We start from the raw sequence: 107,026 nt of genomic DNA, 5'->3' as shown, positions 1-107,026 counted from the left end.
TAAGGGCATCTGTCAGAATATGGTACAACTTTTATACTCAGTGTAGTTCAGAAATACAATGTTGCAAAATCTGCCTTAATCTTGTTGATACTACACTTAAGGAGACTCTTAACCGTTAATTTGTTCCCCAACTGAGCATAGACTTGATTTTGTAGATTTTTAAGAGATGTTTAAAAAGAGCCCCAAAAGATAGGACTTAATTTCCTACCGAACACAGATTTTTATGAGCTTTGATACAAATCTTGTAGTATAGTAACTTGCAGGAAGATTATAGCTGTGAATCGTGGTGTATGGAATTAATGTTTAAAGGAACAGATATGGAGAAGCTACTAAAGGAGTTGAACTGACAGTGTTAAAGTTCAGAAGAAATGTATTTATTTTGTGTTTAAATTATGACTTACAAGAATTATTGGCAAGGCAACGTGTACCAAAAATCAGTGGAGTATCTGGGTTAAAATGACTAATTTCAAGGGAATGCAAGCAATAAAATCATTTTAAAAACATTAATGATTAAAAATGACTGAATAAATATGGTACTTCATGCCTTTGTTAGTAATAAAGTTTGTAGACATAGGGGTGGTAAAGCAATGAAAGAAAATACTTTCTTGCTATCAGCAGTTCTAGCAGGAATTGACGCTTATGAACTGTAACAGAATGGGTATAAATAACATATTAAATTGCGTTTTGACTTACTATATATGATGTTCATTAACACACAGTTCAATGTAATCAGCAAATATTCTGGCTTAAACCATTTGTTAGTTGTTCTTTTTCCTGGTTTCTTGTTATGGGAGAGGGGCCAGTTTCCACAGCTTACAGAACCTTCTGGAAAGTTCCCCAAGTTTCTGTGAAGCTTGCTGACTGTAGTTCAGGGATGGAGGCTATTTAGGAGTAAGATTTGTTGATCTTTGTCCAATTGTGTTTCATACAAAGGTAGCTGTAGGTACATGTAGCAGTGCATCGTTCACTCTTCCAGCTTCTGATTCCCAGGTGCAGTCTGTCCGTGTCCCTTACATGTTCTGCCAGCTGATCACCAAATTGGCATGAATGATGTGTTTAGGTTGGATATTAGGAAGAACTTCTTTACCAAAAGGGTTGTTAGGCATTGGAATGGGCTGCCCAGGGAAGTGGTTGAGTCACCATCCCTGGAGGTCCTTAAAAGACGTTTAGATGTAGAGCTTAGTGATATGGTTTAGTGGAGGACTTGTTAGTGTTAGGACAGAGGTTGGACTGGGTAATCTTGGAGGTCTCTTCCAACCTAGATGATTCTGTGATTTTGTAACAGGCCTTTTGGTTAACTTTCCCCCCTGGCAACCAGTGGGGGGAAAAACCTGCCACAGTGTCCACTGAGGGCCTGGATTTCAGTGCTCCAGAAAGGTGGCAGAAACAACCAGCCGTCAAGGAAAAGCACTGCCACCCCCCTGCCCCTCAAGGCCATTAATGGCAGGGTGAAGCTGCGCAGCCATCTCTAGGCGTTGCCACCTGCCCAGGGGCCATGTGCACACAGAGGCCAGGTCTTTCTGGCCACAGAGGGTACGGGGTGGAGGTGGGCACCATGGCAGCCCCACAGGGTGGGGGGCTGTTCGACCCCTTGTCCTTCGCAAAGGACCTGCTGGCCGGGGGCGTGGCGGCCGCCATCTCCAAGATGGCCGTGGTGCCTGTCGAGCGAGTGAAGCTGTTGCTGCAGGTGCAGGCCTCATCCAAGCAGATCCAGGCGGACCAGCAGTACAAGGGCATGATCAACTGCTTTGTGCACATCTCCAGGCAGCAAGGTATAGAGCCCAGGAAACAAAAGCTTTTAGAAACACCTCTGTGTCGACAGCAACGGAGAAGCCATCGTGGGCTGCATCACGGGCTGCTGGTGTTCGGAGTGGCGTTATCTGAGAGGGTGAGTTTGCCATGGGAGTTCCCCCAGGATTTCTGTTTTTCAGAAAAGGAGTGAAACCTGCAGCCACTGAGTGGTCGTGCATTCATGTGGCATAGTAGCAAAATTGTGCTCAGTGGTTGTGGACAGTGTGAAACATCTTTAATGTTTTCCTTCTGTTAGTTTTTCAGAGCACTGCTTATATTTGACATCCCCATGTTGATGCATATGAAAGAGTACTTGAAGTAAGAAATGAACACCTAGTTTTGACTTTCCTTTATCATTAAGGAGTCTTTACCTTTGCCAATAATAACAAGATATTTGAATGAAGAGCATGGCTGCACATTACAGAGATGGCTGTCATCACCGCTTACCCAAATCTTAACAGCACTGATGAGAGCCAGCCGCAGTGCAGGTGCAATGTCTGTGAGCATCTCTGCATATGCTTCTTCTCAGGATTCCCATAACATCTGTTTCTGCATTAGCTCCCCAGCTGCATTTAACGTCTTAGTGCATTTCTCTTAGTGTCCAAAGGAATTCTTTTCTTCCTTTAGAAAAAGGATGTAATTACAAAAGCCCTATGAAGTTTCTCATATGTGTATAAACCATTTAGTCATTGCTTTAATATGGTGTCTGAGCACCCCCTGTGGAAGCTAAAATGCATAGGCAGGCTACTTCAAGGAAACAGTTTCTACACAGGTGAAATGTTAGCCTGTTTCAAAACTGCAGTTTACATTGGTATCCTTAGTCTTACAAATTTTTGAAGTGAGGAAGTTGAAAATGTTTCCCATTTCTCAGCATTATTGCTGTTTGTCTTGTAATTATAGATTTTCTTGTGCTAAGACATGCATCCATTGGGAAGTGTCAGAATAAATCCAAAAGCCTGTAAAATAAATGACCTGAAAAGGAATATTTTTGGCCTTTGTTACAGCTCATACCAAAATAGAAACAGTGGAAGGAAAGTTGTATGATAGCCATGGTGTACTGTAAACTTTGGAAATGTATTTTAATAATCCATTTCTTTTCCTGTAGGATTTCTCAGCTTCTAGCATGGCAATTTGGTAAACATTATATGATATTTTCCAACGCAGGCTCTAAACTTTGCCTTTAAGAACAAGTACAAACCCATTTGTATGTCCAAAGTGGATAAAGAAAAACAGGTAAATAATCCATTGTCTGTTAGTTCTGTTTCATAAATTAACTAGATCTGGCCAAGCAGTGAGCAGTTCTTTCTCTCATGGTTGGTAATTCTTGGTAACATGTTGATAGATTTTGTAATTAGTGTTTTTAAAGTGTGTGTGGCTTACTGCATAGATTATTGTTGAGGTAATTAAATTTGTTTCGATCTTCATTGATTAACAACCTCATAAGGTGTGTGTAAGTGCTTATAACTGCAGTCAAAATTTTCAAAGTTTTGTTCAGGACATACAGTTCTTTCAAAATTAATCGTTTTAATTATTTTGTTGTATATTCAAAATCTTGGACTCGGGCACCTATGTTTCAGGGCTTTGTCAAAAATCCCAGTCATGTTTTCACAGTTATGATTGCACAATCAGGGACTCTAATCTCAAAAATATTTATGTTCATGAGTAATCTCACTCATGAAATTACAGCTGTTTTAATTTTCATGCATAAAATTCTTGGGTTGTGTCCCTCAAGCAGAAGTCTGTCTTTATCTGTCTTCTTACTTCTCTTTGCATTATTTTCTTGATAATTGTTACTATGCAACTGCCAGAAAAAGCTTTTGGTATTACAGTGCAAGTTTTGTACAAAAGGAGCAGGAAAAGGAATGGAACAATTTTAGGTTATGGTTCAAAAAGCAAATTGGGTTATGCTGCCTAATTTTGCAATTTTATGTACTTGAAGAAGAACGTTCTTTAACTTGGATGGATTTTTGTGAAGAGACAAGAGGTCAGCACCCAGGGAATTAATTACAAGAAATATGGATCTTGGAATGCAAAGTGTTCATACTGGAATTTGAAAAATTACATAAAATTCATTCATATCAGAATGGAAAATAAGTTCTTCATCTCTAGTTTTTTCATGTGGAAATAGCTGAAAATCTGCTTTATTTGTGTCTTTTTTAGGTTATCTGTTTTAGAATTTCTTTGGTTAGGTTTTCACAATTTAAACAAAAGTCCAATGATCTGTGGTTTCTCTTGTTGACAGTTTTTTTCTGCAATGCCAGGAACGGTACTTGCTACAGGCTTTCCTGGTGTTTCTTACCAAGAAGAATGTTGTCAGTCGTTAATGTTGGATTAATCTCTCTGTATTGCATGCAAATTCTTAAGCTGTCCTTTTTCATCTGCACTTTCTTCATATGTAAAGAGTTTAAGGTTGCTGTTTTCTTTCTTTTCTTAACAGTGGAAAAAGTAAAACATGCATGATGTAAATAACAGTGTTTATAGTTCTTCAAATCTCCTTTCCGCCTCCTGGAAACATTTCCAGATGGCCTACATGTGTATGTGCTTGTGACTCAAATTTTAGAAACATTCCTTGAATAACATTCAAGATTAATTTCTTTAGAAGCATATTTAACAAAGTAGCATATACATTATTAAAGCTCAGGGTCTTAGGATGCTTCCTTACATGCTTTGTGCAGGATAGGAAATCGAGAAGAGAGTATGGTTGCATGCGTGATTTTTTGCTTTCTGGATTATCTTTTAAAAAAAAAAAATACTTTAGCTTGTGGAAAGTAAAGTGCAAAGGAACCTCTTATGAAGAATGCCAGCTGTATCTACATGCCAGACACTGTTTGTATAGAAGGTAATACAGGCACAGTCAATCATCTTGAAATTGCAGCTTGCCCCTTCTGCTTGCTACTCAAGTGAGCAACAGTTTGTGTTGGCTGAATTCATATTTTCAGGATACGTTCAGTATAATGATGTGCATGGTTTGAGAGTTTGAAGTAAGATTGGTTTATTACTTCCTGAGTTTTCACCTGTCGAGAATCCTGTAAATGAGAAAAATGTACAGATATAAAAAGTGGATTCTTTTGTTTAACTATATCACAGCTTATGGCTAGTGTTCTGCTATTGGGAAAAGCTGAAATGAGTGGTACTTACCACATATTTGAGGAAGAATGTGTGGGGAGAAAGTGTAAGCATGGTATTAGGGGGAGAAATCTCAGGGAGAGGGTTAGAGAATTCTTACTTGAGTATTTTGATGAATTAGGGCAAAAAATTAAGTGATAGTTATTTGGCATGAAAGTGTTTCAGCAGCTGGGTACCAGTATCTGTTTGACTTTTCCTTTAGGTTTATATTTATTGGAACGAGTAGTCTCCATCGGAACTAATAACCTGTGTCTTCATCCATCCACGGTTTTCTACATTTTCTTAATGTTTTGTTCATAAGTGGAGGAAATAATTATTCTTCATACTATTTTGATATGTTAAATGTTTCAGTCATAGTACATAACAGTGTGCATGAATTTATTTTATATTAGGGGCTTCTAAGCGACAGTTCCAGGGATTTGGTGACTGTATTGTTAAAATTGCAAAGACAGATGGACTTCCTGGCCTGTACCAGGGTTTCGGCATTTCAGTACAGGGAATCATTGTATACTGAGCCTCATATTCTGGACGTTACGATACCATTAAGATAGCTCTTATGAATCAAAATGCACGTTTTAAATCCGTATCATTTAAAATATTAATTCATTATGAACTAATGAAAGTGTTAGCTATAGCTTTTGTCTTTACAGTTATGCATGTTCAACAGAGTATATTACTGAAGAGCCAAGTCATTTTACAGTAGGATTAACAACAAAAATGGAATTATTTGCTATCTGCTAGATGGGGTGTGCAGTTTGGAGACCTAGTACAGGGTTACGTTTTCTTTTATTTTGCAGGGATTATTGCCAAATCCAAAACAAACTCCACTCATTCTTTCCTTTTTCATTGCTCAAGTTGTGACTGTGTTCTCAGGAATGCTGTCATATCCGTTTGACACTGTCAGGAGACGCATGATGATGCAGGTATGATCTAGCTTACAGTTCTTTTCTGGAAATTACTGGATCTTTGAAACTTGGCATGCTAATTGGAGTGCTGTATAGCCTTATAGCATGTGAGACTATTCAGAAAAAGAAGGGGAAACAGCTCCAGAAAGAAAAGAAGATAGACCTGAAATAATGGTATTGCAGGAATCTGGCTAAAAATATGTTCAGTCAACAGCTTGATGAGAGATTTTAGTAGAAAAGTGAGATCTGTTTTCTTTCTCCTACTCAGATGCTTGGTATTTGGATTAAGACGGGTCTGTGGGTAGAATAATATGCTTTATTAGTCCAGCTAATACAGTTGGAAGACTAGGCTTTGTGGCATACAGATATTTTTCATGTGTGAAATAGAATCAATGTTTTGCAAAGCTCAGTATATGCTGGGAATTATAGGAAAGTGTATTTTTAGCTATCTTGTTGCTAGTTATTAGGTAATTTTACTAGGCAGTTAAGTAGCATTTGAAGTACATTTAATAAAGTATGTTCTAACCATCAAGAGCATCTTTGCATGTGAAATAAAAAACAAAAATGATCGGGACCTTGTTCCCTGCACCACTGAGAAAGTTTTGCCATCTGATGACAAAAAGGAGATGCTAGTTCCAAAGACATGCCTCTAAGTGAGGTTTCAGGTGTATCTTCTTTTCTCTCTGTACTCCAGAAAATGAAAAGAAAATCAGAACAAATGTTGACATAGTTGTTTTCAAAATACTCCAGGAGATACTTAGGTTCTTATGTAATGCCTGCATACCTCTGGTAATCTGTCCTAAATCTGTCCCAAATAACAGAAATCCTTGAAGCTTATAGTGGACAAACACTATTAGAAAGCACTTCTTCCTTACAAACTAAATATGATTTCACTGTCTTCAGATTCTGCTTTCTCTGCTTAGTGAGCAGTCAGCCTATAGTTAGTGCTGTTCATATTCAGAAGTACTGTTTCCCAAGGCTGGCCTTACCAAAAAAATGCACGTATTTCTGGTAGTTAACCTACTGCTGGGATAGAGAATAGTATCAAGATTATTAAAAACGTAAAATATATGAAATAAGATAATGGTTTTACTAGCACACAGGAAACAACATGAGATGATTTGGATATGTTGTGGATATGTAGGTACGTATGTACTTCAGGTGGTGTCCGTGTTTTGTTTACATAGTTTTGAAACCTCAGGTACAAATAAAGCAAGAAGAGACTAGAAGAAGAGACTAGAAGAAGAGACTAGAAGCTTACCTAGGTATATCAAGTGGATTTGACTTAAAATGTAACTAATTTAGGTCAAATAATTTACATTAAGTAAATATATATATATATATATATATAATGGTATATATATATATATATATATAAAACATATATATACACACACAGTGTTTTGTTTCCAGTAGAATTTCACATAAAGATGTCAGCTTTAGATTCATCTCTCAAAAAAATGTGTATTATGTTTTTGGGAGTGAAGACAAAACTGGTATCAGTTCCTAATACACTCCCCAAGACAGACCGCAGTTCCAAACCCGGAATGGTTTGACAATTCACCAAGCACATCCACAAGAAAGCACTCTGTCAGAACAGTCGTGTTACTCCGAGCTATCTGAAAGATCTGTTGCAGTCATTATGCTGGGTTCCACAGCGGGCGATTGCATTTCCCAAGTGCTTTGCCGTGCAGAGCACAACGGTCTGATATTCCTGTGGGCTGTCTTTGCTACACTGTTGAATTTTTAAAAATTTAAGAATTGCCACAATTTCCACTTGTACTGCACTTGGAAAAAGGCAAAGGGAGGGTTCAGTACTTGAGCACCAACTTGTACAGGAAACAGTAATGCACATGCTTGTGAACATTCACTGCTCCTCATCCCTTCTTTCCTTCACCTGTAAGCACTTGGGGCAGGTTTTACTCAGTGTGGTGCCGAGGTCTCTAACAAATCTTCCTTTTTGCTTTGTTTTCTTTTGTTCAAAACCAAGGTGGTCTAGATTAAAAACTGTACTGTGCTCTCTTTTAGCTTTCTTATGTTTTTACATTATTGTGCTGGTCAAAACCTTAACATCATTTTACATGCCCTGGAAAACAGCTGATGGATGGGCTATTGATTAGTAATCTGAACTGAAAATCTACTTGCTATAAAAAATGTTTCAGTGTTACTAAAGGAAACAAAAAAGCTGTAGAAGTTTTAATAACATTTAAACATTTCAGAGCACCTTTAGGATTAGGATTTAATTCTTAAACCTTCTGCTTGCCCAGTAAAGCTTAAAAGAAGCATCAGAGGAAGGATCACAGCCTTTCTAAACTTAGCTATTGCAACCAGATAACAGAGCATTACATCAGGTAAATAGTTAAAAGATCTCTTCTTTGCTGTAGGTGAAACAAGAGGAAAATGTTCCTTAGTGTTCTTTACTGAAGAAAAACAGATTTTGCTAAGCATCTAAGATTTTCTCAGTACAGAGCAGTAATGATTTGCGTGCAGAGTGGGGAGACAATGTCAATATAAAAGAACCCTTGACAGCTTTATGGAAATATAGCAGCAAGAGGGGCTTAATGCTGTTTTTCATGGAGCATTCTCCAATATCCTTTGTGGAGCAGGAGGAGCCCTAGTGCTAGTTCTTTATGTCAAAATTAAGGAAATTTTCCATCTTGATGCTTCAGACTGTTCATCAGGATCTGATGAGAACAGTGAATGAACACCTGTCTTGGCCACAATGTTCATGATAGAATTGTCATTGAATGTTTTTAGTTTAAGCGTATTACTTGTATAACATTTAAGAAACCATTTGGATGTTTTTCCGCGTTTGCTTATATTAAATAATTTGGTTTGATTTAGGGAACTAAAGAGCACTGTTTTCATTTCATTCAAGCAATTAATCCAAGAAAATACCTTGTTTAAAATTCTCAGCGTCGCCATGACGTTGATACTGATGTTACAGGTCCAGACTTTAAGCTTCTGGCAGGTACTTGAACATGTTGTGGTGACAGCAGTTCACCTGGCCTGTCAGCCCAGTGTGTGTGTACATAACAGCTTGCTCCAGCACGTACCACAGTAAAAGGAAAGCCTGGTTCTAAGCTGTTGATGTGTTTCAGGGTCAGTTAAGGCACGAGGCAAGACAACAACTACAGATTTTTTATTATCATTTTAAATTTGCACTAAGAAATACAGCAGCTCCCTTCTCTTTACAGCCTCGCGCTCTGACCTCCAACCCATACCCGAAACCAAGCACCTCGAGCCTTGAACCAAACCACGCCATGCATTATTTTTCAAGGACATGTTAAAAAGTCCAAGAATCTCCTCAGTAACGAGGAGTAACCTACATAACTCCGTCACTCACCCTATCCCTGAGGTGAGCTCTCCCCCCCACCCCAGAAGCCGCCGGCCCCTTTAAGGCTCCCGTGGGCGCGCCCCGCCGCAGTGCTGACGCGTGGGCGGGGGGCGGTGCCGCGCCTCCTCCCCCCCTCCCCTTTCCTTTCCAGATCTTTCTGGAACGCGCCGCCTGCAGCCGGCGCGGCCCGCGCAGCCCGAGCCCTGCCGGAAAGAGCCGAAGCGGCGGCGGGCGGGCGGCACCGCGCCTGCGCGGGGGGAGGCCCCGCCGGTTGGCGGCCGGCGCTCCGCAGTGGGGTGGGGGGGGGGAAGCGGAGCGGGGCGGGCGGCGGGAGGAGGCCGGCCGGGGAGCGCAGCAATGGCCGTGGTGGGCATCGACCTCGGTTTCCTCAACTGCTACATCGGCGTGGCGCGCAGCGGCGGCATCGAGACCATCGCCAACGAGTACAGCGACCGCTGCACGCCGTGAGTACCGCCCGGCGCGGCCGCGCAGCCCCTCGCGCACCGGGAGCCGGCTCCCTCAGGGAGCAGGGCCCCGGGAGGCGCCGCTCAGCCCGGCTGCCGGCTCCTCCGTGCCCTTGAGGCGCCGCGGGGCGGCCGGCCCGGCTCCGGAGGCACAGCGGGTTGCTGGTTTTTTTTATGCCGGCCTCATAACGCTTGGCTTTCATCCAGCAGAGCCCCCCCTGCGCTGCTGCTGGCCCTGCGGCAGTTGCGTGCTCGCCGTGAGGAGATGGAGAGGCGGCAGCGGGGGGGGGGGGGGGGACGGGCCGCCCCCGTTTCCAGGGGATACGGCCGGGCCGTGGGGAGCTCCGTCTGTGCGTGCTTTTGGGGGAGATGGGGAAAAATCCTAAAAGCTCGAGGTTTGGGCCGTCCTTCTCTTTGTAAAAGGAATTCGTAGCCAACAGCAGAAAGTTTTTGGCTGTCCAAGGCCATACGAGGTCGTCATAACTTCAGCATCGCTGTCCTTTTGATTTCGAAGAAATACAGATTTTGGTTTGTTTTATAAGTTTGGTTTTTTTTTTTTGTTAATGCAGAAAGAAGTTGAGTGGTACCATACGCATACTGTTTGTTCAGAGTATGCTCTGAAATTTTTTTTTTACTACCTAGATGAAATATCTTGCCTCTCATATTCAGAAGTCCCAAGGAGGAGTTATCCCTGTGCAAGTTTGATGAAAACAGAACCTCTGGGACCTCTTGATCCTGATCAAGGAAGCCCCTGAAACTTTGGCCCTAAGAATCCCCAGTTTAGGGCCAAATTCCTCCCCCCTCGGGACAGTGAGTGCTGCCAGTTCTTAGCTGTTCTTGGAGTGCGTTCTTTGCAGGTAGACGTTAGGTAGGCTTCCCTGTGTTTAATATTTTTCACTTAAATTTAGGAGTATCTGTACTTTCAAGATGTGTGCAAAGTGATTGTGAAAGGGAGTTCAGGCAGTTTGTAAGGTTGTGCTTTGAGTGCACGATACGTAGAGGCAGTAGTTATCTCACTTACTGACATTTCTCCTGGCTTTTTTCTTCTCTTTCTCCAAAGTACAATATAAAAGGGTTATATAATATAGAAAGGAATTTCTTTTCTAATGGTAATGCCTTGAAGCAAGCTAAAAAGGAAAGGAAACAGAAACGTTACAGGTTTGTTACTGTTACAGAAGCATACCATAGTAACTAAACCTTCTTTTGAGCAGGTTTGGGCAGATATAATGCCTAAACGATCAAAACTTTTCCACTTGTTGCGCATAGCAACGCAGTAAATGAGCTCTTTATTTATATGTTCCTATAGGGGTGCTTACATCACTTAAACATTTGACATTAGCTAATAATTAACATTGGTTGGATACATCCCAAATACTTGGGACTTAATTTCACATTTATAAAGTTTTGATGTTAGTTGTGTCAATGTAGCGTGATGAAAAAACACCTGAACTGGCTCTGGGCAAGTTGGTACACTTCTGTTTGTAGTATGTTATTAAGCCATGTAAAGATACTGGGTTACGTCCTAAAGATAGGACAGTCCTGGCTGGGCTGTGCAGGGCTAATTACTCTTTCTGGGCAAGGCTAATTAGCGCAGCCAGCGCCTACCTTTGGAGCTGATTCAGATACCTGTGCAATACAGTTGTGAACTGTACAGTGTGAGTCTAAGCATGCCCCTGTGCTGCAGACAAAAGTGGGGTAGAGCTCAGGAAGACAGCGCCACATTATCACAGTTCCATACAGCACTCTTGGAGTCCTAAATCCAGTGTCCCAGTTGTAAAAACACTTGGGTGATCTGTTGCCTCCAACCTACCTCCTATAATTGAAGGCATGGGATTGTTAGCGCTTGTAAAATGTGCGTCTTCTTTTGGCAGTGCTTGTCCTTAAGCTTTGAAAGGAAACGCTTTTCCATTAAGCCAGCCATTTCAGCAGAACTTACAATGTTTCTTCAGGCTTTTGGCCTTGTTGTCTCTTTTGATGTTAACTGACACCTCATTTCTCTGAGCTGAGAACTCCAGTAGGTCAGATGTTGCGTGCACTTCCAGTGAGCCTGGGGTGTTAGCTCCATGGCAAATGGTGCTTTCAAGTAGTATGCCTCACCACCAGGGTTTCGTGGAGGGAAAAAAAAGTGATTGCTGATAGCTCATAATTTTTTAATAACTATTTTTTCAGACCACATGTAATTAGTGTAATCACAAACTGTAATTAAAACAATGATGTAGCATCTTCTTCAAAACAGTGTGTAGAGATGGTTGAAATGTCCTCATGAAGAGAGCTGCTGTTTTAAAAAAGCGTCTGTCCTGCTCAGATCCTCTCTTCCCATTAAGCCGAGGCGGGTGGGAGGCAGGCAGTGCAGTTGTGGGACCTCATTTGTTTCCTCCTGGTGGTGGCTGTGCTTCCTAGAGGGCTGTCTTGGGTATGGCTCCAGCGTTTGGAGCCGAAGAGGGCAGGCACCTTCTGGTTTTTGACATCTCAGCTTCCTAGCCAAGGGAGAAACCACCCATCCTCTTGTGCAGGAACTGGCTGGAAGTGAACCGTGGCAAGACTCATCGGGTTGAGTGGCTTCGGACTTGATGTTTCATGCCCAGCCTAGGGGTATTAGCATGTAATGCTGCCTGTCAACAGAGGCAAATTCCTGCACGGGAAACGTGTAATATAATAACAGTAACAAGCTGTAATCACAATCCATAAAATAAACGTCTTGTAAACTGTTTAAACAACATGAAAAATAGTAAAAGCTTTTCTTGAAAACTGAACTGAGTGTTTGAAAATGTAGGGCAGCGTGCTGTCAGCGCGCAGCAGTTAAATCCAGTGAAGGTTGTGAGTGTTTAGGGTGGTGGTGCAGCAGAAGAGGTTGCTAGGTAATGCTGCCAAATTGGATGCAGCGCCCTCATGTAATGAAGGAGGAGCGGAGGCAGAAAGTAATCCACTGTAGTGACCTTCATGCATTCATTAAACAGTGAAGAGTAAACCATATGAATCTGGGTTGTATTTGTTACTTACTGCTGAATTAGTTTAGACAGATCGGTTCTCTTTTGGAAACAAGAACTTGAAAACAAGTTTTATTTTAAATCTGTAAAAACAAAGCTCGTGATGGTAACTTGAGGAAAAAAGCACCACTCACAGTACTTGGAAATGCACTGATGAGATGATGTACTGATTACAGAATAAATTAAAAGTAACACGTAGGAACTGTATATTGGTGGAGCTGTTAGCGGCTAAAGTTACACTTCAGTAGCTGCTGGGACAGTTGGCTGAGGCCATGAGCGGCGCTGTTGCCTTGCTACCCATGTTTTTCACTGGGCCCGTTGCTCCTTCAGAAGCAGGCCAGTGCTTGGTGCTGTTGGTGCTGTTGCAGAGCTCCGGGAAGCCTGCAGGGAGGCAGCCAGGTGGCGGCTGGTGTCCTCAGGTGGCCTTTGTTGGAGTCAAGGCACAGGGGGACACGGGAAGCGGCAACTGCGGGTGCTGCAGCCACTTGTAGTGCCCCAGCCCTTGGTGCCTGGCAGCTGGCGCAGCTACCTTGGACCTGGGGGTTACTCTCAACTGCTGTCTCAGTGCCAAGGTGTGGCACTTTCTGACTGCAGGGTCACCATGTCGAGGAAACTTGAGCAGTAGAGCTCAGGGGTTTTAACTGGATGGCCCAAACCTCGTCTGGTTATGACCTGTCGCCCAAAACTATTAATTCTGTACTGTCATGGCAGGATCTGTAGAACACGTTAGCTTTAAAGAATTCTTTAAATGCAGTGAACACAATTGTGGTTGCCTGCAGTTTCTAAATTAATTTGCAGAGAACAAAACCAGAATTGCACTGCAATTTCTGGTGCTTCATGCAGTAATGCTGTGAAATACACAACCGTGTTCTGCTGCTGTACTTCTTGACTTTTCGTTTGTTCATTTTATTAGAGTAATGTAGAAGTATTTTATAACACTTCCCTTTAAAGCTGAATTTCTTTTTTTCTTCTTTTACTTAGAGCTTGTATATCTTTAGGATCCAAGACCCGGGCCATTGGGAACGCAGCAAAGAGCCAGGTAAACAGACGGGGGCGATGGAATTATTACTTACCTGACCTGTTTGGTGTTGAACTGTGGAAAGAGAAGTAATGAATAAACTTGGTCTTTTAAAGTAACTTGTCTACTATAAGTGTATGTTTCACGATAATGCTGCATCAATAGTACATTCTCTATTAAATTCATCATCGCCTCATTTAGAGTACAGAATGAGGAGAAACAGGGTAATACCTAGTTTCTTTCCCGGTAGAGTATCTTCCTCTTTACTGCTTGTGACAGCAAAAGTAGAATTCAATCTTAAATCTTCTTCCGAGGAGTTGGGGGGGTAGGGATGCCATGCATATGGTTTTGAGAAGTTGAAACAAATTGAAGAACAAAAGCTTTGTATAAATACTAGTTCTTGGTTATAAAGTTAAATTAATGTGTCTGTGTAATTTAGTGTTTTAATTTGGAACTTTGAAGAGAAATACAACTCCTCCAATTGCGTTTGACTTTACTTGCAACCTAGGAGAAGAGCTGCTTTGCAAGGAAAATGCTTAAAAACTTGTAGTAGTCCGGAAAGTCAAAATAGATCGGGTCTTCCCTTCCCCTTTGCATTCATGCATCATGTTAACATTCTGAGGGGACATCCTTCCCTGTAGTAGAGTGGTCCAGTAGGCAGCTGGACCTTTAACTCCAGCGTTGCCCAGTGGATGTAGAGGTAATGGAGCCCACTGGTAGCACGTGGCAGAGGCTGCATTGCCTTTGTTCCGTGAAATTTCACACCGTTCATCTGAGCTCAGCCCCTGAACTTGCTGGTGAGAAGGTGTCCTGTCAGTAATGTTTGCGACTATAAACCTTGTTACTTAGCCTAGTAAACTAGACCAGTTTCTGCTGGAGTAGATTACCCTGGAGTAACTTCTTCTGATAGCTTGATTAAATACTGTGTGTTAGCATTTGTTCAGGTCCTTTGTTTACTTAAAAATCTGTCCTTAAATAATTCAGGTGAAACACTGACGAGGGAATAGGTGTGGGAAGATTTTATGTCCAGGTGGAATCTGACTTAGAGCACAATTTTAAAGGAAGTGGAATGCATTAATTTGTCGAAGCTTCATTTGAAGTTAATGTAGGTAATAGTTTAACTTGTTGCTGTAGACCGCCACTGCAGCAGTATTTAATACATCCTGTGCTGCATACTATATTGGGAAGCTCCTTTAAATTAAAAGGTGCAATGAAAATTGATGGTAGCAAGCTAATGGCTATTAAAGAGGAAAGCAAACTTGAACTTTATAATGGAGACCATAGATTAAAATCAGGGTGTTTCTTTCCTTGCACCCTTTCTTTTCCAGTAAATGTGTGGGGCTTAAAATAGGTCTTCAGGATGTGCAGTAAGCTGAACATAACGAGAATGTGGTCTTCTGTAGTCTGCATGTGATAGGTAACTGAAGATAAAATGTCTTTCACAGATTGTCACAAATGTAAAAAATACATTGCATGGCTTCAAAAAACTGCATGGAAGAGCCTTTGAAGATCCTTACATACAAGCTGAAAGGGCCAAACTTCCTTATGAGCTTCAGAAGATGCCGAATGGCTCTGTAGGAGTAAAGGTGAGTTAGAGCTTCATACAGCGTATCTCGAGTGTTAGAGATGAGTGCTTGAAACCTTTGCCACTTCATACTTGAATTATGTTTTCCCTAAGAAAACTCTAAATATATTCTTAATTGTTTTTGAAAAGAAGTGTCAGGTGATAACCAGTACAGTAATACCTTTTATTTCATGCAAAGCCTTCCTTGGCATAGTTTAGCTATGTTTCTCATTCTTCCCTATAATTCATTAATTTCTTCCTGTTCAGGAAGTTCTAGAGTACTTGTTCTATATTACATACTTGGGTCTTCTAGTAAATGTAGTGTAAAAATGTATTGTCTTCTGTTGTGCAGGTGCACTATAAAATGTTAATAACTAACCTCAGAAAGGTTAAGCTTAGGTTACATTCACCTTAAATAAAATTGTGTAATAAATCTGCTCTCAAAAGATGAACATTCCTTTCCCTGCAGTAACATTCACTAAGCATAGTACTTTGTCTGTCTGAGATGTCTGTTGAGACTTCTCATCAATTTTACTAGCTTTCTGTAGTCTCCCTTAGTAGCTTGTAGTTTACTAGATTTACCTTCAAATAGCTTCAATTACAGCGTGAGATTATTAGCGACATCTCAATTTGTCTGGAAATGCAGAGACCAAGTGTCAGGAAAACAGGGTAACTCTCTGAAGATTTAATCTGAACAAGTTATTTTTAATTTGCTTCCGAACTAAATGGTTGGAAACTGTACTTCTTAAAATTCAGACTTTATGGCTTCAGTCTCTGAATGCATCTACCATTAGCAGTTTAATCTAGATCAGGAGTGTACTTCCAAAGCAAATCTCCCTGTCATCCTCACTTAGCTTGCACTTCGGGTTGCTTTGTGGAGGGGCTTTACACCGTATGAAGTGAGTTCAGTACCTGTACAGGTACTTACTATCATAGTAATTGCCAACGTAAATACAGTTGCTGCTCCTCTTTCTGGGTTTCCCTGCACAGGAGTGTTTGGGATTACTAAACACCAGCCTCACAGGAGTTCAGGACATAGACCTCCCGTGAAGCTTCCAGATTCAGATGTGTTTGCCAAGAAGAACAAGGCAATTAGGATTGCCTTGTTTGCCACTTCCTTGCCACACGTCTGAGTGACCATTGCAGGAAATAAGTTCTCGGGTTTTCTCCAGAACTCCAATTTTTAGCTTGCATTAGGATGAACGTGATTCTACGTATATTTTACATCTCTTTTTAGTTCCAAATCCACCCAACAAAAGTACTGTAGTGTTTAGAAATAGCCCCTTGAGATAATTCAGTTGTCAAGGTTTTCCAGAAAACAATGGTCAGCTAAACTGAACCATTTACAATTTGATGTAAGTAGCATGAATCCAGAGCGTCAATTCATGTGGAGAGTTACTTGTGTTCAGTCTGGTGTTAAACTTGTCTCATTGCTCAAAATTATAAATATGTCCGAACTGCGTATCTCAGAGAAGAGGTGATTGATGTGTGAAAGGATTTTTTTTTTTGTGGTACTTGTCTTTTCTTAAAAAAAAAAAAAAGGGGGGGGGGGAGAACATGTTTTTCTAATTTCATTTTATTTTGAAATCTTGTGCAAAACTCTTAACTTGCCTTCGGGTCCAGGAGAAAATGCTTGTTGGTGCAAAATGGCATCCATTGTTGCTGGTAAAGCTTAACATGATAAAAACTTATTACAGAATTGAAATTCTCTATTTCAGGTGAGATACCTCGATGAAGAGAGACTGTTTGCAGTTGAACAAATTACAGGAATGTTACTGGCTAAGCTTAAAGAGACTTCAGAAAGTGCTCTGAAGAAACCAGTGGCAGACTGTGTGATCTCAGTAAGTTGTAATACTTATCGTGGTTCTGTTTATAGATAATTTTACATAAGCTAGTATCATTTATGCCATGGTGCAATGGGGGAAAGAGATGCAAGTGGTGGGTAGAAATATTGCCAAAAACTTGGGCCTTTATTACAGTTTTTTTTCCAGCTGGTAATGCTTTTGTAGTCATGTGTGTGAAAATGGAAATTTTGTTAAAATTTGTTTGAGAGAGCATACTACTTAAGCTGATCCGGGCTGGTTCAGTGCTACATAACTTGCCTGCTATAAATGAGAAGTGTTTTACGTGTAAGCACTTCTTTTCCGGTCCAAAAGTTGAATTCTTTTTAGTTGTAGTGTAGTTGAGAGTTGCCTGAAATTCGTGTCTCTGAGGATAATATGCTAGCAATGTAAGAAGCATGAATCGCCTGCATTTGTTTGAAAAGGTCTCGGTATCTGGCTGGTTTGCTTTATTATCGGTCTTTTTAGCTAGGCCGCTCACCCATGGGAGGCATGGGCGTGGTGGCGGAACTTAGGCAAGAGAGTTTGTTCCTGATACCATGTCCTACATGTCTGCTTTTCACCTTCTTTGTTCACTTCTCCTGGTGAGGGCTCCGGGCTTGACGTTTTGGGGCTATTCACTTTGTTAGACAGAGGCATGGGAACTGGAAAGCTGTGTACTTTAGCTGTTAGAAATACACTTCGATCTTTTTTCTTGCTTCCTTATGGTATACAAAGACATGTACAGAGAATACCTTCCACACAAATCAGGATTCTTGGTAATACACTGAAGTGGTAGCCAACAAAATAGAAGCTATGAATACAGTCTTGTGTCTTAATTGACTGCAGCTGGTTTCTAAATGGGCTTTGATTGTGCTTTGGCTCTTTCTGGTGGAACTGAAGATGGTAGGGGACTGTAAGCTGGAGCTGTCATTTAGATGATAACCAAAAAATTCTACAGCTGGACACAGCTCCAGTTGTAGTGCACAGTTTAGGTCAGTGGTGCTGAAAGTAAGTTTAGTGCTGTTAAGCTTCTGCAATAGCTTTTTGGGGGGCTTTTTATTTATTCATATTTAATTTAGCAAATTTGTTTGACTTTGTGCTGTATAAATGTTTACAGAAACTTTCTTAAAATGTTTTGAACTGGTAATCTTGAGATCAAAGATTCATCAGAAGAATCGGAACCTTTTTTTTGGTGCATGAATGCACTGTTTAAAACAAGTATGGATTCCACTTAATTTTTGTTATGTTTTGAAATTTTAATTAAAATACGCAGTAAAATGAATTACTCAAGTGTTTTACTTGGACTGCCTTATTCATCTGAGGTTAGTTTATAACAGTTTCTTGTGGTTTTGAAATTTATAGCCTTCCTTAATGGGTAAGTCTAACTTTAATTTAAAGAGGTTCATATGTCGTAATATTCTATGTAATTATTTCTTGGAAACAGGTACCCAGTTTTTTCACTGATGCTGAGAGAAGGTCTGTAATGGCAGCTGCTCAGATTGCAGGACTAAATTGTCTGAAGTTGATGAATGAAACTACAGCAGGTAAAGGCCTAGGTGCACAGAAATAAAGCAGCAACGTGGATAAATGCTTTTTTAACAGCTCAAGCTGTTGAATGTGCAAGGGCGATGACACACTACTGTTACACAATTAGGAGCTTGGGAAAAAGCTATCCAGGCTTGTACTGCCCAATCCAGCTTGGGAACTGGAAACGCAGTAACTGTCAGTGGGGTGGTGCTCAGATTTTATGAGGCAGGAGGAGAGTTTGGATTTCGTCATCTCAATACAATGCCACTTGAAAATAGCTCCTCTGCTTCTGACATGACAGGGGTGTCTCTGCTTACCTCTGCTGTACCGTGGAGCTACAGCAGAAAGATCCGGAAAGCCACAGCTAGCATCAGAATCCCTTAATAGCCTAGCTGGAATATGCACCTGACCTAAATTCTCAGTTGTTGTATTAGATGGTACTATCATGTACTATTATCAGATGTAACCTGCATATTTTGTCTGAAAGATTACAGTAAATACGTTACTTAACATAGATGTGTTGTGGGGTCTTCTAAGAGTGACATTTGCCGTGATTTTACTCTACAACACACTTCCAAATGACCTCTCATTCATGTCCCTTTACTTGCAGTTAGCTGTTAATAAAGTTCTCCTCTCCAAAGTTAAGTAAAACAAGGATATAACAGATTTTTCTTTACAGTTTATTGGCTGTGCTGGAATAAAAATAAATCCCATGGAAATATTTAGGGGAAAACATTTTTTATCATAATCTAATATTTACTTGAAATAAATTTACTTGAAATCTCAAACTGTGTAGTCCAAATAACTTCCATTTTTAACTACTACTCATGTATGGTTTAAAAGCTGCCTCTACACAAACTGCATTTCTGTGGAGCTTTTTTTCAAGCAGACCTGCTGATCTTATATAGAAACTTCAGTTATGACTTCTCAAACTATTCAAATAGAGTCAAACATAAGTCTGTGGGAGAATGACAGTTTAAGCTTGTGGAAAATCTGTCAGTTGTAGTGTTGGCACAACTGTTGTTTCCATAAAGTTACTTACTGCCCTTTTTTAATTTTTGTTGTGTTCTATGTTAAGTTATAGAAATATGCTACGCTTCATGGGAACTGAATTTGGCGTAGTTTAAACCAGTAATTTCATTTTTTGATTTAAATTTTCTTTTAGGAAGTTTCAACCAGCTTCTTGAATGAAGGCTGGTATTGAAATCTTAGTTTCTTACAAACCAGTTTTGAAAACGTTTTTTTTTTTGAACATGTTACTTTGAGTACAAGCAGAACTGAAATACTTTGTGATGCTTTAATGTTAAACTTTCACTTGACATTGATTTCTTCTGTTGACAGTGAAAAAAGCTGTTTTCAACATCTTAGTTTTGTTTGTGATGACTTTATGTGAACGATATATTTTTGTTCACTGTATATGTACAATAGCTCTAAAACAGAAAATAAAAATAACTGTTCTGATAAAATCCTGGATCTAAAAATTTAAATTTATGATGGAGCATATAGTACTAACTAAATGTGCTTTGGAGGCACGCAGCATGCAGCTGCTTTTGGAAAGAGAGATGATACAGAACACTCGAATGGCAATTATGAATGAGCATGATATAATAGTAAAATTAGAAACCAAATAAAAATAAAGAATGCGGCAACTCATATGGTCTAAAACTCACGTCCCCTTGCACCCTTATGTTCTATCTGAGTAGAGTAATGGAGTTAGTTAAAAAAAACTGGAAATAAGCAGTGTCCTTCTTTTGGTAGTGCCTTTCATGGATGCTTTACATTGGTACACAGCTTTGCCTTAATTTCCGTGGGCTGTTCTCTTTCAGTTGCACTAGCCTATGGAATATACAAGCAAGATCTGCCGGCCTTGGACGAGAAACCAAGAAACGTGGTCTTTGTAGATATGGGGCATTCTGCATACCAAGTCTCCATCTGCGCTTTTAACAAGGGAAAATTGAAGGTAATCTTCTAAGTCATACAGTAAAGTCTTACATTCCCAAAGTATTTAATAGAACAGTACTCAAAATACTGTTCGATGGGAAGATTTTTAAACTTAAAAACAAAAAAAAAAAAGGTAAATAGTGTTGAAATTCAGAACGCCACAATTTTCTGATTTTTCTTTTGGCAGTTCTGGCAAAGCAATTTTTGTAAGAATGCAGAAATGAAGTAACCCAAAGGGTTTTTTGAAAAGTGCTTGACAATTAAGCAAATGCATGGGTTTTGGCGTTTTTCTATCTGAATGAAATATTTGCATGTTCTGGTAATTTCACAACCGTTGCGGCTGAGCAACTTGCTTACCTATAGGGAATTGTTGAATTGCCTTAAATTGTTCTATTATGATTATTTTTCCTGCCATGAATGTGAAGGTTTAAAATCTAAAGTCAATTGAACATCAAATAAAACTGTTCACTCTGTAGTTCTGAGAGTTTAATCTTTGAAGTTTGAGCTGTTGGTGGTTGAATGTTTTATAAATGTCTTTGCTGTCAAAATGTGGTCTTCATCTGAAGTCATGTGGAAGATGATAGCGGTTGTTTTTTTTGGTTTTTGTTTGTTTTGGGTAAATGTCATAGAACTCGTAATAGCATGAGAAAATAGCTATCCTAGCCTGCTTTTTCTTTAGTGAGCTAGTAAACTGAGTAGGGGCGTGCAGCGTGGTAGAAAAAAGCATGATAAATGTGATGTTTTTTCTTAAAGTAATAGTAGTACTTTATTTGGCAAGGGCAGAAACTAATTGAGAAGAGTCATTTGTTATGTTTATTTTTTTTAAGTTCTGTCACTTGCCTGACAGAAGATGGTGAGAAATCCACAAGGGATTCTGTCACATCAAACCTGTTTTTAAAGGTGCTGACTTGTAAAACCAGTGACTATATGAGAGCTATCTATATCTAAACAAATATTGTTTAATAATTTGTAATCTGTTCTTTCACTCTTATGCAGGTCTTAGCTACTACTTTTGACCCCTTTTTAGGTGGAAGGAATTTTGATGAGGCTTTGGTAGACTACTTCTCTGAAGAATTTAGGACAAAATACAAGCTGAATGTAAAAGAGAATCCCCGAGCGCTGCTACGATTGTATCAGGAATGTGAAAAACTAAAGAAGCTTATGAGTGCAAACGCCTCTGACCTTCCACTCAATATTGAATGCTTCATGAATGACCTTGATGTCTCCAGCAAGATGAACAGGTACCATGCTTTTTTTTTTTATTATTGAAGTGTAGTCAAGTGTGGTATCTCAACTGTCTTGTAATATGAAACATGTGCCCTGTTCCTGCAGAGCTCAGTTCGAGCAGTTGTGTGCTGCCCTTCTGTCCAGAGTGGAACCTCCTCTAAGAGCAGCCATGGAACAAGCAAGTAAGTAGGAGCTGGATACTGCCTTTGGTTCTAGAAAGTAACTAGTAATGCGGTTATCCTAGATCTCTTTAATGATTATCTCTTTAATGTATTTTTGTATTCATTAGAATTGCAAAGCTAAGTACTGAAAAGTTAAATGTAAGTTCCATTCATATGCTTGTCATGTATGCATGATCCCATTCCTGCCTCATTCGGTGCACAAACCACTCTGCAACCCTGACTTATTGACCCTCATTCACCCTGTGAAATGGAAAAGGTTGGGCCATGGAAAGATTTTTTTTAAAAAAAAGTGGGGGCGGGGAAGAGGGGGGAACATGACTCTCATTCTTTACTGGAACACTTTGCAACTGTCTGGCCAGCCTGTTCCATATGTGATACATACGTCTTCACTGACCTGAGAACTTGGCAGTATATTCTTAAAATAAGTTATCTGAAGCATGTGCAAATAACAATTCTTTTGTATAGTGTGCTATAAAGGAAAGGAATAGACTTCCATAGGAAAAGGGTTTATGCAGTTTTTAGCATCTTCAACTAAAAGGGAAAACATCTGCTTATTTTTGAGTTGGCTCTAACTAATGCTGGAAATAAGAACTTGAGTAACTGCTGAGCAAAACCATACAAGGACTGACAGCTGTTTGAGATTTTGAGATCACTTCCTCCACATATCTTGAATCCAGAATGAAAGTTACCCTGCAAGCACAGTTTAATATTTATTATACATTTTTAGTCAAGGATTTTGTTTTTTGTGTATTGGCAACCAACATTAACCAAACATATAATGAGGTATACTTGGGGTTTATTTGGTTCTTGCTTGGGAGGAGTGAGGTATTGGCACCCAGTACTACAGGGGTGCCAAAGAAAACCTTATCACACGCTTGGGTTTATGCCCACCAGAAAGAGGATACATAAGGCACTTTTGAAGAGCAGCTGTCATCAAGTAAGCCCTATTTGATGCTTTGCTTCTGCGTTTTCCAGGATTGCGCAACAAGAAAATTGTGTAGTCTGTAGGAGGGATGAGGATTTTGAGTAAGATGTAGCACTACAAATCTGGTCTTAAAGGTCTTGTTGGCCGTTGAATATATTCGGTGCTTGTGACAGTGTATAGATAGTAAGAGAACTCAATCTTACTTTGGTTGTCCAAAGACAGCTTTTTGATATACTGATGATAACTGAAGGCCATGCACTCTTTTCTAGAACTTGACCGTGAAGATATCTACAGTATAGAAATAGTAGGTGGGGCTACTAGAATTCCAGCAGTGAAGGAACAGATCTCTAACTTTTTCTGTAAAGAAATAAGCACCACACTAAATGCTGACGAAGCTGTTGCAAGAGGCTGTGCCTTGCAGGTATGGATATTAAAATTCAGTATTGCTCGTTTAATATTGTGGTCTATTGCAGTGTAACTAATCAAAACCAAGAGGCATTGTAGATGAAACAAGGTACAAAGTCTTACTTGCTACGTGAACAATTGATGACAGTGACTATGTCAGAAATGATTGTATTAGGTTTGGTAGCTTGCCACTGTGTCCCGTTAGAAGGAATGGTCTTGTTAGAGACCTGTTAAATTTGATGACCTGAATTCACAGTTCTACTTCATGTAAGTCATTTAAAAGCTTTGCTTCTGTCTTTAATGACCATCACTCAAGAAGTGGCATCTGTTACTATTACCTTAATTAAGTCTTTCAGTTGAATTAACTTTCTACTAAGAGTAGGAAGTTTCTGTTAAAAATACTGTGGTAATCAGGACCTCCATGTACTTGTATTCATTGTAGCCTTTCTACACTTAGCTGTTAATTATTGTACTTTATTTTGTTACGTGGATGTAATAAAATTCTGGTCTTTGTTTTCTAGTGTGCAATACTTTCCCCAGCTTTTAAAGTGCGTGAATTTTCCATCACTGATGTTGTTCCTTATTCCATAACGTTAAGATGGAAATCATCTTATGAAGAAGGAACAGGGTAAGTTGTACGATGCTTGCTAAATAAACATGGGTTTTTATGTGTGTATTAAGAAAAATGTTGGGCTGTGTGGAAGACCAGGCCTTCAGACTTCTAGGTTAGCTATTTCAGCAGTTTTCTTCTTCTCGTTTTATTTCTTGATCGATAATTGGAAATACAGTTAATTAAAAATGAAAAATTTGCGTGAACTTTTTTAGTTTTGCTGAAGTGACATAAAGTACGTAGTCCATTTTGAGACACACAGGCCATTAATGTGCACCTCTTGTCAGACATTGACGTTTTCAGTAAATTATTTGGTGGGTTGTTCAGCATGGCTGCTGTTCGTAACATAACTTGATTATCCATTGTATTATGCTCAGTGGTTTAAATTTACTTAATAATGTATCGTTTTAGGGAATGTGAAGTCTTCAGTAAGAACCATGCTGCTCCATTCTCAAAAGTAATTACTTTTCACAAGAAAGAGCCTTTTGACCTGGAAGCTTACTATACCCATCCACATGAAGTGCCTTATCCTGATTCCAGAATAGGTAAGAACATATGAATATAAAAAAAAAAAAAACAGCTGTTGTTGACAATGAGAAGGGATAGTTCTCCTTTATGTAAGAGACTTTACCTCCATATTTCCTAGATTATAGAAAAGCCTAGCCCCTTTAGAAAGGCTCAGAACAGTCTTCTTGGCTTAGGTGCAGTGATCAAACAGTATCAACGTCATCTTAGGGCAGTTACTAGGAAATTTACCTTCTTCATCGTTTTTAAATGTTTTAAAAATGTAGGCACAAAGAGTTTAGTGCTCTATTTTCTGGTTCTTGAAGCTTGTGTAAAATGGAACATGATCTGATGTGTCCACCAGCCCAGATTTTTTCAAAGAAATTGGATCAAAGGAGCTGTTGATGCTTTATCTGCATAGGTATTTGTCATGTCTCTTTCTGCTAATCTGAGAAAATACAACATAGGTGTCCCCTGAATGTAAGCATCTGTAGTAAAGTCTAATTGCATGGTATGAATTAGTTTACTTGTGAATAAAGCAGTATTAGCTACAATTAGTAGCTGACTGTTCAGGGTCTTTAAGCTAATTGATTTTGTTGACTAATTTCTGTCAGGTATAGACATGGTATTGCCTTTTTTGAGTGTCTTTTCAAGATGTCTGTCATCTTCAGGAAAGAACATTCTCATTTATACATACACATTCTGCATTACTTTCACATTTGCAACAGTTTTGAGAACATCAACCTCACTGTTTCTGGAGGCCTTGGTAAACACACCATTTGGTTTCCAAAATGTGCAGTGTATCTGCATTATCAAATTCAAAGGGCACCTTCCTCTGTTACCGTTTTATTTTTCAGTGCAGAGTTAGAGTTGAATGAAAGAAACCGTTTGAGGCAAATCACAGAAGTTTCTCTAGTGTGATGGTTTGGAGAAGAGAACAGAGAAGTGTAACATCTAATAATGTTACGTTGAATGTTTTACAAAATGTAGATACAAAGCAAAAGTATATTGTGGCTGTACAAATTAGTAATAGGTGAGGAATCAGATTTTAATTTGTCTGGTATACATTACATTGTAGAACTATCAACTAAGTAAGAAGTTTCTGAATAGAGTTGATCTGATAAAGTTGCTATTTAAATCAACAACTTTCAAGTTGTGTATTTTCTTTTTCTTACTTTGTCTATTTGTTTGTTTTTGTTGTTTTTTTTGAACAATAATTAAAACCTTTTGTTTTAAAGGGCGTTTCACTATTCAAAATGTTGGTCCCCAACACGATGGTGACAATTCCAAAGTGAAGGTTAAAGTGCGTGTCAATATTCATGGCCTTTTCAGCGTGGCTAGTGCTTCTATAATAGAGAAGCAGAATATAGTGGGAGATCACAATGACACACCTATGGACACTGAATCATCAAGTAAGAACCAAGGCAGAGATGATGAGCTGGTATGTAAACTTGTAAATATCTACACTCCTTGTAATTCTGACAAGAGAGCCGGTAATTGGGGATGAAATCATAGTGTATAGCTTTTGAAAATTGCTACTTCTCCACCCTTGAATGATTTCTTCAGTCATATAACATTTCTTCATGTTTGTTTGTTATTGAAGTACTGGTACTATGATAGCAAGAGTGTAAAACAACTAGATTGCAAAGAAAACCATTTTCACTGTATTTTACCATCTCTCTACTAGTCTTAGTATTATGTTGTTATCAAAACGTTACAGTTAATTTGCCACATCACAAAATGTGTTGCCGTTTAAGTACTACCTTTTCATTGAGTAGAAAAACGTGGTATTTTTTCATAGACCTTTCACTTAGGGCACTTCGCTGCTGGTAGTTCTTATAAAATGGCTTGTAAGCCTTGGGGGGGGATTAAGGGAAACAAATGTGTAACAGCGTTGTTACTGCTACTGAGAGGTTAGGATTTTAGACTTCCTTACCTCACTCTAGTCAGTGTGTTGAAGTACTGCAGAGGTGCCTGCTCACAGTATTCTGCTGTCAGTTTTCCCATCCAAGTGCAAGGAGGATTAATTTCATTTCTGGTGTTTTGTATACTAAATCAAAGTACATGGCTGCAAGTCACAAGGTACAGCTTCAATACTGATGCTCCAGGTGTGAGGACTGGGAGTGTTTTTACAGCTGGGAGGGGTGCCCCAGTGGTGGCCTCCTGCTGCTCCTTGTGGACAGGCACTTTGCATCTGAGTTTTGTGTACAGGTGAAGCACTTTAAAGTGATGTAGCTGGCACTTTGTGTTACCAGCATGCTGCATGTGGAGGTTACTAAGCTGTGTACACTGTTCAGTGCGAGAGTAACCACTTCCATCCTCAGGCTTTCTGTTTGTTAGTACCTCATTCACCCTAATACATCTTCTGTGCTTGTCAGCAATTTCCTTTCATTATTGAGGATGATACCCCCGATTCTGATGAGGAGGTTTGTGGTGTATATGTGTACTTCCCCCCCCACCTCTAGCTTTTTGTGTAGGCAAGACAGTTCCTTCTGGTTGTTGCCTTTCCTGTGTGAACAGTAAGAACAGTAAATACGTATTTTTTCTATTCTGAAATGAAAAAAAAAAATTGTGAATAAAGTAGCCTACTTACTTTCAACTTCATCATTACAACTTTGCTAAATCAGCTGCAGCTAACCCATAACATGTTGCACCTGTACTAGTTTGAAAGCTTTTAAATATTGAATTTCTTGTATTTCCCAGAAATAATGGAAAATTATTTTTACATGCATATGTGGTCTGTGAATCCATGCATCTTAATTCCTTGTAATAGAAGTAGTCATTGACCTTTCACACCTCAGCTGCTGCTCTATATTGATGCTCTGGATGCCCAAATACTGGAGTCATCCTAAAAACTTGAAATTTCATTAATACGCTGTTGAAGGATTTTGTAATGACAACAGGGAATAGCATAACTTGACCTAAATCAAGTGATCGGGTCTTTCAGTGATGTCTTCAAGACACTTAAATTTAAAGTAAGGCATAAGTGAACTACAGGTAAATATAACTGAAAAATGGGGTGGCAGGGGAAGACAATTGGTCATGTGCTTTAAAAGGCTACTACGGAAATGATTTTTCATTGTCCTGTGAGACAGATGCAGGTAACAATTACAGTGATTAAATTACTTCTGCTTTGGTTATAAAGCTTAAAATTGATGGGAGAAATGGCATTTGTTCAAAGTTCTGGCTGTTCCATAGAGAATCTGTAGTTACTGTCTGTGTTGGTGTTGTGTTTCTAAACCATTATTTGCATACATTCCATATGTATTTATTTTGAAATTAAAATGGAGTATTCACTGGGCTTAGTATAATATTACGGATGGTAGCATCATAACTATTTAAAAGGGGGCGGGTCAAGCGGAATCTCCATTTAATTTGGAAAGATACAAATACAAGTAGCATTATCAAAATGTCTGTTTAAATACAGTGAATCAAACTTTTCAAGACTGAATTTTCCACTTTATCTGTGATGTAAGTTGGCCTCAGTCTTAACTCAGTGCAAAGGTTTGCTGTATGATTTATGTAACTTTTTTTTTCCCTAGGATAAAATGCAGGTTGATCAAGATGAAGGTATTCAGAAGAGTCAAGGTGAACAACAGAGCCAGGCAGATGAGGAAACTGAAAACGCAGGAAATGAAACAAAAGTTTGTATTCAGTGTTGATAAGGAAATGTAACATTGTTTCCCTTAGACATTTTTGCCTAGTATTCTCAAATTTATTCCATCAATCTTAGTTGCAATATGTAGGGACTGTATTTGGAAGAGCACAGCTATACTGAAATGGTTGAGTTAGAAATCCTACCTTAGCGCTTACATTTTCAACATAATATGTGGTCAAGACTTTGAAGTAAGTTTCTTTTACTTAAGGCAATTATATAGTGAAGCTGGAGTTCAGGGAAATTTAAGCATTATGGAAAAGAACATGCGATTCCTTTAGCTTTTGAGCAAGTTTTCTGAAAAGCTCTTCATGTTATGTTTAAAGGAATTAAATTCTACCGTTTTGGTCCAAAACTAAAGTAATGGTGATTCCAAATAGCAGATGTATAATTGTGTGCTTTGTTTACACGCAAATAATTTGTAGCTGTCTTCATTAGTTTGGTTTGTCTCTCTTTGAGCATAAATGTAGTAATATTTCTATTCTTGAAAGTTTCTTAAAGTGTAAATCTTACAGGTTGCTTCTGGAGACAAGCAAGATCATCCAACCCAGCCAAAGGCTAAAGCAAAAGTTAAGAGTATTGACCTACCTATACAGGCAAGCCTCTACAGACAACTAGGACAAGATCTTATCAATTGCTATATAGAAAATGAGGTAAGGAGCATAAACAGATGATGACTCTAATGTCACTAGATAATTATTTGGAAAGTATTTGCAACCATAAACATTTCCTAATTTAGAATTTCTTGGCACTTTGTCTTCAGTTACAGGGTTTTTCATTTTGCTGGTTTTGTTGTTGTTTTTTGTTTGTTATTGGTGGAGTTTACCAGTTTTACTAGTAAGCTGAACTATCCAGGTCTGAGGCAAACCTTTTAGCCCGTCATCACTGAACAATCAATGCCTTTCTTATGCAGGAATTTCTTAGGATTTCCAGTAAAGAATGTGCATTATGTGACAGGCATGTGAGTTGTTACTGACTGACCTGATACAGGTCAGGATTTGCGCTTGCAGACTTTTTTTTTTTGGTGGTCTATGGAAGCCGTGTCCTTGCTAGACCGTGTTTTTTGCCCTTCAAGTGATGTATCACCAGGAACATGGAAAGTATTACATATAGAAAACATGGCTTTCAGAGGATCCTGTCTAACTTCATAGGTGTGCTGTGTCTGCCATTGTGAAGATCCTAGCAATTGAAGTTCCTCTCTGAAAGCTGGTCATTGCAAAGAATAGAATACCTTTTGTAGGGCAGAATAACTCCTAGTGACTTCAAACCTGAAGCCAGTACTTTACTACTAGTTCTGTCTGTGCTGGTCAGATTGTAATTTTTACGTGATCTGTTTGTTTTGAAGCACTTGCCGAAGCGCTCATAAATGTGAACACGCTCTTTTCCCTCTTTCCAGTTCTAACTGGGTGTGAAGAGAAGTTACACAAAGGTGAAAATTTATTTGGTAATTGTGAATTAATAGGCTTCTTAAAAGTTCTATGGTACACTTTGAAAAGAGTAACGCTCAAGTTTGACACCTGAAAGGCTTTGAGTTCTAAGTAAGTTTTTATCTGCCCTAGGGGAAGATGATGATGCAAGACAAACTAGAGAAGGAAAGAAATGATGCTAAAAATGCTGTTGAAGAATATGTATATGACTTCAGAGACAAGCTGTGTGGAGTCTTTGAGAAGTTCATCACTGAAGAAGTAAGATTTGCCTATGTTTCAACTGTCAGAGGGGAAAAAAAAAGCTTTAAAATTCAGTGGTATATGTAGAGGCTGCAGGAATCTGTAGGGCTTGTCTCAGAACACGAGATGAATTAACTTCACAAAAGTGAAGTTCAGACTATGCTTCAGCCTGACATTGCAGACAGTACAGAACTGAGCATATTTGCATGTCAGAGAAGTTTCTCAGTGGCAGGGAAGCATTCCAGATGTAGGCAGAACATTCTGTGGTTAGGGGTGTAGGAAAGCAGGACAGATCACAATGAGCATAAATGGGTAGGAATAAATGAAAATGAGCAGAAAATGGAGTATTTATAACCGTGCTGTATTGATCTGCATTTCATTAACTTAGAAATACGGTTCTTTCCCCACTTACAAGTATGTTGAACCTGATGTGCTGTTAAAGTCCAACTAAAAGATGGTAAAGTTTTTACACTGGGCTTTTGCAAAAGCAGTATTGAAAGGTAACTTCTGTAATAGTTTATCTGCAACAGTCATCTAAATAAGTGGCTGGTACACAGGCAATGAGTTGTCAAAACAACTCTCCAGTAGCTGCACATGTTTTAAGGTCTGCTCTGTTAATTACCAGTACAGATGGCCTTCCAGTATAAACTCAAGGCATCTGAGGCTGTCTTTCTCATACCAATTTCAAAACAATCTCTTAAATATATTAAGAGCATAAAGAAGATCTTAATTTCCAAGTAAATAAAGATGAGGTCTTTATCTTTGCTTACAGCTGATAGATCAAATAAAACAATTTGAACTTCAGAGTTATAGATGTGCATATGTGTCCAAATATTCTGTTTTTGTGCTATCAGAGAACCTGAACAGCAGAACTTAGTATGTAAAAAGAATACACAGGAATCTTACTTAACAATGTTTATGCTTGCATATAAAACTAACAGAAGCTGTGCAGCTCCCAAAGTTCACCTGCAAATCACATTAGTAGGCCTGTAGTGCCTCTTGTGCCTTTCTATAAAATCTTGTTTTTGAAGTCCATCAGTTTTCACCAGTTGAAGGCAAAGGAAAGGGGAAGGAAACAGGTTTGTTTTTTCAGCAGTCTCGTTTGTATTGTTCCCTGCCAACCTACAGGGTCTGTAACTTGCTTTATAGGATACGAACAAGCTGACCTTGATGTTGGAAGACACGGAAAACTGGCTTTACGAAGATGGAGAGGACCAGCCAAAACAAGTGTACATGGATAAGCTTCAGGAATTAAGAGTAAGGCTCTAAGCGCTTTTCTAGAAAAAGGGGGTTGGCGGCTGGGTATGTACATAACACGTGGCTAATGTAAGTCAAGCTGTTCTGCCGAGGGGTGTGTGTGTACATACCCATATGTAAGTTTTGTAAATCCATTCACTTCAGAGTACGGACATCCAGGTTGTATCTGGCTAGTGTCCAGTTGTGCAGTGAATGCACTATGTAGAACTAGGAATACAGGTTGTTGTAATGTCAGTTGTGCTTCTAATTTGAAAATAGGCGCAGTGAAGTATTCAGTCTCGAGTGACAAATAATAATCACAGAATCGAAGGGGTCGGAAGGGACCTCGAAAGATCATCGGGTCCAACCCCCCTGCCAAAGCAGGTTCCTTAGAGCAGGCTGCCCAGGTAGGCGTCCAGACGGGCCTCAGATATCTCCAGAGAAGGAGACTCCAATCGCTGCGATAACTTTCTGTAGTTTTTGCTACAGACTCAAAGAGGCTTTAGAGTAATTGACTGTTCTCCCAGGTATTCAAAACTACACTTGAAAACAGATGCTCTGGTTTTCTTCTTTTAAATGGTCTTCCATAGCTATATAATAAAATGCAGTTTTTGGGCTAATATCTAATGATAAAGGCTGAAGAATGCTTTAAAAGCTGCTTCCACTGTACTATTTGAGTAGTAACGACCAAAAAAAGAAACTGAAGTACTTTAGTAGTCTCAAGGGCAAATGTGAATTTTGATGACTACTTGGTTTGTAAAAATCTTTAAGGATATGTCTCTAACTCTTGAGTTCCAACTGTTTCCTCTCAAGTTAGGTGTTCTTCGTGGGAAGGGAATGTAAACAGCAGTGTGGGCAACTACCTTGCCTGGATACCAGTATTCAAAAAAAGGAAAAAACATGATAAAACTAGATATTTTTTGACTATTTTAAAATTCAAACCATGTGTGCAAATCTGTGTGCAAAATGTATTGTTTCTCCTCCAAGTGTGTTGTCCCACGAGTTCTTTTTTCTGAAAATAACTGCAAAATACTAAGCCATATAAGGGCAGAAGCACTACTCGTTTAAACTTGTGGGCTTTTTTTGTTGCACTGAAGGAAAATGCATAGATTAAGCTTTTGAATGGGTGTGAAAAGGAGGAAAAAGCAGTCTCCGTTCTGGTGCCATGTTTTATTCTTCGACCAGACTATGCTAAACTTCTATTTTGTCAAAATGTTTGTGCTTATCTTTACAGAAATTTGGACAGCCTATTCAGGAAAGATACATGGAACATGAAGAGAGACCAAAAGTTTTAAATGAACTCGGAAAAAAGATTCAGCTACTTATGAAAGCAGTAGAAGCATACAAAAATAAGGTAGAAGCAAATTATTTAGGGAATGAACTATTATGGATGTGTTTGGTTGTAAGATTATTTTTAGTGCTGGAAAAGAAATCTTATTAAGATGAACTTTTAAGCTGCTCTAAAATGGCTGTTGTGCTTACATTCCTGAGAACTTCAAAAATCATTCTTGATCATTAGCAAAAAAAAAAAAGTTTCTTCATGAATGTGAATTAAACACAGCAATGTTATTTATGGTGACTTGTACCGTTTGAAACGGCTATCTCAACTTAGGGTTGTTATCCCTGTTTTTATAATTAACAAGATAGTGTTTGGGGGTTAGTTACTTGGGTGAGTTTTTGTTCTCTTGCAATTTCCTTACTAACTTGCCCTTCAGCAGTGTGCACTTAAGATCAAATTTTCAAATATGTCTAAAAATAATTTCCTGTGTTTAGTTCTACAGTGACTCTTCATACCAAACTCTAGTTAGAAGCCCTTCTTTCTAGTGGGTTGTAGTAATGTTACCCTATTGTGTGTCTCTGAAATTCTTAATCGGTTGAGAAGCATGTACTAATTGATGATATAAACATCCCTCTCCTTAGGATGAAAAATATGATCACCTAGACCCTGCTGAGATGGAAAAAGTTGAAAAATACATTAGTGAGGCTATGAATTGGTTGAACAGCAAAATGAATGCCCAGAACAAACTAAGTCTAACTCAGGATCCAGTTGTCAAAGTGGCAGAAATACTGTCAAAATCCAAGGTAAAAATTGTCGTAAATGTTGTATCTTAACAAAGTTTTCTTTAAAAGATTTTAGCCTCTGTATTGAGCTAGGATACAATACCTACAGAGATCTTTAAAGCTCTGGTAAGAGTCATATAGAGGGAGCGGCAGTTTTATCAGTGTTAGCAGTCCTTAGCTCTTGACTTGCAGCCAGTACCTCTGAATAGCCCTTAAAACATTCAGAGTTAAAGCACCTGGTTTGCTAGAAGATGGATTGCTGTAAGCTCTTCGGCTGTTGGAAGGTTCTTTGTTTTCTGTAAAGCTTCTTAATTTGATAAAACTGAGAAGTCTAGTCCTTGAAGTTTGAAGTCTACGTTATTATGAACCTGAAATAAATTTGAGACATTCTATCGTAATGAAATTACTTTGCCACCAAGTAACTTCTCTCACTTCTGTTACAACCAGGAACTGGATAGCTTCTGTAATCCTATCATATACAAGCCCAAACCCAAGGTCGAACCTCCTAGTGATGGGCAGTCCAAAGCTAATGGTGAACACAATGGACCAGTGAATGGACAGAGCGGTACTGAAACAAGACCTGATCCAGCGAAGGACAATTCTCAGCAGACCAAACCATCTGGAGAAATGGAAGTGGACTAAACCTTGCTTTTCTTTTACTTAATTAAAATAGTGCAAGTAACCACAGGGTCCATTCTTTCTGTCTGGTACACACCTCAGATGTTCAGTTATTCTTAGCCAACCTTCTGTCATTTGTTGCTGAGTAGTTTTGAAAGTGTTTCATATTAAGTACACCTCTGATGTTCATTTCCACTGATGCTGCTTATGTGGAGCTTTAGCCAAATGTAGATTGTATAAGTCAGTTTAAGCTTTCCCAATATATTTTATATCAAACATACAGAATTGATATATAAATGGCAACAATCTACCTTATTTAAAGCTTTTATTGTGGATAAACCTCAGCTCCTTTATTCAGGAAAGGATACTGTATTGCACTACTGATGCTCAAGTGTAGATCTAATTGCATCTTTATTTTGGAAAAATATTGGAATTGAAGTGGCAAAACTTGTCACTTGAAGCACTGACCTTTTCTAGTTATTGTATTGTTATAATTTAAATATTAAAATAGAGGTTAGTTGGCATACTAGTCCATCTTGTTGATGTACCATGAAAATTGTACGGTCTCTTTCATATAAACTAATATAAGCTTGAACACTTTTAGACTCCCATACCACTAACAAGCTTAGTTACAAAATACTTTATAATGGCGCTGCCGTTTGCTGAAATGAAATGAATGGTCTCATTGCACATTGCTGTACATAATGGACTGTGCTTATGATAGGGTGATGCTAATGATAATAGTATGAAGTGGTAGAATATACAGGGACTGTTGCATAGCTTTCCCTTGAAAATGTCTTGCTGCACATGTTACTATTTCCACTTCCATTTTTGAATGAAGTCTGCATCTTGATCACATGTTATGCTGGGGAGGAGAAACAGCAGAAATTGTGCTGTGTGAGCTGGATATTGGCACACCTAATTTTGAAGCTGCTTAAATCCTATTTGTGGCAAACTTGAAACAAATACTGAGCGCTTACTTAACCCGTGGTACTTGACATACACTCCTTTTGACCAAGGATCTAAACAAAAGAGCATACAAACTGGATATTCACCCCAAAGATGAAATTGATGATACTTGATGAAAGATGAAAATTATACTTGATGAAATTGGAATTGCTTACCTGTTACCTTTGCTCGTTTACTTTCTAATGAAAGTGTCATGTTTATATAGCTGAGTCACTATTTTCTTTGTCTTTCACATCACCAAGATCCAATGTCTGTTCATACATTTATAGGCTTCTGCTAGTCATGGAGGTACTGTTGCACTTGTTAAAAACAAGCCACTTTACTTCTGACTTTAAACAGCTCTATTGCCAGAACAGGAATGAGCTACTCCATGAAAAGTAGTTTATTAGCTCTGTCAGCCCGAAAGTGAGATAAATTGCAGCGTAACACTTTACTGACGTGAATTCCATTGCAGATTGGCATTTACCTGTTCAGGTGTTAGGCGTTCCAGCAGCAGCTCTCCTGTATAAGCTTGTTGCTCTTGTAAACAAGCCAAGGATCGTATTCTTGCTTCCAGCTTTGGCAGCTGTTTTATCTTCATCTGTGCCCTGATGCTACAGAAAGAGTCCTAGGCCTAAGCTGTGGTTGACAGAGGGGAACTGTACTCTGCACCATATTCACAGAAGAAGGAAGCATTGCTTAGGCATAGCTATAGCTGCTGAACTAGCTCAAGTGCTGGGATTGTACTTCTATGACTGAGGTGCAGGCACCTCCCCTACTCAGTCAGTTGTGGGTGGTGTGACACCTTGCATTTACTTACTGAAAGCTCTTGAACAAAAGCTGAGTGACCTTGAGGCAAGCTGCAGCTACTCTGCAATCTCAGTCTTGACTTGTGCTGCTGCAGTTGCACATCTTTGGCACCCAAGTGGTGCCTGTGCTTCAGTGTCAATTGTCCTTCGTGTAAGTCAGTACATGACTGAGCAAGATTTCATCCTGTAGGCTTTAACATTATGAGCGTCTTCGTGGCTTTACCACAGTAATGTGATAACTAGCATTCTTAAGTATTGGCTTCCTAAAACCCATCTAAACATTAATTTGTTGACTAAGTAAGCTTCCTGATACCTAGCAGGAGAAGAGCTCGATCACTGGAAATCTCCCATGTGCTCTCCAGTAGCTGAAAGGTCAGATGTTAGAACAAAAAATGGTTCTCCTGCTCTTGGTCATTAAATGCTCAATGTTAAATTGCAAGCAATGGAAGCAATTTTTATGCATAAAGGCCGAATAAATTCTACAGCTGTTTAATATGTCAAGCTTAAGCAGATATAGTAAAAGTAGTCTTTGTAAGGTTTTCTTACTAGAGTAGTGTTTTGCTGTGCTCTGTCTCTGGATGTGGAGAGTATTGCTACACGTAGACTGCAGACAGCAACTGGTTGCTGGTAACAAAGTACATGTTAAGAATTCCATTTATAAGGGCAAACTTGGTCTTTCCAGAGCAAGTTTCACGTTAACCTGTGAAGGTATGACTTGCTAATGTGTAATCCATTTTCTGTTACGAAGAAGAAAACTTTACTAGGACATAGACTTAAGGTGCTCATCTACTCGAACTATGCACAACTCGAACAGGTTTTGCACGTTGGACTCCTGAGTTACCTTGTAGCCACCCTGACAGCACCAGAATGAATTACCTTTAAATACATCACAACAAACTTTGGCGGGGGGGTACCAACAGTAGTGTGCTACCCTGCATCTTGTATAGCTTAAAAAAACAGGTATTCATTGCTAACATCCTATTTGATACTTTTTGTCCTGCTGAGGACAAGGTGGTTTCTTATGTTTGAAGATGTTCCCTCCATCCCATAACGATAAAATAGGAAGCAACACTATAAAGGTAGTAGCGTGTTTCTTGTTTGTTGGGGGGGAGAGAAGAGGAGCAGCCTACAAGTTTATGTAAAAGTTCAGTTACAAAACATCACAACCCTTTCCTTCTGCTTTACCAGCAAGATCTTTTACTTCCCTGTAAAAAGTACAAATTCTTTCGCTTCTATCACACTATTTTAAACTTCAGGCTTCTCGTGGGAAGTCACATTGATGTATAGCACAGATTTTAAACCATCCCTTAAGCTTGTGCACTCTTCTGTTCATCTGACAAGGGAGTTTTAACACTGTATACCTGCCATTGTTGCGTGGTCACTGAGTTGGCTATGTATGTCTGAATTTGAATGAAGAATCCTCTCCCTTCTTTGCATCCGGTAGCCTCACCCTCCTGCATGACTACTGCCTTCGGGACGTGCTTGCAAATCTTCAGTAACTGGTTGGAGCCTAAACACTCCCGAGCTTTTTGGGTGAAGCACCTAATGCGTGTTTCAGCTCAGGCTTCACAAAACAGTTTGGCAGGAAGTACTCTCTTTTCCTGGCCTGGTGCTGGTTAGTTTCGGCATAACCCTCCTCTCTCAAAACAGTTCTTTGATTTTTGTTACAAGCAGTAATATTTCACTATGCTGACTTTTACGCGAGCTATCCTAAACTGAATTCCAGATGACAAATCTTAAAATGTGGATCAATGGATTGTCTATAAATACTAATGCTGCTTACATTACTCACCACGAGCAATGAGTTTTCTTTAACTGAATGGCAGAATATTTTGTTTTTTCGTAATGCTTTTTTCATTATTCTGTATTTTCTAGCCTTTGAAGCACCAGAAGACAAAGATAGTAAAAATTCATGGCTTAACATTTTAATTTCAGCTCCCAAGATAACATTAGGAGTACAAATCCTTAATATGCTAGAGAAACTGTGTGGTAGCTGACTCTTAGCTGAATTCTTAGTTCTCCACAGTTAAAATTTGAAGACTTCAACTGTCTACTACAAATATAAATAACAAGTGAACACCGTTGAACATAACTATTGGCGCTACAAAATGGTACAGTGGGAATTGACTCATGTAACTTACCTGACAGTTACCAAACTCCATTTTCTGTTTTCCTTGTCAGAGGGAAAACACTTCAAGCAGTGAAAAGCAGGAATCACTGCACTGTGATATATGAAGAACCAATTTAAACAAAATGCAATTAAGAGCTATATCTATCAGCTACCTTTATAAAGTGCTGAGATGGTTTAATTAACTAAAAGAAAAAAAGGTGGTAGTTGCTGAATGTTACATAGTTGGAAAAGTTTGTTTACATATTCTAAACATATCTCCACCAGACTGGGGGGAGGGAAGGGGGATTAAAATTAAAAGCAGTGTTTAAGTATGCAAAATGTTTACTATGTATGCAAATGGGACCTTGATTAGTGACAGATCGTGTGCAAATTGACAATACTTCAATTTATTTTTGAATGGCAATATAGATTGTCGAGGTTGTGTATAATTATAATAAATATATAAACCGCTACTTGAACCATAAATGACCACCTGAGATCTAATTTTTACCTCAGTGTTCTTAAAAGAAGCTTTGCCTTATTTCTCGGATGTATCTAATGCACATTTCTTGAGAAGACCCCAGGTAAGAGCTAACAGGTTTTTGCCTCACCCTGTCCTGCTTGCTTAGGTAGGGCTTCTCTCACACGTCCCAGCTGCTGCAGCCTCACTGCTGGGCTTCACCACGCAACTCTATAAACACTGCAACTCTTCACCCACTGGAGCCCAAATGTGCTGCTGCTCTGGGGAATTGCACAACATTGTCATTTTCACATCTGAAATCACATTTGTGCATTTGGATGAGCACAGTTTACCAACTTCTCAGGTAATTCCCCTTTCACTGAATAATTTACTGCAACATCTGAACAAGTTCAGAGTGTAACCTTCCTGGGTCTTGAACTGCTTGGGAAAGGTTCATGGTTGGTTCTCTAAGCAGAAAAGAAACTGAAGTGCAGCAAAAAGACAAGCAGTCTGGCACCTGCTTACTCCAGGAGTTCTTGCTGCATATCTCAGTGGTGCAATGGGAATCCTGTGCTCCACCAGCGTGCAATGACTGTAGGGTGTCGGCATAACCTATGGAAACATCAAAACAACAGGATTCAGCATTTTGATACCCGTCATCCTCAATACATTTTAGTTAAAATCTACATCAATGTGTTTCTTCCAGGTTTTACGTACTTCTTGGACCTCAAGAAATAAGCTCTAATAAAATACTTCAATGATACTCATTTTACCAGCAAGGTTTGGGACTTAGGGGTGAAGAAAGGTCCTTGCTGTAAAAACAAACAAAAAAGACATTTATGGATGGCTGGATACTTGCACATATATACGTATAAGGAAGGGTTTATGAAAAACTATGGTCTAAAAATCAATTCCATGTTCTTAACAACTCAGCATGGGAGAAAAACTCTTAACCTACTTTGTCATCTGAGCACCTCAGACAGCTGAATAGGCTGGTTTGCACTCCAGTATTTTTCAGAAATCAGTTTCCAGTTTAAGAATCTAAAAATCCACATTAAGACATCAGATGTTCAAGGAGGATTTATTTGATTTGGTCTATCATGGGAAAAATTTATTCCCAATTACAGAAAGTATGAAATAAATATAATTTGATATATAAATTTACTAAGTTGCCCAAGACTATGATAGTTTTCTAATAATTTTCCTATGATTTTATACCACAGGAAAATAGTATTTGCATTTGGTTTTGCTTGAAAGGAAATACAAATAGCTACAGTCTAATTTTCTGATTTATCACAATAATGCTTTTTAAAAATAAACTGAGTTCATAAAAGAGAAGCTGATTTTTTGGGGTAATTTCTTGCTACATCATCTTGGCTATATAACAAGCCATTAGATAACTATTTGTCTTCCTTTACATTGGTATCACGTCAGAAAAAAAAAAAATGACCAGTTTGCCAGAAAAAGGGCACTGAAAAACATCATTTGTCTTAATACACTGATCTAAATCCTTGGTAAACAACTGCTTATGCTCATTTAAACAATCCTTATGGTGGCATTTTGTTTTTGTGGATAATGTCAATAAACCTATTTTAAAAGTCAAAGGGGCAGATGGCAAAGTATGAACTGGAAGAAAAAAAAAAGGAAAAAATCTTTTACTAGGATTTCAGTCAGGCATACTAACTACAATGTAACTGACATTTTGTTGAGCAAACTTTAAACTATCACCCTCCTTACTTTATTATTTCAACTTGCAAAACTTTCCTCTACTGGTGACCATCACTTAGTGATCACAAGTGCTCTACAGTCAAGAGAATCACAGAAAATTCCTGTGGAAAGATATTTTGGAGGCCATCTAGTCCACCTAAGTCCTACAAGACAAAAATAAAACAGGTGTACTTGTCCTAACAAATAAGTATTTTGTTTTTCTTGAAAATGACAGACTTCATAATCTCAGGAGACAATCTATTATAGTTAAAATGTAAATACATTTGAACATGTAAATACGTACTCTGATGGTTCACGGAGAACACCAAAAACAAACAAAAAGAAATAACTAAAAGTTCTTAAATATATTTTCTTGCTAAATGGATTTCATAACTACTGTAAGGAATGGAGCATTAGCTGTTACTGTCGTCACTGAGAACTAGATACACAGCCCCCAGCTCTGCTACAAAGCTCCAATCCGACTGTGAAGAAGTCTCGTTTCTGTCAGGCCTGTGTAGACCAATTTCTGTAAGGAAAACACTCAGCATGCATCTAGAACCTCTACTCCTTCCTGTATTTCTCTATTCTTTACTGTTGCACTGTTAAAGAATAGAAATATTATTTCATTTTCAAAGGTATTCAGCTATGCATAAGGCACGTCATTGCCACTGAGAAGTTCGATGGAACAGGGAAGAAAGGGGAAAGGCAGCTATACTGTAAATCACATTAAGTTGCTTTTGTTCTTCAGCAGCGACATGGAGATCATTCTGTAGCCAATGCACCTACCACGTACTGATACCCACTGAGGTATGCAGTTATAAAGAAGGCTGTGAACAAATAAATATCATCGGGAGTGGGGAAGTCAAACCAAGATCTGACCTCCAAGTACAGAAAACTAACATGTTGCGAGGGTGACAGAGGACCCTCAGACTGAGGACTGAACTTGCAGAGGACAGAATAAAAAAGCCACTTTCACAGTGATTTGAATCCTACTGGAGAACACTGATCCGTCAGGTACTATGTTCCATACAGTGACAAAAATGGTAGAACTTAGAGCCAGGGCAGCATCAGCTCTATTAGCAAAACAGCCCAGCAATTTAATCGTTTCCATAACAATACAGGCATGACGCCATCCTGGCTCTGATGTTAAGTCAGTTACTAATCTCAGACTTGGTATTTAAAGAGACAGGATTTGACTGCGCCGCACAAAGTCACAGATATGGTAACATCACTAAGACATGCAAAAGATAAGGGAGGAAAAAAGCTGCTGCTGGTGTAAGTGGTGGAATTGCACTGAGTAATGTCACTGCAGTACCAAGTGCTAGCATTGTAGCCCAGCAGTGTTAGCAAAAAGTGAATATTCACCTGGCTTTGATATTTTATCAAGTATTTTTGATATTTGATTTATATATGCAGCATAGTATTCCTGTAACCCAGGCTTAGGGATGTTGCTGCAGGGCCAGTAACTCGATGGGAGTGTTCAAAGTTGGAATGTCCATAAAAATGTGTTAGTCACTGAAACAAAGCCTTATGACATACCAAGGTTTTTACTCAAACCACAGTATATCTAACAGCTAGTATTTCAGAAACAACCATTCTTTGCAAAAAGTAATTTTTCTTTCACTTACATTACAAATAACTGCCCTCCACCCACACTCCTCAGCTAAGGAAAAAACGTTGTCAGTTTTACAGATGAGTAAACTAAATCACGTGGCTGACAAGTTTGACCTGTTTCTTAAAGATATGGATTTAAATAAAAATACTTATTTGAAATAAATGGGTTTTTCACTAGCATAGGAGCAGGGTAGAAAAGAAAAGAAAAAAGCCTGCTCTATTTTTTTCTGGATCATCATGGCAGCGACAGGGTCAATTATGAGACGAAGAAGCTTGGAGTTCTCTTTTCTGTCTGAAATAGATACTGTCCCTAGAGAAGTTGCCATCAGATAGACAAACGAGAATCACAGCCCTCTCATCTGTGAGCAAAGCATCAAAAATTACACAGCTCTTGAGATACCTGTTCAACTCCCAGTCTTGGCTCCTGCAGTCTGACATCTGCATTCACACGTTCCCTCTGAACATGCTTTAGAGAGAAATGTCATTCTCTTGAGCAGCTGCATGAGAGGAATCTGAAGTGGAAAAAGGTTTAAAAAAAAAAAAAAAAAGAAAAAATATCTTGGGCTACTGGAAGGAAAAACAGAGACTGTACTGTAACAATGCTACTGCTTGTCAGCCTTAAGCAATAAAGAATCACGGGCATGAACATGCCATAGAAAGTTCTCAAGGAAAACCAGTCTGGTCTCTTAGTGGTAGGACAGAGTATCAGGGAGGAGAGCTATGAGCTCAATAATTAAAGCTCAGCAGATGCTTTTGTTTAAGAAAGGACTTTCAAAGGAAAGCCCACATACAGCTCCACGTATATTCCAACTTCAATCACACTGTAGGGATAACCAGGACAGTTTTAAACTGCCTCGTTCAAGCACTGGTTTAGTCACATCAGCACAAAGCTCAACAGAGGCTTACTAATTCTGGCCTAACCTCAGGCTCTGCTGAAAACCAGACACGTGTTGTTGTACAGGTAGTGGTGCAAATGTGAAGCTGTTTGGTCAAAGTATTCCTGAGCCTGAAACGCACAGAAAAATAAGGAATCTGACAGTATGTGAATTTTACTGGAAAATAAATAAGTAAATACATACATAAATTCTTCTTCTTCCTGTGAGTAAGGCTATACACCATTGAGCTGGAAATGTCACAGAAGAAATGTAACTTCATGATTTTTAAGAATTTTAAACCTCAACCTAGGAATCAATTTAAACCTCTCATGAAGCAATACCACTTCTCGAATTTCAGCAGAATTACAGTTGCTTATGTTTAGATCTGAACGTAGCCCATTGCAGTTTCTGCTCTTACAAAGCAATGTCCTATGCTTACTTCAGAAGAGCTGCATTGTTTAAGCAGGAACTGATATATTCTCAGTCAAGGTGGTGGACAAAAACTGCATGCATTAGTCAGTGATTTGTTCTACTGATAAAACTGATGGGTATCTTACTCTCTTTCTTTGCTAAGCTCTCTCAGAGGAAGCTGAGCATGTTACAGCTGGGCAAGCCTCTGCAGTTACACAAATGTTGCAGGCTGTTTCAGGTCCCAGGAATACAGTGACAGCATTTCAGATCATTTACTCACTCAGAAGACTTCTGTGCTTCATGCGATGGTAGGTAACATTTGATGGTTCAGCGGAAGATCTAAGTGTTGTTCATAGCCCAAATAAATACAGCTAATAATATCATGGTGTGTATGACTGGTACCTATGTTTCCTTCTACAATTTAGGTAGCTTTACTGCTAAAGACTGTAAACATCAGGGTAAATCTACTCATTCTCTTTTGATAGAAGAACAAAACAAACAACATTCTACAGAGGCAGATTAACTCCTTTTCTTGTTTCCTTTTTTTTTTTATATATATTTTTATTTTCATGCCCAGGAAGTCTTAAAAGGTGATCTATACTTATACTCAATAGGTTGCATTTTTGCTAACTTGTAAAACTGCTCGGATAGGAATGCTCCCTTTATCATCAAAAGCATTGCTTACTATGTTCCTGTCTTCATGGAGGTGTTGAAGTGCAGTTGAAAATCCAGTTGCTTCCTATTCAGCAATCTTTTTGCATCCCATGAAACATGCAAAATCTGCTTTCAGGAAGCTCAGTTCACAGGTAAGCGCAATGATCCACGTTCTGAAAACATATATAAGGACAGATGGTAATTAGAAAAAGGATTAAAGTATGACATAAGACAGTAGTTACTCTCATGACTGTTGTGTAACTCCGTATAGCTTGGAAACATCATTAACAAAGGAATTGTGCCTAAGGGAGCAGTCTGTGTTTGCAAATGGAACTAGCTGTCAACACGGGCAGCTACACCCACTGCTGGCAATTGAGTATTCAACAAGGAAGACCAAAGAAACCTCTAGCGAACATCTAAATAAACTAATATGTTAGGCAGTATATCTGGAGGGGGGAAATGATGCTGCATCATGCAAGGATAAAAACAACAGACTAATGAATCCTCAGATACACTCAGTATATGCTTCAGCCAATAGGTGTATCCGTGGACCTGCATCTCCAGCGTACCAAGGCACTCAGCTGTCAAGAGAAAAGAGAAAGAAACACGAGAGGAAAAGGTTTACAGAGCTGAAGACAAATGGCTGAAGTTCCACCTGTGTCTCAGCAGCAGGCTAGTGTCACCTTTGGACATTGGGATGCTCAAGATCCCAAGACAAAGAAATTGGGAGACCAAAGCCTTTCCAAGAATAAAATGCATTTGCAACAAAATGACGCTGCGGTGTTCCTCCCAGAGCATTTTGGCATGCTGAATTAAGCACAGATAAATCTGAGGTGGAATGAGGTGATGACCATACGCTTGTATAAGCCAAAAATTAAAAGGTTGGGTTTTTGTTTTCTTTGTGTGGTGTTTTGGTTGCTTTTGTTTTCCAGATTATCTTCTGAGTCATAGGAAAACACTTCAAGTTTTCTGGACAGTTTATAAGTTAGAAAACAAAACAAATTTATGGACAGTGAAGGCATGGATAATAACCATAAGGTCGTACACTCTGAATCACACATAGAAAACAAAACTTTCAATGAGATTTGCTCCAGCATAATGGGGATACAGAGGTTTTGTTCTCACAAATTTTGGCCTGGTGCCTTTTAAGATAAATCATGAAAGTAACAATAATGTCTTATGCTGATCTGTGAGATGTTGTTATTGCAGCTCTTACATTAGCGTGTTTAACACAAGAAGCACAATGTGAAGACTGCAGACCACTGTGCACAGCAAACATCCAGCAAGTATGTTCCATAATTAATGATCACACTGTTGATATGCCAGACTCAAACAACTATCCATTAATGAAATGTTACTGACAGAAACTTTGCTTTTCACTGCTCAAGTTTTCATCAGACAGACAATTCTCAACAAGAGAAAGGTTTCTCAGGCAAAGCTCAGTTCTCTTATTAAAAGGTTAACTCTGAAAGTATTTGTGTGGGTGGGCAGTGAAACAGAAGAAAATTTGCATTTGATAAAATTTGATATGCTTTGGGGTAACTCATAACTCTCTTCAGTGAAAGAGAGAGGAGCATCCAAATCTCCATGATCACATACTTTTCCCCAAATAAAATAAACGAATAAAAAATGCACAACAAAAAGCATTACAATCCTAAGTTGGATTTGATTCACTTCTAATTTTCTGGTAAATCAGTCTCTTCCTTCCAGCATTATCACCCAGAGCGGAGGATATGGGAGAACAACTGCCTGTGTGGTGTCACCGAGGCAGCAACTGGAAGGGGCTCTTGTTTCACAGAGCAGTCATGAAACAAAATGTGCCTTCCAGTGCTATTATACTGCTAAATGCCCCACTACGGTTCTGTGGCTGTACAACTACAAACTTCAGGTTTTAAGAATAAGTCCCTCTTCTTGACACTTGTGACTCGGTTCCCAGTGAAGAAGTCTCGCAGAACTGCGTTTCCTTTATCACGCTGCTAATGCTCGCAGGCAGACTTGTAGGACAGGCCCCGGTGCCTGCATCGCCTCGCTTGCCCTTCTTGGCTTCAGCAGCTCGCAGAGCAATGTGCTCCTGCACAAGCATGCTGCCCATGAGCTCACTCCCCGGCAGCTCACCGCAATCTCTTGTGCATATGCCTGCAAAGCTGAGGCATCATTCACTCTGACATTCGGAATATAAAGTTAACACTTCAAAGCAGGACCTGACAGGGATCCTTTCAACACCTTCCTGTGCCACACCTTAATTGTCTTAAGAGAGCAAATGATGCATTATGTGGTTTGTTTCCTTTCCTTCTTCCCTTCACCTGAGAACATGTTATTTCTAGCATTCTTGCATACTAAAGCAGTCATAAATGAGAGAAGTTATGCAAACTTTAAAAAATTAAATCTGAAGTTAACGAAGAACTCATCAAACTTTGCCATGTGGTCTAAACGAGCTTTCTTCAGAAGCACAGCCACCTGCCCCGTTCTTCAAGATGTGATGGGAGGTGCCACTGAGTCATCCTCCAAACTATTTGGACCTTCTTGGGTGAGAGAATAATAGCTAGGAAAATACTGTTAATGGACAATAGACATCACCAAAATGCAAAGGGTTAGCTTGACTATCTCTGTATTACACCAGAATAATGAAGCTTTTTAGAGGAATCTTCGTCTATAGCACCACTAACTAAATACAGGAGTACCAGAAAGGAACAGTTTCAACAGAGAACAACTCACCGATGTAGAGCGCAATGTTTCTATGAACAAACAGATCTTCTGCAGTTTCTAATCATTTTACCGACATGTCTTTCTTGGAGAAGAAAGAGCATGAAACAAAACTGACCTGTACAGATTTATGTAAACATGGACAGGTTTTAGGCTAACCCTAGTCACAACCCAGACTGAAAAGAACTACAAATTGCAGGCAGTGTATTTGTTTCAGTGTGGAAACATCTGTCCATTGTTACCAAAACTGAGCATCTATTTTGGCTCCAAACTTAAAGCAGAGCAAAACAAAGAACGAAGACTGGCACTTCTCTGAGGCAATAAAATGGAAGGGGAAAAAAGTCAGAGGTTACTATCTAAATGACTCCACCTCTCCATTTTTTTCAAATACAGAGATTATTGAAGCAGTTATCTAAGCTGCTGAAACTTGGGGAAGCCTCAAAAAACTACTAAAAAATAATATTGCAATGCTAATTTTATTTTTATTTTATTTTATTTTAAATTTTATTTATTTTAATTTTATTTTAAAGAGTTAATGGGATGACCTGAGATATGGATGGATTAATACGACATCAGTGCAGACCAAAGAGAAGACGCGGAAGAGACGAAGGGTACTGGCACAACAAACTGCAGCTGTACGGTGTCACACAAACGGCATCAGACACACCGGGCGTGCTTGGGCAGAAGTTTCAAAATACAAACCAAACACAACACCACATCCTGACACTTCTGAAAGGCAGAGGACCTAGCACCACCTGGCATTTTTGTTAAAAAACACAATGGTAGTGAGTTTTGTTTTAGCAGAAAAGAAACACAGAACAAAATGGCTTGGAGCCAAAATTAGGTATGCTCACTCCAGCACAAATGCACACATTTAAAGTGGGGGTAATTAACTACTGAGACAACCTAGCTAAAGGCAAGGCAGAGTCATTGTCACTTGACATGTTTGACATGGAAATAGGATCCCTGGAGATGGAACTGCAGAGCTGTGGGCCTCTCAGTCAAACACACCACCAGTACTCTTCCTTCTCTGCTGTGTAGAAAACGATGTAGTTTGAGTACTTCTCGTGGCAGCTGCAGCAGAGTAGCAGGGAGAGGTTTCTCTCTTAAACAAATTGGCTCGAACATATTTTACAGTACCATATGTCTGTCAAAAGGCTGGTATAAACTTTGAATCCCAAAGGACAAATATCATGTAATCATTAATCCAGAAACCCTAACCCAATTAATTTTGTTGTCAAGTCTGCGAAGCATGATGATGACCACATCAATCAGAAGTGCCATGGATAAAACAAGGTCACACAATAAGGTTGGGGGGAACTCCAAACTGGGATTCAGATGTGCCGCTGGGGTAGGGCAAAAAGTCCGCAAGAGACAGAATCGGATTTAGAAACAGTTAGTGTTCTTCTGTGACCAGAAGGAGAAATATTACAGAGTGTAGTGTCAGCGTGAGAAAATTCAGCAGAGGAAAGGAAACTGCAGACGAATCAAAGCCCCTGCCATTCAAAAACAGAGCCCGAGAGTGCTCAGAAGACAAACCTTTGGAGATGCAGCCTGCACACAGCTGAGTCTCTCTGGGCACCGGTCTCTCACACCACATCTTTTAGAGCACCCACGACCATGTCAAAGATGCCATTTGGCATTCAGGTGGTGCAGGAGAAGCACGCAGGTGAGCTCACACCAAAGGCTGGGGGGATGGATACTTCTCAAATCTGGGCCCAAGCCAGGTAATTGGTACCCGGGCCACCACCGCCCTGATAGGGAGATGAGAGGCGGAGGGCATTTATGCACAGGATGCAGGCTGTGACACACCATTTACCAAGGACCTGAGAGAGGTCTGGGAGCCTTTCAATTTTCTAGCATACACACATCCAGCAGGCACAGAGAAGAGATACAGCAGCTGGAGTATGCCTGGGCAAGAACAAGTAGGCTTAAGATGACTACATATATATATACACATAAATAGAGAAGAATATTTAAACCTTTCAGAACAGTGAGTTCTGAAAGAGCCTTTCCAACAACTGCAAGATCTCATATTTTTAAGACAAAGCACGGACAGTTTCTGAAATATGCCAGAATGGCCTGCAACAGCAAATTGTATGATACTGGAGCCTCATTGCAGCCCAATGCATAAACACAGTTAATAAAAAACAATGAACAGGAGGAGTTGTTTTCATTTAACAATTTCTATGGTGCTCAAATTACAAAGACACATGCAAAGCAGCCTTAAAATTAATTTGCTTGGCTAAAGAAATCAAGTCTTGGCAGCAGCATCGCAAGGGTGGTGACAGCAAGGGGCAAGGGAAAGGGATACATCTGTGAAGCCACTGGCTCCCTCATTCAAACTTCACCTCTTGGAGCAAGGAAGAAGCCTTTAAAACATCACTATTTAATTTTTTTGAAATTTTCCAACTACCCTTCACTTTTGGTTCCTGTCACAAAATTGACCAATTGCGTTTAAGGTGCAGTGGGATATGATTTGCTGGAGCTATGTTCTGTAGAAAACAATGAGCCAAATTCAACTTGGAAATAACACTTGAAAGAGAAAAGTGTAAAACAAGTGGTTGTTTGTGTGTGTTTTTGTTTGTTTTAGTCCTGGCTGGAAAATACAAGCCGCAGTGGATGGATCATTACATGCTTCCAGTTCGTCATTCACCCAGGGTATACAAGGAATGCTGTTGAACAGAGAGCCGACTATTACTAGGTACCACACTAGCAGATGCATCTGACAACCCTTCCCTGCATCTGTCAAAAGCAGCATAAGAAATAAATATGTACATGTGTCAGATTTGTAAAACTATCAGTGTCATGGAGCTTGCTGCCAAGGCGCAAGCAAAGCTGCGGAACAGCTAAGGATGACAGATTGTCACTTGTCAACTGTAACTTTATGCCCTGTGGTCAAGCACTTCGAGAGTGCTCCCAGTGTTGGTGCATAAACACGTTCATTTTGCAAACACATAATCTGACCTGTATGAACCCCACGACTGTATCTGTATATCCTTTAACACTGCTTTACAAATCTACTGACTGCTTCCAGGCTTAGAAGTAACTCTTTCCTATTTAAATGGCTTGTTAAAATTAAGAGCTACAACCAAAAATCAAAGGCTGTTTTTTTTTAATCAAGAAAATTAAAATGAAGAAAGTATGCTAAAATAAAAAGTTTGTTCTTGTTCTGATGCAGCAAAACCTTGTGTATTCTTCATGTCTGAAATAAATAGGAAAACAGGCTCAATTTGATCATCCTCACTTCTGACTACAAAATTCACCACAGGAAAGGTCTAATTGCTAGCTGCTCACAGCCTCCACCAGCAGACAGAAATACAACTGCACAACGCGCACACTATTGGTTATGGACAAGTACGGGAACCAGCGGCCAGCCCAACATAAAAAGCGACCTTGGATCATGCTGTTTGCATGACTTATGAAGCCTTTTGCATATACCTGATTGCACATCAGTGGAAAACAAAGCAGGCCTGAACCACAGAGCCCTTCATCTTTTGCCTGTCTTTTTTTTCATGACAAGGAGATGGCACAAACTAACCCATCTAGAGACTGCACGTAAGAGCAAGGCGAGGACTACTGAGAATACTATTCTCCCGTCAGCCTACAAAACACTAGCCACGTGGACGCTTGTGTAACCTACTGACACTGCACCTCTGCCATTTCGCTCAAGGACAGAGTTGATTTGCATCATTTGTGATTCACCCAGATGAATTTCAATAGCAAAGGCAATTATCCATGCTCGTAAAATTAGGCCTTGTAGCCAAAAGACCGCAGGTTGAAAATACCCAATTTCCCTGCCTGGTGCCATACTCAGGGGACAGCGCCCCAAGCCCCACGCAGTGCTCCGAACACAGGCTAAACCATCACCAGGGCTGCACCTGTGGGAGCGCTCATGACAGTTCTTGTTTGCCTTCCACCCAAAATCTCTTGCTGCTCCCTTACCCACCCTCCAGGGGAAGGCTGGGAGAGCTCCAGTGGCTTTGGAAGGTTACGGGGACACCTGCATGAAGCCGAATGGCTAGAAGGGAAAAACACTTCCCATCTTTCTCCCAGTTTGTGTTCTGAGTACTCTGGTTGTGCTTTTGATCATCCTTCTTGCTCAGTTCCTCTTCTCACTCTTGTTGCTGAACAGAGCTCTCCCCTGACGGAGGGCCCTCGAACTCTTCCCTTTCTGTTCATGCAGTAAAGTTGAAAGAGGGCCTGCATGTCCTATTTAAAGGGAGTTCTACTACTGTGCTAACACTATTTTAAAGAGACTTTATGTTAGCATTCTTTTCAACGCTTGAGGATGGAGAACAAGATTAGATATGCATTTGTTCCCTGATAAAAAGAGTTAGCAAGGGATTTACTACATCACTAGCTCTTCCTGCAAGCTCGGCTTACACCAGAGGCTGACCCCTGTGGTCAAAAATTCAACTCAACAGCAGAATAGCGATTCAAGTTCCTTTTTAGTCAGACAGAGCAAAGTATCATTTCACTGGCTTGTTGCCGGCTCGACAGTTACTGGCAGAGCAGTTACCCACTTGCTCGAAGTCCAAAGACTCTCTGGCTCCCCTTTTAATGCGGACTACACGACATGAAAGAGAAAGAAGCCAAACCAAACGACATCTACCTCCCGATCTGATGCAAGAAATACGATCATCTTCAGAAGACTTCCTACTTACAACCTCCTAACTACCACACAACCCCAGCTACACACTGTGCAGCACAACTTCAGAGAAAGCAGAGCCTGTGCCCTACAGCACGTACACTTTTCCAGCCACAGTGGCTAACATTACAAGTTATTACCTCTACCTACAAATTTTGTCTTCTGTATAGTCATGCAGCATATCTCGAACGCTGTTCATTAGCTTTGTAGTTTGCCCCGACATCAGTGTGTATCAGTCATATTTTTGACACATGAATTCACTCTCACAACTTTTCTCATCACTGCTCAGATTAAAAATTTAGCAACGAAACTAAACTGAAAGTCTTATTTTTGCTAATCTTCCAGCCTAATTACTCAAACCACTGATGACAGCTAATGTTGCACAGCTCCACAAACCAGACCTATTTAATCAGTCACACGGCTTCCTTTTTTACATTTAAGGATTCTCCACAACTGACACAGGCACTTATCTGTAATTATCAGGGACCCATTTTACATCCATTAAGGAGTGGATGACTCCCTGCAACTTCCAGAGCAGCCTCCTTCTCTGAACTGGAAAGTGCAGCTTGATTATAAGCCACCTGCATATTTATTCCAGCAAGGAAAGCTGGCAGGCAGCGGGGGAACTGTTAAGGTTTACAGTCAACAAGCTGGCAAACACTGGTGAAGGTGAAGTGCCAAAGCAGTGCATCTGCTTGTAGCTCGGATGCTGGCCTGCCCTAGCCAGAGTAAATCTCTGGGAGAGCTCACTCCCCTGGTACAGAAGCACCCAGTGAAGTCATTCAGGGGTGGAGTCATTCAGAGGGCAGGCTAATCCACAACAACAACAAAAAAGCTTTTTTCCAGTCAAAACCAATTCCTAGATCTGCTTCACTGGGCAGCCACATGCACAGTCCTGCCACTGAACTGATGAAGAAACAGAGGCTGGAAACAAATTGTCACATCTGCTTCAGCCAGCTTAAGCAGCGCTGCATCTGAGTGTCAGCAACTGAACTACCATTTGGAAATAAGAAATAGAGGAGCAAAGAGCTTCTCCAAAACCGGGGAAAACTTACTCCGTGCAAGGCACCTGCACCAGACCACAACACTGCTTAAGTCTGAATATTGTTTGAAGGCATACTTTCCCAAAGATGAGTTTAATTTTAATAGAGTAGCTAGGAATAGAAAAAGGAATAGAAAAAATGAGAATGTAAACCAACTGCTTAGGTAATAGAGCCTGAAGATGCCTCCTCACATTTTAAGTTCACCTTAAAGAAAGAAAATTCATCAGTCATACCTGCAACAGGTAAAAGCAGCTAGTCTGTAAACACAAATTTATTGTAAGAAGCTTATTCTGTTTTATGTTAGACATTGAAGTGCTGTTGACCAGGTCTAATTGCTACTTTGACATAACAAACAAAAGCTAAATGAAGGAGCCAAAGGACACAGGCAATACAAGAATCTTTCTCTCTGCACAGCTAGAAGATTTTATCTTATACCCTACGTAAAGCACAACACAGCAAGGGCACCCAGTAGTTTTAAATTCCCATGTGAAAACAGCACTTAACAGCCAACTCTGCAGCACAATCAAAGGGAAAGAGCACAGGGCTCTTCCCACAGCTTAGCCTCATCTCACCCCTTTCTCACAGAGGGTGCACAGCAATATCCGCACATCCCAGACAGCTGCTGCTGCCCCACCCTCCCTCTTGCTCCCATTTTGCACTCCTGCCCCCTCTAAGGCACTGGCACTACTGCTTGCACAAGCATACTGAACAAATACAGCAAAACCTAACCCTGCTGAAAGAGAACCATTTTTTTGCTGCTTCAGCTTCTTGGAACAGCTTGACAGCCAGCTAAAAAAACATCACAGCCAGCAGAAGAGAGAAGATGGGAGACAATGGCAGCCCTGAATAAACTCAAGCCAAGCTAACATGAACCAGCAGCCTTAGATAGGATGAGTTTGTTATTAAGATGTAGGCTTGGAGGTCTGCCAACAGCTGTGACACTCGGGGCTCTGCCTAATAATGCATTCTTGCCTCAGGTTAAAGAAAGATTTATGTCAAGAAAGAAGAGCTTGCTAAGCACAGGTGATGGAATGAGATTCACTCCCGATTTTCTTGACCCATATTTTTTTTTAAATATTCCAATCAAACTCACCGTTCTGAAGTTATTTTGGCAGAAATGCAGTTGGAAGTAGTATTTTTGGAAAATAAGCCAATGTAGCTAGGAATTAAAACCCACAAATGGATTAACTCAGCTGCTCTGTCTTTGCCTCTCAGTTCTGCATGTACTCAACACTCATCACTTTCTTCCCTCATCTCTTCTTGTTGTGGTAGAAGACAATTCAAACAAAAGCTGTGATATATTCAAGTAAGAATTAGAAGAAAAACAAACAAACAAACAAAAAAACCACCACAGTAAGGTTGGCATAATTCCTATCAGAGGAACAGATTAACAGAAGCAGGACTTACAATACCTTTGAATAAGGTTAAAAAAAAAAAGAGGAATTTGGTTGTAAAAGCGTGGCTTGAAGCTGCAGGCAGCACTGAGAGATTAGAAATAAGCTGAGAACAAAGATGCTGGCAGAATAGTTATGGAATCAGTGAGCAGACCCAGATCTACCTTAAGCACTTTCATCCCTTTCATCCTAAGAAACCAAAATATGAAGAGAAATCTGACAGCAAGTAAAACAACCAAAACTAAATAATGAAACAAGTCTGCTCTCCCTTTTGTGCCACTCCATTTCTGAATGAATGTTTCCAAAAAGCTACCCATCCGTAGCTTAGATTCTACAGCATTAAAGGTAATTTAAAATCTCTCTGGCTCTACTTTCAAAACCATGTGACCCCGACAATTTTATAACCAAGCTCTAACCCAGCAAGAATGTTAAATTTGATTATGTAAATGAAGATGTGTAATGATCAGAGAGCAACATTTTGTCACACTAAGTGTGACAAAAAGAAACAAACATTGTTATTCCAGTTACGTGTCTCATAAATCAAAGGCTAGAAAAACGGTAAGGTCTTTGGAGGAAAGAAGCTACAGAGAATTAAAGGAAAGGGATATGTCTCTTAAAGGACATCATAACAAGGTGATAAAACCTGCTGTTTTAAGGGAAGCAGTCACTTATTAAAGAATTATGATCAGTACAAATATGAGAATGCTGACCTGGTCCCTTGGTAGAAAAGATTGTCTCAGAGAGTTCTCACTGCTAAACGTTTCACTACACAAGATGATTACACATCCAAGTACCCTACTTCCACTCCCAGACCGTGAGAAAAGCACATTTCATTGACTCCCGCTAGGAGCAAAGCAAGAAGCCCTCCTCTCCCTGGCTGGGAAGTTTACTTCTGTGCAGAGTCCCTTCTCTGCCTGGTGCGTTGACAGCTCCCCCTCCTGTTCTGATCTACTTTAACTATCTTTCAGAGTATATGCATACTTCCCGTCAGTAAGAAACTGCTGTATCTGCTGAGAAAGGCCAATCTATATTATAAGCCTTCATATATGCAGGTCAAAATGCCACATACACATTGTATAAGAGAAATACAACCTGCTGATGGACAGTGGTGTTTCAATATAAAAATACCTCCTCTTTGCCTTTATTAGTGTCCATATTTAAGTTTGCTTTCAATAATGTCTATATTCTATATGATGCAGGATAGAAACCACCCAAGGAGCAGATTTTAGAGAGAATCACCACTGTCAGCTCAGTGCTGCCTGGCACCCTTGGTTATAAACTAGTAACCATCTTACACTGCGTTTATGTTGAAGCTATGCCACCATCCCAGTAAGTTAGTTTGGCATTACAGCCCCCAAATCAGGGGATCATGCACGGGGTTTTACAAACAGGAAACAAAATTCAACGCAGACCTTTTAACTGCTCAGCATGTGCTCCGACAGCTCGCTGCATGCAGCAGTACTACCGGCACGCCTGGCAGCCTGCAGAACCTCAGCGGCCCGAGGTTCTTCAGCTATTTCGAGCACTGGGACAGGCTGCCCAGGCTGCTCCAACTGACGGAGTTCGAGCAGCGTTAGGACACCGCTCTCAGCCATGGGGTCTGATTTTAGGGTGGTCCTGTGTGGAGCCAGGAGTTGGGACTCCGATCCTTGTGGATCCCTTCAAACTGTGGATATTTCGCGGTTCTGGGAGAGAACAGAGCAGGGCAGCTCGGTGTGAGGGGCGAGCACGAGCCGAAGGCTCCCCGCAGGGCCGCTCAAAGCCCCTCAGGCAGCGCCTCACCGCCCCTTCCCTCAGGGCGCCCCTGAGGTAACTCCACCAACGGCCGTGCCCACGGGGCGCACGCGCACGCCCATCGCCTCCTAACGGCTGCCTGGGGATGCGCGACCCTCCGCGCATGCGGGCGGCCCGCGTGACGTCACTGCGCCGAGCGGGGCGGAGCGGGGCGGGGCGGGGCGGGAGGGCCGGGGCGCGATTTTTCAAAATGGAGGCGGCGGGGGGGGGGAGCGGCCGCCGGGCCCGCGAGCGAGCGGGGCTGGGCCGAGGCGGGCGGCGGCGGGCGGCGTGAGGGCGATGGGGAGCCGCGGCCGGCGCCCCGGGGACAGCTCCTAGCGGCAGCCGGGCGGGGAGAGCGGCCGGACGGGGCCGGACGGCGCCATGGCGACCTGCATCGGCGAGAGCATAGAGGTGGGCAGGCGGGCGCCATTTGCTGGGGGGCGAGCCCCGGCTGCCGGGGGCGGTGGTGGCCACCCGGAGGCCCGAGGTAGCCCGGGCTGTGGCGGGGCCGCGCTGCGGTGAGGCCGAGGCGCTGCGTGGCGCTGCCATAGCAGCGGGAGCCGGGGGCGGGCGGCGGGAGGGGCGGCGGGAGGCGGCCGGGCGGCGGCAGTGCGGGCGCCCCGCGGGCAGGATGCTGCCGAGCGGGGCCGGGAGCGCCCTCCAGGTACCGCTCCGCCGGGGTGGGGGGCAGCGGGGTGTGGGGGCTCCCCCGGGGGGCTCCCGGGTGGGAGTGGGGTGGGACAAAGGAGTGGTTACGAAGGAGTGGGGTGGGAGTGACAGCGGTGCTGTTTGCCTTGCAGGATTTCAAGGTTGGGAACCTCCTGGGAAAGGGCTCTTTCGCTGGGGTCTACAGAGCGGTGTCCCTGAAAACTGGTCTGGAAGTGGCAATCAAAATGGTAAGGCAACCAGCCGAGGGAGTCTCGGCCTTCCTAGAGTCTGGACGAGGGCAGGTTGCAGCAGGCTGCGCGTTATGTCGTTGGGCATTTGTGCCTGGTCAGTCGTTTCTAGGTAACTGACGGTTAGATGAGAATTTCCTCCTGAAAGAGGCTGTACCAACAGAAAGACTCTGTTGATAGTTAATAGAAACACTTATGTTCCTATTAAAAGAGCTTGAGCTGAAAGACTCACTTCTGGCTGGACATTCAGCCCTATAATTCTTATACAGAAGCCTGCAGCCACAAAAACTTAATTTAGATTTCATCTGTCTGGAGAGGTCCTCAACACACCTAAGAGCCTGCAGCCCTTTAACTTGTAACAGTCTTGAAAAATTTCCCTGACTGCCAGGTCAAACTGTTACGAAAGAAACTCATGTTTCACAGGTGTTTTGCTACATCTAATTACAGTTTATAATACTTCTATTTGGCCACCTTTTTAATATCAACTGTACTTAGCTTATCTGCCTGACAAAATCAGTGTTAGATTTCTCTGCATAACTATTTCAGAAAGCTTTGCTATTAGTTCTAGTATTTAAAATATTCACACTTGTCTACTTTTGGACACTTGTATGTTCCTGTTTCTCTAAGATACCTGCTCATGAAAAGCACCTAGTAGGCAATACTATGTGAAACCTTGTTTATATTTCAGCGCTTTCAGGCAAATATGTTATGCATTGAATATTTAGAATTTCAAGTTCACCTGAAACTAATCTGTGTAGTCAGTCTTGCAGTACTTGAAAAACATTGTGTTCTACTTTCAGATAGATAAAAAAGCCATGCACAAAGTTGGAATGGTACAGAGGGTTCAAAATGAGGTGAAAATACATTGTCAGCTAAAGCATCCATCTATACTAGAGGTAAGAACCAGGTTTTTTGTAGCAATAACAGTATATGTGACTTGCTGTATAGTCTGAAAATATTAAAATACATTTTGTATTATTTTATTTTCTAGCTTTATAACTATTTTGAAGATAGCAACTATGTGTACTTGATACTTGAGATGTGTCACAATGGTGAAATGAGCAGATACATAAAGAACAGAAAGAAACCCTTTTCAGAAGAAGAAGGTGAGATTTTTTTTCTATACAGCTTTCTTCTCTGCATTATCATGTTGGCTTATTCAATAAATTTAATTCTAGTGAAAGAATATTTACAACTGCTGTCTCTATGAAACAGTCTGTATGGCTTGAAATTTTATGAGAAGTAATCTAGGGATGAATTACTACTATACACATATTCACTTGAATGTCTGTGTACTTTTTATGTCATTTTATGCTAACTTGTGCTACTTTTCTTTCTTTTTTTTAAAAGAAGACATCAATCTCTACCAAAAGCTAGGATTTTACACACCTAATTACTTCAAACTAGGGGTTAAAACTGGGAAATTCTGTAAAGGAAAACTGGCAACTGCATGTAAACAGCTATGTTTGCTTCGCATTGTACCTCTTCACCTCGGTATTACTGCCTCATGTCACCAGTTAGAAAGACTTCGACATTCCAGTTCATCTCTGCAGTATCGTTGGAAACATTTACTGTGTTTCGAGATGTGTGTAAATGAAAATACAGTTGATTGTTTAAAAGATGTTTAAGGGTTGAGTTAGCAAGAAGTCCTGTATGAGAAGCAAGTATCCAGTTTGACACTTAGTCTGGATTTCTTGAAGGACTGCAGCTGAGGAGAAATCCTGCTGTGGTTTTATCTCTATTTCTTATAGAAGTCAGTGAATTAAATAAAAATTCTATCTTACACTGAGAGCTCACTGTCAGTGTAATTTAAAAACTTTAAATTGGCTATATTATTCTTCTGAGTAGTGTCTCGAAGTCTTGCAAAAAAAAAAAAAGATGAATTGCATTTATGAGCTTACTCATGTTCTATTTTCTTATAGCTGTCAGTGAGAAGATTTCCATTAGGACATAGATCACTGAAAGGCTAAGTGGGACAGTGCAGTTTCAAAATAAATTCAAGGGACATGGAAGCATGCTGCTATGTGCAGTGTTTCAGGCTGCAGACAGATGTACTGTTCTGTCTTCATCTGATCTGGGTTCAGTGGTTAATGCCTATGCCAGCTCCCAGAATTACCATGCTGATCTTTTTGTCCGGTTCTTCCAGTTTAGAAACTGATGGAGAAACAAGGAAACAATCTTATTCTGTGAAATTCCTAGATCACAGGACAGGACTAAAGAGGTGCTGTTACAGAGGCATCTGTTGAATTCAAGCCCTCTCCAGCAAAAATAGTTCATCTGATGGTACCACAGGTCTGAAAGCTGAAAACCACTGGCTCAGATTTAAAGAAGTCTCTTCGTTTGAGAAAAGCTTTCTACTAATGTTTGTTGTCTTGCAGTGTTTGCCCTTTGCTAAGAAGAAGGACTGTAAATTCTTTGCTCTAGAAAATGTGATTCTTAAGATAGCTGTAATTGCAACATCATAATAAATGATGCTGTTTCAGCCTGGATGAGGTTTTATTTCTAATGTAGTAGAGCAGAAAGATTATCCCAACATCATGAACATAAGACTGAGAAATTGAGATATTGGTAGCCTTGAAGGTTTGCTATTGATAAACCATCCAAGTTGTCTGCAGTATTTTATAATCTGCATGTAGTGATGATGCTTGATTTCTTGTATTTGTTTCTGAAAGTGGGGAGTGCAGCTTGAATTTTTAAGTTCTCAGAAACCTAATTTTAAGAAACTGAGGCGAACTGAAAACGTTTCCACTCTTTCCTTACATCTTACATGTTTCTGTTATCAAAGAATCAAATGGATTAATGCATTACAGAACATTCTTTTATGGACTGTCCTAGAACATAGTCATACTGAATTGCTCCAAGCAAAAGAGCAGAAAGTTGTTCCAATCTCATTAGCATGATGCTTAACACCCTTGTAACATCCTCACTTTAAAAAAAAAAAAAAAGCAGGACCAATAGCAGACTGGAAAATGTTATTTTCAGGACTATGATTTCAATTATACTACTGAAGCATGTGGTTTTTTTTGTATTTTTGACAGCCCGCCACTTCTTGCATCAGATTATCACGGGTATGCTGTATCTTCATTCTCATGGAATACTGCATCGGGACCTCACCCTTTCTAATCTCTTACTCACCAATAATATGAATGTCAAGATTGCTGATTTTGGACTAGCAACTCAGCTGAAAATGCCTCATGAAAAGCATTATACCATGTGTGGAACTCCTAACTACATTGCTCCAGAGATAGCCACAAGGAGTCCACATGGACTTGAATCTGATGTATGGTCTTTGGGCTGCATGTTTTACACTCTTCTTATTGGAAAGCCACCTTTTGACACTGACACAGTCAAGAACACGCTGAATAAAGTGGTGTTAGCAGATTATGAAATGCCAATCTTTTTATCAAGAGAGGCGCAAGACCTCATACACAAATTACTTCGCAAAAATCCAGCGGATCGTTTGAGTCTTTCCTCTGTGTTGGATCATCCTTTTATGTCCAGGTGTAGGTCTACGCGGAGCAAAGATTCAGGAACTTCAGAAGATTCCATGGACAGCGGAAACGCTACCATCTCTACAACCTTTACAGGCTCTTCCAGCATCAGTACCAGTGGCTGCTTGAAGGAAAAGAAGAAGCTGTTAGTGGGGCAGCCGCTGCCAAATAAAATTACTTTTTTTCCTAAAAACAAGAATTCCAGTAACATTTCATCTGTAGATGGAAGTGGTTCTTTTCATCAGTGGGGAATTCAGGGAAAAGAAATTGGCGTAACTGGCAGGGGAAGAACCATGCAACCTGCTGAAGAGAGACCACATTCCCGCTACCTCCGAAGAGCCCACTCTTCAGATAGGTCTGGCGCATCCCATAGCCAGACTCAAGGAATATCGAATATTGTTGAGAGATGTCACTCAATGGAACTGCTTTCCAAGCCTAGAGCAGGAACAAGGGAAAACACAGAATGCTTTTCACCTGCAAGCAGCTATACTGATGTGGGAGAAATATTTAAGGAAAAGACTTCTGGTAGTTCTGGTCCTTTTGAAGGGCAAATGTCTCCACCTGTAAAAGATCAACCACAGTAAGAATCAGTTTTTATTAAGATGAAGTGTAAAGCTCTCCTGTGTTAAGTGAATGTTTTTTTTTTCCTGGTACTAGACTGCAGTAAGTGCCAAAAGTGTCTCTGCTTATAGCTTGAATACAAATATAAAGAGGGTGATAATTGATGCTGTAGCTAATGTAGTGGTTTACCTTCCCACTACTCCATTGTAAAGTTCATAGATGCAGCATGCCTACCAGCTGGATTGTAGCTTTTATTTATCCTGGTAATACTCTATTATTTGCTTATATTCTCATGTGCAGCAAGGTGAATATTTCTTTCCCCACAGTAACGGTAGTAGGGGACTCTTGCTAATTGCTCATTTTAGAAATACAGATTAGGGTAGAAGTCACTCAGAGTATGACTGCCAATGTATATACTTGCTGCTCTGGGGTTTTTCAGTTCATCTTTAACTATGCCTTATACCTAGACAAGATAAAAAGGAAAAAAAAAAAAACAAACTAAGTACAAATTAAGGATTATAAAATGAGCAATGCTTTCTGCACTTGGGGTAAAAACAAACAAAAACCACCTTAAAAGTTACCTGAAACAAACTTCTGTCCTTAGAAGTTCTGGATGAAAATCCTGGTTTCTTTCATCATATCTGACAGGCTTTCCTAGCTCATGCAAACTAGTCCAGGTGTTAAAATCTGCAAGGGATGCTAGGATGCTTGTGTGTGTTGGAGGCCTGAGCTTTGCTTCCTGTGCACTGCTGTGCAACAAAAATCCTTTGTGATAATCTGTGCATGTTCACAAGTTACTTTGCTCTATTTTTTTTCCCATTAGCAGAGTAATAAATAACATTTTCCTGTGTTTAATGTAAGGACTATTGCATATCCTAGTTCCTGCTTTCCCCTCTGTGTGAAGAAGTGGTAACTTCGTGTGTGGTTTCATTTGTTTTTCTTTTTGTAAAGTGTTTCAGACTTGATTCATGCTAAAAATTAGTGCTAACTTTTTATTACACTTGGAAATGGATTTTTATGAATGTTACTTGTGAAAAGAGAAGCAAGTTCCATGCTGTCTGCAGCTGCAAAATGCTGCCTGAATTCCTTAAACATTTTAAAGGTTGTGGTTTCTGCAGCTGCAACATCATAACTTTTGTTGCGCAAGTGTCTTTGATGTAATTTTGATTACATGTGTAACTTTTATTTTGCAGCTCAGATTATCTCTGCCCAATGAAGCCCCACCTTGGTTTGTTAGAGCAGAAGTCCCAGGCTGAAACAATGCAGCAGTGGCTTGGAAGCATGCAAACAAATGGTGCGTTACTAAGCGATTGTGTATTTTTGCACTGCAGTTATAGTTGTGTCCTGTAACTGTTTATGTTGTTTTTCTAAATTTAATTTCATTAAACTCATGATAAAAGCAATTGGCCAAGTAACTGTGATATTGGAGTAAAACGCTGGCATCCTAAATATCAGTGGTTGGATGTTAACAGAAGTCACTGCAGACACAAGACTTCGTTTGTGAAGGAAAAGCATGGGAGACCCTAAACTGACTTGTTACTGCTAAAAATTGACAGAGCTATTGAAAGAGGCAAAATGATTTCCAGCATCACTAATCTGTGAAATCACTCTAAAGCAAGAGCTATGCCATTGATAATATTTTGTTCTCTCTTTTGGACTAAGCTGTAATATTTTAATTTCCTGAGGTAGGAAATTAATTTTTTCAGAAAGCTTTGTAGTTAGTTCTCCCCAAGCTGTTGAGCTGGTATAATGAGCTACATGTAACTGTCTTCAGAACAGTGAAGAAATTATATGTTGTCTTTGCTTAGCTTCCTAAAGTAAGGTCATCTTTTTTTCAGTGTTTCAGCAAAAATAAATAAGGCCACAAAGAGGGAAATGCAGTTTTAGAACCTGCCCAAATTATTCACTTCTGACCTGAATCATTTATAAATATATATATGTGACACAAGACTGGCAGGTGACTCAAACTCTGTTAATTCAGTTGTGCAAATATGCCTTAAGAGAAAATGTGACCTCAGCAGATGAGAGAAAGATAATTAGACTGCAGAAGGAGGGGTGGAGAAAAAGGACAAAAGACACAGAAGGAAAGGAGGTGTTCTTTGTTGTGCTTCATATTACAACATTTTCGAGTAATGTAATTCAATCATAGAGCAATCATAAATCCATTCTGTTCTCTTTTGTTCTGATATTACTGGACTCCTTTGTGTGTATAGGGAATTGGAATCATGACACATGGGCATGATGGAGTAATCCTACTTAATTTTTGGTCCCTCCTCAGCTGTTCTGCAACATGACAGGAGGAGTGCATTACTTGTTTGGGTGAGGCCCCTTTGATATTTAGGCTCTTGTTCAAGGGCTTGAATATCAAAACTAGACAAGTGGTTATAAGAAGTTTAAATATAAAAATAGGTTGTTTTTTTTAAACAAGTGACTGGGAATAAAACACAGGTTTTGGAGTGTGCAGTTAACATTTGGAGCAATAAAACCTGGTTGATGTTAAAAACACTAGTTAGCTAAGCTGAAACCTCAGTGAAACTTGGTGGTTATCTGAATGGCAACGAAACGGGCTTTCAACAGATCAGTTCTTGGGGAAGTATATATTTGAATTAGTGTTTTGTTTAGCAGTGCTTTTGTGAGGTGATTTGATGCACGTTAAGACCAAAGGCTGTCATAACTGAGATATAGTAACGTTTTAAGAATAAACACTGAAATTTTATAAGGGCTGATATTGATTGGTACCTAAGTCATAGTCTAACAATTTGGACTGACTATGGAAATCATTCTCTGTTTAAATAAGCCTTCTAACATATTATTTTGAAAAACTTTTTTTTAAAAAGTGACTTTTTCCCCCTTACTAAGGCTCTTTAAATTTCCAATGTACTTCTGCAATGCTTTCAGGTCAGCTGAGACCACCTGCAGACCTAACTGGCAGCAGTAATGCACATGGAGGTTTCCAGTATCATTTGGATGTGCAGCAAGATGCATCAAGAAATGCATGGAACACCTTGAAAGACATCAGGAATCATGATGCATCCCTTGACATCCCTCCGCATCCTTTAAACCAGAGAAACCCAAAGAAATACATCTCTGAAGTTCTCTGCCAGTCTGAGAAAGTTCAGTCATCTTTGTGTGGCCTTTGGTCAACTACAGAACAAAACCAAGCATGGGGCAAGGAACCACCAGCACATCAGAAACCTACACTGCGAAGTATAGTATTGCCTCTCAGTGCTCACAGGCTAAAACCGATCAGGCAAAAAACAAAAAATGCAGTGGTATGTGTCGGTTCTCAGAACTAAAAGAACTTAATTTTTAAATAGTGTGAATCTCTTTAAAAATCACTTGGAAAATCAGAAACATTTGCTCTTCTAAAAATCTGTAATTAGTTAGATTATATGAATCTATATTACTAGTGATTAAATTCAAAGTTATATCAATAAGATGCATCTTAGTTTTTCTGGATATGGAATACTGCAACCTGGTGGCTACTTGTTGCAAATGTTGACATTGCATTGCTTCTAGCTTACAAGCAAAGAAACTATAGGTAGACATACGAAATATTGAGTGCATATGTACTTCCTATAGTTCTCAACATCTGCACTGCTTATCTGTATAAGGTACAAATTTAGACTTTAAATATTAAGATTTTAACTATGTCCAATACACTGAATATTTTTTAAGAATAGGGTAAATAACTGGATTAGAAACGAAAATAGCCTTGCTCTCCAATACTTGAATGTTTTTCTATAGTGCTGTTTTATCCCTAACTCGTGGGTGAGGAAGAAAGCAAAAGAAATTCTGTTAATCCTTATGGCTCACGTGATTTTTCTGGTTGGTCTGTTGTTTCTGGTTCCTTCTGCTTTTTGTTCAGTTTTTTTTACAGTCCTGCTCACCTGTTCTCCCTTCCCCATTTCTTTTTCTAAAGAACATAATAGAGCCAACTGGTGTTAGATTGATTTGTCAGCTAATGAGCCACACCCTTGCTCACCTGGTTTATAACCTTGAGTCATGAAGAAGCACACTGTATTAATAGCCCTGGCAGTAGAAGTTATTGTAAGAAGTATTTATCAGTTTGCACTATATTATAGAAATATTCTAGTCCTTATATTTTTAGAAAGCTGTGTTCATAAAACTTTTGTAGGAAAAAATGTTAACTCAGATTGCCAGAGAGTGAGGCTTTTTGGTCTAACTGTTTTAATTTATTTTAGGTGAGCATTCTAGATACTGGGGAAGTGTGTATGGAGTTTCTGAAAGAGCACCATTCACAAGAATTTGTGAAAGAAGTTCTCAGAATATCTTGTGACGGAAATGTGGTGAGACTTCTCGGTTTCTTTATTGTAATATTAAGTTCTTTCAGTTTTCTGTTATTTAAATGTTTATTAATTTTCATTTTAGCAATTATTTGCTATGATTTACTGTTATAAATCATTTGTTTAGAAATGCAATTAGCCATTGCAAATAGCCTCCTCCCCTGCACCCCCACCCCTGCTGTGGTACAGATGTAGGTAGCAAGCAATTATTTCACAGCAAGATTGGACTTGACTTAGAGAACAGTGAAAAGAAAGTATTGCTGAAAACTGCAGCTGTTAAATAATTACTTAGTGGAACAGAACAGTTCATGGTATATTATGGTAATTAAACTGACTTATTTCCATGTGACTTGCAAATGTAAACACAATTTTTCCCTTTTTGTAGATTGCAGTTTATCATCCAAACGAAGGAAGAGGCTTCCTTCTTGATGACAGACCTCCTGCTCTTCCTGAAGACATCTGTATGTATAATTTTGACAACTTGCCAGGTAACATGACATTTTGAAACTGATAATTAATCTGATGCTTAAGTGAATCTTGTTTGAGACTTACTAGCTTTTACCTGCTACTCAGATAATCAGGAGGATAAAACGCTTTTCAAAATAAGATGAAAACGACAGTTTAGCTGGAAACTTGTCTGAAACTTGATGAGACTGAACCCACGGGTTTTAAGCCATTTTATATTGAAATTATAAGGAGTCACTTGCCTTCTTTACAATGTAGTTTAAACTGAGGCTTTCATATTCTGCTCATTCACATTAGGAACTGTTTTTAATCAAATTTAAAAAAGCAACTTTAATTTGCATTTCATAATACTTATTGCATGGGCTGAGAAGGGGAAAGATACATATTTGAAAGCATTAACAGTATTTAATGTAGACAAAAGAACAAACATAAGCCAACTACAAATTCTTAACAGACAAGCAGACTGCTCTGCTAACTAGAGGTCAAAGACAAGTTTTACTTGAAGTCAGGAAACCAGCTGGACCATGTTATCTTTTTAAATGATGCATGCAGCACTCCCCTCTATGTTGCTGAGGTTCTGAACTACGCTAATAGAAGAAACACCTACTGAAGATGTAAACTTTTCTAAAAAAAAAAAAGTGGAAATTGAATTCCGTTTCTTTAAGCATATTTCTGTGAATTATTTAAATGTTATTTACAGCCTTCATCTGTAAAATATGTATTTTAAACTATTTTTTTTCAAGCTGATATACAGTGTTTAATCTGACTGATAAATGTTTTAAAATATTTTTTTAGAAAAGTACTGGAAAAAATACCAGTATGCAGCCAAGTTTGTGCAGTTAGTAAGAACAAAAACCCCCAAAGTTACCTTCTACACAAGATATGCCAAGTGCATGTTAATGGAAAACTCACCCACTGCAGACGTTGAAATTTGTTTTTATGATGGTATGTATTTGCTTTTGCAAGTGGTTATGTTATTAAAGCTGCACTAAAATATTGCCAAACAAAACTTCAGGTTGAAGAAAATACTAGAAATAAGACTTTGCCACTTAGCACTTTTGCCACATTCTAGCACTCACAAATGAATTTATTCATTAGTTTCTTTCTGCTATCTTCCTTTTTCAGGGAGTACGTGACAGAAGTATTGCTAACCTATGCCTTGTTACCTTTCATGAATTCATTTCATTTCTTTGGATCTACTTTTGATAGTTAACCTACTTAGTGAAAGGTGTGTCCCTACATCAAGCTTTCCATTGTTAACTTGAGAAAGTGACTGTCTTCTCCAACTTTCTCTCCCTTGTTAATCCAGACTGCACTGACTATTGTTTTCTCACTATAGACCACTGTGAAATAATTTGATTTGCCACATAGGTAGACATACACATAGAATTTATGATTTTTACAACAATTTAGTAACAGTTCTGTGATTGTGTGGAATGCTCTTGAAAGAATGTGTATCTTTAAAACCATAATAAATACAAATAGATTGTATTTAACTGAATCTTGGCAGTGCTATTAGAGATGGCATAGATATCATAGATATCATTCATAGATACTAGCATTTTATAGAAATCAGACTAGAAAATCCTTTTTACAGGAGCGAAGATACACAAGACAGCTGGTATAACTCGTGTGATTGAAAAATCAGGGAAATCTTTCACTTTGAAAGGAGAAAGTGAAACAGGTTTGAAGAAGGAAATACAAGTATATATGGATCATGCAAATGAGGTAAATGGTTTTATATAGCCCTTTCAAATGCAAAGCAACCTTCTGAAGATTCATTCTTTCACCAATCTGCCTCAAATGTTACTTTTCATGTTTTCCATTATGGTGATAAGAAGGATGGTGAAGTTCTTTTGGTAGTGGTGGGTTTTAGGATGTTTCTTCTTTTTTGAAAGAGCAAATATCAGTGTAGTGGTAACAGTAACACTGCCTCAAAGACTGTTAGAGGAAATTCTTTACTAGAGTGTAAAGCAGGTTTGCCTGCCTAGTGGGGGGTTTAAACAGAACAGACAGAGCTGCTTTAGGTGATTTTTAAAGAAGTGACAACTGCCAGGTGTTTTAACTGGTCTGCTTGCTATGCCTTCTCATGTTTCATGTTGCCTAGTTAGCAGTCACAAGAGTAGTTATGGCCTTGAACTTGAGAAATGGTAAAAATTTCCAATTCTGCCTTTCTTTTGTTCTGTTTGCTGGAATAGAATTCAGGGGTCTGTTGTTCCCCTGTCTATTCCTGCTAAAAGAGGAGGAGCTGTGGTTATTACAAGTAATCCCTGATACGCTGAAGCTACTGGGGGTAACAGTAATATAGCTTTTTTAGTTGCCTTCATGGTACATGAATACAGCGATTATCAATATTCAATACCATTGGAAAAAAGCATTTCCATGTGTAGGCAGTCAAACCCTTCTCGGTTAAAAACTTTAACAAGCTCTTTCTAATCCCAGGGACATCGTATATGCCTTGCACTGGAATCTGCTATTTTGGAAGAAGAAAAAAGGAGTGAAAGCGTTCCGTTTTTCCCAATAATTGTTGGAAGGTAGTGTTTTCGCTAGTACATATTTACACACTTGCATATTCCTCCTAAGCAGCCTGTTGCAGCTAATGTTAGCAGAAGCCAGGGCTGTTTAGCAGAGGCTCATAGTCATTAGCGAGATAATCATCAACTTCATAGCATGTATTAAAAATATTGTTTTGGACCTGCATACCCTTCTTTTGATACTAGGACAAAATACACTTGTGGGTTTAGACTAAACCAGGCTAACAAATAGCATGTGTAAAAACAAGTCTGCAGAAGACTAGTGTTCTCAAGTGCTTTGTACAGTCTGTGGTTAACTGAATGAAAAGCTAGGTCTCCTCACTTGACCTCTTCACATTTGTTTCGTTGTTTTTCCAGAAAACCTGGCAATACTGAATCGCCAAAGGCTCTAGTGCCTTCATTGTTGGACAATACAAACTGTTCAAAAGAAGTTATGGCACTGGATAGGAATATAGCTGCCAGTTCTACTGCAGTTCAGACTCCAAACTGTACTCCTGTAAGTACACAAGAACAAGTGGAGATTGCTGTCCAGCAGGAAATGAAATATTGCTATTTTATTTTCATATATTTGTATAGATGTATGCTTTTAACTGTTTGAGCGTGCTGGCTAGAAATGTTTTTATTTTGACTTGAACTAACCTGAGATATCTGGAATTAAGATCATCTGAAAAGTCCATGTCCTCCAAAACTTTGTCAACAATGTCTCCTGGGAACATAGCTTGACAATTGCATACTTGTGTTACGCAGAACTGTCTTGAATTTGGAGGGCTCTGTGTCCTCAGGCCTGTATATCAAACAGTAGTCACAAAAGATAGGAGCACTTGAGGCTAGCAATTTGAAATCAAGTGTTAATTAAAAAAAAAGGCTAAATGTAAACATTTATATACATGTAGCCAATAAGGCTTTTTGTGCGGTTTCATCGACTTGTTTCGAAGACCCACCAAGCTTCAATTGCTGCATCACAGTCCTGATAAAGCATTCCTAGCTGAGTTAATTCTATTAGTCTTAGCACATTGAGTTTGTATGAGCTTCACTTCCGTGAATTGATGTGCACCCCTGTTCTTTGATTGTTTAGTGCACGTCCTTTATACAGAATCTGCCACTTTTCACTTGGCTGAAATGAAGCTAGTAACAAAAATTCCTTCGGGCTTCAGCACTAGTATTGATTTTTACACTGAGTTAATGTTAAGCTTCACCAGATTTCTAACTTAGTTTCAGCATTCAAACAATTTTCCTGAAGATGCGTAGGGTTTTCTGCCAATCAAACACAGAAAAATAGATTTTTTTTTTTAAGTAGGAAGTCTGCTTAGGGAAAGCCTTTCCTCTGTGAGTACAGGGAATCAGTGGAAAAACTGTTGTAATACAGTATGGAGAAAGTCATATGAAATCCTGTGGGCTTTTTACAACATAATGCTGTTAAATGAAGCTTAGAGGCTAAATCTTTCTGTATATAGGAAAAGATTAAGGAAGAAAATATGGTAATTAACCACTACACTTAGTACATAATCTGTTGGCTTTAATACTAAGGCTGCTAATACCGTGCACTTCTGGGTTTTAGGTGGTGTCATATGAAAAGTCCACACTTATGACTAATGCTGCTGAAGCTACGTGCTCCTCCATTCATCAGACAGAATGCAGCCCAAATTCAGCCCAACTTTTAAAATCTGTCTTTGTGAAAAATGTTGGTTGGGCTTCGCAGGTAAGAAATGAATATCAAAATTCCAAATAAGCATGTTAGGTAAATGCTATTGTGAACTACTTAAGTAGAAGAAACCCAAGTAATAGCTCAGTACTTCAGTTCTGTGTGTCACAAATTTCCTTTGATTACTACTGTCTATTTGAGTGCCTTCTGTCATGTAAATTTCCCTCAAAAAAAGTTGAAGCTGTTAGAATTTTAGCTGTTCATTAATGTAGCAGTAAACGTGCTATGGTGAAATGGTTTTTAATGGAAATGTACCAGTGCTGTGCAAGCTGACTGATTCTGCCAGTGCAGTGGGAAAAGTTGTTTTCTGATAAACAACTGTTTCTTCACTGCTTTTCTGTGGTACCAGATTTAGATTTAAAAAATGTTCTCTGCAATCCAGATAGAGAAATCATGCTATCCTAACAAAGGAACAGTTTAATTTATATTTAAACTTGTATATAGGTGTGAACTTGAACAAAAGGGTCCTTCTATTTTATGTTCAGTAATTCTCTGAGTGGTTAATTGAAGACAATACTTTAACTCAATGAAAAGGACACTACATCTGAACACTTGAAACTTGAGCAATTCTGGTTCTTGAAACTGTAAGACTACTATTTACTAAAAAGTAGTATACACATAATCAGTGAAAGAGTGGCCTAGATACCAAAGTGACTTCCACTTGGAGGAAGTTTCAGCTTCATTTAATAGGATAATTCTAGGTGTGCAAGCTTGTGTTTTATGTCCACAAATGACACTAACTTGTCTTGTTAGCTGACCAGTGGAGCAGTATGGGTTCAGTTTAATGATGGATCCCAACTGGTAGCCCAAGCAGGTGTTTCTTCTATCACTTACACCTCTCCGGATGGCCAGACAACTAGGTGAGTCTTGTTACTGCCATAAAAATAGCTCAGTCTGCTGTCAGTTTAAGACCCTTTAACCTAAGGTAAACTTCATAGCTGCTGTTCTTTTTTTATTACTATTAAAACTACTTAAGAATGTGCATGTCCCAAATTGTTATACTAAATATATGATCAAACAACTGTCTTTTCATGTTTGAGTATAACATACCTATAAAGAACAACTTTAAAATAATTATAATCTAATAATTTAAAGATAAAATAATTATTCCGGTGGTTAGCATATTTACAATGAGTTTTTAAATACTTATACTGCCCTGAAGTAAAATAATTTATTGCAAGCATCTAAACTTTGTATTCTTATTTATCTTTGTAGGTATGGAGAAAACGATAAGTTGCCAGAATACATCAAAGAGAAGTTGCACTGTCTGTCTTCTATTCTTGTGATGTTTACCAATCCAGCTGGTCCTCACTGATTAAAAAAAGCAAAGCAGGTGTTGGGGCACAAGAGCTTAAACTCACTCACTGATATTAAAGTGACTGATTTTATTCAGCTTATCCAGAAATTCTTCCAGAAATTGGTTAAAAGAATAGGAAAGGAAGGGTTGTTGTTTATGTAGCAAATTGCTTGTAAAGTACCTTACAAAACATGTTTTTCCTCAAAATGATGGATAAACTTGCTCAAGCAAGATCTTGAGCAACTCAGTTCTAAATGACCTCAACATTTTGGAAATACTCTGAATCTATTGTATTTTTTCTTTCCCCACTGCTTACTCAAGTGCTAAAGATCAAGGAAAATGCATCTGTGCTGTTGAAGTGTTTGTATTTGTAAATAACTTGTATTTTTACGTCTTACAAGTAATATATGTAAATATGTACATGTTTTGTAACTTTGTTTTTATTTTTGTAGCAGCAGCTTTTAATTTCCCTGCACAAGCATTTTATACCAAAAAAATAAATGCAGTGGTAATTGTCTAGACCTATTTGTTTGGTATTCAAGTTCAGAGAGCTTTTTCCTGTAAGTAGTAACTTCAACTATACCAGAAGCTGATGTAATACCTTAAGAGCATCATAGGTTGGGATTCAAAGGATGGGTGAAGCTTGGGGCAAGAAAGTATAAAGCTGTTCCATGAAGTACCTTCTAACTTGTAGAACTTAAAAATTTGCACAGTGGTTTATTTAATGTTTTACCTCTGCAGTAGAGATCACTGAAATATGTACAGATGACATTTGATAGGAAAGCAAATTGCACATGCTGTAGCTACTGATCAATTTGTTACTTCATAGGAATTTTAACTTCAGCTACTTTTATCTTATATGTTATGAACCACACTATTAGAGATATGTAACAAAGTGAGGAGCACTAAGAGAAACTGTTTGAAAGCATTTAACTTCACCTGTCCTGACACTTCTGCATGTATCAACACACTTTTATTGAATGACAGTATGGTGAGAACTTAACTCTTAGTCTTTGATATACATGTATACACATGCACATAAATACATCCTTTTCAGATAAAATGTGCAATATTTTAATTGTAAGATGCCTGACTTTGAAGTACCAAGTTAGCCTTGATGAGATGGGGACTGGCACTGAATATTAAAAACCTGTAATATCAATTATCTTCTGTCTAGGCACAATATAGGTTTCATGTGCCAACTCAATGTACATACAGTTGATAAAAGCCTATGTCATCAATACTAGAAAGTGAGGTGACACAAAGGGTTAGGAAAGGGATGGGATCATCTACTTTGAAGTGTGACCATTAAGTGCAGTTAGATTAGTGTTAACCAGAAAACAACCTATCAGGCCCTACCCCTTTTAACAAAGCAAATCTTTTGTAAGATGCTAAGGCTGATAGTCTGTAACAGCTATACACTAGCTTAGACAAGAAACTTGGGAAAACAATTCTTGTGTCCTTTGTTTCTTGTTTGAGCACTGTATGAATATAGCACTGTTTAGAGATGCTGTGTTCCAAAAGCATTCACCAAGCCCAGTTTTATCCTTAACATTTTAAAAGTATGTACTCATATACACTTTCATTATGCCTTAACCATCAGTACAAATATAGCTGTAGAAGATGAAATGCTAATCCATGCTAGCTCTTTTGAAAACTCCTGCTAGACTCTAGTTTCACATGTCCACGGTAACTTGTGCTTGCTGTAAGTGCATCCTCTTAGAGTTTGTTTCCACCACTAAAATATAGTGTTTGTGGTACTATCTATTATGAGCTAGCTTATTAAAAAATGCTCACTTTCTTGAAAGAAAGGGTTAAAGAAGCAAAGTCTTCTCCTACCCGTCTGGAATCATGGAGCAACAACGTATGACAGAAAAAAAAAGCTTGCCTTCAGTCAGTACTGAAAAAATAATCTTTTAATTCAGTAGTCTTAGTGTTTTAACAGTTGATTACATAGGAATAATTAATTACATTTAATTTAGTAAGAATCAAATACTAGATATGTTAAATAGCAGCTACAACTTTTATTACTGGAGGTTTTTTAATCTCCTAGTAGTATTGAAACAGATAAGCTCATATAGATAAAGACAGGTCTCATTATGAAGTTTTTTTTTAAATAAAAATATTAAATGATTCAAATGTAAGTTCTTATTTCTTACGCTATATTATCAGAAAAAGGCTATAGCTAATAGTCAACACGCAAGGAGCCATTAGCTTCCTCCTTTTTACTTAATTAGCATGAACAGTGGTTGCTCAAATAGAACAGTGCATTCATTTCCACAGATGACAACAAAAGCGTAAGCTATCATGCTTAGTATTTCCTTTTTAGGGTGAGGTTAAGAAAAGCTGTGCATAACTTGCCCTGTGCAAGTTATCTTTCTTGCTATAAAAAGGCATTTAACAAAACAGTAGACAGTAGAAAAAATTGCACGATTTACTGTAGTTCAAGTAACAGTCACTGAGGCTGTGATTTTCAGTGGCTCCTAACCAACTGAAGTATCCAAATCCCACATAAACTACTTCTGTGAAGTAGGCACCTACCTTCCTCTGCAGTTCTATCACACTTCACCTGAAATCCTTGCACTGATACATAAGGTTCCAAAGAGAGACATTTTGTATGAGCCAGTGCTTTCAAGCTAGTAAACAGAGCATCAGAAGGTTCACTTACGTAGTGATGTCTCCATAAAAAGTGCACGCAGCTCAACATATCGTGTAGTTACAAATAAATTAATCCTGATTCACAGAATCAAGACAATGTTTCACTTCTTTCTGAAAAGGATGCACTTAACCTGTCACCTTTGCAGCTGCATGCAGTACACAGGTGCATGCGAACACTTCAAACGTGTCATTGTACTGGTTCAACTTCTTCATATCCTTCCTCTGCTGCTGGAAAAGCAGAATACAAAAGCTCTGTTGCAGCGAGTATAACCATGGATTAGGATATGACCAAACTACGTGTTCTGTCACTGTGTAAGTACAGGTCTAGAGTTCTTATCTCATAACCAACAAGGTCAGTGGTTAGACACTCCTCATTAAAAACTAGTAATAAACTATTATTTCTGGGTTGGTTTTACTCTGTCGTTCCTTACATATTTAACAATTCTCTTCTTGCATCCTTCCATACCTAACAGAAAAGGCAATAAGTCTCTTGTATACTATCTCCAAGACTAAGAGAGAAATTACGACTACGCCACAGATTAAGCTAAATGCCCAACGTGGCCCCAGGTGAGTGTATATTTGGCTCACAAAAACAGGTCCAAGTATGCGTGCTCCACTTCCAGAGGCAGTTAACCATCCCATGTAGACACCCTATAAAAGAGCAAAAGTTTATGTTAGACAGGAATTTGGCTAGCCAAGAATTCCCACCGATCACCCTAAATAAAAATTACTCCCACCAATTATCCTAGAAATGCGTAAGCAATCACTTATCTTTCTGAAACAAACGAAACAGTTTAGGCATCATGCTTACCTGAGGTTTTGGGCCTAGAAGTTTTGAGTATAAAGTGTAGGACATGACATTACAAACTGGATAGCCCAATCCTATTAGTATGTCAGAGCTGATATACTGGGCCAGATAGATCATGGGAGTATTCAGGCACCAGGACTGTGTGACAGGGCAGCCTACAGGCTCTGAGTGGTTGGATGGAAGCTGCATTGCTTGCAAACTCCAGACAGGTATCACCATTTCACTGGAAATTGTTCGAGGAATAGAATTGTTCTTTATTTCTGTAAAAACAAGTAATACATGCCACTAAGAACAGAATAAAATAAAAAGCATTCAATAAAACATTATGACTAGCTTAGCATGACTTGAATTATACCTTGCCATTGGATATTTGGTAGTTTTTTCCCCCAAGGCAGTAAGATAAAGAATCCAATTAAGATGATCAGTAAGCCTCCATGGAGTATGGCACGCTCACCAGTCCTATCAAACAATGAAATTCCAATTAAATATATCATTTAGTTAAAGTATAATTTGTGGAGGTGTTAATGACAGAGCCCATTAGTTCATAGAAGAGATGCCTAACCACAATACCTGCAGCAAGAATAGCAAAATCACAGTAACTTAAAACTTGTTTTTCTTGTGATCCCACGATAAGAGACAGAGAAGGAAGGGACTCATGTTGGCAGAATAAAGTACAATGACAGCATCATGCCTCTGTCAAAGTCAGGATACTTCACTGTCATAGTATACCCAAATTCATTACCAAGTAAGAGACTTAGGTAATGCAGATTTGGACTTGCTAGAAAACTTTTCAGACTTAGCTAACATAAGTAACAAAATTTCAACAAACTCCAAAAACTTACTTTTTAGATAGCATTTTAACCACCATGAAAACAGTAACTGATTCGACGCCAATCACACTGAGAATTATTCCATTATAAAAAACAGCTTTTTCCCTCGTCCAGGAATACATATCCATCGTCAGTGGGGTAGCTATGCTAAATTTACAAAATTAAATAAAAAAAATATTGTCATACATCATTTATTAAAAATAAATCCACTAGACCAGATTCACAACTACATTACAACAGCCATATTCTGAAGCATCATTAATATATTTCAGATAGTTCACAAAATGATGATGGAATTGAAGCAAAGCAAGAGCTATGCTTTGACAGGAAGACGGGAAAAAAAAAAAAAAAAAATCGAGCCCTGTGAGCGTAAAAATAATGAATATTTATATTAACCTACCCGTCACTGGGAACTCAATTTTCTAAAAAACTAAAGCAATTAAGACAGATGTGCTGTTAAAATAAACCTTAGTTAGGTTAGAACTCAAAGATTTGTAAAATAAATCCCATATCCTCTTAAGTATTTCACAAATTCCAAAAATTAAGTATTCTTCAGTCTGAGTTTTTTCCCCCACTTATTTTCTTAAAGAAAATGAGTAACTCACCTCTATACATAAAAGTAATGTAAAATAGTGTATTTAAGAACATAAATGCATTAACTGTACCAAAACAATTGTTTTAATTATCACTGAAATAGGAGCTTTGCTGGAGCTTTTGGAGCATATGAGAATCATACTAAGAAACTACACAACATTAAAACAGGAAGTATAGAACCAAGTACTCGAATGAAGACAAAATTTTCTCTGAAGATACTAGGTAGCCCAAGTTAGGCTACTGTTTTGTAACAGTTAAGAATATGAGGATATGTGTTTGTGTCCGTTCAAAAGCTTTTACATTAACGTTCCACATACCACACTGTGCTACTTATTTTTGGTTATTACTGTGCTTTAACTCATTACTGTGTTTCAGTATACAGCAATTTAATTGCTTATGGTTTTGGACTTATAAACACTTCTATTATGAAGAGTTTGATTAAGTAAATGAGTGCAACAGAAAAGCCTTTACATGAACATACTGTCCAATCACATTATATATCAAAGTATTTCAAGCAAAAATAGACAAACTTACGTTTCAAAGACGGCAAACACAAACAAGATGACAAAGAAAAGAAAATTCATTGCTACCACAGCAATATGGTCAACATTTCCTTCTGCATCCTGATCCAGAACACCACTTTCTGCAACAAAACAAAAACAAATCTGCAAACTAATCTTTTTTCACACTATCACCTGTTACAGAGTAAGGAAACGATTAATGTCTGTTAAGTATTTAACATGCAATTTAGTGGCAGTTAGGCGGATATGTTTTGACAATTTAAATAAAATATTTTTCAAATCCAAATTGGATTTGTTGAAACTCCAATTTTTCTGACTATGAGAGAAAATTACTTCCCAATTGGTTATACCATCTGCTGTTCCACTGTAATGCTAGGACCGACAAGTCCTGAGTAGTGCCAAAATAAGCAACCTGTTCTCAAGATCTTTACAATGACCAAAACACTTGCTATTCTTCTTGCTAGGTCAAAAGTACACAGCAGTGTAAATACCCACATGACAATGGAAACTTTGTTCCTCTAACCTGGGTGTAGCATTTTCATAAATAAAATCATAGAATCATTTAGGTTGGAAAAGCCCTCTACGATCATCTGGTCCAACCTTTAAGTTAGCACTGATACTTAGCTGTAAGAAAGTATTTCAAAAGTGTCATTTGGTAAGCTTGAAATAAAACATAGATACCTTCTCCTTCAAAATTGATACTACTGCATTGCCGTCCCAGGTCATCCACTCGATGCTCTCTAGAAATTTAGAACTGTTATCATTAATACACATATTTATTTGCTCTATTACTAAGTATACTTCTAAATGGCATCATCTTATATTCTAATTATTCCCGGGGCTCCTTTAAGTATCACCTGTGCATCACCATTTGGTGTAAGTATCACCATTTGGCTGATGTGACCACCACCATATTTAAAAAAGGAAATATTCAGCTGGGAGAATACCACATATCAGTGTGCCTCTGTCCCATCCCCTCCCTACCACCAGTGGAATAAGGCACAAAAGTCTCCTCAAGATTATTAAAAGGAAGACAGTGATGGTGAGAACCCTGTAAGCAACCTAATCTTATTTCTCTTTAGAGAAAAAACGTGCAGAAACCATCATCACTAAAAACACAAAAATCAAGGTTAATAATCTAATAGCTTTCTTTTCCATTAGTTTATATTCTAGCCATAGCTTCACTATGATTCATTTACCAGCATAATGAAAAAGATCTGTATTACAGAAGGTAGAAACTCTGAAATGATAAGAAAAAGATTTATAGTTTTGGCACTCCAGATTTCAGGCTTAGTACTCCTAAGCAATGCAATATTCATTACCTGCCAACCCTTAAATCAAGGTAGAATATTGCTCTCTCTCTATCTTGATTACCTGAACACGGCAAAGATGAGAATAATATTAATAATTCCTAAAAGAGCTCCAAATAAAACTGGTGCTGTATACATGTTCAGCTGAAGATCAATTAATTTCCATGTTACTCCTTCTTCTCCAATAAGCGTAAAACATGTCTGAAAAACTTAGACATATTAAGAAAATCTTGAGAATCACTGAGAAAATACATCACAGACTAAACATGTAAGACTAGATAATCAAAGTTCTAACTGACAATTAAAGTATTTTACCTAACTTCTTATATTTTGAGAAATCTGTTCTAAATAAACTCTCAGATGCCAGTGGGATCTCAACTACCCAGAAAACTTCTCGGTTACATACAAATATACTGTATATGTAATAACATGACCCATAAAGAACTGAAATTCAATTCTGAGTGTACCAACAGTTAATTTTCTTGACCATGTGCGGACAGTTGATTTACGTTTTTTTTTTTTAAATTCTTCCTTCCAAATGGAAAGCATTGGTTCTGGGACAAGAGTATTGCTCCTGCAATGGCAAGCTACAGGGACCACCTAACATATGGTCACTGAGAATTCCTACTTCTGATGCCCAATTTTGACCTTAAGAATATTAGAGGAAAGCCCACTTCAGAGAAGTGAAGTAGTAAAAAATGCTCTACCTGGTCCTAATATGAAGCCTACTGCTTGGCAGGCACTGGTATTGGCCATGGCACTCGTTCTTTCTGTAAGGGAAGTGGCACCCGCAATATATGACCGAACTACAGCCACATTTCCTTAAAAAGAGAAAACAAAAGTATTCCTGTAAATACTAAGTTATATTGTTAAATTCTACAGTTACATCTATTTTTTCTTAATTTGCAAGAAAATAAAACCCAGCACTCCCTCCCGTATTCATATACACTGCACAATTACACAACTTTATAATAAACTAGTATTGACAAACTCTTTGCTTTGCTTATTCACATAATGATAAATCAGGTACAAAAACACCACGTTAACTATCTTACATGAGATGCAAAACTTAGTAATTTTCGGAAACGTCAATTCTGCTGTGGTTACCTGCTCCAAAACCCACAAGAGCACGTGCAGTCAGCATGTAGTATTTGTTGTGTGAAGGAGGTACATGGACATAGGCATAAAGACAATTAGCAGCTACTGAAATTGCCGTTGAAACAACAAGAGGTTCTCTCCTTGGCCTGTAATTGGACCATAAGCCGAACAGGGGAGAGGCGACCATTTGGCCAATGCTGTACGAAGCTATAATCCAGCCCAAGAAACTTCCATCTGCTGTTGGATCAATCTGCAAAAACAAATGAAGCAACTGTATGGGTAAAATATTACAGATTTTTATAGCATCAGCAAAACCGATTTAGAATCAGTGCCTGAAATATCTAAGACTCTGCACTGTAATTCTGAGAGTATATGGCAGCGTCAAACATAAGCTGAACAAGTTAGCATGTCTGCGTGGCATTGCACAGCGCTATGTAAATATGTTTCTCTGGGTCTCAGAAGCTTTCACATAGTATTTTGTCTGGGGCAATAGACCTTGGCTAATAGTCTACAAACTGTAGAATTTCAGCAGTAAAATCCTAGGATAGATTAAAATACAGTTTTAGAGATTTTTTAGGTCACTTCTGACAAGAAAGCAACAAACAAAAAATAAAACCACTACCCAGGTAGACAGGCAATTCCCTAGTTACAACTATCAAGAAGGCCCACGTACAACAATCCGGCACGTAGAGAGGAACTTCTAGCTTCAGCTTCCTTTTTTTCAAAAGGCAAACAAGCCTTATGCATTGTGTTTTCACATTACACATGCATTCAGAGATTTCTATTCATTCTTTGTTCAATGAACAGTGAAATAATATTGGAAAACCAAACATTTCTGAGTTATGATGTATCTTTATCAATTCAGTAACTAACTGACAGATTTTACACAACAGTAAAAGGTGTCTTAGCAGATGGCAAATTAAAGGCCTCAGTATAACCACATAGTTCCCCGTACTATTCCTCTTCCTCAGTAAAATACCAAGTTTTATACCACACAATTTCTGAGCAGGAGTTTTGTCTTCTTATTAATTCAAAAAATATTAACATTTACAAACCTTTTGTAGATATGGCCATACAGACATAATTACAATTGAGAAACCTGCAATATAGTAAAAACATAATTGAAGTTACTTTGTTTGCCATGTTTATCAGTAATACCATTTACTGAAGCAGTTACTACAGGCTTATTATTCTGCTGCTAGGCGTATGATAGACAATGCATGAGTCTGCCACCTCAAAAAAATACATATTATGTGCTTGTGTGAAGAGTAATCATTCTTCCTGATAGGAGCCACTATTCTTAAAAAGGACATTTTATAGGAGCATACATACTGAACAAAAAACTCTTATGAAAAGAATACTGATGCACCAAGCAAACCGCACAGAATTTTTCCTCCCAATGGAAAGACTACAAGGTCCCCAGAGTAAGAAGAATTTCTTCATACACAAATATACTCGTACTGAATAATTTTTAATACATCAAATGAAACAACAGAAACAAAAATCACTGAAATATCCTATGATTCTCATGATCATTTCTAGGTGCACAGAAAATCACCAGAAGGCAAAAATCAACACAACTCTTACTTCAAGGGGCAGCTATTTAGGACTAAAACAGTAACTTGGTCTGCAGTGGAAATGCAAAATTCCTTAAGAGAAAACACATCCTGACAGGTATTTTGAAATAGATAACATGCATTCCCGCAGAGATCTTAGCACTTCAGAGCTAAGCATTACTTCTATTTTCATTCCCTAAAAATTTTTCTTTGGGTGATAAAGCACGACCTTTGTTTTGGTTGGTTCTGAGTCATAACCTTACTCTGCCACTACCTTCTACCCCCAATGATTACAAAGCCAATAAAACAAAGAATTAGGTAATGTCATTTATTCTCAAAACACAGTATTACTTATTTTATTAAACGTAACTTTGTTTGATTTGCTAAAGTTACCTTCTCTTAAAAAAATGAATCACAAAATACACATTTTTATGGGTATAAAGAACAGTAGCATTAAAGGAGCTAAGTAGTTGAAAACCAGACAACCCTATAATTTTCAAATCAGAACGTATTCATTAAACAAACAACAAAATCCTTCCACGTTTACTCACCTACACTACTGAGAAACATAGTAAGGTACATGATCCAGATGGACCTCCACCTGCTTTTATAATGCTCCTGTGTTTCCACAACATCCCTGTTTTTTGAGGGCGAAAAAGAAAGAAATCATTATCAAGTTCTCTCAGGACATTGTAATCATTTTCCACAGACATCTCAGTACAACTGCATAAACTGCTTTTCACTCTCATACTGGAATGGACTCCTACACCGAAAAGAACATGACTTATTTTAGAAGCAAACACATTTTTCTCTGAAAAGCACTACACTGACGGAACGTAAAGACAAACAGAACTGCTGTCAGGCACCACTGTGTTTGAAAGCACTACCTGAAGAAAACTTTACCTAGGGAGACCTTCAATGCTCCAACCTGTGCACTGACATCCAGGAGCACTACAGATCCCACGTGAAGGCTCCAACAACTGCGCATTAAACCACAGTACCCAGATGTCCTCTCACAGAACTGTGACTTTAAAGCAGAAGAAAACAACAACAACACAACCGAGCTAGGACGGGAGGAAGGAGCCCGTACCTGCTCTCCTGACCCTCCTCCTCCTCCTCTTCAGCTCTCAGCAGGGGCTCCTGCCCTTCTGCCGCCGCCGCCATGCCCGCCCGGTGCCGCCAGGACCCACCTCCCCCCGCCTCAGCCACCGCCGCCTGGCCGCGGGTGGGCGCTGCCGGCGGGCCCCCAACGGCCGCCACCGACCCCGGCGCGAGCAGCACCGGTCACGTGCTCGGCCGGGCGCAGCTCAGCGTGCGCCTGCGCGCTCCCGCCCGCCCGCGCGCGCGGGGCTGGCCCCGCCCCCTCACCCCCTCCCCTCCCCTCCCTCCCACCGCGGTGCCCCGGCGGGTGAGTCACCTTCGCGGGGAGCGGCCGTTGGGCGCCGGTGGCAGTTGGGGGCCGGGGGGGGGGGGAAGGGGGGGCGCGCGCCTCGGGGCGTTAGCGGCTGAGGCGCGGCTCGCGCCGCTGCGCTCCCTCAGGGGGGCCTGAGCGGCCGGCTGGCGGCTGCCGGGGGCAGGAGCCCGCCCGGGGGCTGAGCGGCCAGGGGAGGGGTCCCCGCTGTTTATCCTTGGGCTCCTCCACCGGGGGAGGTTCTTACCTGGCCTGTTGGCGGCTCGTCGCTGTAATGAATGCGGGATTTTTTTTTTTTTTTAAAGGCTTTTTTTTTTTAATTGGAGGAAAAAATAAAGCATGACCTCAGTTGGAAGATATATATAAAGTAGCGTGTGGCAAAGACTGTCAGTAAGGCTTTTAAAATAGGCACGCCTTGCTTCCATCAAGTAACTTCCCGATGGCAGCAGTTTGGTGTTCACCGGTGGAAGCAGCAGGCTGGGCTCTTGAGGAAGCTCTGCCTCAGTGAGCTTTGTGTGACTGAGGCTGCATGCGCTGTGTAAAAAGGAGCAGCTGACCTTTTATGTACTGGGTTTTGGATGAACTTTTGTGCCTGTTTCTATGAAATAAGTGCACACCAACGACCTATAGCAAGCATGTGGTATGAGGGTCGTGAGAGCAAGGAAAAACATTCATCCAAGAGCATGGACCTAGGCTGTGGATTATCTCTAGGTTTTCGTGCTGCCTTCTCTGGAAGATATTGCCTTAAAGTGAAAGGGACTTTTAGCAGATCATTTACTAATGTGCCTGTGTACCTGGTACAATTTCGATTCACAACATGACATAAAGCTTACTGTATAAACAACATACACACTGGATACTCAACACAGGTGTTGTTTCTTGGCCTACACAACTATGCAGCATCTTCCTTAGATCATTATTTCCAGCTGGCCTGGCTTACTGAAGGATCCTAATGTGTAATACCAAGTGGTGGAAACCCACTTGCATTTGGAAACAAGCTCTGATGATTCTTTCCTCAAGTTCAAGCTCTGTAGTAATAAATCTGCAGCTTCCAACAACTGCATTTGACATTTCTGACAGTATCTGTAATTCTCTTTCCATGTAGTGACTGAAGTGTGCCCTACCTTTTTGTTACTAAGTCAAACAAATAGGGGGATGGTTGTCCTTTTTTGTTTTGGTAATATTTCTGAGAAGTTCCCTACAACATACTTTACACCCTTGGCATCATTCTTTTAGTGTTTCCTGTATGCTTTCCAGGAGTGGTTTAATCTCGAGGCATTCTTATTGAAATATCCTGAATTACTTAAGTGTCTTCATTTAATCAATGAAGTAGAATAAAGAATGAGACAACCCTTTCATTTCAGTCAATGTTGCTGTTATATATAATGTATTTGTTTAGGAACTTGTCTTGGCATTCCTTTGGAGTAGCAGATAGAGCTCATGATGCCAGCCTCTGGACTCATGGCAAAACGCTCATCTTCTTTCCTCTCTTATTTGCCTTTTATTTTGGAGAGAATTCAAATAAAAATAAGTAAATAAATAAATAAGATCTGCAAGGCTGCTTTGTTAGGCGGCAAAGCGTTCATTATTTCTTTCCCAGCCTGTAAAAAGCCCTCTCTATGTTGCTGTTCCTCTCTCCGCCCGCTGCTCTCTTCTAGCACCAGGAAGGTACCAAGCTGTCCCCCTGCTCCGAGCAGCAGAGGGGCCTTAGTGAGCCTGGCAAACGCCTTCTGCCTGACACCCCAATGGCACTGGGAGGTCAATGGATGTCTCCAGAGTCAGCAAGGGAAAGGACTGTATTAAGGTAGCGAGAGAACAGTCTGGCAGGAAGGATGGGAGAGCAGGTACAATGAGCGTTGTTGCAGTTTCTGCCATCCCCTCTTGGGGACAGCTTTTGCTTGTTCCCTCGCCCATACTGTGAGGTGAGGTTGTTGGCTTACTTTCTGCTCAGGTGGGGGTAATGACTGCCATTGTACCTGCTGTTTGTTCTGAGCATTGGGCTGCAAAGTGGAACTGCAATTTTTCTGTTTTGATATGGCGGTAGTTTGAAGACTTGAGTGCTGTCCCTACATCCAGCAGTAACTGCGGGAAGTTTAGGAGTAAATAGTTGCTAATGGCACGTAGACTGACTAATAAAAATGCTGTTTTCTTCTGTTTACCTTTGCCTTGTGCTTGGGTCTCTGTTGAGGTGGCCTTCACGGGAATGGGTGTAACCATTCCTGCCTCAAGTTGGTTACAGGGTGCACATCTTCACGGTGAAGTACCAAATGAATCACTGCGGTTTATTGCTGGCCATGTTGAAAGTACACTGTATTGCTTTCTGTTTTCCACAGTACTTGTGATAGTAGTTTTTCTGTGCTTCAGTAGATTCAGGCAGAAGTAACACAGTGGTCTTTGGCATTTTGGGGAGAGTGGGCAGTTACTGTAGCTTTTCCCAGGAAAGTTTGAACAGAAGACGTTGGGTAGGAAGCTTTTCAGATAGAGTACACCATGTTTGGGGGTACTGGTGGCTTCGTTTAGTTTTCTGATAGCAGAAAATATTTACTAAGTGAAAAGGAGTGTTCATAAGAAGATCAGACAAGGTCTTTATTACTTGGTTACACCTGAAAGGTAGCTTGAATGGTAAGAAGCAATTTTTCAGTGGTATTTTCTCCTTAACTCAAAGAAACATATATATACATATATCTTGTTATAAAAAGCTTGGTTTTGGTAGTCTGTCCATGGCAAAAGTTTCTTCCCTATCTTTCCCCTCCTATCCATTCTGATACCAAAAGCTTGTGTCACTCTGGATTGATATATATTATAGCTACCAACGCTTGTTTGGTTGTGTTTATGTTGGTGCATAGCTTATGTTGCATAACACCGTATTGTTTGGATATTTCATTGCATGCATATTTCAATACCATAGTAATTTATTCTACTAGACCAAGCAGATATGGATCAGCATAAGAAGATTCCACAGTCAGCTATTTGAGACTGACTGGTGGAGTAAGAGCTACCACTTTTTACAATGTTAAAATAGAAGGTTCCCTCTTAGGCTTTCTGATGGTTTCGGGTATCTATTTCTGTCCTGTAATGACTGAACGTGGTTTTCTAGGATGCTTGTTCCTAGTTCCAACTCAAGTACCTTAAGTTGTCTATAGTTTCTATTTTGATAGTAACTTATGTTAAACATTAAACCTTTTTTGGTATCTTGAGTTTTAATGCTTCTTAATGATATACTTAAGTGTTGTTGTTTTTTTTTTTCTTTAGAAGTGCAAACGAGTGTATTATTCCAATGGCAGTTTTAACTTGTTATATTCTGATCAGTTGATTTTAACAATGACCATATTAAAATATGGTAGAAGAAATTAACTTGGAATTAACATGAAAAAACATGAGTTACACTGTTTTGGAGTGTTATGAAGTTATTTAGGCCTTTTAGTATAGAGGCATCTAGAAAAAATAGAAGATAATTGAAGGTAACTTCCTAACCAAGTCTTTGCTTATTATATCTTATGTTCCCTTAGGCATAGGACAGATCGTGGGCCTTATTTTCATTGAATAACCTGTATCCTGTTGATTAAGAAATCAGATTGGATTTTTTTTTTCCTTCCTCATTGGAAAAGCACAGTAGTGGCTCCCTGTTCATTTCAGTAAGTATCGCTTTGAAAATAAGACTGTGTTTGCCTAAAATCTTGTTGGCTTTAGCTATATTTGGGCTAGTGTATTTGCTGAGAGTGATGATGCTGGTGTAAGGATTTTGATGGTGTGATTTGTTTTCTCAAAAGGGAGTGGGAACTTTGTTTTCAAAACCGTGAGAAGTGAGTTGGGGGAACCTGGAAAGGAAGGGATAGAGTAGGAATTAGAATGTATGCTTAAGATACCAATGAAGGCAAGTTTATAAAAATAAGTTTTCTATGTACTGATGAAAAAGTTTTTTTGTCCATATAGCTATATGTTTGCCATCTACATAGCTGTATGGAGAGTACAGAGACGGTGCTGCTCCTACTGGTCAGAGTAAAAGACACACAGGACTGGTTGAAGATGTAGTTCTGTGACCTCACGTGCCTCTTTAGTAATCTTGACCTAAATTATGTGTTAACTTTCTGGCTATATTAGACATATCAAATTGCTACTCCTTCATTCCACTTTTTTTCTTTTTTTTTTTTAATTTAAAAAAAGGTAGAATTTGTATTAACTGCCTTTACACTATACTTTGTTTAAATATGAAAAGAATTGACCTGAATGTCTAGGTTAACTTGGCAATAAAATGGTATGGCTTTTCATTGTTACAGATACCAGAATAAGAACGGGCTTAGAGTCACAAGCAATGAACTTGCCACTCATGTTAACTCCTTTAACTGCCTTGTTTTTACCTGTTCTTTTTTCTAGATGTGAGTTTGCTGCTCATGGGTGTAAGTAAATTAGATGTCTTATACAGAAAACTTCTCCTCACTAAACTCTTCATCAGAGGATGGGGAAAACCAGAGGATCTGAAAAGGTGATTTGTTTAAAAAAAATAATAATAATGGCATGACTAGTACCTTATATTAAAAGGGAAAAAGAAAAAACAGCCCTGAAATACTACCAGTTGTAGGTACTGTCCTGTTCATTTTTGAGTTCGAGTTTGCATTTTTCTTCAGGAAATCGTGTATTTCCATACTGATTGAGGAAATTGTGTATTTCCATACTGATTGAGGAACTTGATCTAGAAGTCTTAAAGGGGTTTGTGGTTTTCTGCTTAAAAAAGGTATTTTTGAGAGAATGTGTATATGTCCAATTACATTTTTGATTTATGTATATAAAACAACATAGTAAACAACAGCATATAAAAGAAGAAGTGTGTCTGAAAAGTATTGTCTAAGAAAAAATTTGCTAGATTGTTACAGAGGAATTGTTCTGTGTAACATAAAGAGGATCTGTGGTTAGTTTTCTGTTAAGATATATGTAGAAATTTCTCTCTCTCATTGGGTGGTAAACTCATTCTTCTAAGATGTCTTTGAAAAAAGAAAGAAGTAGGATTACCACTTAATTTTTAAACATTTGCAGATTTTTCAAATTACTGTTAAGGTTAACATCTGGAAGTTAAACATGCATATCTTAAAAGTTCAAAAGTTCAGTGACTGAACATGTTCCACATCACGTAGTATTTAGATAGGAAATGATAAATTTCCATTTAATAAGGTAATTCTTCTGTATTTGAAAATCAATAAAGAAAACTTCAAACAAAAAAAAAATGATTTTGTTCACTGTGGATAGTAGTGGAGTTACGTGGGCTGTTTTTCTTGTTTCAAAATCTCTTTCCTCAATTGTTCTCAGGTAGCAGTTTCCTGCAAAAAGAAAATGTTGGATTTTTAAAACATTAGTTTTCTTCTGGAGTAAGCAAAAATGCGTCTTTTACTTTATAGCTGCAGTATTTTACTATTGATTGTTGTATGTGCTTGAAAACTTTGAGGGATTTGATTAAGTTTCATTCTGCCATCATCCCCACTACTGGGGAATTTCTGACGAATCCTGTGGTGATCTCTAAGGGTAATCACGCTACTGTCAAAGAGCATTAAAGAAGCATTGCTGCTAGTCATAATCATATCAGCTGCAGCTCTTGCTTTTTCATGATGGGGATACATGAAATCAAAAGCTGTGGGGGATACATGGGACAGGCTTGCTGGCGTGCTGGTCTGAAAAGAGGAAGAATTTTTCTGTGTGTTGCCCCTGGATGGAGAGATGAGCTGTCCCCCAAGCAGCTTGGCTTCACTGGGATGAAGAAGGAAGAACACTAGCTCCTTCTGACTGCTCACATCAACTAGTGGGAGGAGGGAGTACCATTCCCTAGTATGCAGATCATACTGGAAACAGCGTTAGCATTTGTTTTAATTGATAGAATAAATTGTTTCTTATACTTCAAGCATTAACTGAGTTTGACTGACGCCACTGACTACCTTGCCTAGATGTAATCTGAAGGTTTGCTGAGCACACCCTTGATGTGGTGACTTGATATCCTAATCCTTTATCCTTAACCCATCACCAAGAGTTGGAATGCCTTAACACATGCAAGATTTAACCTTCAGTGTCCTCATAACTACAGAGGAAATAAGTACATGTAAATTTTTTTTGAAGAACTGGTGTCAAGCAAAACATCTTTGCATTCAGCTCACCCTCCATACTCATGTCTTATACCTTTACCCTTGCTCTCTCAGAAATACTCAGTGTACTGTTCTGCATAAGAAAAGCAACGGCTACTCAGTAGGGCTATTTTTGGTGGTGGTGATGGTAAACTGCCTTTTCTTTGCTTTGCGTAGTGGCTTTTTTTTTTTGGTGTTTGGAAGGTTGAACAGGTCACTCCTGTTATACCCCTCTTCTGTACTGTCCATTCAAATCTGCTGTTTAAGTTGGTCAGGTTACGTCTTTGTGTGTATTTAGAACCGTAAGAACAAACAAGTTACTCTTAGCATAGAGCATTTAACGTTGTGTGGTGCTGCTTGAGGACATCTAGTCCTAAAACCTATTCAAAACAAAACTAACTTTATAGTTGTTTCAAGTCACTCTGCACCTCATCCTGTTAACTTTGAAAGTCCCTCGAGGGATGGACATTTCAGTTCCCTGGGGCACTGTTTTCCAGTGCTTAACCACTACTGCTGTGAAAAAAAATCATGTTTCACTAGGAATTTCTTATGTTGCAACTCACAACCATTGCCTCTTGTCCTCTCTGTATACCTCCGAGTCTTGATTCATCTTCTGCAACACTGCAGCCCGCTGAAGTAGCAGAAGGAAGTGACTGGATTTGCCCTTTAGCTTTCTGTTCCCCAGGCAATGCATACCTGGTTCCCTCAGTCTTGTTGTAAGCCGTGTGTTCCATTTATACAGTGTCTGCCTGCTGGTCTCTGCATTATGCCAGCATCTCTTTAAGGACAGAGGTCCCCAAACTGGACTCAGTATTCCAGATGTGATTTCATGAGGGCTGAGAGGGGAGGACAGTTTCTTCCCTTCACCTGCTGTCTGCTGCCTTGCTGAATGCAGAGGGCGTGCTGCACACTCCCACCCAGTTTGCTGTCTGCCAGAAGCCCCATGCCCTTTCCTGCAGAGCTGCTCCCTAGCCAGGCAGTTCCCAGCTTGTATTGTGTGGGGCTAGGTGTAAGATTTTGCAATTATATCGGTGAGCTTCACGATGTTTGTTGACTTGTTCTTCCAGCTTATCCAGGTGGCTTTGAACGGTATCCCTACTTTCCAGCTATCAACCTCACCCCTCAGTTTGAGTCACTCAGGAACTTCCCCAAACATGGCTGGTGACTTGTGGCAGTTGGACTTTGCACCATTGGCAGCTACTTTGACGCTGGCAGTCTAGCCTATCTTTTATCCGTTCAGTCCATATCTCTCTGGTTTGTCTGTGTAGGAGGTTCTTATGTCCTAATTTAGCCCCTGAAAAATGACATTAGTTTTAAAATATTGGATGTAAAATGCTATTTGGAAGCTGTGTAAGCTCTAGCAATATACTCGAGCCTTATATTTTCTTACCTTATAAATGTTCTTGCAGCCATGGTACCTGACTAATCTGTAAGTGCAAAGTTGGCTTCATAACTTTTATGTTCTTTGTGGCTTACTTCAGCTCCTGATGTTGTTTTATGTATGTATATATATTTAGATTAAAAGATGAATCTTTTTTCCTTGTTTCTGTTCAACAGAATATTTGAATTCAGAAAGATTATTGGAAACAGGGAAAAATGCCAGACGCTGGTTTCAAAAGATTACCCAGTTTTTATTGACAAGGTACGTAAAAGTAAGGGGTGCAGTTTAACTACTTTTATTTGCCTGATGGTATAAAAAAGTGAAATAAACTTAGTCTTTACCAGGCTGCTTTTACAAGCATTGGATTTTGATGTTGTATGAATCTGCATTTTTCTGATGTTTCATTTTATCACCGGATGCTTTACTGCTGGGATTGGCACCTGCGGGACTAGAGTTAGGGACTGCATAGACACAGGGCGATGAATGCACCCCTGACAATATTCAGTTAGTGAACCAGTAACTTCAGTTGCTCAAGCTCACAAAATGCTCAAAACTTAGTGTATGTTATTGAAATACATGTTATTATAATGGGACAGTTTAGGCTTATCACTTGGTTTCTTTAATAGGTCTTTAGGGGAAAAAAAAAGTGAAACACATTTGACTGTGCTGATAGACTTGTATCAGTATATTTGAAATTCCAGCTTTGTTTTGTTTTGTTTTTTAAACTACATTTTTATCCTATAAAAAATAATTCTCATTGAAGAGATAATACTGATGTTTGGCTTTCAGAGCAAGTTATACACTGACATGAAATATACTGCTCTCCCATTCTCTCTGTAGGTTGAGGAGCAATCAGACTGTAAAATCCTTGAGGGACACTTCATTTCCCCTTTGGCTCATTATGTCCCAGGTATCCTGCCAGTCGAATCTCTTGTAGCAAGGTAGGAGAAGCCAAGTGATATTTCCTTTCTGCAGCTAGCATTGGAGAGAAATAAAAATGATATATATGTAGTTTTACTGTGAAGTCAATTTATTGTTATACCAATTATCTGCAAAATAAATCAAACTCTGTGGGTTGTTTTTGTTAGCTAACATGTTGAAATAGATTTTGACCTCAGCGTGGAAAATAAATCTTACTCCTGTGATAGTTTAATTTGTGTGTAGATAACATAGTTTGCTAGGGGACTTTATTCCAAAGTGGCGATGATATTATATGTGCATTGTGCAACAAGGTTGATAAAGGTTGATTGATTATACTCTGAAGCCAGGAAAAAAGTGAGCATTTCAAGAGATTGAACTGTTAGGGTAATGATGTGCATATTTAACTATGACTGGAAGAGAGCTTCTATAATTAGTAGTGATAATGTGGAAAACCTCAAATGTAATACTATCTGAAAGAGGATGGCATAACACTTTATGAAAAAGCTTAAGCTACGGTAATAAAAGTTAAAAGTTAGGATTACCTGGCTGTTAGTCACAGTCATTTCAGGTAATGCTTTGGCTGATTCTGAATATATATATATTTTTTTGGTTAGTTGATTTTTGAGCATAGAAATCATGCACAAAACTATGGAATATATTTGTCTTCCAAATGAATGAGATGCTGGAAATAAAGGTTACAAGAGATGTTTGTTTTATATGTAGGAGAAGCTGCTTATATAGAAGAAACATTTTATATTGTATTTAGAGGAATCATTCAAACCTTCCATTTACATTCAGTACAAAAACACTACCTGTGTACCGAAATAATAGTTCATTTTATTGCAACAAGAGAAGCTGGTACCTTTTTTTTTTTCTGGTAAGCCACAGGGACATAATTTTGTTTGCTTTTAGTTTTGAGCTAAATTTTCGTGATGGATTTTTCATTTTTCCAGTCTTAGTTTGCTATTTTTGAACACACAAGTTTGGCAGCGGAAGTTAATACCGGTATCATATTTTATCAATATTGACAGGTGTTTTTATATAAACTTAAACATGAACTACACTAAAGAATGTAGTTCACGAAAAGTTCAATAGCCAGAATATCAGTTCTCTTCCACCTCCCTTTGGTTAGAGAAAGAAACTCTCTCTTAATATTACTGGGCTGAGTAGTACCATAGTTGAAAATACAGTGTACTAATTGCTTCCTTGTGGGTGCTTTCTTACAGTTTGACATTACATTATGCTACCTGTTATGTTGGGCACTACTGTTACAGCTTTGAAATGCTCTATAAATTTCCCTTAAGATCATTGTGCATTGTGTGAATCCGTTTGTTTTTTGTTTTTTTTTCCCTTCCTGAATGTCATTGTGCTATAGGTAACAGTGCTCCATCTTGTGGGGACAATATTGGTGGCTCTGAAGTGATTTTTTTCACCCCAGTAGTTAGACTGTAAATAACTTTTGAGTAGACATTAAATGTTGGGTGTATAAAGTAGTTTCATGTTTGGTTGCTTCTTTTTTTTTTTTTTTAATTTAAATGTATTGCTCATCTTATTCTTCAATTTCATCTGTTGTGCCCTTAGGAGAAAAGTAGCAATGCTGCCTAGGAGAGCTAGTCATGCTTGTTCAGGCAGCTCTTCATCTGAAATTCCATTTCTCCACTCTGCAAAATTTGAATTGTGATGATGAGGTAGTGGTCTCTTTTAGGAATATGATCTGTCAGCTTGGCTCCTTTTCTTGTCTGGCATTTATTCTGTCTTACTTTTGAATTCCTTTCTTTGTTGGATGTGTTTATGAAAAATGATACTGCTATATCAATGACAGTTTGCCTGAGTGTATTACAGAAATACTTAATTCTGTTGGTTTGTTGGGTTTTGTGTATTTTTTTTTCTTGTAGATTAATTTCTGTGAAGCAACTTGTAAATATAAATACTTCCTTTTCTGTAACAAGTATTTGTTTCTCATAGGTTTCAGTTCATAATACCCAGAAGATGGAATAGCAGGCATAGACCTGTATGCATTCATTTAGCAGGCACTGGGGATCATGTAAGTATATAAAATGTAAAATTGATTATTATTGACAAATGAAGTATTCAGATTTTATCTTAAAGTGTTATCCTACATCTTACCTTCAGTACTTCTGGAGGAGACGCACACTGATGGCACGTCCAATGATAAAAGAAGCCTGTATGGCTTCTCTATTACTTGAAAATCCTTATTATATCCTTTTGTGGAAAGCAAGATACCTGTGCTGTTCTTAATAGTTTCTCCAGGGAGTAGAAAACTTATCATACTGGTACAGTATCTAATTTGTAGATCAATTTCAAGTAGAGTTTCAGTGGATAGAAGCAAAGACCATTGAATGAGACACAATGTGGAACACATTCTGATGCTACTACATTAACTAACACTCTTCTGATTTATTTATTTTTTAAATATCTCCTACAGCTTCTTACCATAGTCATCAGAGTAAAAGTTCTGACATGAGTCTATTTTCATCGAGGTGTTGATGTGATCCCTTTAGTTGAGGCCGAGTGAAAACTGTGCGCTCATTCTGAATCACACTGTGTGACTTCTGGATGTATTAATGATGGAAAAGAATGTTTTGTCTCCTGTCTTCCCTTTTCAGATGTAACTCTTTAGTACCTCAGGTGCTTTTGAGAAACTTACTCTTGCTGTTTAGGACTTGATTTAAAAAAAAAAAAAAAAAAAAAAGGAAAACTGAGTCATCAACTCATCAGTAACTTCTGTAACAATTTTATCTCATTTTATTAAATAGAATCTCAGGTCATACTTTTCTCATACTCATATACCTGACAAAAGTAAAATCTAATGTTATAAATCACATCAGCAAGCATTTAACGTGATTTAGTTCCAGTTAAACGTTTGGAATGTAAGTTCCAAATTTGAATTAATCAATGTGCTACTTATGTATGTGATTAATTTTGTTTTTTAATTTTTATTTTACTTGCCATTTTTTATATAGACAATTTTTATTTTCTTTAACTTGTCTTCTACATGGCTGTAGAAAACCTAAGGATCAATTGTAAGTATTACTGGCACATTCATGGATACAGTCTTTTCAAAATACTACTACCCCGTCCCCCAAAGTAGTGTGAACTCTGATAGCTTATTAAGAAAGTGAAATCTCAAACATGCTGTTAATGTGAAATTATCAACCCTTTGCTGGGCTACTTCATTACTGTTTTTGTTAAGAGATCACAGTTATCAGGAAAGTTTGCACAAGATGGAATTGCAGTATAAGAATGAGATGAGTGAGTGCAAGCAAGAGCCAGTTTATTTTCCTGATTGGCAACTGTGTGTGTATAAACGCTGCAATTGTTTCAGTCAACTATGAATTATCTTTGTCCAGATAGCATATTTTCCTATTATAGTAGCTAAGTTTTTCCTTTTCCAAGATACTTCAAAAGGACCGCAGTCAGATGTAAATTTGATGTTGCTTATTTGTTAGTCTGTGGAAACTATGCAGTATTCAGTATTGAGAAAACTTTATAACCAAAAATAGTTTCTAAGTTTATTTTCAAAGCAGATGTAAAATTGTATTTATTTTGATATAACCATTAAAAAAAAAAGTTATAAAAAATTGCCAGCTGATTGTTGTAAAAATGCTTTTTTAATAGGAAGACCATTTATGGATATGTTTTGATTATTGTGTTTAGCACTATAAGGTTATAGGAAAGTGAAAGGAGAGGCTGTATACTGGAATAGGTTGGAATTTTTTTCCCTGTTACTGAGTAACTGATACAGAAAAATAAATAATTTGGTGAGGATATTTCTAACTCCTTTTTCTGTTGTCTAGCTTGACAGCTTAGTATATGAATGATGTAGACAAGGATTCTCTGAAAGGCAAGTGCTCAGTCTAATATCCCAAGCAGTAATTGTCAATCTTCAATACAAGGTTACGTACCAGGAGCAGTTTTTTAGTTAATACAGTAGTAACAGTGCTTAACAAACGTAGCAGCTATTATATAGCTATATATATATATGGCTGGGGAATCTCTCATAATAAAGCTGTAGAAAGAATTACGTTAGCTTATAATGCCGGTCTGCAGCAGCTCAATTTGTTTCTCCCTTGACTAGCACAGCAAGCATTGTCCTTTTGCTTCCAAGTATCTTAAATGTCATTGTATGCTGGCCAAAGAGGCCAGTAGCCTTTCATAACCTGTATGATACTGAAAATACACAGTCCCCCTTCCCAAATTAAGGTGTGTTAATTGCTCTGTAGAGTACAATTATTTTTCACTTTTTGAGAGTCCCTCTGATGGTTCAGCTGAACAGCTTTCTCCTTTTTTGTTTCCTCTGTTTCAATGCTTTAGAGTACACTACATGAATATCTCAGTACCGTGACACTTCCCACTTTACAGTTTCAGTCTTAAGTGACACTGATGAGTTCTTCCAAAGCTGGCATACTGATTGCTCTTCAAATGTTGTGTGCAATTTTTCAATGATATGAAACAGGTAAATAAGAGAAAAGAAAAAGGATTGTTTTCTGCAAGTAAGATAGTGTATGTCTAGGATTGTATCACCGATTCTATTTTAAAAAGAGTCATTATAACTTTACAGCACAGATCACTCCTAGTGAGATTCTAATGTTGGTAATACCTGTTTCTAGAAGACTAGGTGGTCGGTAATATTACATTAGAAGCTTAGAAGGGGTCTTCCTAGTCCTCATTTAGATCTGCATTAGGAAAAAGTGCCAGAGAATCTCGACTCACTTCTCCTGTTGAATCAAGAGGAGTTAAGCTCCAAAATTCTCTGGGAGTATGATCAGGCTTTGTATACAAGTATGTATAGAATGATTGAGAACTGTCAAAATCTAATCTTAGAAAATAAATCCTGTATTTTCCTTTTCTGGGGAGAAAAGACGGTCATGTTTAAAAAATGTCTCGGACCTGTTTGTGATGGGAGGAGCTCTTGTTCTAGAATCTGCAGCTCTTTTGCACTGGCTAGAGAGAGAAGGCTATGGACCGCTAGGGATGACTGGAATATCCATGGGAGGACATGTAAGCTTTTATATTTCCTGTTTAGTATTTTTTTTTTATTTAACTTCTCATCTGATCATTTAGCATACACGAATAATTTGTTTTATAGTGTTCCTCTCTGAAATACTTTAAATATTTGTAGTCATGCGGAAAAATTGTTGGCAATTCTCATGTTCTGTAGTACTGAATTACTATAATCCTTAAGAAGTGCTGACAACTCATAGAGCCCTTTGTCAGCCATCTCCTCATAGACTTAATATCGATATAAGCTTCTCACATAATTATGTTTATTTCCCCAATGGGAAGAAATGTTTCATGAAAGAAGATCTGAACTGATCAATTGCTAGTTCTCCCTCCTTTCCTCCATTCTTCTTGCCTAAACTCCTGTGTTTGAATGCACTGAGTGAAATGCATTCTCTCTGTAGGCATATCATAATTGAGGTGACTTTTGGTGTCAGTTCTGTTGTTCCCAACTCATCCTTTTTCCTGATCATTGGTATTGATTACAGAAGATATCTGGAGTGTGGTGGATAACATTTTGTGTGTGATTGTGCATATTAAAACTAAAACAGCAGTGTATTGTTAGAAAGATGCTTGAAATCCTAATATGCAGTCAAAATATTAGTTCCTTGTCTCCACAGATGATTGTTGATCTGTGATAAATGTATAAAAAACCTATTCAAACAACATACCTCTGTTTTGCTGATCCCTTTTTGTTTGTTTGTTTCTTGTTAGGAGCTAAGTAGATAACACTGGTAATGGCCGTGTCTCCTGAAAGAAAAATATTTTTCCTCCAAAGCACAATTTTATGACTCTAAATAAACATAAGTGTGTAAAGCACCTTACATTCACATAGGTATTGCCCTGACGAGACAACTTCTGTGTTAAACATGTCTTCTCTGTCTTACAAATAAGTTGAATCATACCTCTTAAACTGATCTGTGCACCACTAACTGCAGGCCACTTTTAATGCTGCGTGAATGCTGTGGGAATAACAGGGTGCCATATCCCATACCAATATGTACAGCATGGGTATAGAAAGAGGCAAGATCAGAGGAAGTGAGTTTGGAAATTCCTTTGGAATATTTCTTTTAGTCCAGAAAGATACATTTTTGGCTAGGCCTGATTTAAATATAAAACCATGGAAATAAATAGTTTTTGTTGTTACATATATTTAGAATGTGATTTAGAACAGAAAGGAGATAGCATTAATTCAGTTCTAAGGATGGAGAGAGCTGGAACTAAGAACAAAGAAGTCTGCCTTTCTGACTATTAGAATATAGATATGTGGTGCTTTTGTCACTTTTTATTAATAAAAAAATAATCAGAATTATATTTCAGTTGTGTAAGTCTATTAGAGTGTCTAGGACAGACATGGGGTATTTTGTACTAGGGATTTTACACTGTTCAGTTTAGAGCAATAAAATACAATCTGGCGTGCTGTGTAAGGAAGTATTTGCTTGCCATTGCTGTATGTTGAGCTTCTTTGCTCGAATATTTCTGGTATAAATAGAATATTTACCAGAATATGTCTTGAGAACTGATGTAAAAACAGTAATTTAGATGTTAAAGGACAGAAAAACAGTCCACTTAATATCCTGAATTACTTCTCTTCCACATTTTGTTTCCAGTATTCAGATTCAAAAGTGTAGAAGTGTAAGTAGTTCTTCTCATAGATTATGTTCATTTTGCCTTGAAATAAGCTTGCAAGAGCCTGGTGAAAGAGCTATATGGAAGTTTTTGATAGTTTGAAATAACTAAAGGGTCAGAACAAATATTCTGTTCAGCTGTGAAATTAATTCTATCCAGAACAATATTTGTTGTTAGGGAAATCATTGAAGAGCAGACACTGTCTTTCTTCTGAATTTTAAAGAGGTGGAAGTATATCCAATTACCACAGTCCTTAACAGCGTTGGCACTGTTTATTTAATACTGTATAAACACATAAAGGCGAGAATTCTTAGAATTCCTTTATCGTGAATTCAATATTAAAATATGTAATAACTGCATTTGATTATAGATGGCTTCACTGGCCGTGACGAACTGGCCTAAACCACTGCCATTGATTCCATGTCTTTCCTGGTCAACAGCTTCTGCAGTCTTTACTACGGTAATTATCCTATATTATTACTAATATACTAGAATGTAATCAGAAACATAAGGTTTGGGTTGGATATGTTCACCTTATCAGGCAGGCATTTCATTACCCTTTGGCCCTTATTTAGTGGCAAAATCTGCCCTTCGTGCTCAGGATGTACAACATGTGATAGGGAAGGTAGCTTTGAGCTGCTTCAGCGGGTCATGTACGAAATAGGAGGCAGGGGCTGGTTTGTGACAGTGTTTGGAGTCCTGCTCTGAAGGTGTCTGAAGGTGGGAAGGTGAGGAAGGAAACCATGAAAATGGACTTTTTCTGGTCAAAGCCAGGCTTAAATAGTGGGGTGATAGCGCTGCAACTACCATTAGCAGTACGTGTTTTATCTACTGCTGGGTTAGGTGAATGAATAGACCCACTTTGACACTCATCATTGGCTTAGTCCAGTCCAGATGTGCATTAAAAAAAAATAAAAATTAAAGGGAAGTGGGTTTCAATGTCATATGTTATAAGGTGTGGCTTATAATCAATTCCAGTAATTCTAAGGGTTATCTGGAAACTTGGACACAACTGGAAAAAACAAATTACAGACAGGAGCAAATCAGTCTTCTCTGTATGCCATTATTTTAGAAAGGTCTCTGGCTTTTACTTGTGTAACAGATACTTGTGTTTCTAATTTCAGGGTGTGTTGAGCAAGGCAGTGAACTGGAGAGAGCTGGAGAAACAGTATTTTACGCAAACTGTTTATGAAGAAGAAATCATTCAGATGCTTGAATACTGTGGAGTAAGTATAGTTTATTTTTGCTCTTTACTAATGTTTACATGTTTAAATATAACAAATAACATAACTTTTATTTCTAGTAAAGGTAGCCAATTGTTAGGTAAAAACACATCTGCCTGTTGTTTCCATATGCTTTTGATAGATTTAGTCTTTGAAAGAAATCCTTCTGAAAAAAAAGAGAAATTAACGTTTTGGTTGAATAATATGTGTTAAGTATAGCCCTTGCTGCAAATTTTTGTTTGTGATCACAGTTAATGTATTCTGCAACATAAAATGGATCCAGTCAAAACATGGGAACCATAGTTAATTCTTCCCAGTTAATGGCTTTGTAGTCCAGAAAGCTTGTAGCCGGAAGTGTAAATATCTAAAACTTGTCCTTCCAAGCAATTGCTTTCAAATATTCAATATTGTATAATATATTTTTTTTAAATGTAGCAACATTAAGTTACTTTTCTACTTTGTTTAAAGTGCTAGGTCTCATTATTTCTGTTTCCGGCTGTGATGTTTTGCTTTCTTGACATTTTTGACTAGGGTTGAAAAAAACATCTCAAAAGGAATTTCTAATATAGAAGAGAACTGGAACAACGAGAGAGAACTTTTCAAGAATATTTTTGTTTCAACACTTCTGTAACAAATTCTTATAAATAACTTTTTTCTAAGATTCTTTGTTAGGTGTCAGTTCTTTTTCAAGTATATTAACACAGGAGAAGGGGGGCTGGGGAGGCAACAGCTATTTAGGCACTTGCCATTTTTACATTATACATGTTCTGGGAGCACTGATGGAGCAGACAGGATGAAAAGAAGAAACATTTCAAGATGTTCAGCTTTTGTCATCCTATTACTTGGAGGGAGTAGATTTTTTCAGTCCTAAACCAAACATTAGACCTGGTCAAATTATTTTTCTTCCCACCTGTTAAAAAAATGTTGTGTTAGTTTTGAACACTTTTTCAAAAAGATACTACTGCAAGTAGTAGGAACAAGTCTGAGAAATGCATAGTTTTTGATTTATTTGCCCAGAAATTTAAGCTAAATTGCAGTCATGAATTCAGAGTTTAATACAGAGCTAAAAACAGACAAACATTTGCATCATACACTACCATGGATAAGTACTTACTGCATTTCTTAAGCTGACAGAAATAAAGAATTAAAATATCAAAGGGTTATGGTGATTGGGATTTAATTTACTGAGTGACATGTGCAAACTGAAAATAACAAGTACTGCAAGCAGTCTTTGTCTCCTTTTTATTGGATATGGACTTGATCTGAAGTGTAAGATTAACCAGCTGATGTAAAGGACCCTTAATAAAAGACTTATCTTTGTTTAGACAGATTCTTTCAAGATGGGACAAGACTTTGTTAAAAACTTCCCTGACAGTGTCGACAGGCTGGAAGACATAGATGTGACTTCCAGAATGTTCAACCTTGATTCCTCGAGCAAGCCTGTATCTAAAGAAGCTGTCCACAGCTTTACCACAAATAAAAGTACTCTAAGTGCCTCATCAGAAAGACTCTTAATACAAGATGCTCCTAAAATGCAATGCATGAATCAAACATTTTCAACCAGTAGCAGCAGCAATAAAAACTTAAACAGCCAACATGGACAGAGGATAAATAATAGAAGAAGGAGTGAGACTTTACAGAGAGAATCCTTAAGGTTCATGAAAGGAGTAATGGATGAATGTACCCATGTAGCTAACTTTTCAGGTATGTATTTGTTTATTTTAATGAGTTTGGAAAATTGAAATAGAATTCTATGGAAGGAAAGGTATTCTCTTCATCATTCCATTGTGTAAACCTGCTGGGACCTTAGGTGAAATATGAAAATGTCCTGAGTGTTGTTCAGCAACATCTGTTTACCACTCCACGTCCTAATTGGTTTTGTTTATTTCTTAGAGGTCAACCGATGTTAGAGTTAACTCAAAATTTGCCTTTCTGTATCTTTGCTCATTTTTTCTGTGCCTTGCCATGGCTATTTTCAGATATGAGTTAGTGCACATTCCTATTATTTAAAAGAACAAAATGTCTTTGATATAATGAATATCTAGCTCTAATTAATCTGTTTTGTCCTGCTAATAAGGTTTTTCAAGCAGATTCAGGGAAATCTAATTGGATAGAAATCTATTACTGACTTCTCATAGAAAGTAGCCTTTGTAGCTTAGAATGAAGATTGAACCATACTTTAAGACAAATGTGACCAGTAAAGATACACTAGTGTCCGTCTGGGATGATACAGTCTGGCGAATGTAATGCTTCCCAAGACAAGCACAGCGCATAGAGGGAGCTGTTGCCCAGCAAGCCTTAAGTCTGATGAAGCTGGGTTTCTTGGCATCTAGAACATCTCGGCATCCCTTTGCATTGCTTGCAAGCAGACCGTTAGAACAAGTGATTTCTTCCTAGAACTGATTGAAGTACTTTTGCTGAGGTGAGGGTTTGGAATTGCTTTTGAAAAATGTCCATTCATAAAATGGTTCAACTCTGCACATACCCATTGAGGACTCTTAACATGTCCCAGAACGTACTTTGACTTCATACAGGTTTCTGACAGAGCTAACTTGATACTGAGACCCTGTGCCACCTCATTTTTGAATTCTGGCATTTAGTACTCCACTGGTAAATGTAAAAAATAAAACAAATATCCAAAGCTTTCTACTCTAATGCAGATTTCTTGACATGGAAAATATCCCAGATCACTGCTACCCAGGAATATTTTGTGACACATACTAGTGAAGTGCTTTCCCTAAAGCTTCAAATGTTATTTCTGTAGACAGAAAAAAGAATGTGAACTTCATTCTAATTACAGAAATGTTTATATCTAGACACTTATCCAGGTATCACTCAGCTAAAGCATTGACCTTTCATGAAGCTTAAGATCTTTGATCTCAGTGCGCTTGTCAAAGTGATGTAGTTCTTTGTGCCGGTTGTCTCTCAGGTCTCTTGATGCTCTGGGATATGCTGCATCCCTTGCCATGATATGCTTGAAGTGTTATCTGGAGAGGAGCTCTGGGAAATCCACCTACCATTCAGATTTCATGGAAGATTGAATGGAAAGCTAGAATCTATCTTAGCGTTTCATATCCTCTATACATGAGTATATACAGAAGGAAAAGGTCTAAATTGTTTGTGACCTTCCATCTGCAAACGGCTTAGTTTGTCACTATCTACTGTACCACATATATTCTTTGTGAAGAGAGAACTGTTCTGTGTTCTACCTCATTTTGGTGTTATTTCTCTAGTCAGCATTTTGGTATTATTCCTTTTAGTAATCAGATTGGTGAAACTCTGGCTGTAAGTAGTAAGTACTGTAGCATCAAAAATTGGATAAATACTGCTGGAGACATTCGAAAATACCATTTGACTAAAGTTTAAAATAATTTTTAAACCAACTGAGAGCATCTTTCCAACAGAAATTTCAGCTGAAATAGTTCAATCTTGTTATTATCTTAGATGAATTTCATTTTGATTTTTTTTCTATAGTTCCAGTTGACCCAAGTTTAATCATAGTTGTACAAGCGAAGGAGGATGCATATATTCCCCGAACTGGGGTGCGCAGTCTTCAGGAAATCTGGCCTGGATGTGAAATCAGGTATCTGGAAGGAGGTCATGTCAGTGCCTACCTCTTCAAACAAGGACTCTTTAGGTAAGGTAGACAGGAGATTTTAAAAATAATTGAGAGCTTAAAATCATATTTGAGATATATCATTTTGCTTCTAAAAAGCAAGTCTATAATTACTTTAAAATAACAAATAGTAAACACCGCTTTGGAGAACAAATTACTGGATCTCAGAGAATGTTATTGTTCTATTTTATGAGCAAAGATGAGGTATAGCATCCCTCAGATCCTTCGGTAAGCTTATGGCAAGAGAATGATCGTTATCACTCTTGCTTTCCTTTAGTTTATTCACTGGACACCAGGAAGTATTTTTTAAGGAGTAACCACTTAAGTTGTATTGCATAGCTGTTGTCTTTTTGCAAATGCGGTTTTCCGAGAACAAACAATTGAAGACAAGAAATAGAGCATAAGCTTAATTGCACATGAGTATTACTTGCGTGAACTCTTGCTTTAATAATACTAGGTGGCAACTTGCTGAAGTCCGTTATCTAATGCAGTTATATACCTGCAGTTCCTTACTTCTTAGGAGTTAAATACTTGTGGTATTGATTTTAAAACATAAGGAATTAGCAAGAGTGCAAATCCCATTCAGGAAGTCTGAGCAACAACAGAAATGGGCATAGCAGGTCAACGTATGTTAACCGTTAGCTTACTGCTATTTAAAACTTCAGCCTCGGTTTATATTATGACAGTTGTTCAAAAACAGTAAATAATGCATGTCTGACATACTTCCTGACACGTTTGAGTAGAAAATTCCTAGTTCATTAACACTTGCAGTCGTATGAAAGCTGGAAAGTAGTCCCATTCCCTCCTGAAACAGACATATATTACTGGATTGAAGTGAGAGATCGCAGAAATAAGTGAAGGAGAAAAGAATACCTAATACCACTTTTTAACTTAATGCCGTTTTCAAATTGTAATGATACATTTATTTTAGAAATAAATAGAAACAGGCCATTTATATCTACCCTTTCCCAAATTATAAAGGTGATCTATAATTGTTATTTCTTCTTGTTCTAGGCAAGCAATTTATGATGCGTTTGACCGCTTTCTTCAGAAATACGCTGTTTAACAATCTTCAGAATGTATTCAAACGGATCTTGTTTGTATTTCCCCTTACTGGAACTCATATTTGGAAAACAAGCCTCTTACAATGTTGAGTAGATGGTCACTTACTTTGAATGTTGTAGGTAACAATTATAAAAAAAAAAAACAAACACATAAAGTACCAGTATTACTTTCATGTCAACCAAGTGCCATTCAGACATGTTTCAGCTTTACCTGTGAAAAAGCAATGGCAGCATTTGTCAGTGCATGAATGGTTCGTGTACTTCATATTTAATTGCATTTTGTATTCCTTTAATTCTGTATTTGTTGAAAATAGATCAATTTAAGTATTGATAAAATGTAAAATTTGATGCAGGGCTAAGATGTTGTCTTGCATTTAGTGTATTTATACTTTGTTCCAGCTATTTTGTTCTCCTCTTGCTTCTCCTCTTCTTGGCACCTTGGTATTCCTATTGCATTTTACTATGGCTTTGCCAACACTGCCTCTTGTGTTTGTCACTATTTTCTCTTTTATGAATTGGAAATGAGCTATAGTGGAAGGGGCAGAATCAAATCTCACAAAAAGAGCTTGTAAAAATGGAATGCAGGGTGAGAGAAAGACATTTTCATTCAATGCACCCGTTAGATTTTTCTGCCACTGAATTAAACCGTGCCATTCTGGAAGAGTCATGTAGCTATTCATTGGTTGGTTTCACAGAACTGAAATAATTGTAAATGGAGCACCCAGTAATTCATTTTTTACATACATTCAGTTGGATATTAAAGTTTTTCTAGTAGTTTTTTTTTAATTGCTAAAGGGAATGAAAATGTAATAATTTTTCTTTAGAAACAGTGGCAGAAAGAGTCTGATTCTAAGCAGTTAAATCAACAGCAGATTATATGGTGCTATAAACACCTGTTTGAAACATTTCAGCAGGGGTCCTTTTTAAAATGCACTCAGTACTGATATGCAAAATACAGTATAATATTGTATAATTTTTTAAATGTATGCGAGACTAAGGGTTATCAAAACAGTTACATTGGCTCCTTACTTTTCAGCAGTGTATTTTTAATGGATGTAAAAAAAAAAAAAAGTTAGGTTTAAGAAAAGCTTAAACTTGTTTAAGGAAATCCAAAACGTGTTGTTTCCTCTTTTGGAATGAAAAATGCCAAGAAACTACAGTAAAAACAAAGGTCATCATGCATCAGCTGTATCTGGTAGCTGCATCTTATGTTGTGGTTATGTCCTGTATCGTTCTTTTGAAGCAAGTTTGCAGAGAAGCTGAAGGCCAAAACACTTCAGTTACTAATTTAAGTACAGTAATGACAGGAGTTACACAGAAATAAATGGTAAAATCCAGATAGTTCTGGAGATACGTGACTTTTGTACCTTTCAAATCAAGCACTTTGATCTTCATGGGTACCATAATGGTTTTTAATAGTCAGTGTGAAGCAATCAAAACTGAGTTTGTTTAAATATATAGTCTTGAATTTCAGTCTGGCAGACAGAACAAGTAACTGGGAATGAATCATGGTTCACTTGAAAATCGGTAAGTTCAGATAAAACTGAAATGCAGCAATTTGTAATAACTGAAGTCAATTAGCATCCAAATTTCCTGAAAATGCAAAAAGTTGTAATATATTGGAAGTTACATTTCTTGTTTCAAGTGGTTTTTTATCATTTCTTTAGGCGTTGTTGGTTTTATATATATTGGGAGCAAGTATGAAGTGACTAGTGTGTTTAAATATTTGAAAATACTGACTGTTGGAAGGTTTGAAATCAATTATTTGCAAGCTCAAAAATCTAAAATTAAATGCTTGAATACTAACCTCAAAGTTTTATGGGTTTTAACTTGATACAAGCTCAGTTGTCAGCTTAGCTCAGTTGTCACCCTTAGCTCAGTTGTCAGCTAAGGGTGTTTTACACTGTTTGCTGTTTGCCAAATTGTTTTTGTCTCTGGTTGGTCCCATTTGAATGTATCTGTGTGCTTTATGTCCTGTTTCTGTTGCAGCTATGAAAGAAAGGGACATAACTGGTGACAAAGGAAAGGGCTTGAATAAATGGAAGAGAGAAAAGATAGAGTTTATAAGGTCAGGAGTAAGCCTAAAGAATCAACTTCTCTACGCTGTGAAGTATACATGCCAATGTAAATATTGTCAAAGAGCACAATACAAGGAGTTACACAACTTACAAAAACTTGACATTCTGAGGTTAGTGTTCTGATGATACTACTACTGAGGCTTAACTTTCCTTAAGGGCATGCCATTCAATGAAGCAGATTTATATTGATGTAACTCCTGTTCCCGAGAAAGTCTTTTGAAAGTAGTGAAGGACTGGTCTCTAACAAGTGAGAAATCACACTTTGCTACGTAACTAAAGTAGCGTTGCCAAATATAAGAGTCCAGTAAGAAGCATTTAAGAAATTTCTCAGAATAATAAGAATAATAAGAATAAAAAAGGAATAATTACATATGTGGTTTACATCTGCTGGTTATCAGACACAGGAAGCTATTAGCTGATCTGTAAAGGGAAGAGTCTTGCAGTGTAAATGTTTTAACTTTTGGAAAATGGGCTTTTTAAACCAGATTTTATGAATAAGTCCTAAGAGAGCATTATTAGTAATCCATTTTTGATGTTAAATGAGAATGTGATTTTAATTCAGTAAGTGCATGAGAAAAACATTGGAATAAGGTTCCTGCACTAAATCCAAACAGCAGGTAGCCATTCTGTGTGTCTTAAAATTACTGTAAAACTGACCTTGATCATTTTTCAGTTGTAATGATTTTTCAATAAAAATCCTACAAAACAGCTGTGTGATGTTTTTTTTTCCTTGTCAACATGAGTTCAAAATGCTCTCATTGTCATCCTCTAATCCCTCATATTCCTACTAGCGCTGTAGCACAAGAAGAGTAGTTAATCTACAGTACAAGATAAAGGCTTCACATAATAAACAATGATACTGCTTTCATGTTGTTCTACATTAAGCTTCTATCAGCTAATTAAGATACTGTTGTGATTCTAATTTTAGACTTCTCAGTGGCTTCATTGAGCTAGAATTTCCCAGGCTTGCTTAAAATCTACTTCAGAGGGTAAAAAACTCAGTCTAACATTTTGCTGCTTGCTGCTGTATTCCAGAGTAGGGTGTATTGTCTTACAGCAAACTCAGAACGTATTGTAGAATTGTCCAGCAGGAATTGTTGATGGCTGTTCTTCTATCTGTGTGGGAGGAAGGTCGTGTTAGGCTTTTGGAGTGTTGCTGTAGGGAGAAAGGTTTATTTCATCATCTGCAGCAGTCTGTCATACAGATGGGAATATCTCACATGAATTGAAAGGCTGCTTTGAACAGATAGCTGTAAATGTTACTGGCATGTGCATCTCTGAGTCTTGGTGGTGTTTATATACAAAGAAAAAAAAAGCCTCAGAAAATTGTTGTGGCTCACTCTCTGGAACTGGAGCAGCCAATGTAACTGAAGCCTGCTGGTTGTACCCAGCAACCAAGATGCAATCAATTTTATTGCAGTTATTTCTGTCTGAAAAGCGAAGGCTCTGGTAACCCTTCTGCATAGTAAGACTGACAACACATGAGTAGGAAAAATGCAGTGAGTAGTAGGCTTTGCCTCTGAAAGGTTCTGGGCAGAGTGAAAGTTAGGTCTGGTGTGTTATCAATGAGTGACACAGTTAATTTTTTTTAGTGTTTTCACATTTCTTTCCTGGCACCTCTCTGCTGATCATGGTCTTGAGTGGACTGTGTCTAACGATTGTCAGGTGGAACTTTTTGTAATGTTTTTCCCATGTCCAAAGATACCCCCCTGAATAGTGACCACTCAACTTCTCTTTTAGCAAGGATAGATCATTCGTATCGTGTTAATCTTAAGTCAACTACACCTTGAAGTTGCATAAAGGCACCATTGCATGAAGTAATGGTCTTGCTGCTTTCCTTACCGGCATGTCATATAAATGCATATAGATACTCTTTAAATAGTTTTATTATAGTGATGATCTTTGAACTGATATTTTTGCTTGGTAGCTGCTAACACTTTGAGGCAGTAAATATTTTTCATGTGTATTTATAATTGTTTCTGTCATGTGTCACTTTTTTTTTAGTGTTGATCGTAATTACAGTTGGTTGGGCAGGGAAGTTTCTTTATCTTAAAGTGTCAGGTTCTGTGTCAGCTTGGCTGTAATGATAAGTTATACAGTATTGAAATGAGGTTTGTATAGTCCGTGGGTATGTAATTCCTCATGCACAAGTGTTACATGAGTAAAACGCTGTTATATTACGCTATAATGTTATGCAACTCTGTAATTTGCAGTGTTTGCTGAAGTGCTCCGATGCTTCTACGTGACAGAAAGCATAGCCTTTAAAGCATGAAATTGGTATTCTTGGTTTTGTGCAGGGTAAATAAGCCTCTCTTTCAAAGAAGAAATATTTGAAATAGTGTGCTCTTCAAGGAAAAACTGCCCCGGATTTTGGCAAGGAAGTCTGACTTAGAGTGCTAAAAAGTAACAAGAGGGATGGTAACAACTAGACAAAGAGTTAGGGGTGAGTCTTAGGCAACTTGAAAGGTTCTTTACAGACTTCTGTATACTTACATACAATTAAATATACAGTAAGTCCTCTTTTACCACAGAGTTAGCAAAACAGGTACTTGCAAACTCCTGTCAAGCCACCGTGTTACTGGCTGCCTTTACTCATATAGTTAATTTTTAATCACTTTCCTGCTTTTTCCCTGGTCTTTTCAGATCCCTGTACTGCAGTGTCGGGGTGTTCCTAAAGTCCTGGCTTGGCCTACAGTTCTGCTGCCTTCTCTTCTAGCCCTTGTCTGAGGAAAAGAAAACAGGATGGTTAATGCCCTTCTCGCCACTGCCTAGGTAGGGCCTCTGCGCATTCACACCGCTCTAACAACAGTCTTCATTGCATCTGCATAACCTCTGAGTTTGGGACACCAAATAAAAGATGGGGAAAGTGTTTTGAGCAGGTAACATGACTGATAACGCCTGTTTTCAGGAGTGTAGGTGTAGGTGGGTGTAGATAGTGCCCTTCCTTTTTCCTGAGCAAAACTTCATTAAGAATTCTTGCCTTTGCTTCAAATAAATTGTCACTGTGACATGCTCATGGTGTGTCCTCAACTTGCGCATTTATTGCACCTGAATAAATGCAGTTCTTAGTTGTGGAGAAGAATGCTTCTAAGAGTTTGAAAACTTGCTTTAATCTTAGTCATGCTACCTTTTTTCTTGGTGTAAAATAAAAAATGAAGAAAGAGTAATTTTTCATCACCTGTTGTACAAGTGCTTAGAAGCAGTTGTAATTTTTTTTTTCT

General features: G+C 38.7%; 4 protein-coding genes and 1 long non-coding RNA gene across 7 annotated transcripts; 3 read left to right on the top strand and 2 right to left on the bottom strand.

Moving 5' to 3' along the window:
• The first annotated feature begins 9,362 nt into the window (after positions 1-9,362).
• Positions 9,363-37,926, top strand: HSPA4L (heat shock protein family A (Hsp70) member 4 like). The gene is made up of 19 exons (XM_035548345.2): positions 9,363-9,623; positions 13,592-13,649; positions 15,074-15,214; positions 16,911-17,033; positions 18,460-18,559; positions 20,369-20,502; positions 21,480-21,724; positions 21,816-21,892; positions 23,087-23,238; positions 23,744-23,850; positions 24,244-24,377; positions 25,575-25,777; positions 27,879-27,980; positions 28,507-28,644; positions 29,551-29,676; positions 30,808-30,915; positions 32,129-32,248; positions 32,815-32,976; positions 33,403-37,926. Exons 1-19 carry the CDS (start codon positions 9,517-9,519, stop codon positions 33,595-33,597), a joined length of 2,532 nt encoding a protein of 843 aa, XP_035404238.1. The 5' UTR covers positions 9,363-9,516; the 3' UTR covers positions 33,598-37,926.
• Positions 37,927-38,080: 154 nt separating this feature from the next.
• On the bottom strand, positions 38,081-54,685 carry LOC118248911 (uncharacterized). Its single transcript, XR_004778894.2, has 4 exons — positions 54,365-54,685; positions 43,193-43,334; positions 41,622-41,733; positions 38,081-38,512 (listed from the first exon to the last, which is right to left on the bottom strand). It is a non-coding gene; the product is annotated as an uncharacterized LOC118248911 (long non-coding RNA).
• A 325-nt stretch (positions 54,686-55,010) lies between these two features.
• On the top strand, positions 55,011-71,756 carry PLK4 (polo like kinase 4). Of its 2 annotated transcripts, none has more exons than XM_035548314.1 (16): positions 55,011-55,139; positions 55,529-55,624; positions 56,425-56,520; positions 56,616-56,730; positions 58,663-59,695; positions 60,870-60,970; positions 62,575-62,948; positions 63,882-63,986; positions 64,369-64,471; positions 65,244-65,393; positions 66,046-66,176; positions 66,891-66,982; positions 67,340-67,478; positions 68,541-68,681; positions 69,438-69,544; positions 69,900-71,756. In XM_035548314.1, exons 1-16 carry the CDS (start codon positions 55,110-55,112, stop codon positions 69,997-69,999), a joined length of 2,913 nt encoding a protein of 970 aa, XP_035404207.1. In that variant the 5' UTR covers positions 55,011-55,109; the 3' UTR covers positions 70,000-71,756. The 2 variants fall into 2 exon arrangements, with proteins under 2 accessions (XP_035404207.1, XP_050566572.1); XM_050710615.1 differs by lacking the exon at positions 55,011-55,139 and adding an exon at positions 55,310-55,392.
• Positions 71,757-71,875: 119 nt separating this feature from the next.
• Positions 71,876-80,664, bottom strand: MFSD8 (major facilitator superfamily domain containing 8). The gene is made up of 12 exons (XM_035548333.2): positions 80,447-80,664; positions 79,908-79,993; positions 78,856-78,899; positions 77,810-78,050; positions 77,410-77,523; positions 76,767-76,911; positions 76,074-76,132; positions 75,406-75,514; positions 74,290-74,424; positions 73,803-73,906; positions 73,451-73,707; positions 71,876-73,290 (listed from the first exon to the last, which is right to left on the bottom strand). Exons 1-12 carry the CDS (start codon positions 80,518-80,520, stop codon positions 73,075-73,077), a joined length of 1,584 nt encoding a protein of 527 aa, XP_035404226.1. The 5' UTR covers positions 80,521-80,664; the 3' UTR covers positions 71,876-73,074.
• Positions 80,665-80,702: 38 nt separating this feature from the next.
• Positions 80,703-104,507, top strand: ABHD18 (abhydrolase domain containing 18). 2 transcript variants are annotated; one of them, XM_050710616.1, is made up of 14 exons: positions 80,739-80,764; positions 84,277-84,402; positions 85,142-85,250; positions 88,429-88,513; positions 89,093-89,193; positions 91,139-91,217; positions 91,307-91,393; positions 92,192-92,217; positions 94,057-94,195; positions 96,195-96,284; positions 96,949-97,050; positions 98,373-98,751; positions 100,522-100,684; positions 101,678-104,507. In XM_050710616.1, exons 3-14 carry the CDS (start codon positions 85,159-85,161, stop codon positions 101,727-101,729), a joined length of 1,395 nt encoding a protein of 464 aa, XP_050566573.1. In that variant the 5' UTR covers positions 80,739-80,764; positions 84,277-84,402; positions 85,142-85,158; the 3' UTR covers positions 101,730-104,507. The 2 variants fall into 2 exon arrangements, with proteins under 2 accessions (XP_035404196.1, XP_050566573.1); XM_035548303.2 differs by lacking the exons at positions 91,307-91,393; positions 92,192-92,217; positions 94,057-94,195 and having other exon boundaries at positions 80,703-80,764; positions 101,678-104,501.
• Positions 104,508-107,026: the final 2,519 nt, after the last annotated feature.

Source organism: Cygnus atratus, chromosome 4, assembly GCF_013377495.2.
Source record: "Cygnus atratus isolate AKBS03 ecotype Queensland, Australia chromosome 4, CAtr_DNAZoo_HiC_assembly, whole genome shotgun sequence".
Classification (NCBI taxonomy): Eukaryota; Metazoa; Chordata; class Aves; order Anseriformes; family Anatidae; genus Cygnus; species Cygnus atratus.
Note: the sequence above shows the minus strand (reverse complement) of the source record. Positions and strands in the feature narration are given on the sequence as shown.

Bases quoted from the DNA above. Each gene is read 5' to 3' on its own strand.
- PLK4 (XM_050710615.1), top strand. From the start codon at position 55,360: ATGCTGCCGAGCGGGGCCGGGAGCGCCCTCCAG. The intron at 55,393-55,528 runs GTACCGCTCCGC...TTTGCCTTGCAG, and splicing joins GGGCCGGGAGCGCCCTCCAG to GATTTCAAGGTTGGGAACCT. The intron at 56,731-58,662 runs GTGAGATTTTTT...TATTTTTGACAG, and splicing joins ACCCTTTTCAGAAGAAGAAG to CCCGCCACTTCTTGCATCAG.
- HSPA4L (XM_035548345.2), top strand. From the start codon at position 9,517: ATGGCCGTGGTGGGCATCGACCTCGGTTTCCTCAACTGCTACATCGGC. The intron at 13,650-15,073 runs GTAAACAGACGG...TGTCTTTCACAG, and splicing joins GGAACGCAGCAAAGAGCCAG to ATTGTCACAAATGTAAAAAA. The intron at 32,977-33,402 runs GTAAAAATTGTC...TGTTACAACCAG, and splicing joins AAATACTGTCAAAATCCAAG to GAACTGGATAGCTTCTGTAA.
- ABHD18 (XM_050710616.1), top strand. From the start codon at position 85,159: ATGGGTGTAAGTAAATTAGATGTCTTATACAGAAAACTTCTCCTCACT. The intron at 98,752-100,521 runs GTATGTATTTGT...TTTTTTCTATAG, and splicing joins CCATGTAGCTAACTTTTCAG to TTCCAGTTGACCCAAGTTTA. The intron at 100,685-101,677 runs GTAAGGTAGACA...TTCTTGTTCTAG, and splicing joins TTCAAACAAGGACTCTTTAG to GCAAGCAATTTATGATGCGT.
- MFSD8 (XM_035548333.2), bottom strand. From the start codon at position 80,520: ATGGCGGCGGCGGCAGAAGGGCAGGAGCCCCTGCTGAGAGCTGAAGAG. The intron at 75,515-76,073 runs GTATCTATGTTT...GTTTTGTTGCAG, and splicing joins TATCAATTTTGAAGGAGAAG to AAAGTGGTGTTCTGGATCAG. The intron at 74,425-75,405 runs GTAAGTTTGTCT...TTGTAAATTTAG, and splicing joins GTGTTTGCCGTCTTTGAAAC to CATAGCTACCCCACTGACGA.